The sequence below is a fragment of the Corvus kubaryi genome, unplaced genomic scaffold (genome assembly GCF_017639235.1).
Source record: "Corvus kubaryi isolate FWS band 111438036 unplaced genomic scaffold, C.kubaryi_AGA036_p1.0 split3-73, whole genome shotgun sequence".
NCBI classification, from domain to species: domain Eukaryota; kingdom Metazoa; phylum Chordata; class Aves; order Passeriformes; family Corvidae; genus Corvus; species Corvus kubaryi.
Window position 1 is genome coordinate 21030119 of NW_024582091.1, and position 144179 is coordinate 21174297.

The following is a 144179-nucleotide window of genomic DNA, read 5'->3' on the forward strand; positions in this document are numbered from 1 at the left end:
TCCTAGATTTTCTTTGTAAAAATCCATCAGTTTTCAATGATTTTTATGCTGTTAATCCACACTAGTCTTGCTTTTTCAGTTGTTTTCAGTGGAACAGACTCCTTGTGGGCTAGACTGAGATGACTGGAAATTCATACTCTCCTTTCAGCCTCTGGCTGGGGGCTGACTGTCATTCCAAGCATTCCCTGTCTTTCCTCCCTGCCTGGGGGAATCAGCCCTGGGGACAAGAGGGGAAAAAGCCTCAGCAAGGCTAGCCCTGGCTTTCCTCCTGAGTCTGCTAGCTAGCTTGTCACTAATGTAAATGGCGCTGATGTTTGCTGTGAAACAGACACCTGCCTGTGAGGAACTGGGCTGAGACCACCAAATTGTTTTAGGTAGGTCAGCAAACAGCTGCCTGCTTGTGCAATTTGGTTCTCCTAATTTGGAAAGGGTTCTCATTCAGAGATGGAGCTGTTTGCCTGCTGACAAGCTCACATGTATTATGCTGTTCATAATGTGCATGATTAATGCTTGTTTATGGGAGCAATTGTGCTGTGGCAGAGCAATGGCTGCTTTTTTTGTGTGGCAGGGGGCAAGTGGCAGCAAACATCTCCCTTTGGGAGAGGCACGATAGCATGCAGCAAAAAACTTTGTGCATCTTGAGCAGCAGAGGTCCTCTGGCCATGTGGCAAAGTAAACACTTTGTTGAAATCAACTCTTCTGGTTGCCTACAGGTGCCTGCTTTAGGTTTGCAGGCCAGTCTGCAGGTAGGGAACAATGGTGACATTTATTGCCTTGTTTTGCAGTCTTCTTCCTCACGGATGGTACAGACTAGCTGGGCACCTGTAAAACCTTTTGGGCTAAAAGTTCTGTACTACCTTCAAAATTTGCCTTTGAACCTCAGGGAGACTCTGCAATAGTGTTTTCACTACTTTTATGAGCATTCTTCTTTGCCTTACACTGATTTTTCCTGTGGGTGACTGCGGGTACTAATCATGTGAGACTCTCACAGTTCTGCCCTTATTTGACAAAACTTTTGATAAAAGGAAACTCTAATAGCAGTCCTGCAACTCACTATAAGTTTCAATCAAATATATCACATTTTCATGTGTTGTATTTGCTAAAAAGCTGGAGGGTTTTGTAGGTTGATTTATTTTCTGTTAATTCAGTGCTGGTTTTACTGTAGTGCAGAATGCAGTGCTCAGAATTTGCAATACACTTAAAAAAGAAAAACAAATATTCTGTTACAAAATTACATTAGAATTTATCCTTATTTGATAAGGATTTGATTATCTGATTGTATTTTTTTCCTGTGTGAGAAATATTCAGACTCAGTAATGTAAACATCCACTTTTATATGGGTGCATGCGTTTTCCTTTTTGTGCTTTTCCTAGTTTTATAGGACTTTTAAAAACACAGAGAGACTACTGGAAGAAGTTGTAAAAAAAGAACAGAACCCCCCCCCCCCCACATTTTACCTCCTATTTACACATATCAGGCATCTAGCTGCTCAAAATCAAAAAACATATGAAATAAAAATTCCCTCCTCTTTTTCTGCCAGAAAATAATGTACCATATGAACCATTACTCCGCAAAAACATTCACCCTCTATTCACTTGCTGTTGCATTGTTTTCTTTAACACTCCACTCTTCATTTAAATTGACCTACCCACTAATAGAATTTAACTTATTTCACTCAGCCTGTAAGATACACCTGCAATTCTCCCTTGCATTTCCTGGGCAGGGTTGGAGAGCTTTCCACCTTTATTCTGCCTCCCCCAGCTGTGAGTTCTCACCCTCCTCCACGGGAGGTTGCTGCCCCTCTTCAGCCCTGCTCCTCCCATTGTTTTTCCATCCCAGCTCTCAGCTGGATCTGCCAAATGAGCCATTTAAATCTCTCCAACACTTGTGAGGAGGAAGATTTTGTTTTGTTTTGCTTGGGGCTAGAACATTTACCAGACTCAGTTTAGAAGTATAGTTGAATAGTTTAGTCTGTGTGGCAGACAAGGTGACAGCTGGAAAGGTGGTGATGTGGGGAAGTGGAGAGGAGTGGGTTTGGATAGGAGGGACCTGGAGCACCTTGGTGTGCTGGTGAAGAAGCACAGCAGGAGGGGAGCCTGAGTCACAAGATTCCCTCCCCCTGGTGCAAGCAAACTGAGAGCAAGTTACAAAAGGTGTTTTTGGAGATCTGGGAAAGGTTACTACAGAGCTGTCCTGGCTGGGTGGAAGAATGAATAAGGGAAAAGGAAGTTTGGATCCAAGAGAAAAAATAAAAAATGAGGCCTGGTAACATGACCATTAGCAGCGACATGATGATGATAATGATGGGGGAGCAGTTTAGGAAAGCTATTTAGAAACTTGATTCAAAGCAAAAATACTTGCTTTGAATTTTTCTGCCTGCTGATTTTGACTACATGAAATTAAAAGCAAGTGGATTTTTTAGCAGAGTGGATTTTTTAGGTAGGAAGAGGGATTCCTGGTTGATATCAGGAAAACCTTCTTCCAAATCTCTCTTCAAGTCTGGAAAAATGAAACTTAAACTGTGCCTGAGAGCATCCCCAAATGTGGTTTTGACTACTCTCCCATGGGATCATCTGTGGGACAATCAAACCTTGTTTTAGACCTTGTCACAGCCTTTTTTTTTTTTGGCCATGGAGAAGGAGGTTCAGTAAACATGTACAGCTGCTGAAGAAAAATACCCTGACAGCTCTGCTATGGCACCCTCTGAACAGGGCAGCTCTCTCAGTCTTTCCCAGCAGAGATGTTTCCTTTTGTAACTGATTAGCTGTTGGATGAAAGCCAGTAAGGTAGGGTGGTCTGTTCTTAATACCAGCAGTTAGAAGGGTTCATCTGACTTCTGGGAAGTTGATATGCTTCCCCCACTGCTATTCAATTTGTTATGTGGGTTGGGAAAGGCTTGTTTAATCTAAGTCCTGATCCAGACTCAGGCAGGTGTTGTGATAGTGGTATTTTCTAGTCTCTTAAGGTGGTCCAGCAGGCAGGACATGCTTCTCTGACAACCCTTCTGCATCCTGCCTTTGTCTTCCTTTTTTTATAGGGGGTGTGTGATCCAGGTCGGGGTCCCACTGCAGGCCCCGATACTTGGTGATCCCCATTTTGTGGCTCATGGGTTTATGGGCCTTGGTTGGCTGCAGCTGTGGGCAGTGACACAAGAGAAGAGTTGCAGCAAGTGCTGGAAATCACACAGGAGTTGTTGCTCCTGGAGGACAGGGATGCCACCCAGTTTGCATGAATGCTGCATATTTTGTATATATTTTCTGAAAAAGGAACAAACTGATTAAAATCAATGAATGTGAGTTCAGGACGTACTGGTGGTTTGTCACGACACTCATATCACTTCATATTCTTCCAAGTGCAGCTGAATGGTCTGGCTTTTATGAAGAGTGAGAATGAAGCTCTGCCATTTCTCAGCTGCACATTTTCATTGACTACAGGGGTTGGGAAGGGCACACAAATCTTTCCATGGCACCACAACCCGTCCTTGCTTACAGTGAGTTCCCTGTGCCAGCCGCACTCAGCCATTGCTGCAAGGCCTTTCAGCAGCAGCCCAATCACACCTGCATCAACTGGGCCTGGTGGGAAAAGAAATGTTTTTAAAAAGATGGACGTACACATCTCGATCTCTAAAAGCACCTTAGCCTTTCCCCAAACCGTAAGAAGCGTTCCCTGCGTGAATTGAGGACAATTTTCTCATGCTTGTATTTCAAGGTGCAGCCTGCTGTATTGTCAGGCTTCCCAATCTTGCTGTGTGCACACAGCTGCTGCTGCACCGCTTGCTGAAGGTTTAAACCTGCAACTTTGCATCTGTGCTCATGAGTTTACAGCCCAACTGCTTTCATGTCATCTGCACCTTCTATGACCCCAGGTTTTTGTTTTTCTTTGCCAGCTGCCATGGGTTCTCTCTGTATTAGGCAATACTGCCTTAACTGTGTCTATTTATTATGTTATACAGAAAACTCACTGTTGCTGTTCTTTCATCCTCCCAATCATTTTTAATTCTAATGTCCAAGCTGTTAAAATTATGGTCAGTCCCTCAATAGTCCCCCTGTTGCTGAATTTTACTGAAAGTTTTTGAAAAGAAACTCCCCAATTTTCTTTTCCTGTATGATATTTTATTGATTCCTCAGAGGAATCTTTTTATGCTGATGAACAAGATCTTTATTTACACATCCTATCATACCTTGTACTTTTTGTAGCATTCTTTTCTTAAGATTCAGTAGTTATTTACTGTTTCATTTAATTTACCTGGTTCTCATAAAATACCCTGTTCTCATCCCAGCGTGTTCTTTTAGCCCTAAAACTTACTGTAGCTTCTTCCTAAACTCCTGTTCTAAGAAACAATCCCTAATGTAAGACAGGAGAAATGGAGACAAGGGAGAGTTCTTTTCAACATGTGTCACCAACCCGGTTCTATATTTTCATAACTCTGATCATTAAGCAGCATTTGGTAGAGACAAGAATATGAAAATTTAAGGGTCACCATCTGGGTCTAGTCATAGGCTGGGTGAATCCCATACCACCTTCTAGGCCAGTAGTGGATATTTAAGGAAAAGTGTACCTGAAACAGTAAAGTTTTTATAGCAGACTGATCCCACCTCTTGTACATCCTCCAAACTTCCAGAAGACACTAGGTTAAGGGTTACCTCCTTCAGAATCTGGATCATTCTATCTAATATCCCCGGTGGACTTCTGTCTTCAAATTTATATGAAGAACCTTGGGAGCAGTGTGGAAACATTTCTGTGTCCAATCCTTTGTTACAGCAAACAAGGTCTTCAAAACATAGCTTCAAATTGTGTAGTCTTTTTTCTTGAGCCTTTGTGACGTAAGGCTCCATTCCCTTCATTTAGAGAGAGAAGCCTGGACCTTTTCCCATTGAGTGCCAAAATTATCATTATGGTGGTAGGAGAGACAGCCTGAGGCCTCTAGCATCAACTGCTCTGATTTAAAGGTTTCCTCTGTCACTGATTACCCAATGTTTGGCTATCTTATAGTGGCTTCAAATTGCCAGTTTATTGTCAGATTAGGGGATGTGGGGTTCCATCATTAGATCTAGGAAGGATAGAAGGTGTTAGAAAGTAATACTGAAATTAGTGTTTGGTGACAGGGTGATTTAGATTGTGTAAAAAAATTACCGAAGAGCTGCATACTAACCTCTGTATGTGTGGGGAGAAAATAAGTTTGCAGCCAGATCAGCTATCTGGTTCAAGATGGATAGGTTGGAATAAGTAGCCAGAATTTGGACAGGGCTGAGATAGGGAAAGAAGGGCAATGCAACATCCTGCAGTTGGATTCATTGCATGACAGGGTGGAACTGGAATGCCATACACTGTTCCCGTCTTAATTTCATTCTCCAAATTTGCACATTTGTGTCCACATTTTGCTTAAAAATACATGTGCTTACAACAAGCAATGTCTGTTTTGTTTCACTTTTGTGCTCATGCTTCAAGGCTAGTTCAGATAAATAGGTTTGTTTTTTGAATTTCTGGCTGCAATAATATTTTTCCCCAGCATTTGGCAACTGCAGATGGCATTTTAGGTAGCTTTTCTAACACAAGGGTCTTGTGCCTTCGCTGGTTCTTTGTACAGGACACTAGACATATAATTGCATGAATTCCTTTGTGTATTATTCATTATTTTCAGTCACAGAAACATACAATTTCATCCATAAGCTACTATGTGACTCAAAATAAGAATCAATTAATTGTTATTTTTACCATGGCCAAAGTTCAGTCTTTATTACTGAATGATCCGTAAACAAAATAATTTTGCAGTCAAAATGATTACAGGATGTTTCAAATTGTTCTTTTATACAATATTGGTTATACAAGTTAAAAAATAGAGTAGAAAAGGAGCTTAATGTTCTTAGTTCAAATTTAATTTAAAATTAAATTTAAATTGAAAATAACCCATTAAAACCTAGCCGCTATTGTATTACTCTGTGCTTCCTGCAGTTTGGAATGTGAAGTTTCACCCAATTTTACGTCAATGCATTCTAATTAGGATAAAACTGCATTGGATAGATGCTGTCTGATACTAGGAGAGTCCAAGAGATCTGAAAACTGTCTTTCCCCTCCTATTTTTGCTTCTCAGACTCACCAAGAACATCTCAGATTTGCTCAACAGGCTGTGGATGAGATTTATGCATGTAAAATGCCAAGTAGCCTTTGTAAAGTCTTTGCAGACCATGATTAAGGCAGAAATAAGAAAGATATAGATGCTAAAATTACATCCTGAACACAAAAAAAATTTATGGTGTACCTGAGTGCTTTAATTTAAAAAAACAGTGAACACCTACATCAGCTTCTAAAAGCTCTTCAGTAGAGCTGGTGTCTTGTGCTCCTGAATATGCATGTCTAATATGTCATACATGAAATCCCCAATTAGCTTGGTCTTTGCATGTTAAGTGCTTTAATTAGTTAATTCTGAGTTAAATATTTTTTTAATTGAATGTTAAAGTTAACCCATCAGCCCAGGTACAAAAATCAAGTTCTATTATTAGTGCTTTCACTTGTTCAAAGTAGTTTATCTGCACCAGTCCCAGTTAAAATCCCCCAGTTAAAAGTTTCCCAGTTAAAAATCCCTTTTCAAACTTTAAACCACTTGTACACTATAAGAGTTGTTTCTCCCATGTTCATTGTCTACTTTTACAAATGTTTTAAGATGTATTAGATGTATTTTAATTTTTTTTAAGGGTTTCTACTTTGTACTTTAGTCCAAGGATCAACTCCAAAACCCAGTTTCTAACAGCCAACAGCTATTTTTAGCCCCATAGCCATTTTTCTGCAGGCAAGCTCCGTGGCAACCTGAATCTTAATGAGGGCATGTTAGCACCCTTGCTTCAGCTGTTACTACCCCCCTGACAACGACGAGCTATTGGTAGACAGAAATGTTCTGTCAAAGGGAAAGCACCAATCACGTTGGACCAAAGGGGTGTGCTGTGGGCGGGCTGTGGGCGGGCTGTGGGTGGACTGGGGGCGGAGCAAAGGCACTATAAAATAATGAGACACGCCTCAGAGCAGTGCAGGCCTTTGCAGATTAGCTGTGGTGGATGTCAGTGGTGGGTATTAAAGCCTTACTCCTATAAAGGAACCTTTAATAATAATTGTTCTTGACTTTTGGATTAGCTGAAATCAGCCCAGCGCTGCAAGTTCTTCCACCAGAGGTCCAGTGCTGTCTAAGCCTGAAGATCTCAAATCCCTGCACTCCTGGGGCATAGCAACTCACGAGCCATAGGATCCCCAATTTTTATATTTTTCTAATTTTTGTAATTTTTCAATTTTTCTGTTTAAATAAATTATTTTAATTTTTACCAAGAGTTGTCTCATTCTTCACATAATACTAGGAGTCCTTAAAGTCTTTTGGAACTTACTAAGTTGATTTTGTTTGTTGTGGTTATTCTTCCCTGTACTGAACATCGGTATGTAGAAGCTTATACTTTGGATCTCACTTTATTCCTAAGCCTTCTTGGGGTCTGCAAACCCATAGCCCAGTACACAGACCGAGTACTAGAGCTCATGGAGATTTCCCAGGGCAAGGGCACCACCACCCACATACTGAGTTCCACATTAAACCAGCAGCAGCTGGCTTTGAAGCACAGCAAAAGAAAAGTTGTGCTTCCTTCTTTAGGCAGAGGTGCTCAGTTTGCAGAATGCTCAGGCAGGCTGAAGAGCACCTAGGTTCAATGTCTTTTTTTATCTGTTGATAGAAGGACTTCTATTTCTAATCAGTCCTGTCTGCTTCTGCTCTGCCTAATCCTGCTTAGCTCACTGACTGGATAAAAAAGTTGAGGTGCTTCTCTACAAGTCTTCATTTCAATGAAGCCCCCATGCTCTGTGGAGGCTCCTGGCTGTGAAATGAATGAGAAACATCAACCTGTTTGTGAATATAACGCTTCATCTCCATAAATTAAGCAGAAGCTGATGTTTCCAGCTTGTCCTGGCAGTTCATTGCTCATAGAGCAATCTGTTTGAATGGCATGAATTGAGGCAGCAAAAACTATGTGCTGTTTATTTTCTTTTTGATCAGGAGTGTGTTCTTGAGTGGAATCTCCTCTTCATCCCATTGACAACAGGTGCTTTGCATTGCAGAATGTTCTCACAGTCCTCAGTCTGGTTTCTTTTGCAAGAAATGAAAAAAGGAACTTAGTCCAGGAGGACGCAGGGTATGCTCCTCAGACCGGGCTGGGCTGCTGTGATGTAAACCCACAAAATGCATGTTCTGCAGTGACTGGGTTCCCAGCATCAACTCTTCCAGACTACAGACAGGCTCCTGTTGGGCTGAAATACTTCCTAATACAGACATAGCCTAATGAGACCTTGTTATTATGTAGAATACTATAGACCTTGCACAGGGATGGGAGAAATTCAGGTGCCTTGAAACTGCACCTTGTAGGATTTAGAGTTAAAACACCTCAATCCTTTATAGCTGCAGACCTAAGTACATGTTCATTGGCACCTACACATATAATTCTGCTATCCAGTTTAACAAATTGAGACATTTATGATAAGCATGTGAAAGAGAGATTTATAGTCTACATTAAAATCTTTCATCAGGAAGAACCTACTCATTAGTGCAATATTCACTTTAATCTCATCTTTTTCTTCTGCTGCTGCACACTGCTCTTGTATCAACACTGATTAGCAGTTAGAAACCTGGCCTGCTTTTTTCTTACTTGAGCATCCTGTGTATGGGGGATGGACCTTAACGGTTGGTAGACAGGCAGTGAGGCTCTCTCTGTATTATGTTAATGTTGTCACTCACAATGTTTTCATTACGAGCTTCATTGTTCAGTGTTAATTTTCTGGCTGTTACAAATTCTATCAGGATGAATCGTAGCAGAAAGGCTTGTAGATTTGATTTGATTTCCTTTCCAGAGAGGATGCAAAATCGTTCCCAGTTCTTTTTTTTTAATGTAGGTTTTCAGATACTACTTTCCAGATCATTTGTATCTAAATAGAACTCTGATCAAAACAAAAGGAAAAGAAAATATATTTCTTTCATTGTCTGTTTCTTCTTAATCTTCCAAGTGCTTTGTTCCTAGAGTTCTCAGTGAAAATACATGGGAGATCTTGGCAAGCCACTTGCCAACCCTTTCTTAACGGACCTGCTGATTTTCTCTGTGTGTGTATGTCAAGAAGGAGATAATTTTTTTTAAGCGGAAAACACTCAGTTCTTACTGCTAAACTTGAAGAGGTCATCAGCTCTCAAGCATTCTGCAATCCTTAGTAGCAAAATAAATGATTTGGTGCTGTAAATCTTAAGATCCAAGTTTAAGTCTGCGGATAGTCAGTGCAGATTCTCATCTTTTAGAGCTGATCTTCAATGGGGACTTGTGAAAACTCTCAAACCACAAGTTAGTCACAGTTTCAGAGTGCTTACTCGTCCATGAACATGAACACAGTAACAGACAATGAAATGGGATCTGAGAATGACTGCCGCACGTTTTTAGAAAATGGTGGGGAATGTGAAGTCAAAAGCCCCAAGTTTCAAAGCTGTCATGGAGGGGTATGACTCTTTTATGACTAATTTCCAGTACAATCTAAGACTCACCCCCTAACTAAATTCTACTCCACTTATCTAGCCACTTAGAAACTATTTTAAAAAAGGCATTAGGTTTTTTCAATTATTTCAGTCATTAAGTTCTTTTGTCCTTCTTGGCCTCTTCATTTTTTAAGGAAATATTTCTATTCATAATTTGAACTCCTATAGAGCAAAATGTAGATATAAATAGTTGTGATTAATTTTCCTCATTAGCTGAATACTATCTTTTGCAGCTGTTGATTTGGGACACAATAATACATTAAATGAATTCCATCTGCACTGGGACAAGCTACAGCACTTACACAGAGATATCTCAGGTTTTAATGTTTCTTCTAAGTGAAAGCGCTTGGGTGCATGCCAAGCAAGATCTCCCAATGTACCACTCTGGCTGTGCCCCCCAAAGCTTTCTGTAAGTCACCAAGCTGCAGCATATTTCTTTGCATGCAAAACCTTTTTGTTACATGGCTTTCAAAAACTTAATGTAAAAATATATATAGAATCAAGTGGCAGTTGACTGGCTACTCCATATGCCACATTGGTGATTGTAGTCGAATGCAGCGCTCCAGGAAAGAAAACCCACTCATAATTTTGGCTACTGCCGGGCATGGCTCAGGCCATCACTCAGACTTAGCTGTGCAGCTCTGTCAGGCACATCAGTCCTGGTTTGCAGCACTTCTGGTCTCCCATCCCTGAGGCAGCGTGGAGCCAATGCTACGGTTTGCAAATGGATTGAGATAGGTACATAGAAAGGAGGGCAATATCACCAAGTTTCTGCTACCACTTTGCTGCCTGAAACCTTGATTTTTTTCCCCCTTCCTTTCTTTTTTTTTTCCTTTTCCCCTACAAGGCAGAGGAAAAACTCTTTATATTAACAATTATATTTTAATCAATTGCAATCTGACCTGTAGTAAATTTGCTTTGCAGAGTGTTCTGTCTTTAAGAAATTATTCCAGTCTACTAGGGCTGTTGGAATAAATGCTTCACATAAAAATGAACTCTATACAATTACAATGTTTCTACAACTAATAACACCAAATTCACCAACAGGAAATCTCATCTGAATAAATATCGAAGTGTTTGCCATATAATACTGAAATTAAGAGCAATAAATTTTCAGAGAGATTATTATTTAATGATTAGAGATCAAAAATCTCACAAAAGGAGAAACAGATGTTACACAGCCTTTCTGACTTCAAGTAATTAAGGGCAAGTGCAGAGCTGGGTTTTACTTAGTCATTAAAGTTTTCAGTTTGTTGCTCATCTGGCTGTTAACAAAACTCTTTTCTATCTCTGCATATGTGTGTGGTGACTAAGTAAAGCCAGTTGAGTTAAAATGTCAATGCAACACTTCTAAAAGCTATGCACCTATATTAAGGCACGTGTGCATGAGAGGATGATGGGGAGTAATGTGTTTTGGTGTAAGCACAGTAAATTGCCTTGGATCAGTGTCATATTGATACTTGAAAGTGAACTCCTTGGTTGGATAAGTATATAATGTAATTGTAGAAACGTAAGGTAATTATGATTGCTGCTTTTTCCCTCTAAACCTACAGAAAATCTTACTGAAGTTTAGTGTCATATATGGCAAGAGCTGTCATCAAAACAGAGAGAATGGTCATTCTGCTCTTAAATACCAACTATTTCTTGTCAGGGTTGTAATGATTGTAAGCTTATCTTTGATACAAAATTTCCTCCTTTTCCCATATATAAACATTTATTGATTCTTCTAGAAAACCTCTCTGTTTCAGTTCCATGGAGAACTTAGTGAGCAGATGAGAGTCTTTTTCTAGGATTCTTTATACACCCAATGTTTTTCATATGTGGTTTGTTATTTTCATAAGCCATCATCACCCAAGTTTGTAAGTGATCAGCCAAATCAGCATGGATAGCCTAATCTGAGTGCGTTCCCCTACTACAGCTCTAGCTGTGCTATTGGCACTTTTCCTTCGGTATTTTTCCTTGTGAATACTTTGCTCTATCTCCAGGTGCTTGGTGGGTTTAATTTCATTTATACATGGTGGAGGGAGATATGGGAAGGCAGCAGGCAAGTGACATAAACAATGATCCAGCGAGCTTACTGGAGGCTTTTTTCAGTTTGGATAAGCCTGTACCCAAGGTTTAAAGGTGTTGGTCATGTTATAAATGACATGTTTGAGAGTTTTGGTTGCAGAGACAAAGGACTTGGGATGAGCTGCTGCAGGAATATGATGTAAAGCTGGAGTGTAGAAAGTGTTAGTGAGTGATTGCAAAGTGGGGCTTTTTCTAAATCTTCTTTTTGTTTGTATATGTCTTTGTAACCCCATGTAGAGCTCAGGACACCAAAAGTCAGTGAAAAACTGCTAATACCTGTCATTGACAACATGTTCAGTCTTCATTCTTTAATACACAAGTAAGTGTTTAGACCTTACTTTGTGCCTTTCTGGTTTAAAAAGATGTGGCCTTGTGTGTTAGAAATGAATCTATCCTCAGTCTGTGTGAGCTGATAGCAGATTTATTGGGGTTATCAGATTTGGTGACTAATTTTTTTATTGGCTAGAAGTCTTGTATATAGCTTGCTGGTGCAAAACCTTGTTTTACAATTTATTATGCAAATTTCTCCTTATACATTCTAGAAAGTGAAGCTCAAATACACATGTTCAGGCAAGAACTTCGGATTTACTGGTTCCTTCTAACATACCACACTTTGTGGAAACACTGGAGCTACAAAGGAGAAAATAGAAGTGTTGCACATAAACTTCGCTTTCTAATGAAGAACAGGGAGAAGGATTGCATTTATGGATGCAAACTGAGAGGCATGGGAAAGTATTTCAGTTAATGTTTTCATAATGAGCCTTCCTCCCCTTCTTCAGTGACTTCTGTGAAAGTGGAAGTGCAGCATGAGATGACAGTCCAAAAGCAGTAGTGCCATACCATGCCAAAAAATTGCTTTTTTTTTTTAAGAAGGTAGGACGTTGCAATTCTGTGCGTGCTGTCCATCCAAGCACCGTCCTTGCTGGCACCTGTGTCCTAGTGAAACAGTCTGCCTGACTTGTGAGCAGGCACACAGCCAGTCTAGCAGATGGAGGTCAGTGAAGTCAGCCAAGAGACCATGTACTAACTGCACATAGAGAGTGCTAGCTAACGGCAGGATTCCCAGACACAAACATCCAAATGTCTCCTGGTGATCTTATAGTTATGTACTGGGACAAGACAAAGATCAAGGAAATGGCTTTAGCAAGACAAGTAGAAACAGGAAGATATGATAAGTGGTTTCTGTGTGGATTACACAACCAGTGTAGCTGTGGTGTATGAATTTACATTTTAAAAAGTGAGTTGTCTCTCCATCTTCTACACCACTGCCAGAACTAGGCAGGCAGGGGAAGGGCTAGTTCTCTTCAGAGGAGATTCATTCAAGGTCATAGGGTACATTTGTAATACAGTAATGAAAAGAGCCTGATTTCTTGACTGTCTTTTGCCTAGGATACAAGACTAGCAAAAGAAGAGCAATCTCTTAGCACTTCTACTCTTAATAAGCTGATATTTATTTAATGCTGTTGGTAATGAGGACAGACTCGTGTTTGCAACAATGATTTTAAACCCGTGATAACCAAACAGAGCTAGAAACCAGCTGAACTATCATGCAAGGAACTGAAAATGAGGATCGAGATAAACTGCCACCATAAAGGGAGAATAAAAATGCAATTTGTATAAAGGTCGGCTAGTTACTTGTCAGACTCACTTGGTGCATCGTGCAATAGTAGGGTCTTGTCATTTGCAGAGCAATGTAATAAAGGCATGAAGAGCAGTGTTATGTGGCATTTGGAATGCTATACAAATACAATAAAGTATAGTCAGCATTTCTTCTTTGACTGGCTTTTGAAGTGCTTAGAATTGAGCCAGTCTCCCTGATGCAAAAAGGCTTTCAGTGGAGCAGGGTCTGGCTGCTGTGTTTTTAGAAATTCTTGTATTGTTGTGAATTGCAAGAGTCAGAAGAAAAAAGCAGACTGAGTTGTGTTTGACAGACAGCACAGTCAGGACTATGAAGCTTCAGAGTCACCGTAGCTTCCGCTGCATCATGCACTGGAGAGTGGGCGGAAAACTGACTAAATAGTACCAGTGCTTCACCAGGCAGATGGTCAGGCAAAGGCCAAAGCCCTCTGTCCCTCACTCCCCTGCCTCTTCCAGTTCCCAGATACAAGTTGAACTGGCACAGGGGTTGCTATAATTTGCTGCTGGTATAGACCAGCAACAAATTACTCCCCTGAGGAGCAAGCAGGAATAGGGAAGAGCATCTCTGAGGCATAAGACCTCCAGCACGATTCCTTACGCACCACCCATCTCTCAGGGCTATGCCCAGAGGCCCAAGCTACCCTGTGGAGGATACTTCTAAAGCCACCAGAGAGAAGAGAACCTTTCTCCCACCTCCCGAATTTCCCTCTCCCCTTCTGAAGTGTAATCAGTGTAGATAGATGTCAACTTGATTACACTCATAAAAACAAACTATATTGGTATGTGTCTTGGACCTCAGTGTAGGAGGGACACACTCGCCTGCTGGCAGGCTCGGAACAATACCTTTCGCTAAGGAAACTTGCTTCTACTTGCTTGTCTCTTTTTGCATTTTTACATTTTCCAGAACTTTGGATGCAACGGGCCGCTTTCCAACAATGCTTTCTCTGCAATAACTGGTAATGCAAGACATTACTTGGTGTGACTACCAGGGTCGTGATTGAATCCCAGAGGGAATATATTCAAATAGGCAGCAAAATAAAACCCTGATGGTGAGGTCTTTACTGTGAACTTCTACTTGCATCACAAATTGTACAGCTTTAACTGTCTGGAAGAAACTTTCATTTGTATTTGAACATAGCCGTACTTAAGGATAGACCAGTGCTTTTTTCCTCACATTGAAAGAGGTTTATATGACACATCACCAAGGTTAGGGATTCCCATATCTCAGAATCATTGATGCATTTATGATCACTGTTTTGCTATTAGGATGGGATACGCAGTAATTTCCCACTGATAAAAGGACAACTGGAGGTGGGGCTCATCTGAGCAAATGTACATGCTTGCAATGTAGGTCTCCAAATCCCAGTTAAGCATCCTCTGATGTTAAGGGTCAGTGGAGAAAGATAAGCATTTCTAGGCATGACTTATTTTGTCTTATTTGTAAAAGATCAGACTTTTGTATAAGATAAGTCTCTTTCTTAAAGTGCTATTGATTGCACAAAGAGTTAAGGGTGAGCATCTTAGATGTCTGCATTTCAATTAAGAAGTAGCCATCCTACTCAGGGAGATTAAAGATTGCAGAAGGATTTAAGTGTTTACATCTGAAATGTGGATACTCAGAATGCTTTTTTAGTTGCACTTCATGGAGATAGCAAGAGTTCCCGAGGACCAAATCCATAGATTTGCTGAAGGCAAGCATGCCTGTCTGTGAGGCACCTTGACTCCCAGTGACATCCACTGCCCTAGGCTTCCCCTGTTCAAATGAGAAAAAAAAGCAAAAAACAACAGTCAGGACAGAGTGTAGCTCTGAAGTATTACACAGTGTAAGCAAAGAGACAGACAAAAAATTGAAAATCCAGAGATAGAGTTTTTGTTAAATTTTTAAATAATTTAAATTTTTGGATTGACTGGAAATTCCTCAAAAGTAGATTTTTTGGGGTGATATTTTGGTTATGTCTCATTCTGTTGAAGTACATGCTTTCCCCACATAAGGGAAAAAGAATAAATATTTATACAGGACGCTGAATATACTATATTGTAGCTACAACGGCATTTGATGCACACCCACACATATCTGTGTCTGTACATACATGTATAAAAACTGCAAATACTTCCAAATGCTAAGCACATTATAAATGATAAGAAGATAATTAAGTCCAAAAACTCCAATTAATCCCTGGCAAATACGGAAGCCTGGGAAGGTAGGTTTAACAGGTCTTACCACTGTTGTCAGTAACTTGTGGAATGTAGCAAGCATGGAAAACAAGTGACAATATGATGACCATGTGGCTCTCCCTGTTTCCAGACTCCATGTCCATTTTTAAAGATCTATAACTTCCTAATGTCTTATTGTTAAAAATGGTATCAAGTAGAAGGTAGGACTCAGACTCTAAGAAGGAATTTGATGCTTAATTCCTGATAGAATCTATTATCTCTCTTTGACACACAGCAGAGTTGTCTGAGCTGTAAGATTTCTTATTTATGCTGCAGCAGCAATACAGCTTCTCCCCTCCATCAGCCCGCTTGAGAGAAGTAGAGAGTTCTTACTGATGGCTGTATTTTTACGTTTTTGGTCCAGAGTGGTTTAGTGGGAAAGTGACTGTAAATCTCCTTCTTTTATCCAGTGGTCCACTTTTCCTTTGGGGTGTCCAAAGTATCCTGGATTTGCGTGCAATTAGCCAGAACTTTTTGTCTTTTCCAAGAAATCAAACTCTGATCAAGACACACTGCTGCTGTGGGTGATAGCTGGTCTCCTCTGATTAGGGTAAACAAAAGAGTGAAATAACCACTTGGTACGTGGAAATGTTTGCAGGGAAAAGACATTATCAAAATTTCTTTTTGTACAGTATAATATTTGAGACCCTGCTATTTTTCCATGATAAATATATGCAGAGTAGCTTAAAAGGCAAAAAAAAAGTAGTTTCCACTTCTGCAATAGTGGAACCAAAACTGTCACCAAGAACATTAGCACATATAAGGAATTCTTTGATTTCTTTTATTAGATAAAATTTTTTGGGCACTGTAAAGTATGAAAATATCCCAGAATTTGTTCTGAAAGTAAGATCTTTTTCTGGGATTTCTAGCAGTAGAAGGAGAAGTAGAAATAGCAAGGAAACAGAGGGTACTTGGAAGATAGCTAAATGCTGATCTTCTCTAAAGGAGCTTTGTGCTGGAAACAGATCTGTCATCTGCCCAGCAGAGACCTTCTAGAATAGCTCAGATGGATTATGAGTGCTCCAGCCATGTCCAGTAATCCAAAAAAATATTGTTCTGAGAAATTGGAGGTCTTTGAGAGGGAGGGGAACCCCTGCATGGTGCTGAAAATTCAAGTCAGACACTTTGACTGTTTTCCCATCTTTTTCCCTGGATACCAGTGTTGCAGGTTTTTTAAGAACATGGCCCAGTGGCTCCTTGGGACCAATTTTCTGCAGGAACTGGCAGGGGGAGGGTCAGTTCACCAGTCCGAAAAGAGTTTCTGCCCCACCTTGCCATTCCCAGCATATTCCAGCACACTCTGGTTGACATGGCTGATCAGCACAGAAGAACAAAGGTCACAATGAGTTAAGAACATGTGACAGAAGATAGCACTATTGATGTCCTAGAACCTGCAATATCACAATGTTTTTATAATCATATATTATCAATACAGACTAGGGGATGAAGGGATTGAGAGCAGCCCTGCTGAGAAGGTCTTGGATGTGCTGGGGGATGAGAGCCTGGACGTGAGCTGGCAATGTGCACTGGCAGCCCAGAAAGCCAAATGTATCCTGGGCTGCATCCAAAGCAGCGTGGCCAGCAAGGAGGAGGGACAGGATTCTGCCCCTCTGTGCTGCTCTGGTGGCACCCCACATGCATCTAGCTGCATCCAGCTCTGGGGTCCTCAGCACAAGAAGGACTTTGACCTGTTGGAGCAAGTCTAGAGGAGGGCCTCCAAGAGGGTTGGAGGGATGAAACGCCTCTCCTCTGAGAAAAAGGTGAGGGAACTGGGTTTGTTCAGCCGGGAAAAGAAAAGGCTTAATTGCAGCCTTCCAGTACCTGAAGGGAGCCTGCAAAAAAGGCAGAGAGGGACTTTTTATAAGGACATGAAGTGACAGAACAAGGGGGAATGGCTTCACACTGAAGGACAGTAGGTTAGATTAGGTATTAGGAGGAAGTTCTTTGCTGTGAGGGTGGCGAGGCACTGGAACAGGTTTTCCAGAGAAGTTGTGGATGCTCCACATATGGAGGTGTTCAAGGCCAGGCTGGATGGAGCTCTGAGCAAACTGGTTCAGTGAAATGTGTCCCTGTCCATGTCAGGGAGCTTGGAACTACATGATCTTAAAGGTTCCTTCCAACCAATTCTATGAGTCTATGATTCTATGATTATTTTCCAATTGCATTGTGGCTTTGATAGAATTTTTTTTCCTAAAGCAAGTAGAAAGATGTGCTTCTGGCTTTTGATAAGAGAGTACAAAACACAGGGTCTGAATTCTGCCACTCTCAGTCATCACAAACACCACCCACCTGCAAATAATTCTATGTATTTTTGTAAAAGTATTTTTGATTGGCGTTTAAAACTACTTTTTGATTAGAGTGAAATGCAAATGGAAGAAGATAAACATCACTTTCATTAGTACACTTAATTACAGGTTAAATAAATAAGATTCTCCTCCTGCCACCTTTCCTTCACTGCCAATTTTGTTTTTCATTTCACATAATTTCTGCTTTTGAAGTCATCCTCTTCTTGTGCATGAGCACTGTTCACTCGTGGGCTGTGGATAGAGGTTGTAGAAGTGGTTCCTCAGGCATATCAAGCTGGAATAGCAGTACTGGTTTCCTGAAATAGGGAACAGTCTGAAAAATAGCAAAGAGATGGCTGAGGGAGAGGTGAACAAGGAAGACATGTATGACAATGTATAGAGAGTCTTCAAGGCTGATGAGAGAGGACCGGGAGCTTTGCTGAAGAATGGAAAGAGAGGGATGTTATTGTGCTGTGTCTGAAAAGGATTTTCTCTTTGTCACAGGAAGCACTTGTCTACATGGGCTGGCACAACCACCTTTCTAAATCACATCCCTCAGGACTGCAATACAGCCCTGCGAGGCAGGCTTAGTCCTCAGATATCATCATCTTAAGGAGGTTGTGATAATTTCCTGACTGAAAGGGTCTTCTCTTACACAGAGAACATGATGAAGCTGAGCCTTTTTGCCTTTTCCTTCTCCAACTCACAGGAGAAAAGATGAATCAGAAACAGAATCAAACCCACTGAGTTCCAAAACTGGTCGTTTGCCTATGTGGTAGTCCTTTTCCTTTTTTTCTTTCTCCCTGTGAATCTGCTTTTCTGGACCAAGTGCATTTTTATTGAGACAGTTCATGGACAACACTTGTGAGGGCTGGTGCTTCCTATATGTCATGGAATGAGATCTTCTTGCCTGTTCTTGGATGGACTGTCTGGGGGAAATACTTCTGAAGCCAGAGGGGATGGTATTGTCAACCTCTTAACCACAGACAAGAAGCAGTCAGAGAAGTCAGACACATCTCCTGCCTGGCCACAGGAAAAGTGGGAATGGTGTCATGGGACAAGAAGGGTGAGTGGGAGGAGTTCAAGTGTTTTCTGCCAACTGAGTTTCATTTCACCTACTGGCACCTGGCAGACATCATCAGACAGCCAAGGAGCTCTCAAAAAGAAGTCCTTTTAGTTTTTCTTACGAAATATTTTCACTTTAAAGGCATGATGAAGTGCGAGAGATTGTGTGTGAAACCAGCTGCAAAGTTTTTATGTTTTGTTAATTTATATGATGGGTCTTGTTTTCTCTTTAAGAGTGACATTTGTTACAGTTCTTATTGAACACACAGCTGGGATAGAAGCAAGGAGTTACTTATTCATATATGTGTTTACAATTCCAAATTAAAAATGAAATCCTCATGAGAAGGCTGAAAATTTTTTCATGATTTCCATAAAAAAAATTGGTGGAAATCTCATTATCTAAAGTTTTGTATATGAAATCTGTAAAGCAGCTGCAGCAAAAGACTAAATAAAAGTCACTTTAATAGTTGCAGGTCTAGGCATTTAAATTACATAGTGTTATCCCTGTGTGAAACCTGTATTTGTACATGCTTATATTACTGAAACCTTCATTTGTTAGGATCCAAGTGCTGCTGCTGTGCATGAAGTACTCTGTGAGGTACACCAATATGTTGCCAAAGTAGCATGAACGTGTGCACTGATGTTGATCCAGAGGAAGCCTAGGGGTTCTTCCTTTCCCTCTTGTACGCTGATTATTTCTGCCAGGCCCAGAGAAATCTGTGCAAGCACGCAGGGGCCGTGGCTTGGTGACAGGATGTACATGCAAACAGATAGCTTCCATGATGCTCAGAAGTCTTTTTTTCCTGAAGGTGCTGTGCAGCAACATCTTTGAGTTGTAGGAGAAGACAAGCATGGGGCAGATGGGAAGGACCCAGCCCCATTGCTCTAGGGCTGGGGTTAGTTGGTGCACAGCACCCCACTAAAACGAGGCCCAGAAACACTCCTTCTCAAGCCCTGTATGTAGAGATGTCAAAAATAAACTGTGTAAATATGCCAGAAAGATGATACTTTCATGTTTTTATGCTAAAAATGGGTAAGGGAATTGTCAGGACTCTTGTGAGCAAAAATGATAATGTATGACATTAAATATTGACTTAAAATATCTGTTTTGCCACCCCTTTCTATTATTTCAGTATGCAGTTGCTTGGAGGTAAAGTATGATTTTTCTGTCCACTCTGTAATAATATATAATACATCAGAACAGAATTTTCTAAGTCTTGTAAAAATCAATCCACTTTCTCTATTCAAATGCAGATTAAATGTATCAGATCTCATAGCAATTATATTTCTGATCTTTTCCTTGTTCATTGCCTATGTCATGGATAACTCAAATATAAGTTTTTTGGGAATGTTTTTCAGGTTGAAAACCTGATTGGAAAATTTTGAGATGTGTGGTTTTTATTTTGGATGTTTAGTAGCATGCTAAGTAATGACACTTGCGTAGTCAAGTCTTTAAATTACTAAAAAGTGATGATGTAGTAGGGATAATATTTACTGGTAGGATCAGTAAGATGCTGTATGTGTTGATAATTGACAGGAAGAGACATCTTCTCTCTTGCACTGCAAATTGCACAGTTAAGTCAACAGTGAATGAGTTTTCATGGTAGATATCCTGTATAAGGTGTTCAGCTGGGAAATGTGTGTCACAGTCCAGCCAGATATGAGAAGAACTTAGTTAGTGTATGGTAGACACAGTTCTTTACCTGACATTTTGTTTACTGAAGTGGGTGGCCGTGTAAGTGACTAGGACTCATTCAAAATAAGATATTTGGCATGCACATGGTCATTATTCTGTTTAAAAACCAACACTGAATGCATTCCTGTGCTTCTCATTCAAATGTTTTCTGCTGTTCATTTGATTTTAAAGTAGTAATTATTGTTACACAGAGCTGCTTCTGTTGAGAAAAATGCTCTTTCTTGACTGTGATAATGTGTGCCAAGCAACCTTTAGATGCTACCTGAAATAAGATATAAGGACTTTGAGCTGTGTTTATGTTGTCTATGAGCACATGTGTACACATGCACACATGGGTACTGGCATTGTGACACAATGCAAACACCACAGGCTCAGGCACAGACATAGAAAGAAAATTATTTTTCTCCTGCTTATTTTCTTGGCACTTGCAGCTTGGTTAGATGTGAGATAGATGAAACATTTGCATCTTCTATCTGCATAATGAGTTCTACACAAAATGATCGCAGCTAATGCAAAAGACAGGGTGGCATGTTTTCAGTTTTAATGGGGACACTCAGAAAACTTCCAATCTTTCTTGACATTTCTTATAGCAAAATAAATGTGGTCTAGGTTGGAGTGTCTATTATGAAAATAAGAGAAGAGCAAGTCAATTATATTTCAATGACTGAATAGCCAGGGGTCCTCATTAAAATGATCAGAAAGGCTGCAGTGTTGCTTTCTTGTATGTAGCCACTGATTAAGTTGTGTAAGAATGACATGGCCTTTTTGGGAGAAAAGCAGAGTATGCCGTGGTCTCTGGCCAGCCAGCCAGAAACCGTTGACACTTACAAAAGTGAGATGCGCACTCCATCAAGAAAGGGAAGTTACTACTTATGGGGTCATGGACTCCTGATGTATTTAAAAATAGTTGTGGCTGTTTTATTGGACACAGTCAGAGAAAGCTTTGAATTTGCACTAGGCTGTATGAAAATGCCTGCGGTATGGTGGTGATATGGTATGTTTTCCTTTCCGCTGGCTTCGATGAAGTATACATAGCTTAACAGAATAGTACTATTATTGCAATCTCTGTATTTGAACCTTTAAGCAATATTTTAGTTATCAGTTCATTACTATTCATTTCTTAGAATTTAAATTCTTCTTATTTGCCAATTATTTTTTTGGTATAAAATATTAGGAGAAAAAGGCTCGGTAATTTTTTCCTGGGAGAGGCTGTATCCTGAAACGGTAAAAAGAATATTTGTTTAAACCTCCTGAGGGTTTGCAGTCTAAGGAAATACAGTATTGCCTAAGATCTGCTAATCCCAGATCAAGTGGCTGTAGAATTTAAAAAATGAATATTTTTCCTTTCATGTTACTTAACAGACCTTATGTATTTATTTTTAAATAATACTTCTGCAATTATATTTTATACAGTTTCACATCTTTTAAAAAGGTGATTGCTTTAAAGAGAAATCTAATTCTAATAAGGATTTCTATAAAGAAATATACCTTAGGTTTTTTTTATTTGGAGAGTGTTGTAGAATGTTAACATTTTACATTTAAGAGAGATACAAAGAAAAACAAATCCCATGTGTTAATTAAGCTGTTGTGGTTTAAGTTTCTTCCCCCTTTAAATTGCATCACTGACAGTTTCTAAAGATGAATTGATAAATAAAAGACAGTATTTAATAGTGGTCTTATATCTATTAGTACAGTGAAATTTGAACCAATATTCATCTTCTACTGAGGTGGAAATACACCTCAGCATTTTCCACTTTTACTATCTGATTCAAGTAAATACTATTGCAACAAATAAAACCAAATAAAATCTCTACTATTTCTAACTGCAAGTACTAGCTAATCTAAGCTTGTATTCTAAGTCAAATCACATCATAGAGTGCTCCATCATTAACAATGATGTTTCATTATAAATGAAGACAAATAGAGTTTTATATAAATCTGCTCACATTTTGATGAAATAATTTTTAGTCTCAAGAAATCCAGTAGCAGGAGACACTGTAAGCTAAATACATTAACATATCAGGTACTTAAAACTAATTTGATTTACTAAAATCAGCTAATAATGCAGCTAAATAATGATGCTCTTCATTTACAATTCAGGAGCACAGTAATGGACAAGGGAAACTGCAAGTGCTTGCAGTCAACAATAAAAGAATTAGTAATTTTGCCAATTATTGTGTACCACAAGATGGCTATTTAAAAAGTTTTCATTTTTTATTTACATACATGGCATCTAAACGGGAGAAAAAGTGTCCCTGCCTTACTTACTTACAAATGCATGAGCGGCTTTAATTATTTTCCATATAATTTCTGTGATATTTTGAGTCTTTAAATTGTTTGTGGAATTCACTCAGTCATTATTTCTTGTTTAGTGGATGAAGAATCTCACTGTAGTAAAAAGAATTCTGTTCATTTCTCTTTTTACCAGTTTGGCAATAGGTAAAAAGATTATATAATTTATACGTCCTAATTTTTTTGCGGCAGGAATAAAATTCATAAATAGCAACCAGTTGATAAGTCTATTTTTGTGTAAGGAGAGACACAATTATTGATGTAGTACCCTGAGTATGAACACAGTGTTATGGTGCTTAATACTTGAATTTGGTCCAAAACACGTAGATGTCTTTTCTCCCAACATTTTAGCACTTGGTTTAGTATCTTTTTTCAGCAATATGTGGTACTAAAATTCCTTAGTGACTGAAGAAGATAAGTAGACTTTTTTCTTGAATAAAACTATGAAAAGTTTTGAGCAGTGGAGAGTAAAGGTTGAGATTTCTTAAGGTGCTCTGGTTTTGTGCTTAGCATGCATGAACACAAGAACAAATTAAAAATATTCTTCAGAGTGATTGGGAGATATTTTTAAGAACTTTGCCATCCTTCTCTAATTTACTTCCCTAAATTTATGATTTGTGTGTCAAAATATTTTTTTAAATGAAAGCAAAGAAGGTACTACAGGTCTTTGAAAGTAATTAATGCTATAGTCGCTGTTCTCTGAAAGTGAATCAACAGCAGTAGACTATAGATGTCAGATATGCAGGCGGCTCATCTGACTGATAAGTCCTTCCAGACTGCTTAGAGTCATCTAAAAAATCACCTCGGAGTTGATGTTTCTGAAGGGAAACATATTCCAAGAGGTGGATATGATTGTACTCTTTATGTAGAATTTTCAAGAGCCATTTACCATGTTTTGGAAGCAGAATTTCTTACATGACCTACTCAGCTCTCTGTAGACGTGCTTGAAAGAAAAAGAGGTTTGCAGAAAACATTTTGTGTTGTTATCTATGTCTTTATTTAAACCTTAGGTTTTCTAGCAAGAAATGTAATTCAGGACTTGCATTATGTGAAGTGTGGTTTGTGCGTTTTACGGGTTTAAACAAGATTAAGAGATTAAAGTTGAGAACAAGTTACTGTATGCGAATTCAAATGCAAAATATCCTCATTATAGTAATTCACAGGAAATTCACCCCCACTGCTGTAGAATCAGAACTCACCGAACATGGCCTAATGTCAGCAATGAACTCTACTTTAACCAGCCTTTCAACCTGTGTATCGTCAGAGTAATTGGTCTTTTAGTTGATTTGACTAACTGACAGCCAAGCCACTAATAATTACCTGTGGCAGCATTTATATTTTTTTCTTTTACACTATAGCACAACATCAATGAATATATTTTAAATATTAACAGTAGTTGAATGTTTAGATTATAATTTAAATAATTATTTATGGAAATATAATTGCGCGTCTGTGCCTACAATGGAGAGGCTTTGTAATTTGATTAAAGAGAGAACAACACTGTATCTGCCCATCTAATTTTGTGGTTAAACTATTCATGACTTATAATAATATATTAATTTTGTCAATTTGTTAGGGTATCATTTCAACTTTTTGACAAGCTTTCATCTTTATTTAGCTGAATTCAGGCTCAAGACAGTGCTCACTTAATAACTTATGCTTTGTGAAGCTTTTCAAGAGCATGATATTCTCACAACCATCCACAATTTTCTTACATTGTGGTGCTGAGTCTCTTTAACATAGCATATTTCCACAGGAATGTTATACATAAATATAAAGCATATGTATGTAGGTATGGTCTCAGCAGAGTAGAAATGTGCTGCAGAGACTTCCAAGACTCATGTGTGCTGGAGAACTTATTTCTGAGGTAAGCTAGAGATAAGGACTCACTAAAACCTAAATTAATGCTGTTTGCTCCTTTGCAGAATATTGATTTGGGTACTGTGTTTTGTTCTTTACGAAGAAGATATATTTGCTTATAGACATTATTGTGGAGTATATTTGAGTGATGAATGAATAGAAAATAATAGACTGGGTAAAAAAAAGCAATGTTTTAAAATTTAAACTCTTTAAAATTACTTAAATTTCCAAATATCATGTTTCAGTTACGGAACTAGAGATATTTAATTTTTAGTATAATATTTTAGTTTCTAAAATATTTTTGATATGTCTATTTATCTCTCAGGCTACCTATAATTTGCATTCTACTGGATAAAGAGCATAGATTTTTCCTGTACACCACTGTTGTACTCTTCTATTCTTATAATTGCATCATTTTTAGAACTAGTGAAATGTAGCAATATTGGATCATTACTTGTTTTCCCGATCTGGATAAAATGTCAAAGTATTTATTTCCTAAGACTGGTTAACAAGTCGTAGAAATGCTTATAATTCCATGCTGTAGCTATATAAATTCTCAATATTTTAAATATTTTTAAAGTGTTTAAAAATATTCTCTGATGTTTATTTGCATAGTATTTCATTACTCCTGAGAGTATGTTGTTGTATTTTAATTACAAATATTGATTAGTTGATGATATTAAAAAGTGAAATTTAGTTGAAAAGCAGAATCAGATATTAGCATAAATGGGGAAAATTAGTTACCATATATTTTAGAGTTACATGGAAGTATTTTTTAAAATGTGTTGACTGAAAAACTGTAGGTATTTTATTTTGAAGGTATTTAAAAATCTAAGATGAAGACTATCAAAACTGTTCCAGTTACTGAAAACAGCAGCTGAAAATATCTTTCATGCACACAGAGTGCCTACGTTGCTTTAGTGTTTACTTTGATGTATGATCATTCTTTTTCATGTACTAATATTTATTTACTCAGAGAAATGTTGCTATTGAATAAGAATATTTCAGGCATTAAAGCTTTGTTTTCCTATCAATGCATTTAAAAAAAGTTTTATTACACTGCCCTTACAATAAATATTTCCAAAAACTTTCCTGAATTACAAAAATTTAAATAAAAATAATTAATTTCAACTATATGATAGCTTTAAAATAGGAGAGGTTGTGTGTTTTTTATTTGGTTAATCTATTTGGTTGGTGCAGCCTGTCATTACAAAGTTTCTGAGGGTAAGCTATAAAGTACCTTCTAGCATGTATGAGTGCAGGAGGTCTGTGATTTTTCCATTAATTTAAGAGTATTCTTTAAAAACATTAATAAATTAGGCATATTTTACAGATTTCAATAAAAGAGGAAGTTATTTAATCTTTTTCAATGAACAACTCATTATAAACTTGCATCTTATTGTCCCTAAAACATGCATTGCCACTTATAAAAGTATTAATTATACCTTAGATACTCAGAATAATGAAAATTAGAATTAGTCATGAAATTTGTAGGTGTTTTCAAATAATTACTGAAAATGTGATCTTTAATTAAGAAACAACAAAAAGTAGACAATGCTACTTGACTTTTTATAATCCACTCAATAAAAAAAAAAGATTGCTGTGGCCAAAGACAGACAATTACAGTAAAATAAAAGTCAAGTGTATGATGTAAAAATGAGAGTGAATATTTTAAATAACATCCAGATAGCTCACCTGAGTTTGTTAAAAGTAAGCGTATGTTTGCAGGTCTGTCATTGACATTGAATAATCCTAAGAGTTTTCAATTAAAAAGAAGAAATTTAGAACTTGCGCAAGTAGTATGTTCAAAGCCACTTATAGAGGGGGGTATTTGGGGGTATTTTGTACACTGAATGGTCTAAGAAATGCTTAGTGAAATACTGAATAGGTAAATTCATCTTACCTTTTCATGTTACTGTCTGACTTTTTATGTGTAAGTAGCTACTTCAATGCAGAGCATTGTTGTTTTCCTGGGAGACCTGCTAGCAAGAGCAGAATATGGATTATGATACTTCATATGTAGATGAATTACTTCAGTTTTCAAACCAAAAAGATTTATCAGTTTCTTGCTTCATTTCAGTTCCTGTAATTCTGCGTGGGTCAATCAGCCAGCCACATATACATTTCAATTTATCTGCCATCCTTCAGCTGCTTACCGAAACACCTGGTGCTCATGCAAAATCAAAACAACATTCCAGTTTCCACATTTGTCACATATCAAGATTCACAGAAAAGTACTTCACATGTAAACAATATTCTTCTCTTCTACTTTGTCAGTACAGGGGGCTTTAAAAGGTAAGGGTCTATTTATGGATACTAAAATCTCCACTGCTGCCATGGTTCTATTTTCTGTAATCCCTTGAAAAGCTTCCTCATATCACCTAAAAAACAAAATCCAGACTTTGAGTAATAGACCTTGAATATGAATAAAGTTTGAGCTGTTGGATGAATGGACAAAACAAGAGTGAAGTGTCTAAAGGGGTCCCTGACGAACAAGAACAACTGTGTAACTTATCTCAAGATGGTATGCAGCTCATAATTTTTGATGTCCTAATTTAAAAAAGTGCAGCAGCAAAATGTAATGCCCATATCGTACATCACCTACTTCAGTCTTACAAACCTCAGTAGGAAAGTGTGTGTCTAAAGAACCCTAAAGTGCTTGGCTATAATTTGGACTAAGAAGGAGATAGGGATCTCTGCTTTAAAAAACCAAAGCAACGCCCCAGCCAATCTTTTGGCACTTATTTCAATTTAAAAATGTTTTCTGATGGGAATATGAGGGTGGGAGCAAGAAAATGAACTCCAGAATGATATTTTTTGTTGGAGTTTTTCCTGTTATGTGAAATTCTGTGGCTTTAATTAGTTAACTATTGAGTTGTCTGATTTTTTTCTTTTTTCAAGAACATATGTTGTACACCTGAAAACCAGCATATATTTAAGAAAACTGTCTTGGCAGATCAGCTACTTTCATGTCATATGGCAGTTTCTAAGCAGCTTGGATTGTAAAGGCCTTTATAAGCAACTGAAGCTTTCAGAAATGAAGAATGGAAGAGGTGTAGGGTGATAGTTTCCAATTAATGTTATTTAAAAGTAAAGAAATCTATATGAAATGGCAATAAACCAGAGGAAAACATTTTTTTTGTTTCACAGAGAAGCTGTAATGTCTCAGGCCACTGAATGAAGACTTAGCATATTATGACAGTGAATTTGGATGTGGTAGGGATGTCATTTCTGGTCCTCTGAACAATGTCCCTGGTTGTTCCTATTCAAAGTTAGCTGCAAAACTCCTTGCCCATGTCGCAGCTTCCAGAGCTCTTGGTAGCTGTGGCTGACAGGCAATTTCTACCCTGCTAAGGACTTGGTGAGACCAGGTGGTCACAGACCAGTTGTAGGCCGCTATCTCCTCTCTCTGAACATCTCTACCCACAATTTTCTGTAGGGATCTGTATTGCCCTGTCTCCACCACCTCAGGAAAAAGCAGGAACCATGATCTAATTACCAACTGCAGCAGGTAACCCATAAAATTCTTTCCTCACCAGTGCAACTGCTGTCACTGGCATGAGGACACTGTGTGTGTAAGAAAGCAAAAGTCTTGAACAGAAAACACCTGGGTAAACTGGGGTCAAGAGCAATGAAGATATGCTTCTCTTTATGGTTGAAAAAGAGAAACATTCTGAAGAGTAAACTATGCAGCTATGCCTCAGTCATCACCTTTTTTCTTTTCCTTCCTTTTAAAATACACTGATTATCAGGCTTTTTAAAGGCTGTTTGATATTTTGCTAAATATAGCCAGATAAAAATGGGCATATTCTTACAAGAACATGGGAGCAGCTGCATTTCTCTAGTTAGTGTCCTGTTTATGACAGTAACAACAGAGGGCACTGTGGGAAGAGTGTAAGTACAGGGTAATGCTTCTCCCAAAATACTCTCTCTGCTTCAGGAAGCAATTGAAAACCCCCCTCTTTTTTTTTTTTTTTTTTTCCCTGACTGCAAGCTAGGAAACATCATGTCTTCTTCTCCAATTTAGGTACGACAATGCCTGTCATCACAAGACCAGATTATTTTGATTGACTGCATCTGCACTTGAATGTGAAGACAAGCCACGTGTTTCAGAGAGGTCAGAAGTGTCTGCCTGCCTTCCCCCTGGCTTAGACTAGGGGGAAACCTCTGCATGAGAGTATCCACTTGCTTCCATATCTGAGGTAGATGCTGGTTGAGTACTTTGATCCCAGATTTCCATGCAGCCAGTGAATTGAGCTCTGAACACCCAATAGTGTTAGATGGATCCAGGATGGCCAAGCAGGTGCTGTGAAAACTACTGAACTCTTGCAGCTTCAAAACTTCTGTGCAAAGGATTGTGGCCCCAAAACAACTCACTGTTTGAGCTGTCAATCTGCAGTGTATATCTTAACCTGTCAGCCTCTCAGAGCATAAAAATTCTCCACTGGGTCAGAGTAAAGATCCATTTACCATTGTTCTTTTCAGTTGTAATATGTCTGGTTAAGAGGGTGAGGAAGTAGGGTGTACAGCATTATTGTTCCATGGAATTCTTCATTCTTCAGTGGTTTGTAGTTCAGAGAATGCCAGAAACCCAGAAATAACATTTAAGAATAAACAATAAATAGCTCTAAATGGATTTGATCAATGGATTTATTTTTCTAAATTGCTAAATTGCATCTTGCAGCAGGGATTTCCATATCTTAAGAGTTCATCTTGTAAAGACCTTTTTGTTTTGAATTTGCTAGCTGTGATTTCATGTGATTTTTTTTTATTGGAAAAGGCAAACCCTCACTGTTCCAAATTCACTTAGATTGCTCATAATTTTTTATCCTTCAGTCATTTCTCTTTCTATTTTCTCTTTTTGAATCTGGGGAGCCTTAGTTCAGTTGTTCCTCATAGAGAAGCTGTTATATTTGCTTGCTTGCCCTTTTGTGATCCATCTGTTTGATTTTCTCTGTACCTTCAGCAGTCCTTCTACACTCTCTTTCTACCTCGGACACCGGCACAGAATCCATTAATGATGTGAAACATTAATTTATAGAGTGGTATAATAATCTCTCTATTTTCTAATCCTTTCTTATTATTCCAAATATTCAGATTAATTTTTGTATTTCTACTTAGAATTAAGCCCTTTTTTTGACAGAACTATTTGTTATAATCAATTTTTATGAGGTACTAGCCAGCTCAAAGCTGGAAAAAGCACAAAACATTTCCTAATGTAATTGTTCAAGTTTATGGAAGCAGAGCACACAGGACATTTCACTGTATTATTGTTTAAAACAATAATACGGGATAATTCCTTGGTAAGAATTACACTGTGGTGAGTTATGACTTGATGAGCTGGTAATGATAAACACTGGTAAAGATAAAACACTTGTGAATGCTAGTTCACAGGATGAAACAACTCATGCATGGCAAGGCCAGCAGAATCTGATGTGCAGATTTGGTAATAAGTTTTGCAGCTCTTTGTCACTGTGTTTAAGAACCCTTAATACACCTGGAGAAGTTGACCATAAACTGGAAGATTAAAACAGTTTCTTCAAAAGTTTAAAAGTTTTTTTTTAACATAGAAAGTTCTTATAAGAGCAATGGAAAAAGTAATTTTCTAGGATGGGTACTTTAACTGAACTCAGTACTTATAAAAATACACTATTGTTTGAGTAATCTCAGCTCTAAATTTCTAAAACCAGCTGATTTTCTTGCTCCTATCTGGACAGTAATTTTTATTAGTTTTGATTAATTTTGATTAATTTGATTTAATTAAAAATATTTTGGAAGCTATTTATTTTCAGAAATATTTCCACTTTCTCTTATTATTTTAAACTGCTTGCATACTGTCTGATTACTCCTTATGATCAGAAAGACCAAAGAGGAAAAAAAAGCCTCTCTGGACCAGTAAACTTATTTCAGGGAAATTCAGGCTACAAAACCAAGTTATTTTCAATGCTTCCCTCTTCTCTTCTTAGACATCCAGGTAATACTGACTTTGTATCAACTATTTAATTGATTTCTCTTATAGACCAATATTATTTCCTTAATCCTTAGCTTAAGTACTTGCTCTTGCTTTAAGACGACAGTGTGAAAGACATTGTTCCAGACCTTGCCTTCTCTTAAGAGATTAGGAAGCACAGTGTTTGAATGAGGAGGATATTAAGAAAAGAGAAAAGTGTACAAAATTTGAGGGCTGTTGGTAAGCTTTAGGAAAAACTGAATTTCTATGTCTACAGCAATATTTTTCTTGTCTTGGAAAATTTAATCTCTCGAGGAATAAACAAGATGTTTCTGATGACTATACAGTAATTACAGAGAAATTATCTTCTGTGTATCTTTAGTGATTAACAAATTCGTGACTTTTTTTTAACTGCAAAGTGCTCAGTCTTTTATACCAGGCTGCAGACATGTCACTTTAATGATATCTGTAGACTTTGAAAACAAATTTACACAGCAGAAGGATGACACATACGGAGATGATCACAGAACAGTGGTTCAGTAAAGTCAGGACCACATGATCTGCCAGAAGCTGACCTCATTTCTGAATGCTTTTAAATTATATGAATGGTTTTGCAATGAGTTTGGAAAAATAATTATATGCATATTCAATTTCCGTTGCCTTTTTTGTTCTCCATGCTTTATATTTTTACTGATTCTATTTTTTTTCTTAAATGAACTGCCATGCATTGCACTTTAGAGCAATCAGTTACAATTTTTTGTCTTTAGAGGATGTGAGCTACAGTTAAATCACACATTTGCTGTACCCATAATCCAAATAACTCTTAGATCTATTAATATAGTGAGCAAGACATCTCCATTTAAAAATAAAAGTAATTTACTCTGTGTATATTTCTGTTTTCTGAGGAAAGGGGAGCAATTATCTTCCCACTAGTTTATGACTTTCCTCTTTTCTACTGTGAAAACCAAACAGCCATAACACACAGCCATAATTAAAGAATATTCAGGACCCAAGTGGAAACTGTGTCCTGGAGCCCCTTCTAAATTTAGATTTCAAAAACACAGCTGTAGAAAGGGGCTTTTCTGCCTTTGGGCTATTCAACAAACCTCTGTTATTTCAGTAACACTCTAGATGCAAGTTAAAGGGAATGCAACACACGATAAAGAAAAGATTCAAAATCCTAAGTGAAGGAAATACTTGGCTAGAACAGTGCTCAGCTGTCTTTGGTATGTCAGATTGTTCGGTCCTGTTTTAGTGTTGTTTTAAAGAACATTTCTGGATGAAGTGGAGCCACAAGTCACTGACATTGAATCAAAGCACAAGGGAAAGGAACTACACCCCTTCCCACTGCCCTGCCTTTCTCACTGGGCCTGCAGTCCCAGCCCAGCACCCACTGTGCTTCCAGCAAAATCCAAAATGGATTCATTTACACCAGTCTCTCCTTCACTCTTTTAGACATTTGCTTGCCACTAGAAAAGGAAAGAAATAGAGCAGGGCACACTGCCATGTGGATGCTGCCTCTACCTGCTGACCTCAGGGAGAGTTTCCTAATGCTGCCATAAGCCACTTTCCTATTGATCCAGCTGCAGTGCCAGTTGATCATAAAAAGATGGTTAAATCTCTGTGTCATACCTAGATTAGAAAAATGGTCAAATTCCAATTCACGTATCCATGTAAGGCTGAGACCTTTGGTAGGACTCCATCCCATTCAATATTTTGGAGGGGGAAGATAGGAAATAAAATTCATGGGAGAACTTCAGGATTGTTTGAATGCATCAGAAACAGAGGTAAAATTAAAAGTTGGTGTAATTTGTGCTTCTCATTTCACTCACCTACCTTTGAAAGTCCAGACGGTCATGTCCATGCATCCTGCTCGAGGCAGAGGCTAGTGTTCACTTGAAACACAAACAGCCCAACTTTTTTCATGTTTTTTTAACAAATAAGGAGAAAAAAACATGGGAAAAATTAAAAGCAGTCATGAAAATTCACATTTCTCTAGTCAACATAAACAGGCTTTTTTCTTTTATGATTGTGTCTTTGCAAGTATTTACACAGTTTTTTTGGTAGTATATGGTGGGGACAGCTGGGATTAGCAAAAGCCTAGGTTGAATGATTAAATAATTAAATCCTTTAAAAGGATAAGGAATGGACTGGGGTTGATGACATGTCTGGAAGAGGAGTCTTTCCATGTTGTGCACTGCCATTCCCAGCTGCTGGTTTTCACTTCTTGCAGCTTCAGTTCAGACAAACTTAGTTCTCTGCCACCAGAACTCTTTAGTGAGTTATTCCTGATCTTCCCTTGTACTGGTTTTGGCTGGGATAAAGTTAATTTCCTTTATCGAGCTTCCTACAGTGCTGTGCTTGCACAGAGTTGAGGTCTTTGTTTCTCAGGCTGTCCTGAAAATGAGTAGGCTGGGGCTGGGGAAGAGGTTGGGAGGGAACATAATCAGGACAGCTGACCCCAACTGACCAAAGGGACATTCCATACTGTATGGTGTCATGCTCAGCATATAGAGCTGGGGGAAGAGGGAGGAAGAGAGGGACCTTCATTGTGGTGGTGTTTGTCTTTCCAAGTCTAGAAGGAAGCTAGGTGATCATCTTGAAGATCCTTTCCAACTCGAACCATTCTATGATTCTATGATTACATGTGATGGACCCCTGACTTCCTAGGGATGGCTGAACACCTACCTGCCCCTGGGAACTGGTGAATGAATTCCTCATTTTTCTTTGCTTGCATGTGTGGCTTTTGCTTTACCTGTTATACTGTCTTTATCTCTAACCATGGGTTTTCTCACCTTTAGCCTTCTGATACTCTCTCACATCCCACTGCAGGGAGTGAGCAAGCAACTGTCTGAGGCAGATTTCCCAGGTGGGATTAGACCACAATACCTCTTTAATACATCATAAAAACCTAATGGAGGACAGGCAAAGCAAACAACAAAAAATATGCAAATATCCTGCCCAAACTGGGCCAGAAATGGTGTGCTTAAATGTGCTGAGCCAAAGGATGCTCAGGGAAAGCAGCTCTTTGCAGGCATATCTGATTGATATTGTTCTTCCAAACACATAACCATGCAAGAGACTCATTAGCTGTCACAGAGGAAACTTTTCTTCCTGCTCATACAGGGCAAATGCCTGGGGTAGAAAATACATCTTGCAAAGATGACAGCTGGAATCACCCTTGGGCTGTGTGGTTGGGGCTGTGTGTTCTTCTCTCACGGACCCCTATGAATCTGTTTATCATTGCTTAATTCTAATCTGTCAGGAGCATTAGAAAGCCATAAAAAGGAAAGTCCAACTGGTGGGGGCAGTTGAAAGTGTGTGGGTCTGCTGTGGGAATCCCTGTTCATCCCAACCAAGTGGGAATGGTAACGAATTGCCTCCTGCCCGCCATGGCTCTCAACAGCAAAAGAAAATGACTCTTCTGAGAAGAGATGGTTGCTGTGCATCAACCATGCTGTAAAAATATTGGATGTAGACCTTTCCCTGGAGGTCTCACTTATCTGTAATCTTCTTCTGTATGTTTGTGTGATTCAAGAGGCTGTATTTATATCTTATTGACACCATCTAAAAGGTACTTATTTCTATCAGAAGAAATAATATCTGTATGGAAGCCTATTCAGCCTCGTGCTTTGTGCAACTTTGCAGAGGTACTGAAGAGTGTTTTGTGTATTGTGGTAACTTCAGAGCTTCCTTCTCATCCCTGAGGGGATACATTGCACTTTTAATGCTAAGATGAGTGAGTTTCTTCATCTGCAGTTCCTGATTAAAAAAAACAAATAAATAAATAGCATTCAAATGATTCCTTGTAAATTTAGACATCTTTAAACTTTGATTGCAGCTTCCACTTAAGGGTTTTAAATAATCTTAAAAAACTTCAGTAAAATATATTGCACAACAGTTTTTTCACTTAAGTGTTACTAGTGTTGATTTTCCCTGGATGGAGGAGCTGGAATGCTCTCCTGGAAATCTCAAAAGACCTCTATCTCTAAAATTGGTTGCAAAACTGGTTGCAAAAATGACTCATGCATGTCAGTGTTAGAGGCTGAGCGTATCTGGAACAGAACAAACTTCTCCGATTCCATCCCCAAATGCAGCAGCAGTGGCAGAAAGAGCAATTTTGCTTCTCTAAAATCCAGTTTCAGAGTTTCCATCTTAACACACAGAAAACTCTCTAAAGTTGCCACGGAAGACAGATCTGGTCATGCTTACATCATTTTACTGTATCCAGGTGATCATCTAGGAGTTAATAAATGTGCTCCAAAGGAATCCCATGCTTCTTCCCTTAAACCATTCTGATACCCTCTCATCTTTATTAATAAGCCAGTCTTATTAAAGGTGGCATTATATATATGGTTCAAAGGTGGATATTCAAAAATTACATTTGTCAATTGTTTCTGTGGCAAAAATTTGATACAGAAAGAAAAAATATTTTGCTGACCTTCCATAGTACATTTGAACGAATGACAGCTCACAAGCTGTGAACAGTTTGGGTATTTTAAAGCAGTCACATTCTCTTTATTATTTTCCAAACAGCAAACTAGCAGCTAGGTTTTGAGTCATTAGACTTTGTACGGTTTTGCATAGACAGGTTTTCATAGTATGGGGGCTACAGGGGTGGCTTCTGTGAGAAGCTGCCAGAAAGATTGTGTATGGACATAAGTCAGTGAGGTGTTTTTGGCAACTCAGACAAGCCTCCTTCCTCCTGAGGGAGTCTGTACTCCATTGGTCCATTTTTGGGTTCCTCGCTTAATTAAAAAGTGAGATTTACACCCCACATAGATATGAGAATTTTTGTCTCACTTTTGACATGTAGTCCATTGTGGAGGGTACATTTATTGCCAGTGGTCAAATAACCCTTTGTATTAGTTATCTTCTTGCTTTATAATTATTGAGCTCACCATGCAGTTTCTTTAGTGAATAAATGGATATCATACTGTTGTCACCATTGCTTTGTCAGAAATGGTGACACAGATCACAGGCAGAAGGATTCCCTGCTCTGGTTACTCTGACATAATCAGAATGGACAAGAGGAAATACCTGACCGAAGGAAACAGATTGTCAGAAGTGTTCAAGAGCCAAGATTATTCATTGCTTTGTGTTGCAAACTAAATGTGGGATTCTGCAGGTGGACCTCTTCTGAAAATTGGGCATTTTCATGCATATTTCTCTTGCTTACAATGGCATTTGAGCTGTGTTCTTTTGCTTTTTCTCCCATCTTTCTTTCCACCTGTTTATTTTCAAAGTGACTTTAAATTTGCTTTTAAATAATCATGCTTCCACTCTGGTGTAAGACTACGTCAGCTAGAACACTGTTTCTTTTTGAACTTCTTAAGCACTCTAGTAATGCGAACATTACTGATAAAAACTTAAAGACCTAAATTTTTAGGCACAACAGCATTCTCTACCCAATCCGATGGTTTAGATAAAGAAAGGTGAAAATAATTCCCACAGAGCACTGAAAATGTTAACTTTTGCTCAGACATCACATTATCACATTCTGTCTTACACTCTGAAAAATGCAAGGGGAGTTATACAGGACACACAGCTCTTTTTACTCTAATTTCCAATTAAATTTGATTTGGCCTCCCTGGCAGTTGTGAAAATAGTGACTGAGGCCCCATAGTTCAATCAGGAAATAGTGCTGTAACGAATTGCTAATTCTTTTAATGAATTTAACTACTTTAGGTCGAAATGAATATGGCAATATGATGTCCACATGCAAGCACATGCGTGGAAAGCTAATGAAGTCTATTCTCTGATTTGCCAGCTTTATCCTCAATTTGCATTTGGCTACAGGAATACAGTTCCAACTATATCAATGTCTGTCAAGCCATCTTGCTTTACAGTTGATATAGCACTAGCACCATGTTAAGCACAAAGTTAATATATCCTGGATAATAAGGAATTTTTGTGTCTGATTTACTATCCTGTCCCATCAATGTTTTTCATGGCTGTTTAGCTTGACTAATGACTTCCAAATGACCACAGAAGACTGAAGTCTCCCTGGGTGTTACAAAGTGTGTGGGGGGTTAATTTCAAAAAGCCTGTCTGAATTGCATTAATGCAACTCTTTGACCTGTGTGTATCCTCAGGACAAAATGTATTCAAGCAAAAGGTAGTAACAATAAAGAGGATTTAAAATTGAATTTTTATTGTTTTTCAGAAGTGAAGTTCAGTAAATGGACTTTTCATTTTCTTCCAGGTCCAAAATTGGAAAACTGCTGCCAGTCTCATCCAGCTTTGGTTTGGTACAACCTGCTCTCCAGGGCTTCTTGAGAAGGAATCCTTTATAATATTTTTAGTTCTTTCATACATATATCACAAACCGAAATGACTACTCTGTGTTTTAATTTATTTTTCTATGGTCATATTTATTCTGATATTTTAATTATGATTTAATTAATTTTGCAGTGAATTTGCTCTGCATTTAATTTTGATGTTTTTTTACTATGACTATAAGGTATATGCAGCCTGAGGGGAGGATTACTATCAGTAATAGTAATTGTTTGCCCTGAAGAATCAACAAAATCTATAGTTCTGGTGCATGGACCCAGTGGTATTAGATTAATGTCGATTATTGTCAGTAAATTCCCAAGGTGTCCTGCAGTTTGCCTATAAAAATTTATAGCCAGTCTAGGAATGAGAAAAGACATGTGGTTGAGATTTTTTTTTCTTTTTTTAGATAAAGTTTTAGATGAAATAGGCATGCAGTTTAAACACTGAATCCCCAATACTGGAATTTTTTATACTTTTGTTAAAACCTAGAAAATGGTGTGGTCATTAATTAGAAGATCATTTTTTTTCCCACTGCTGCATGTGAGCTTCAGGGTCTTTTTTTATTTAGTTGTTTATTGGTAGGACATTAGATCTAAAAGATGTCAATATTTTAGCCCATATCTTTTGAGAATGAATAATTTTGATGCAGTATTGCTCATTTGTCACCTAAATCTGATTACTTGCCAAGACTGCATTCTTAATGTCAAGGTTTCAATATTAAATATAGATTAATTTTGTCAATTCTGATGTTGACAAATTTAATTGACCGTAATTGTCAAAATTGCTGGTCATTAATTTATTCTCAGATTTTCTGTGTGAAAATATAAACCTGCAAAAGTGTCATTGTCAATTATGGTCCAATTGAAGTGACCTAATTAGCATCGTGTGATGAACCAACACATGGAAAAGCAAATGGGGGGACATGGTAAGGAGATAATTGAATGTGACATGAATACTAATACTGACTTTATACTATTTGAATCATTAAAACACTGTCCAATGAATAGTGCTTAATTTAATTTCATGTTTTTATTTGCTAGAACAGCACAGAAAGATAATGAGGAACACCTGAATTCTTTCCACTGGAACAAACATTTGGCAGGACAAATGGAATAACTGAAATAAAAGTGGTACCCCAATTTTATTTAGTAATGAGCAAACTGGCCAATATTCTCTAGGATTCTGACTTACTTCCTTATTTTGCAGCATTTTCCAGACACAAGCTATTCCTGGAAAGGAAATAGTTGCAAACTCATTTTGCACAGGTGAGTGGGCATCAAGAGAGAAGGAAATCTAGAAGTCACGCCATGCCACCATGTAATCTTACCACTAATGCTGTGAATTATTATACCAACAGACAACTGTAAGAGCTCAACATTTCTTTAAGCCTTATTAAGTACCAAATCAGTGCCACTGAACCCACTGAATTCACTGGGCACTCTTCTGTTTCTTCTCTTTGTGTGAGCTGCATTCAAGACTGGGTCTGTCTGGGATCAGTGTTTAAGAGCCAGTACTCCAAGCTCTCTTTCTGTCTGATGCATTGTCTTGGGGTGACTTTATGATGTGTATCCCATATTGCTGCCCCATGCCCAGAAATTAATTTTGTGCCTTTCTATGCCTTTAAACTGAGCCTGAGAGGGGAGAGAGACAAAACAGAGGGAACTTTCTAAGCAGTTTGCAGTTTGTTTTCATGTTTTCAAGCACACAGAGATAGAGACAGCACTCTGTGTTCAGCTGCAGCAGCAGAGCGAGAGTGGGGAAAGGACCCTGTTTGCTTTTGGCCAGTTTTTCAGCTCCTTTTTTTCTCCGGAGAGAGACAGAGAGTTGAACTTTTGTTTTCCTGGGACTTCGTTTTTTTTCTTTTTTTTCTCTGCTGGACTGTTTCAACATCAGAATACATCAGGAGGAATTTCCACTGAGGCCTTGGCCCTGGAGGTGGGCCCACCGCCCCATCCCAGCTCCAAGGAGGGGGAGAGAGAGATCTACGGAAGGACTCAGAATTTTCCCAGGTTTCTCTCAGCAGAGCGAGAGGTTTTATCATTTAGCATTATATCCTTTTCCTGTGTGTTTGTTAAATAAATAGTTTTTATCTCTTTCACTTTCCTTTGAGGAAAATTTATTTTTTCCCGAACCTGGTGTGGGGAGGCATGGTTGTAACCTGCCTTCTCTCAGAGGATATATTTCTAAATTTGCCCAAACCAGCACATGCATATAATCCTCCCTGCAACTGAATTTGTAAAGAGAGGAGGGACAACAATTTTTGGAGGCTTTTATCTCTTGTTGGACTCGTGGAACTCCAGTAAATGTAATAATTGCTGCATAGGCAATGTCTCCTACTGGGTGAACACTGTCTGGGTGCTGCCCTTGGTGTGTGGAGGCTTGTAAGAAACCTTTCAGACTCTGACTTAAAACTGCAATTTCACTCTGTGCTGCAGGAAGGGGAAGCACCCTCTGGGATGAGTAGTATGCAAAGTCAGGAGCACAGGGAATGCAGAAGTTAAAAGACTGAAGAAGACTTGGAGGAGAAGCCAGAGAAGATAAAACAAGACATGAAGGGTCTTTACTGTGTGGAACTTTTAAGCCCTTCTGCCAAAAATTCTTAAAAATGCTTATAGAGGAACAGAGGGAAATTCCTTAAACTTCTTTTGAATAGACATATTCAGACCAAACATCACCGTTTTCCTTCTACTTCAGATGGTGAACTTGCCCCAATATGTTTTATGCTGGTTTCACACATTTGGTGGAAAAAAAATGTAAGAATTTCCATTTGCATGTCTTTGAAAAATTCAGTGTAATGAGCCACACGCTAACATACTAGAAATTCTATGCATCCACTTAAGGCCTCTGCTTATAAGGAGGAAAATATAAAATACACTCTTTATATGCATGGCTTTCTTACTAGTATTCAAATTAAACTTGGGTTTAACTGCAAGTTTTGATGACTAAATCGTTTCTTCTGCCTAACACACATAGTTGCCATATCTCTGATATTCCAAAGCCAGAACCATTTATTCTGCAAAAGGTTTTTCAGAGAACTAATTATAACATCAAGTGGGGTGGTGCTCAAAACAGAATGAATGAGAAATAATGAGAAAAATGAATCTAATAATTATTTAAAGTAGTGGGTGTTAGCTTCTCCTCTGATCCTATGGTGGTGGTAGCTGGGAGTAGCTTCAAAGTAACAATACACATGCAGACATTGAGCACATTTTCATTCTCCTATTCACAATTTACTGCATTACAAAAATCTGGTAGATTTAGCCCGTTTTTCAATTAAACTAGCCACTTACACATGTAGTGCAAAGCTCTCTGTACTGTTGTACTGGTCAACAAAAGACAATGATTAAATTCTGAAAAAGCACTAGATGAAACTGCTACTACAATAGGCATCAGTAATCAGAGGCATAATCACTTTCTGCTAGAAATCTGTAGCTGTAAAATGAACAGAAATACACATTCAGCTTTGAAGTCCATTTTCATGCAAAGATCAAATAGCTCTGTCATATTTATTCCTCAGTTTTGAAGTGTAAATGTAAACCAATTCAGAGACAAGGAATTATTTACTGTACCTCTGTGGAACAGGCATTGTTCAGAAAAAGTGACAAAACTATTTCTCTGGAATTGTTAAAATTTTGGGGACAGCCACATTTGATGTGAGACAAAGACACAAAGGCAATCAATTTACAGCTGTTTTATGGGATGGCATATTCCTGGAGCACTGAGGTGATGGTTTCAGGGTTTCCAGTGCTTGAGTAACTCAGTGCTGCAGCAGCACATATTTGATTGAACAGATTTATGACTGTGACTCCTTGACCTGAAGATCAAGTATATAATTGTGAGCATGCATTTAGTAAGTCCAGGTCCAAACAGCCTGCAAACTGCTGCACCAAGCACCCCTACCCCTCTCTTAGCTCCCAGCCTTCACCGGAAAGAGGGCATTTTCAGCAGCATTTCCAGCACAGTTGCGTACATCTTGCTCAGCTTCTGCAGTACACAGAAGCATTTCTCAGCTACAAATATGGCATAAGGGCAGATGGGTGGCTACACCTCATGAGTGGCAAGTGGGGCTAAGTGAGAGGGAAGGAAGTGCTAGCACATCTATGTGCAAAGAAAAGATGCATTTTGATTTATTTTTTTTAATTTAAGGTGCTCCTACTGAAGCCTGGCCTTTCAACTCTCACAGAAAAACATACATGATAGTAACAGACCAGACTGTGTTTAACACTTTGAAAGCAACTTCTGACAAAGTGTCTACACAAAAACCTATTTATGAATGAGGTGTCTCTACATACCCAAATGATCTATTACAGTAGTGGAACACTTTTAGGAAAGAGCATTGACTGAGAGGTTTCTCTGACTGCTTTGAGTGAGACTTACCTGAACATAGCAGGTTTTTAATCCATAAAGATAAGATTTTTTCCAAGCAAAATAGGGCATCCCTACTCAGAATTGCTATCAGAATTGTTCCCAAACCTGCACTTGATCATTAGATACCTGTGTTTTTAAGCTGTGTATCTGTTCATGCTATAGCACCAGCAGGGAGAGTGCTGGTTGGCATGGACCAAAACCATACTGGGGAAGATGCTAATGATTTAAGCAGCATGCATGACTGCAAGGCAGTGCTCAGGACCGTGTCCTGTTCAGTTTCCTAGCCTAGAAAAGGCCTTGGAGGTGTTGGATCAAACCATCAGAGGAAAGCCAGCAGGACAGATGAAACAAGGGTAAGAAATTGAATCAGCCATTCTGCTAACAGGCACCTTAATTACAGAGGTGTTAGTAGATTTTACATGGGAAACATGGGACACAAAGCTGTGGAGCAGGAGAACAGTTGGAAGTTTTCCTTAGAAACGTAGTCCTTTGAAATCAACATAAAAAAAGTTCTGTTTTGACAATTTATACAGTTTTTCTGAAATTATAAATGTTCATATTTGGCATTTCCAAAGTATGTTTTCCTGTAATAATTTCTCCTTTTAAGAAGAAAAATGTATTAAAAAAAAGTTAAACCATAAAATGGTTGATAAGAAATGTGGAAATAAATCTGCTTCAATTGACCTTAGCCAATATTTCACTGATAATCTCTCTATGGAAAAAAAAATGGAGTTTTCAAAGAGAGATTGAGAGAGATTTTCAAAGAATACTCTCTTTGGTATCATAAAATCCTGCCAGAATGAGAAAAGAATTTCCTACTCAGCCCTGCTAAAGAAAAATCCCAGCATCCCCCATGTGCTGATACATACATCAGACTTTCTTGCAGATGTCTTCCTCAGTAATCTGGTTGCTGTTGCGTTATGTGTCCTGGACTGTTCGGACCTGGAAATGTCTCTAATTTCTTAGCAAACAAAAAACACAGTAAACAATTCGAAAGCAGGCACAGGTTCACAGATTTTTTTTTTCCAGTTGTCATTTTGTACATCCTTGTCCTGAATGGCAAGATACAGAATGGTCAAACTGTAAGTATCACCTACTAAAATGATGACTAAAATTCCACAAAGCTTGTGCAACAGACTTTTAGATAGAACTGCGTTTTCAATAAATGATATCTCTACCAGTGGTAAAGCAAACTAAGGACTTGTGCCTCCTTGAATTTATGACTAAGCTGCAGTGTTGTGAGATCAAGGCAGTTTTAGGCAATTGAAGACTAGCTTCAACCAGGCAAAGATGTAGTCCTGAATTTACTCAAACCATTCTTGCCTAACAAAAATCAAAATGAAAACTTTAAAAATAATGAGACTCAAAAGAATTCCGATTACTTACATTCCACAATTTCAGATGATAAAAACAAACTGCGATAGGAATTCTAGAACTTAATATAATATAAATAGAAAGATGGACTAGATAAAACCAGCTGAACACTAGTCTGTCCTCAAGACCTAACAGGGGAGTAATAACATGCTTTTGAATATGTAGCAATGACTTTTGGCAGATATGCCGTATACAATTCCGTACCATGGGAAACCATTGAACTTGATTGACTATTTAATCCATTTCTGAAAGAGCATCACTAAGGGGATGCTTATATTGTTAGTATATATAGTGTATTATATAGTTAGCCAGAATGACACAGGACTGTCAAAATGCTGGTTGCTGCAGCGCTGATATCTAGTTAGCTTCCTATGTCCAGCTGCAGTAAGTATTTTAAAAGTTATGTAAAAATTTTGCTGGTACTTGCTGCAGATTTTCTTTTGCCAAGTAGATATTTTGATTATATTAATATAATAATATAATCATTATCCTAATTTGTCCTAAGCAAGAATACCTTAAAATACAATGGAACATCATACTTGCAAAAAGAGATTGGTTTTGCAACTATAACAAAAATAAAAATGTACTTAACAAAAATAAAACACATATGGAAACATATTTTTTATTGTATATATAATCTCATTTTATATATATATATAACTTCTTTCAACAGCTAACAGTATTTAGTGATTTTATGTAAGTTTGTTCCAGAAACACAATATCAAAGGTGTAGCACTGGATGGTTCGATATAATTCTGACCTACAAGTTGTTTGGTAGAATCACACATACTTTATGTGACATCCAAAATAAGGTAAAACTCAGTTATGTCAATGCATTGAGCAGAAAATGGCAGATTTATGGAAGTTCTGTAGACATGGTAGAGAGTAGATAATACAAAAGCAACTGTATGAATCATTATAAAGAATGGTGCTTATATAAAGAGTAGTGGGCTTTGTGCGCCATGCATTGGAAACAAAACTTCAACTGCTTCGCTATGCCTTGTTCTATGCACTTTTTCATGAAAAGAAAGACTATAAGGTCTTATAAAAAGTATTCTCACTTTTTTTCCCCCTTCAGAGTACCCCAAAGCATATGGTACTATCAGCCTGCGGTTTCCCCTCTAGCACTTCTGAATTCCCTGCTGCCTTAGTTAGACCACATAAACTAAATAATGTAAAGATGGTTTAATACCTTCTGGGTCCTCTTCCTGACATTAATTTTACTACTTAAAAGGCAGTCTTTCATAAACACAAAGTTAAAAATGTAAGTAATACCATGCACACATGCAAATGTTTTCACATGGTCTGTGTGTCACCAAGGTCTCTGTTTGCCTGAGAAACTGTCCTTTTGGAAATCCTGTGTAGCACAGAAGGACTTAAGAAGAGGTACAGGTAAGATATAATGGCCACTGCCATTTTAGGTGCTTAAATTTAGTGCTCATATCCCCATCCCACCAACTGAGTTTATACCTTGTCCTGGAAATGCCTAAATGCATATACAATTCTTTTCATCATTTTGTGACTTATGTATCTTCATTTTGTCACTAGACATATACAGTCATATAATGATGTCCTCTTTCTAAGACTATTTTCTGTCCCCTTTTTCTTCCAGGCCTGTGGAGAATCATAAAATATGGCTGTGTGATGCTGATCTCATTTTGGAGGCTCAATCCAATAGACTTCTCAGAGAAGGATTTTTTTAAAGTAAGTAGCAGTTAAAAACACTCAGGCAGAAATCTATAGAGACTAGGGTTGAAGATCCTTCTGTAAAGTGACCTGAATTAATGTCTCACAAAGTTGCGTGAAATGTGAAAAAAGTGCTCTCATGGCTTTGAATTCCTCCACTTTGCATCTTTCCCCAGCAAATCCTCAGTCATGGTCCTGGGGGTGAAGGGCTTTCAGGCACTTTATCCAAATGCTTTTCTATAATAAACAGCATAGTTCCCTGCTTAGGCACTGGAGTGTGGGAGATGCCTTTGAAGGACTCCAAATGGAAGTCCCACCCATCTTTCCATCTTACCAAACTGAGTGCAGACAGTTTGAGGATCTTCTAACTTCTAAGAGCTCTCTCTCTCTTAAAGTTCATTTAGGACCTTATACACATTCTTGACATTTTTTACTGGATACCCTTATGCTGATTTTGTGGCTCCCACTTGCTGATGCCTAGCTCTAACAAAAAGTAATTTGAAGAGTACTTGGATCCAAACTAGAGGTTGTAAGTCCTACTGATTAGGTACCAAGAAGAGATCATGCAATGCTAAATTCTGGTGGAAATTGACCACTCATATAGTAAAGAGCAAGCGCTAGAGAAAATCCCAGTTGGAAACTAATAATGCCAAACCGAACAGGCTGTGAACACCATATTCAAGCTGTGTCTGGGACCTCTGCCTGAAGAACCAAGCTAAAGAATCCAATAAACTGCTTTTCTTTCAGTCACCAGCCAAGTTGTGTGGAAAAGATAACTTTAAAAATTTACCTAACGATTATTGTGTCATTCATAAACAGACAAAATTAAGGGTATATGGAAAACTTTAATTCTGGGTTGCATAATTGTGGAAGTGCTGGTTTTGTGAGCTTTTCAAGCCTTTTCAAGGTACTCTTCTATGTGTGTGTACTTCCATATATACAATATTAACAATCCTTTGTGGTCTGTCATGTAAATTTTTTTCAGAACAGGGGCTTTAGTATTATAGAAAAAATTTGTTATTAATTTTGTATGATTTAGAAGTCATCTCTGATTTATTTATTCCATTACTCTGCCTTGTTGTTAGGCCTTTTATAGGCTTCAGTGTTACGTCCAGTGACATTGTCAATTTTGTCATGACCTAAGACAAATTGTTCTTATTTCATCTGCTAGTACCCCTTCTTATGAGTTAAGCAGTGTTATGTACCAGAAGGAACAAGCACTGACCAGAAAAGTTGCAAGACATATTTACATGGTGTCTGGGATAAGTGAAGTTCCTTCCTCCTCATACAACATCCATGTGTTCATTCAAATATGTCCTTAATTCATCATCTGAAAGGTGACAGGGCTGAGAGGAGTAACAGAGATGTGAGTCCTTCCACGAACCTGTCTGATGGGTAGCAATGGGATTCCTCCTATCAAGTGAGGCACTGAGTTGCCTCTCACCTGAAGCTTACTCTTCAGTTTCCAACAGACTTCCTTGCTGATGCTAAGCACTCTTGTAGCCTCAACAAAGCTTTGTATTAACTCAAATTATCTACCAGAGTCTATCTCTCTGGTTGGGCAATGAGAGGGCCATTTGAAAAGTAACAGTGCAATACAATTCTTCTTTCCTAGGCCTGATGCTCTGGCTGGCACAGAGCCCTGAAGCATCATTCTGGATGGCTACTACAAGGATACCATACCTCTGTGAGGTTGCACTACATCTTTGTAGAATATCAAACCTACTTCCAAGGCTGGTCTTACATTCTAACTGGCTTTCAGTGGCCTGAAATACAGAGAGGTTTGGGATGAGGATCCAACCAAAGAGTTGTAGTGCTCTCTTAGTGGATCATCTACACCGAGACAAAACCCGTCTGCACAGAGGACAGGGCTCTCAGGGCCCAGATTTAAGTGAGTCATGACATTCATCACAAACATCACCATCTTCTGCTCCTGATGAAGAAGCAATAAAGGGCTTTGGATTTGTCTTCTCGAGTATATGAATTTGTCTGTCTGTGTATACATGTATGATTGAAAATGCTAGAGAAAGCAACTGTTGCACTGCACATACTTCTGATCTCAAAAGAGGACAAGAAAGGGTTGGGAGGAGCAGTACAGTGTACAAAAATGACAGATGGAGAAAAAAAGGAACAGGAGAAAGAAAACTGGGAATATAGAACAGAGACCGTGAGAAAAAAAATGGTACAAATCTGCAACAGTGAATCAACATACAAAAGTGGGAAAATAATCCAAGCCTGGAACAGTTATGTTAGTAGATCTGGCAGTGATATCTTTCCCTTCTAGTCCTCTGTTTGTCTTGAAAGCAATCTAATGCTTACTTTCCTTTTTACATCCCCCAGGACCAAGGGAAGATACCTCCTGATGTGCAATAGTCCTGGAAGAGACCAGAAGCCTGAGACTTTGGGAGGGAAAAAACTGACCACCGATGGATCCCAGTTTCAATTTCCTTGTTCAAAAACCTTCCAAACCTTCCAAGCAGGTTTTTGTGCTTTTGCTGGGATCCAGGTCTCTGGGCAATAGGCAAGTTTTTTAGTGCATTCAGTAGAAAGACTGCCAGCCAAAATGTGTGATAAACAGAAACTCTCTGTTTAATGTTCAGAGTGTTTATTTATGTGTATAGGCTCTCACTGCAGTTGATATCAACTGTAAGCAGGAGCACCAAGCATTTTTACTTTTTTTTGGTATTCTTTTCCTCATGATTCATTGCTTTGAGGGTCTCTGCTTCTCTTAGGCTCCATGATTTAGCAGACAATACAGGAATCCCATGTTTTGCCCTTCCCATGTTTATACAGTATCAGTATAGCTATCTAATCTTTCTCCAAAGTCTTCAAAATATCCTGCTTTGACTTCCCTTTAACTGCTGTACTTGGCCTTTGACTCAGAAATGCAAAGAAATGTCTCTTTGACATGCAACAGATAAGATAGGTGAAGGTCAGGAGGACCAAATTAATCAGTGGAATATGGAGTAGGTATCCCTGATGGGTGGCTGTGGTAACAGCGGTCTGTTGGACAACCTTCATCCCAGAAAATGTCCCCCAGTGTCCAGAGGCTACCCACTGATCCACTACTCTCCACTGGAAGATATGCATCTTTCCATGCTCCTTCCCTTTCTCCTTTTATGATATGTACACTGAAGCTCCACTCCAGAGTTGGTTTGCCTGGTTTAGAACTGGATAATGAGACAGAAAGATGTTAAATGAGACTGCATCCCTGGTTTTTGGGAATTTAAATGGAAATTATAAGGTAAGAAGAAATACAGAAATGAGAACCACTGCTTCTGCATTATCCTCAAATGCACACACCCATCCTGGTGGATGAGAGGCTGGGCATGAGCCAGCAGTGTGCTCTTCCAGCCCAGAGAGCCAATTGTGTCCTGAGCTGTACCAAAAGCAGTGTGGCCAGCAGGGTGGGGGAGGGCATTCTGTACCTCTGTGCTTTGCTGGTGAGACCCCAGCTGGAGTGCTCCATCCAGATCTGGGGAACACACTACAGGAAGGACGTGAACTTGTCCAGAGCAGGGCCACCGAGGTGATTAGAGGGATGGAGGACCTCTAATATGAGGAAAGACTGAGAGAATTGGATCTGTTTAGCCTAGAAAAGGCTTCAGGGTGATTTAACTGTGACCTTCCAGTACCTGAAGGGGGCCTGCAAGAAAGGCAGAGAGGGACTTTCCACAAGAGTGTGTAGTGACAGGACAAGGGAGAATGGCTTCACACTGAAAGACAGTAGGTTAGATTAGGTATTAGGAGGAAGTTCTTTGCTGTGAGGGTGGCGAGGCACTGGAACAGGTTTTCCAGAGAAGTTGTGGATGCTCCACATATGGAGGTGTTCAAGGCCAGGCTGGATGGAGCTCTGAGCAACCTGGTTCAGTGAAATGTGTCCCTGCGTGTGGCAGGGAGCTTGGAACTACATGATCTTAAAGGTTCCTTCCAGTCCAAATCATTCTATGATTCTATGATAACAAATAGATATATTTTGAAGAGGAAATGTGGCTATAATTTCTAGACCCTTAGCTGGCTGAGTAAAGCAGGGCAAAATAAGATGATGAGGATTTTGAAGGAAGATACATCTTATACAGTTACACTTGAGTGAGACTCTGAGCAAAATTCCAAGAAACTGCTTTTATATTAACAAAGTGGCTGTTGTTGACAAGTGGAGCATGTGGTGGAAGGAGATTGTTGTCAGTGTAAATGGTGGTTACTGGAGATGGGCTGTCAGTGAGATAAAAATGAGGTGAAAAGGCTTCAGTTAGTGAAAAATGACATTGGCAAAATTGGTTTGTTCCAAGTTGAGGGAGTGCAGTGGTAGTCCCTAGCTGTCAGGACATGCTGTCCAGTAGAGTGGGTTATCAGACACATTTTTCATTTGATGAATATTCTGTTAAGGACACAGATAATACCACTAAGCCTATCCATGAAAAGCCAATAGAAACATTTATAAGTCATCATTGGGAGCAGCGTTATGTACTGTCCTTGTTCCACACACACAGCTCTCAGTGATATCAGCTCTTCACAAACCTAGTGTGGCTTGTGACCCTGAAGTTTCATCCTTTCCACATTACTAGTGCATTACTTATTGGACAGTGAAAACAGGCAAAACTGTAGCTTTTTTGGAATTAGAAATCAGAGCATTATTGGGAGACAAGTAAGTATGAGAAAGTAGGGGCAAGGCACCTTAGAAAATGCTCAGATTTAGCCTGAATCAAAAGATGGTTGTCTTTGCCATTCTGTTCCACATAAATTTGTATCTAACTATGACACTGGGCATAAGCAGAAATGCACACCTGCACCCCAGCTTCTTGGCATTCAGAGCCAACTGCAGAGGAAGAAGTTGCTTGGAGCTGAGCTGCTCCTCATTCATCCCTTTGGGGGTTGCATTACTGTTACATCATCTGCAGAAAACTTAGACTTCTGTGCTGACAAAAATTTTTCAAGCATTTTTTTTCAAAAGTTTAAGTTCATTTTGAGAAGGAATGCAAAAATTAAGAGGGAAGTGGCTAGGTGCGTGTTGTTCAGTACAGCACAGTTCTCTGCACAGCCAGAGTGGGTGCAGTGATGGAGCTTGCCAGAGGACTAGATCACCCTGCCAGGAGCCAGAAGCTGTCTGTGATGTGGATAACTAATATTGCATGAGGAAAGTCTTCAAAATCTGTATGGACATGGGTGCCAGCCATTAGCCCATCTAACACTAAACAGAGGTAGAGAACAAACCCACTTCTCTCTGAGGCCCTGTGAGATTAACCACATTTAATACCTCATCTCTTATTGATGTTTCAGTCTAGACTACTTGACAGCTTATGTTAACTTAAAGCATTGGGAGGAGAACCCTCCCCTAACTTTCTGGCAGCAGAAGAGTCTTTTTGTTGCTTGCCGTATCTGTGTCTGATGTCTCCAGTAGCATCACACTGTAAAAGAGGTGAAGAAATCCAGGGGGTGGGAGGTGATGCCCACCCCAATTTACCATCTACCCTGCCCAGCTGATATAGGACTGCCATGCTCAGAGTTTGCTCTTGCAGTGGATCATCCCTATTCAGCCTCTCTACGCCTTTGTCCAGACTCCAGGCAGGGGCAGGTGCCTGAAAATTTATGGATATGTGAATATGATGGAGATTGAACACAGGCTAAAACTCCTATTCCTTAAAGGCTGTATTTATTTCCTGATTTATGCTCATGGTAGCCCCTAAATAGACTAAAAACTATAATCATCAAACTAGTGAGACACTGACAGACATGGCTTCATGTATTTTCATTCAAGAATCCAAAATGTGAGGCCGTTCCTATGCTGAGATAGTCCCTGAATATTTTTCATTGTTCAGGTGCCTTTAGAGCCTTATGTCAAGGTGCTCACTTTCAGCCTTGGGAAATGAGCTGAAGCAGGCATTTGTCGCAGCATTCCCTGGATGCATTATGTTCTGCTGCCCTTCCACACAAATGTGACGTTTGCAGGGATAAAGGGCAAGTAGAAAATTGATAGGAGATAATTACTATCTTGCTGGGCTCCAGTTTCAGACCTAAGGAATTTCAAGGTCTTCAATTTTCAGAAGCAGTGATTTTTATGAAGAATAGAAGGTGGGGGACAAAAATTTTCTCATAGTAGCTTGTAAATAATTTCTGATGGTGAGCTTTTTATTGCTGATTTTGATTAGAAATACAATTGTAGGTGGTTTTCAGCAAGCTGTTAGGGTTGATGTGACCAATATATGTAAAAAATGATGATGAATGTTACACTGTTTTCATATCCAGTTGTCATTCACAAAAATTATTAGTGGGCACCAACAGGCTGCAGAAGCTCTTACAACTGCAGTGATGATAGGAAGCTGTGGAGGGATACAGCTTCTCCTCCACTCTGTTACAAGATAATGAGATGGGCTCTGAACGGGGATCTTCATCTCACAGACGAACGCCATTGACATCAATAGAGCTCATCAAAGAGCAGGAGGAAGATTCTCAGGGTGCACTGTTTTTTACTGGCAGGGATTCCATGCAAGCTTATTTCCTTTGGCATAAAACAGAAGAAAAGCCAGAACAGTAGAGTTTGAAAGGAGCAGTATTCCTCAGGGTCAAGGAGAAAAGAATAGACTTAGAATCTGGTCTGTATAGTATCAACTGGTCTCTTAAAGAGAGGGGGAAAAGTTACAGTCGTGTCCAAGTCATTCCCCTACTTGCACTATTTCAGTAAAGGCAACTAGTCACTTGGAGAAGGCATTTGTGCTCAGGTAGGAATCACACTTGATGTTTCAGGTATATTCACAGCTTGCAGGAATCCCCAGGACTTGAAAGAGGCCATACATTAGAACACGAGGTTTCTTTGTGATGTATGTTTTTGTGACTTTAGTTAATCACTTTCTAAGCCTGTGTCTTCTCACTCTGAAAAAGGCCATATTCTTCCTCCCTTCACGAGTGTTTTCTAGGCCAGTCCAAGGTTCTTATAATTATGGACTGCATGTGTTAAATGGCTTAAAGGTGAATGTCATCTCTTGGATGAAAGCATTTTAGCTCTAGACCTAAAGACTAGTGCTCATAACAGCCACTATCCTTGAGATGTAAGGAGGGGACATAGGTATAGGATGACAGAACCCTGCTCCGCGGTTGAGCACTGGGGAAACTGTCCTTGGCGATGGCGGAACGTGGGGAAACCTTGGGGATGTATTCAGAAACCATCCTTCCAAGCACAGGGATCAGTTTCTCATTGTCTCACTGCTTGGGTGAGCCCTTAGTACAGGCAGACTCACCAGAGCTTTTCCTGTAATTGAAACAAGTTGAATGAACGCAGAGGTAAATGTTGACAGTGTCTTTGTACTTCCATGGGTTTCCTCTTTCCCCCTCTTCTGTTTTGTCAAAAAGAACAGTAATGCTGACTGATTATGTAATAGAGTTCCTATTACTTCTTACAAGAAGAGCTACCTACAAGCTTACTGGCCAGTTTTCTAAAGTGCTGGTAAATCATTTTGCTCATGGAAGCTACCACTCTCATGCAGGTAAGGCAATAAAAATTCAGGCAACATTTTTCTGCCACAAGCAAGGCAGAGAAAAAAGCCACCATGCATCAAGCAGGAAGATGAAAGCCATGCCAGCTATGACTGGGGACTAAAGTGTACTACAGCATACATTTCCACAAGAAGATAAAAAGGTCCAGTGTGAAGAAGCATGGAAATATTTTTTAAAAATTGTACTTCCCTGTGAATGTCTCTCTCAGTTTTCAAACACTCATACTCATGAGATGTAGTATTATTTATGGATGTTAATTTAAATGGTTTTTTTTGTTTTTGCTGATGCTTTGATATTTCTGAAGACCGGAGGATGTGCTGCACATTAAAGTCACAAACTCAGGACAGCACAGAATTAATTGAGAAGGCTGTCTCAAAAGCAATTATACTGTTTAACTGTATTACTCACCCTCATGTTAACATAAGGATTTTGATGATGTCAAAAGACTTCAGCTATGGTTGTGGGAAGTCAGAGGCAGCTGTACAAACTGCTGAATGTCCTAGGTTTAGCTGAGAACCTCCTCGGCCCCTGGAATAAGTCAAGTCAGCCCAAATGCTCCGAAGGTGGCAATGCATAGGAGCAAGACTCCTGAGGTTAGACGTGCTGCTGCTCTGTTTTGAACAGCATCCTTTTGCTGCCCCTCACTTAAGGACTCAAGTTCTTTCTTGATGTATCTAATCTGTGTCTATATCAGAGGTTTTAAAAATAGATGCATCATCCTACTGCAGGTACATAAAAAAATTGGTTGGATCACCAGGTAACAAATGTAATCTTGGTAACGCATAATCTATATATATTTACAGAAATGTTTTAGGTTTGCTTTTAAAGGATCTTCTGTGTAAATGGAGACGTGTTCATGAAACTCTATGGAATATTGCGTGAAAACTGCTGGTAGTTTTTAACCATAGGAAAAAAAATTGCAGAATATGTGAGTTCAAATAATTTTTCAGTGATTCTTACATTGAGTCATCCCTGTCTACACCGACTTTTCCTCTGAAAACAGTTCTAATGTTGTTATACCTGTTCACTGTTGGAATGTATTTCATATATCCTGAACAATTTAGGATTGTAGGATTTAATATTGTATGTTTCTGCTCAAAGGTTTCAGATGTGAATCTTAAATCACAAATACAGCTATAACTCAAAGCTTCTCAATGCTTCTGAAACCGGAAAAAATGTAAAACTTTATGTTGAATTGTTTAATGTGATGTTCAGCTATTGGTTGTTGTGTATGCTTCTTTTCATGCAGGCAAACTGTTGTGCAGAAATAAATATTCTACAAACAGACTGAGCTGGAGAGCACAAACATGGTGGTGGTGAAGAGAAAACACAGAATCCTGTTTCATGCCCATTTGCTGCTTGAATTTCCCTGTGCTGGCTCAAAACCCCACACAGCAGGTACTTCCAAAATCGACTCTCCTTTCAGGGGTTCCAGCGTAATAGTACTTAAGTAGGCTTTTCTGAGCTGAATTATCTGTTTCAATTTTATGTTTGGCTTCAGCATTCATATAACTGTCTCTCTAGGCTGAAAAGCTCAATTTCTCTACCAGTCATGCTCTCTTTGTACCCTTTATCCACTACAGAGCTTGGCAACCTTTGGCAGCCTGCTCCTGGCAGCTGGATTTTCCTTCTCTGCCAGGTTCTACTCTTTGGAAATTCTTTAAGCCAGAAAATTGCCCGAGAGGTCAAAAGACAGAGTCTGGAGTTTCTTTACAAATTTAAATCAAAATGGTTAAGCTAAGGAACCTCTCTAGTATATTTTGTGAAATATATATGACCAGGCTGGTTATATGACTTCTGTCTGCTAGCTGATCCCAGAAGCAGTGGATACTGCTCCCAGCAGTTTTGCTCCTGAGAGATTAAAACAGATTGACCAGTTTGTTTGCTGCTGAAGGAAAAAGAAGATTCCAGAAACACTAATTTTGCTCTCCTGGCACGGAGTGACTACATTTTACACTCTGCTACCAGATCCAAGATGTAAAAATGTAAATGTTGCAAGAATGCTACATGGTATATCTATGACTTTCACTATTGTGCTTTGGAATTATTAATTTAATGAAAAGGAAGCAGTTTTGTTTTCCTCAGAGATAACAATCTGTCTTTAGGCAATAGAACATATTTAGATGATAGAGCTAGTGTGCTTTGCAAGGGTGTTTTAACATGAGGTCTGCTAAAATACTTCCAAAAATTTGGTAAAGCCACACGACTCTCAGAGAAAGAGGAATCAATACACTCTTTTTATTGCAAAAACCAGTCTGGTGATATGAGACTGTAGCTTGCAAAAAGCTCCCTGCACATTAGGAGCAAACCCCTTACTTCCTCTCGTAAATATGGAACTCTTGGGCTCTAATCCTTGTCATGCATATGGGTTATGTATTTCCAATTAAAATTAAACAGGGAAACTAAATACCATTGTAAGCAGAAACCTGATGCCATTCCTCTCAGTCACTTCTGGAAAGCACCCTTGGTAAGGGCATCACAGTCAAGCTGCTTTGTACTTACTCCTTACCTTATCCCATAACTCTTGGGTTTCTTTTCTGCACCCCTCCTACCTGCAAACACCACCTTCCTCATTCCAAACGCCCTGTGCCAGACTATGTCCCTGGAGCTGGGAAACATGGCATTTTACTAGGAATTAAATCAGTTGATGCAAACAATCAAGTGATAAGACTTTGGTGGACCTGAAGTTCAGGATGCCTGCCTGCTAAGACGGCATATAAAAGGATGCTGCCACCTGTTCTATCAGCTGTCTTGAACCAAACATGTTGTTCTGGTTTGGCCAAATTTAGAAATATATCCTCTGAGGGAAGGCGCAACCACGCTTCCCCACCAGGTTCAGGAAAAAAAAAAATTTCCTCAAAGGAAAGTGAAGGAGATAAAACTATTTATTTAACAAACACAGGGGAAAAGGAAAATAATGCTAAATAATAAAATCTCTCACTGTGGAGAAAAACCTGGGAAAGTGTTCGAGTCCTCCCTTTGGTCTCCTCGGAGCTGGGGCTTGGCCAAGGGCCAGGCCCTCTGTGCCCAGTGGAAAGTCCTCCTGATGTGTTCTAATATTGTAGCAGTCCAGTAGGAAAGGGAGAAAACCCAAAATTCCAGGCAAGGGAAAAAAAAATTCAACTCTCAGTCTCTCTCCAGAGAAGAAGAAGCTGAACCACTGGCCAAAAGCTGACTGGAAAAACCAGCAAGCTGGGTGCCTCCTCCCTCCCCTGCCGCAGCTGGAAAAAAAGCGCTATCTCTGTGTGACCTTGAACAAACTGCAAACTGCTTTGAAAAAGTTTTACTCAGTTTTTTTCCTTCCCCCTGTCAGAGTCAGTTTAGAGGCATAGAAAGGCACAAAAATTAATTTCTGGGCATAGGCAGCGATATGGGATACACATCATAAGGTCACCCTAAGACACGTGTCTGATTTCTTCAACTTTAAAGTAACATGGAAACTATTTTGTCCAAATAAGAATGGCAATTCAAATTCTCTGCACTAAAAAAAGCATCTAAATCAGTATTTTTAGATACATATCAACCCAGGTTAAACCTTAGATGAAATCTGCTATGAAACCAATTACATAATATAGTTGATATAATATCATACCAATAATATAGTTCCTTTTTACTAATTAATGACTAATTAGCTTCTAATAAAAAAGTGAGTTTTATTAGAAGTGAATTTACTAAAGTTTTTACAGGTGTGATCTCATTTGGGGCCTGATTCAGCTACAGAAAAAACGATTTTTACAGTTGTTGGACAAGAGCAGCAGTGGCTTTGTAAAAGACATATATGGTGTGAAAGCGCAAAAAGAAATATAGTTTTTTAGTGTTAAAAAAAATATCAAATTTATTTTTCCTGTTTCATCTTGTTTCTAAATTTCAACTGCAATATATGTATTTAATTGGCAAACGGAAATGTACAAAAAAAAGTACAAGGAGATGAAACCAAGCCTGGAAAAGGCAGCTCAAACGCAAGCCGAGAGCTCCATCTGCTGCTGGGCTTCGGCGCGGCAGAGGCTCAGCCTCTGCAGACCCACAACGAGCTGGGATTGTACAAATGTCGTTGTTAATTAGGAAATGGAATACTTTTAAGGAATACTTATAGATAGAATAAATATTTTCTCACCTTCCAGTCCATTTATTTTAATTTTACTCTTTTATTTTTTTGTTTTGTTTTTGGCCCTGCACCTTGAGATCACTACCAGCACTTGCATGATAGTCTTCTATCTTGAAATGTATGAGAAAAAATTTCCTACATAATCCTGTGACATAACCCCAAACCTCTCTTGGGCTTCACCCTCTCTTCAGTTTATTTCTGCATTTTCATGAGTGAAGGTCTTTTGTAAAAGCTGCAGTAGACAGATATTCAGCCTACCATTCTCATGCTCTGTGTTCACCAGCATTTCTCTCTCCTCTGCCTTCTGGTTTCCCAGTACTTTGCTTAATAAGGACGTTGACGACAATGATGTTTTGCTGTCTGCCAGGCTCAGTGCAAAACTGAGAATCCTCTCTACCAGTGACAAGCTCCTTGCATTCTAAAAAGTGAGCAGAAGGATGACATGCTCTGACAGTCATCTTAGAAATTAATAAAATTCACATCAAAATAAATTGTAGTTTCATGCTCTACTATAACCCCAGCTGAGTAAACAGAGAGGGATAATCTGAAGTTTAGAAATATGCATTAATCAGAAAGTGTTGATTTTGTCAAAAGGAGCAGAAAGGACAAGTGGAATATTTTCATGAAGTGTTCGCTCTTACAGCTCACTTGAGGTGGACCTTGTGGGTAGGTACAGATTTATTTACTAACCATGTTACTTGTCATTCTTACTGCAGAGCATCTTAATGTATAGGTCTACATTGTGTCTCAGTGAGGCCCAACTCAGCAGAGAAAAAACATCTATAGCTCTACAAGTAAGGTGATGGCAATAGGAATTGGGGGTTCAGTTTATCTCACTACTGGACATCACACAAGAAAGAAAAATTATGTAGAACACAGAAAAGAGGAGAAAAAAATCATTCAAGACTTGAAGATTATTTCTTACAGCCAAGAAGGTAATCTATTTGCTTCCTCAATAAGAAGACCAAGTTTTTCCTCAGAAAGAAGGACTAATGAAGATTTTAGTAAAGATCTTTTCAATCCAGAAGAGAAAAAGGGTCATAAGAATTAATGACTGGAAGCTGAAACCAGGCAAATGTAATTGGGGAACATAGCAGAATGCAAGCAGTGAGAGTGAATAACACTGAAACAAACTACTAAGAAAGAAGTGGATTTTCCATCACTTTAGTTTTTATGAAGTGATGCCTTATGTATTGTTCTTCAGAAATGTAATTGTTTCTATATATAGTAATTTTGCCTCAGATGGAATGCTTTGATTTAGTTTTCCGTTGGATCATATCCTTTATTATTTCTTTCTTTTTTTTTTTTTTTTTGTTACTCATTTGTAATGAAAGTTGAGAAGAATTGTACTTTATAAAGGTAGAAAATGAGAACATCAGGCTAAAGTAGTTATTTTGGTTATGGAAGGAAGAAAATTTGTAAGAGATGCCGTATAAAAGGAGTTACATATGCCTTAAAGTTTTCCTCCGGGGAATGGGATGGCTGGAAGTTAAATTGGAACCAGCAGCCATTGAAATCTGCTTTGAGTCCATGTGTTGAAGTGAAATCACATCACAATTTTTCTCCCTGCTAACAATTTCCCTTAACCTCTGTGAGAGAACAGTCACCTAAATTGAGAAATCGAGAGTGAATGGAATAGAGAAAATGTTCTTGAAATTTATTCAAGAGGATTCTTCAAATGTAGGAATTGATATGACAAAGTAGTGGGCTTAGCCTATGATAGAAAACCCCACCTGAGTTTGAAAGGGTTTTTGTTAAAGAATTTTTGCTTTAAAGGTGATCATCAAGTAGCAGCAAACTACAAGAGCAGAAAATTGATCAAATTGGTTCTACCTATATTTCTCTCTTTTTGAATGACACATTGTATGCATATATTGTGATACCTGAGATCTATATTTTGTGATATTTTCAGTCTTTATCACAGCAACAAGTCTATGCCAGAATATCATAGACCATCCCTAGCTGTTCTCAGCTCTGCCTTCAAACAGAAAAAGTGAGACCTTGTTAGCTGACGCCAGAAACACTCACAGATCTTCACCAAACTGTCTCTGTACCTCCTCAGAGCGGATCAGTGTGTTTTCATCAAGATATGTGCTAGTCCAAGACGCTACTTACACACAGTCTTCAGTTTAAGAGAATGGAGATAATTCCCCATGTAGAAACAAGCTACAGCGTATGTATTTTTCATTCTTTTCTGCAGATATTTCTCCTGCAGGGTGTGCAGAACAGCAAAGCAGGAACAAACAGAGCCATTATGCCTATTCACTGAAATCTTTGCTCTTTGGTGTACTATGTGTTTTTGGATTTTAATGCGCTGTGGCTGTGAAAACTGATACAGCTTTCTCAGATGTGAGAGAGCTCTTCACTCCATTTAGGGAACATTGGCCCCTGTAGCATCCTAGGTCATGTCTGCCATAGTAAGGAAACTCCTCTTAAAGTGCAGCTCTCAAGAGCTGAATTTTTGGAAATCCTGTACCACCCACTATAAAGTCTGAGGGCCCTCTCCAGTTGTTTAGCAGGACTAGGTGCCTCCTCAGAATGAGCTGGGTCTTTCACATGACCCAGGAATACAAGCCACCTGCCACTTTTGCTGAGTCCATCAGCACTTCCATAGAATTCCTTTGGAGACAGAGAAGTTGACTTGTGTGGAATAAGCTGAGTATTTCACTCACACCATTGATCTGAATTCACTGGGCAACTGATGGGGCAGGTCTGCAGTTCTGGCTGGCCTAGGGACATCATGGTTGCTCAGTCTCAATCTGCTGGTATAACATCCCTCTGGTTTAAGTTGTATAAAGTATAAGAAAGGTATCCTGCTCAGGCATTTCTTGTCTGGATTTGGGAAACTCTTTGCTGATTTGACACTGACCTTGTTCAACAGTCATGCATAGTGTTCTCTCCTATATTTTTGAAATGTGTTTAAAATACTGTGTTTTTAGAAAGCAACAGATTTCAAATGCTTAGTGACAAAACAAGACCTGTACTGATAAAATCCTGATGCAAGAACAGCTGTACTGAACTCAGAGTGATGGCCAGAAGTGGGAAGGACACATTGCATCTAGCAAGTACTGAGGCCTAGTATCCTGTCTCTAGCCAAGAGCAGGACCTTAGGGAAAAACCTGCAAGAACATTGTAAACAGAAAGAAACACTTCCCTTTATGCTCACTCCAAGATGCCAGGTTTTTGGATGAAATGCTGCAACCCAGGTAGGCTCTACTTCCATGGTTTAGTCTCTTTGCTCTTAACATCCATTTATACTTTTAGCATAAAAATAACATTTATTTGGTAATGAGCATCTGCCAAACTGCAGATTAAAATTGCTTATTTTAAAAAATGTGTTATTTGCTAATTCAATTTCGTAGTTCCTAGTTCCAAAAAGAATCAATGAATAAGTACTCAGCAAATTTTTGATATTATAAACACTGAATAAACATTCATTAGCCATTTTCTTTGCTGCCTTTCTACCTTTCTACACTGTATAGTGTCTTTTATACCTATATTTATATCTCTATAATCTATTTCTAGATCTATATCTGTATTTATATCTATCCCTTTGTCCAGTCCAAAAGGTTTATCTGGCTTTCCCTTGTCTCCTGTCTTGGAATTGGGACAAAGTTATTGAACGCTGGCATTCTCATATTACCCCTAGAGCCGTTCTTTTTCTAACCCCTTGTTTAAAATCATCACGGAGGTAAGATGGCTGCACCATCATGAAAAAAAATAAACATGCAGTAAGCTCAGTAGAATGCTTGGTTTGCACAATGATGCAATTTAAATTATTTGACATTTTAAGACAGTGAAACATGCACATGAAATTCCTAGCCTCTCTTTACAAATATTTCATTCTATTTAATTTTATTTTTTGGTTTAAAAAAAAAAAAAGATCCAAGGGAGGCATGTTCCATTGGAATTACAGCAAAATATGTGGGGTTTTTTCGGCATATTTTAGGAATTTTCGAGTTGCATGTTAAAGCACAATTGTGCATCAGCAGAATTAACGCTGGAAATGTTACAGGTCTTTGTGACAGCCACTATGTTATCATGTCATGATAAAAATAAGTTGGAAAGATGGGTTTGGTAATTGGTCACAAGGACCAACATCCAAAGATAAAAAGGTCTCTTTATGTACAGGGTACATTGCCCCAAGCTGGTATTACTGTGTAAATTTTTCAGATTTAAATTCTTGCGTTGACAGGTTTTTCTGAAGAACTGCATTTTTGATGCTAAGTGCTACAGAAGCTCCTGTAGAAGGCAGCTAAGGAAAGATAGGGGCAGGCATGATAGAGAAAACTGAGGACAGCAAAGCCTAATGGAGCACAAAATGAATTTTGTCTGCCAGGGGCAGCATTTGTTGACAAGGAAAATTTGCAAGTATTTTGAGGCTACAGAATTTGGGACCTTTAGGGCTCTGTCTTATTATCAATCTGGTTGCTTAGTCCAATTACACAAAACATTTCAGCTAACTAATTAATGCCAAATGACAATAGAAATGAAGACAAAGGGCAGAAAATTAATGAAGAAAAATAAAAATGAACCTGGTTGGAACAGCCATATTTTCAAGCACACTCACATATGAGGACTTAAAAAATTTCTGGTAACTGTAGATGTTTCCATCTTTTTTATGCTCTTCTTTCAGACCTGACTGAATAGGCACTCAGTCTGTGTGCAAGAACCTTTCCTTCTTCAGCTGCTGGGAAAGAAGTAAAGACAAAAATGTTATACTAAGGGCATTTAAAAAACTACTAATTAAAGTTTAGAAACTCTCAGGCTATAATGGACATTCAAAATAACTGAATAGCTAGTAGCCTGATAGGATTTAGAAAAAAAAATGAAAGAAGGATGAAGCACTAATTAGTGCTGGGAAGAGAGGTGTAACAAGATATACAAGGGGGAAGGACTGAAGAGAGGATAGAAGAAGGAGAGACAGAAACTGAGTTAAGACAGATTTACAGTATAGAGACTAAAGGGACAAACAGATTTGGAATCTGGTAGCAAAAAAAAAGGGGAGAAAAAAAGAAGGAAAGGATACTGAAGAGTAGCAAAGAACAGCAAAAAGGGTAAACCAAGAATGAATAAGACATATTTATTCTAGTTTTCTCTGAAAGCAGTGCATTTCCATGCAGAAGTGTTACTATCATAAAATCAAGACCATAGTGGTTTTGCACAGCCAAACTAATATACATCAGCATTCCTTTTCTTCTGGTTGCAGATATAACGAGCCTCTTATTGACTTGGTGTTTTACTTTGGAGGGAAATTTGGACCTCAGAGCACCAGTTCAATCAGCTCCTGCATTTTATTTGAAAGTCATTTTAGAAGCTACCTCGTTTGCCCTGGTGATGTCATGCAGCAAATTATTTCCTCAGGAACTAAGTTGAAGTGTGGACTGACAGTCAGTTTTGGGTATCTGGATTTGTAATTGCTTTAACATGATTTTAATGTATGCAGGTCAGAAAGACTTAAAGAAAATATTTTCGAACAGTACTAATGTCAAATGGCTTTCCTCCTTTCCTAAAGTTTAAAGAAAACACTCTTAATATTGATTTTGCCTTGCATGAAAGTTGTCTAAATCAGTAAAATCCATTCAGACACTATAAGCAAGCATATCTTTGTTACAGTAACGTGGCATTGTCTGGCTGTAGATACAGAAATGCTGCTAGCAAGGATTTTCTTGCTATTTTCTAAGCCCGTGAGAGACTTTTCTCTCTCACAGAAGAAGTAGCAGAGCTATGTAAACAACCAAACACCTGCAGCCTTGAAAAGTCTTGTTTATAGTACAGTAGAAAAATATTTTGACAATGGATGTTTTAGGATTTTAGCCAATCACCCCAAGGGGTGACTGATCCTTTGTCCTATTAGACTATGAAGAAAAAAGTCTATAAAAGAGTTTGTAAAATAATTAAATAAATCAATCTTGCTGCAATTCCTGCCTGGTGGATCTTCTCTCATCCTCCCTACGGCTGTGGGACACGGTAATATACCCTAGTGCATTTTTTTAAATACCTGGCATCATTATGAACGATTTATGGCTAGCTGAGTGTCTTACGATGCATTTATCATAATAGCATATTTGAGTTTCTTTTGAATATAACAGTATGTATCAGAATCCTGACTACAAGGAAAATCAGAAATTTCCTGTTAGATACACACACACACACACACACACACACACACACACATATATTTCAGCTAGCCTCTCATCTTTAATTCGATTTCACAGCTTTGATTGAGATAATCAGAAAAGAATCAATAAGAGAAAATGGTAGATCTTTCACAATAGCAAAGAAGTTTTATAACCAGACTTGGTCTTGCCATTCATTTAGGGATGTAAAAGAAGGAAAGGGCAGAGTTTATAGTGTAAAGCAGAGTTAACAGAATGTTAGCTCTCCTCATTGATGAAACCAGAAAACAGGATCTTCCCAATGTTATTTTTTTGCACATGGAATAAAAAGAGGGCTTTGTAGAAGAATGAATGAATCAGGGAAGAGTCTATTTTTCAGTGAACAATCCACTGGCTGTGTGAGCAGACCTCATGCAAAACCTCACCAGTCCTGCTCCCACCTCTCACTAGTCCCCTTTGGCTGTACTTGAAAGGCACTTTTGTCATCAACGACCCAACTCCTAATCTGGAGCACCCTTCATAAAGGAGTGATGGATGTATTGGATGAAAGAATCTTACCTACTCCAAGCTGCTTAGAAAAAATTCCCTCGCAAAGGTCATGGAAGGTCTCTGTCTCATTCTCAGTTTTTTTTCTAGACAAGATGGTAAACTGGACCCTAAGTTGAATTTGTAGAACTGATGTTTGCTAGTGCCATGTGTCAGGGCACTGATGGGCAGAGAAGAGCCCTGGGGAGCTGGAGGCTGGCACTGCTGAGGTATTGCTGCGGCTGCTGCAAGACATTTGGTCCGATAATTCATGTGTGAAACACGCCTTCCACCTCGGTAATAAGATCAGAAACTTAATTAAAAGTCTGGAACTTCTTATTATAATTTCATAGGTTAAGTCTTATACTTTTATAGGAAGATATCAATTTTACATGTGGTGTGAAAAAGCAGGGCTTGGGAATTTCAGGGCATGAAAAGCAGCTTGCTGTTCCAGATGGTTTATAAAGTCTGACAACACAGTTTCACCCTGTAGTGCAGTTTTTGGAAACTGTCCCCAGCTTACCAGCTGTACAAGAATGCAGTGACAGAAGGGAATACTTGACATATTTATAAGCAAAATTTAAAATATTTCTTATCCTTAGGGGAACAGATAAGCCTCTCTAGCCTAATATGACGCTATTAAACACCAGAAGAAAAAAGATGGAAGATAGATTTTTCAGTTTATTCACGCTTTATATATCCGACCATGTGCTTGTTTCATTTGCTACTCAGTCCCCGTCATTGCTAATTAGGCGTCTGGCTGCCGGAAACCCTCCTGCTTTCTGCCCCGTCTCTCAAGGGCAGAAGCAGGCACTGGGGCTGGGGCTGTAAGGCGCAATGCCTTGGTCTGACTGACCACCGGGTGTCACTGTTTGACAGAAATAAACTTAGGCTCAAAACCTCCGGGCGCCTTCTCGGCTCGTATGCTGGAAGATGCAGGTTTCATTTTAAAATTCTCCATCTGGCCTCTCAGTAGATGGAGTTTTAAAGGATATGTTGGAGTGGGATGCTTTTGTTTTAAATGGACTTAAATGCTTTCATTTTTAATATAAATACCAAAGGCAGTTGGAAAATGAGAAAAATAATGTAACTTCTCAGCATTTGAGGCATGCTGTGCTGCTAAAATTCTTCATTTACATTTATTTACTGGCATCATAATCCAAGCTGCAGATAAAAATAGTGCTGAATTAATATAGAAAACCTTTTCCTCCAGATTTTCCACCTAAAATATTAGATTTCTAGTGTTTCTCAGGCCAACACTAAGCCTAGTGATGCTTGTAGCTAGATGTAAGAGAAAATGTCCGATGTAAAATTGGCCAAAAGTGTAAAAAAGCTCTTCAAGAGAAAAATTCTTTCAAAAAGCTGAAGGGCACCTGCTTATCTAAAAGAGAAAATACTTTGTTACTCTTAAGAGAGGGAATACACAGGTACAACTTCAGAGTCTCTTGCCCAGATGATGAAAGGAAAGTAAAAAAAAAGTATTTTCTCTCTTAACAGATAATGTAACTGAATGCCATGCCCTTAGAGTGAACAGTTGAGAAGTACAACCAATTAATTAAAAATAGGGGTAGTAACCTAGAAGAAGAGGATAAATTAATACCAGGAAAATGGGAAAATGAAGACAGTACCTCAATGAAATGTACATTCTGAGTGGAGTAAAATCATTGAGTGTGGTAGAGATCAAAGGATTTATTGCCTCCTGTCTAATAGCAATGGAAGGATTTATTGCCCCCCAAACCTGCGACTTCCAGAAGAATGTACTTACCCCAGTGTCTGCTAAATGTGGATAAATTCCTTCCCTCACAAGCCTTCTAAAATGTGGAAAGATTTACTTCCTTCTGAACAGTCTGCCTCAAATAAGCAGCTACAAATTATGCCACAGATGGTGCATTTTCCTTCCCTTTAAGGAGAAAATTTCACGGAGGAGACCTAAAAGCAAGTAAACATTTTTTATGGGTTTAAAAAAAGAAATACAACTTAGAAAATAACATCAATTATTATGTATCTACAAAGGCTGGTTAGAAAGACTTTTGAGGTAAGGTACTACTCAAAAACAACACAACATAATATGACAATTCAAGGGCAAGATCATCAAGTATATGACTCTTTCCATCTACAATGAATCTGATAATATTCTAAAATAGTTGTGTAATGTATCCATGATGATCTAAGGGTATAACCAAATTAAGGTTTGCAGGGACTTAATGCTTTGTCTACTTGCACTGCTGGGAAACCAGTCAAGACTTCAGACACCCATGATCTGCTTCAGAACAAAAAGAAATGGCAACCATCAAGCCACAATTTTGTAGCTTCTGTTTCAAATTCAGAAAAAGGTTTGGGTGCCCAAAAGTAAGTCTGCATTTTTCCAGCTACATCATCGGGCCAATAAAAGATATTTACTCTGCCCATAAATCTTTCCTTGCTATCATTAAAATGTTAGAATATGTTTAAAGCTTTCAGATGTTACTGGTTGTCATATAATAAAGAAGTTGATTATACATAAAACACTACTTATGTGGAATAGCAGTCAGGTTGAAAGAATCAGTAACTTCAGAGACTATGAGGATAAATGAGAACTTGATCAAAAAATGGAAGCCGAAATTGACCATTCATCCAACTAAGCAATTTTGTCTGCTGTTGGGTTTTCCAAATCAATTTCCAGCTACCAAGAGTTATTAAAGGCCAGAAAGGTGGAAGTGCACAGGAGAAACACTTGATCAGGATTTTATTCTTTTAAAAACTCAAATTGTACAGGAATCCTGCAGTTGTGGTGATATGCACTGTGAAGTGCTAGGATAGACATCTAATAGAACAGCACCAGGATGCCTGGGCTGTCTGACTCCCACATGACTCAGACTTGAGCCTGGTACACCTAAATGGAAGCCCTGAAGTTGTACCTACCTAGTTCCTCCTCTGGGAGTTGTAACAAAAATAGCTTGTACCAAAATGTTAAATTTTCACTGGGCAGGTGAGAAACCAAGAAAAATCAATTGTTTGAATATCATGAGCAGGGACTGCTTGCAGGCAGTAAAATGTTTCAGTGAAGACAGGAAAGGACCGAGCATGTTTGAACCTCAGTGTAAACCAAGGGAAAGTGCTGACACAGCTGAGGAGCTGAAGATGGCAACAGAGGACAACTGTGTAATTGGGCTTTCCATGTCTCAGATGAGTATTCCTGAGGTGGCTGTCATTTCTTTCTATGCCTACTTCTTTCTCATTTAGGAAGGTGTTGTGGCTTGAGAATGGTGCTTCCCAATTCATGGCCCCCACTGAAACTCTCCAAACCACACGCTGCTCTCTTGCTCCTCCTGCCTTCCTCTCCCCCTCCCCTGCAGCGGGATGGAAAGCAGAATTGGAGACAAATAAGGCACCGATCGTGAGTTGAGATAAGAACAGTTTACTGGAAACAGCAATGAGATAAGAAAAGGAATAGTAACAGCAACAATACTGATGATAGAGTGCACAAGGAAAGGAACATTATTATTCACTGTGCAAACCCCTGGTAATAGGCAATACCCCACCTCTCCCTCTGCCATGCTACACCCACCCCTCTGGCTTGGAACCGGGGCCGTGCTACCCTGACTGGAAGGATCCCCTTTTTGGAAAAACTCCCTGCCCCTGTCCCTGGCAATGACATGATTCCTCGGATAAAGGGAGATTATGATCTATGGACTACTGTGCGTACCAGCATATGACAGCAGCAAAGATGTCAAAGCTGTCAAAGTATGAAAAATGCTGTGGAATGGTTAGTAGAGTCAATGGGGACTAGAAGAGACAAACAGGTCTCTTCTGCCATGGAGTTTTGAAATGGAAATATGTTTCCTCAGAAAAGTATTTCTGATATCACTTACTAGAAAGTGTCCTGGGGCCTAGATCTTCTTGTCTTTTCCTTCTCACTTGTGCTTTTGTGGGGCCTGACTTTCCTGTGAAAAGCACTGATAGCATGAAGCCTTTAAAAAATTATGCAATAAGGGCAGGGGCAAAGATGTTGTAATTTGCAAGTAAGCCTAGGCACACCAAAGAGCTCCATGGGGCTAATCTATCCTGCTAGCCTTGTAGTCACAGCTCAAGAACTCTGAACTAGTACCTGAACTAGTTTGTGAAGAGATAGCACAGACATGACAGAGCTACCTGGCAGTGTAAACATACCCCTGGAGCAATGGGAGGATGCTGTCCTATTCCACTGCTCTCACTGGTAGGGGCATCTATTATCTGAAGAAAAACGAATAGGCAAATTCCTGCCCCCTTTTCATTTGCTGCCAGTCTGAGCTCATACTCCTTATTCTGCACAGGTATTGTGGTAAGCAGCTGAAGAGCAGGGCTTGGGCAGATGTTGGTTCTCAGCCCTTCTCCACATCATGCTGTGTTTGCCTTGACACTTCATTATGGGTCTCCGCAGATGAATAGGAGAGAAGTGACACTGTGCTGAAGAGGCACTTAGAAAAGCAAAAGCTAATATTTGCTGGCTGACTTGCTTGTTTATACTTGGAGCAGGAGTGGTGACACCTGAAATCCTATTGTTGTCTAGGGAGCAGTCAATCAAACTTCTGGACCCTCCACTCTGGTGTGTGGTGGATTGGCCCTGCATGGCAGCCAAACTCCCACACAGCGTCTCACACCCTGCCTTTCCCCAGGGGGGTCAGACATAGGGGATAGGAAGAAGGAGACTGAGAAAGCTCATGGGCTTTTTGGATCACTTGTAGCACAAATACTCAGGAAGAACTCATGTTGAGGTGAGAGGAATCATAAGAAAGCTGGACAGCAGTGTACTTGCCCAGCTATACAGAGGCAAAACAATGGCCTCATTCCCACATTCCACATGGACCACAGCTCCCAAGTTTGTTTCAGTATGATCACAGCCAATGGGGACAGCACAATGGGTGGCTTTGGCCTGTGGTCTGTTAGACAATAATGTCACAACCATCCCTGTTTGGCTTTAATTCTCTCCTTTGATCTAATGACAACCTTGGTTATTAATTTTCCACAAGGACAGCCCTCCTGAAATCCATTAGATACTCAGTAGTGATGAACCACCTCCATTTCATACAGCTTCCCTGTCCCTCCTGCAACTCCTCATCTGAAGCAGACCTCAGCTGCAGCTCCTGGAAGTGGAGCTCTTCCTGACGTGCCGGCCTTGGTGGGCCACCATTCTCAACAGTCTGGGCAGATTGATATAAACATGCCCTGGTGTAGGGCTGGGAAAGGCACAGGGGTGTTCAGAGGGGAGGTGGGACCTTTCAGTGTTGAAATGCAAGTCTTTCTCCAGAACCTTGCACCCGAATTGCCACCTTTTGTTGCACTGAGCATACAGCTTGATAAAAGCAAGCCTTGATTTCAAAATATAAATAAGAATCAGATTTGAGAAAATAATGTGTCAAAACAAACACTTGGGGTTGTCTTCAAGCTGCTATGCAATATTAAAATTGAGGAGAAATTGCGTTTTGGAAAACTACATTACACGGGTTTATTTACTATCTGTACATATCCCTGCTATTGTGTGGCTATGCTTATGTTTATATATATATACTCAGACACATAGACATTTCCAATCAGAGCAAGGCAGAAACTGAATTTCAATACAGACTATTTTTCAACTCAGTAAGCAATACTGATTTTTTAAACTAATTTTTGAGTGATAGAATATTTTTAAAAATATATTTCTCTCAGCCTGTGTGAGCACGCTAGAATATTTTGATGACAACTGTAGTCCAAATGGCAAGGTCCTGTTACAAGGAATTCATAACAGATGTAGTCCTTAGGCCAAATTGTGACCAAAAGAAGACTGAAAATAAAATTTTAAGAAACAGCTGATACATTTTGATTTATGAAATGCAAACTGGGCACGATCAGTAGGTTCTGATATTTACAAACATATATTTACTTGCTAGTAGCACTGTGGGGCAATGCCAGAGTCATTGGTGAAAACTTTCAGCTCCAATCCCCCTCCCCTCTGGCAGCTGTTGAACATCATTTCTCAATCAGGTCCACTTCTCCAGCATGTCAGTGAGCTTCAAAACTTTTCTCCAGATGGCTATTGAAGCTGGGAGAAATGACTGCAAGCTGCATATTAAATATCTAAGTTCCTCGCACAAAACTTGAGCCTGCAAATTCATGCAACCTTGTTTTTCCTGGGAGGCATCAGTGGGTGGATGCAGCTGAGGCAGGGAGAAGGCAGGATGAAGTGTGTAGGAACAGGGCAGTGACAGCAATGGCATATCAAACCCATGAAATTGAAAGGATTATCATTGATTTCTGTGGGATGTGTAGCAGGCTCAATGCCTTATGTTACTTCAGATAGGGGCTGGCCTTCAAGGCTGTGCAGAGCCTCTTGCCTCAAGAGCATCCCTTGGGACCCTCTGCTCCGTGGCACAAATGGTCATGCAATGCTGTCTCTGCCCAGAGTACCCCTGTTTTCTGGGAATATTGCCAACTTTTCAGATGCCTGTAGCAAAGATTGTGTATCTTTTCTGTTCCTGTCACGGCACTTTTGTGAGGAAGGAAGACACAAAGAGCACATTTTGTATTTTCTCGGGAGTATTGATAGCTATTGGATTTGTACTGCTGTGAGGTCCTGGTTCCTGGAGATATTACGTAAGCAGGGAGCAGCTTTTTATCACTATCAGCAAACCCCATATTTTCCTGAACTCATTGTGTAGGATCTCATCTCAAGATAAGATTCTTACTAGCTGGTCAACTAAATTTCTCCCCAATAACTGTTAAATACTGTTGATCTTTTTTATCTGCAGATCATTATATGAATTTAGGCACTTGAATAGCACATGGATCTCTAAATGTGGAAACATAACCTTAGGTGTTTTAACCTTAAATTGAATTAGGGTCACTGTTCTTCAGAAGCTTTCTTCTGACAGTTAAGCAGTTTTTTCATATCATACTTGTACTCTCTCTACATTTCACCCCTTCCAAAGTAGACAAATAGCACCAACAATACAAACTTCCATCGAGTTGTGTGCTGTCTCAGTTACAGTATACACATTCCCAGTCACTCTGATTATGCAAGACTTCTGAATTTCTTCAGCATAAAGTGAATCAATATTAAAAATGCAGTTTGTCAGATGTGTGGTGGAACACCTTCCCTCCAGTGTGGATCCATGGCTTTCAGTGTCCAGACTTCCCTCTCTCTGAAGCATGTGGCGTTGTGTGAGCCTTAGCCAGCTGAAAATTTTATCTGAAGCTTAAAGATCCAGAAAGGACTGAAATCTCTACTGTAAAGTGAAGGATACAGCTGTACCACCATCTTACAAGGTGAGAATGAGTTCCATTCATGCATTATGTGGTGGTTTGACTTTAATAGTGCTATGATCAAACCCAATTAACTTCAGGCAATGCAGTGTGGGGATTGTGGGTCTAGATTTTTGCCCCAGGCTCTCCCTAGGGATGCTTACTGGATATGACAAAATTCTACTGAAACAGAGAAAAGATGTTCGAATCTGAAAGAAAGCTTGCATATCCAAGCACTTCTTTGCCTTATTTTGTTCCACACCCCTGCCCCTCCTTCCCCCCAGCTGAATTAGTGGACAATTATTTTTCCTACAAATCTTTGTTTCATGAAAAATTTATGTCTTCATAACAATCAGCTCACAACTGTTCTCCCTGCAAGACAGGCATAACAGTATACAGTATACAGACACTTTGGTGCCTGATGGCTTGCATTTTATTTATTTAATTCCTCTTAATTACCACTATCTTATTTGTAGTGTTTGTTTTTTAAAAAATATTTTCCTCCAAGTAGGAATTTGATTCAAGCCAAAAATTTATGGGGAGACAAGAAGAATGCCTGCTGGGTCATGCTAACTTAGGAGAAGTACCTTCAAGAAAACCATGTAGTTTATAAAAATATGAGATTAATAACACCTGTGGTCTGAGATCTAGACTTCAATTCTTGCTCTCTAAATAATTTAGGAGTTCAAAAAACAGCAAACTCATCATGTCTGGTAGTCCTGAGCTGTTACAGATTTACTGAGTAGATCACAGTGATCCAGGAGTTTTTTAGTCAAATTATTAAAATCTGTGTTTCTGGGCTAAGATGTAGCCCTTGTTTCCTTCAGGTTTGAACTACTGCTTTCCAAGAAAAGCTCTGAGTAATTTCCAACAAGTTGTTTCACTGTGACATCACACTATATTGTGATATCTACTGGGTCTTATTTAGCCCCAGAACAATTTATTTGCCAGTATCAAGAATCAATAGAGCCATTTTGATCTTGCTACCGAATCAAAAAGGACGTATCACTTTTAGAATGGACAAATAATGTACAAATATTTCCTGTGTTGCTAAGCATTTCTGAAATTCCCACCCTTTTCTGAAGCCTAACTAGGAAGACAGACCAGCTGGCTACCCACACGAACTCTCTGGTGGTGATGAAGAAGCCTGCTGGTTATCCTGCTAAACCATTTGGAAGTGACAGCTTGCAGGCTCTTGGGATGTACAGATGTACAAGAGAGGAGTTCAAGCCTGTTGGAAGCTGGTAACGTCTGGATGAGGGGGAGAAGGGATGAAGTGCAATCTGTGGTGTGGGAGAAGAGTGAGAGTCCTAGATTTCCAGCCAGGCCATTCTGTATTTCCTTCTCCCGATATCTGATTTACTGTGTATCAAACTTGAGTAGAACACTTGATACCACGGACACCTAAGGGGTCTCTAAGGGGAGTACCCATCATTGCTCTTTGCAACCATGTTCCTTGTCAAAGACACGTCCAAAACTTGGCTAGCTCCTCTATCCTCAGCCCTCAGATTGCATTGTTTATGTTACACAGGTAGCCTTGAACCTCTCATGTCAATACTGTGACAGCCCAGCAAGAACCCTTGGGGCACTAGGTCAGTTCTACTTAATCCACTTTTTTCAAGTCACTGGAGAGCTGTACCAAACTCTGACTTGTAAGCAGGCCTTCTTTCTTGGATATTATCTGACATCCAGTGCATTTCTGATCCCTCTAAGTTCCCAAAAGACAGATGACTTATTAGAGATTTTTTTTGTGTGGAAAGGAAAATCAAAGGGAAAACAAAAAACCCAAAGGGAAATCCCAGAACCGTGGAATCCTGGAATGGCTTGAGTTAGAAGGGACCTTAAAGTTCATCTACTCCAACCATTCCTCCCTGTTACAACCCCGTGCCCCTCACCCTACTTCGACCCCCTGCCCTTTCCCCCCACCCATCGAGGACAAGGATGCCACCCCCACTAGACTGAGTTACGCACAGTTCCATCCAACCTGTCCTTGAACATTTCCAAGGATGGGGCATCCACAGCCTCTTTGGGCAACTTATTCCAGTTCCAGCTTCACCACCCTCTGAGTAAATAATTTCTTGCTAACATCTAATCTAAGTCTCTCCCTCTTTAGTTTAAAACTAGGCAAGAAACGTAGGCATAACCACAGCAAGGACCTTCCAAACATAAACTCTATTTTATCTAGGCTCATGAAAAAAATACAGTTATTTTCAAAGACACAATTCTTTCTCATAAGCGAGAAAAGTGAGCTTTCAGGAGTGTCAACTACTTGCTCAGCACGTTTTAGGAACCACCTAGTATTTAACAAAAAACCCCCTTAGAAATCTGGAATAACCAGCTGGTGTTTGCCTGTTCTAGCCTTATTAAGTAGGTCATATTTCCCAAGCCTCAATATGACCACAAAACACAAAATGCATCTTTTATTTCCAGGATGAAATACTGTCATTTTAACAGTTTTAACTTCAATGGAAGCAACAATTTGCTTAAGTGTTTGGTACTGCAGTTATATATTTATTTGGAAGGATAGTAGTTTGGGGTTTCTTCAAATGGGAAAAACAGTTTCTACTGCAAAGATGAAAGCATCTCTTTCTATCTAGACCAAATTAGTGTGTTTGCATGTTTACCAAGGCTAGCCCAAAGGGGAATATATAGCAGAACCTGCTGTGACAAAGGAAGTTTTAGTTCAGAAATTGCTAATGTAGAAAAGATTCTCAGGATAAACCAAGACAAGTAATTTACCTTGAAATATATGTTAGATCTAAATGAAAATAGCTATAAAAGTAAATAAATAAAGAAATTTTGGGGATACAGCCTCCTGATTTTCTGTGGCGCTCAAGTACTAATTGAAGGTTGGGTTGTTGCACACCTAGTGTACTGGATGATGCAATGGAATCTAGTGGGAAAATAATTAAGCACATTCAAATCACAGCACATTGACATCATGTTTCAATTGTTAATGCTCAAATATCTCTGTCACACAGGTAGGTGATGCTCTCAAGTGTCTGTTTGCTAACTGCAAAGCATTGTAGGAACTGCCTACACAAGACAAGTAACCTATCATCTGTGCCTCCTTTTTTTGTTGTTGTTTTTGTTTTGTTTTGGTTTTTGGTTTTTGTTTTGGCTGAACACCAGGTGACTCTGAGCTCTCACAGGTTTTGTGCTTGCAAATGCAGCTAATAAAGAGTGCTGGAGCCCTGAGTGGCATGTGGACACATGTCCCAAAGTGCCTGCCTTGCCTACCTGGGCACACAGCAGATGGAGCACTTCACTCACATAACACATGCCAATGGGCCAGTATGAATGCTGGGTCACAGGCTAACATTGATGATGTAATTTATACTCAGTGCTAGACTTTTGGTGCAGTAAGACTCCTGATGGGCTTTGTTTTCATTTTTGTCACTGGACGCTGTATGCTCACAGTCTAATTGGAAGATACTATTTTAATAATGTTGGCAAGACCAAATGTGCTTGTAAAAGCTTGTGGTGCTTTTGCACTTTACAGCAATATATTACTGTAATTCGTTCAAGGAACAGTCTAAATCTGTTCATTTTCTGCCTAAAAGAATGAAATGTTGAACACAGAGCTTTAAAAGTCTGCAAATTTTGTGGACCTAAACCATAACCCAGTCTTTGGAAGTGGATCTCTTGTCAGTGTTCCAGAGCTGCTAAGACATTTTGCTGGTGAGTCATAGTTAGTGCTGTTAGAAATATTGCAGGCTTTAAAAATGGAAATTTAGAGGCCTGTTATACAGCTTTCTAAGAAAGAAAAAACCCCATATGCCACTAGTTATTATATTGCTAGACAAATTAATGCAAACTAGAAAAAAGAAAAAAGGAGCATGAAAGATTGAATATGACACTGATAAAATCTGAAATAAAAACATACAAGAAAAAATGAGTCAGCAAAACCATAAGAGAAACATTCATACTAATTTAGTGAAGGGAAAGAACAAAATTCAAAGTGACAGGACTGTGATTCCAAAATGCCTTTCCTCTCACATCTTTCAGCCTGTCTTGTGGCCCACTGCTGTGAGTCACACTTGCTGCCTTCTTGCAATTCTCTGAAGTGCTATCAGCTATGATTACTGCATGCAGTCAAGTATTCTCTAATCTTGAGCCTTGTCCTATTAACATTCACTGGTATATGAGACATGAAACTTGCTGAGCTGTTCTCCTGGATTTAGGCACGTAAATTCAACCTATTCCCCCAAAAAAGCAGTTCAAATCCTGTGCCCTATTTCTTGAAGTGAGAATTTGGTCAACCAGAATCCAAAAATGAGGAAATGAAAAAAAAATGCCCATAGCCTTTTCAGCTGCTGATTATCCTTAGAGCACTGAAACACTCAAATCCTTCACTTTGTTGCTGAAATTGCAGTTGCACCTCTGTTTGCCCCAGTCCAAATATCCCAGTGACTTGTTCAAATCCATGGCTAATCATAATTCAGAAATTATTAATCAAGTTATGAATTAAATCCAGACTCCCCTTCACTTTGATCCTCTGTTGGTCTTGTTTGCAGAACAAACTGCACACTTGCCAGCCACTAGGACAAGATGCCCCTGCACAGTGTGATTGCAGCCCATTTCTTCTAAAAAGCATTTGGAAAAAGAAATAGTGCCTCATATTCATACAGGAGCCAGACCACTCTGGACCCATGAATCATGATTTTTTTTGTGTAGTGACACTGCTTCAATAAGGATGGAGAACCTTCAATGCAAAGAGCACAGCCTGGCTGTTAGGGCACCGTCTTAGCAGATGTCTTCTGTCTCCACAGGTTATAGGAAGAATTGATTTCAGGTCTAGGTTCCTTGACAAGTGTTTGAGTTCCAGACTGGGAAACTGAAACAATTGTGGAAAAACTTTTAGAATGGAGAAGTACTGCTGATCCTTCCTTTACCTTTCATACCCGTGATGGCTGTAAAAGGCATCTCTAGCAAAGCTGATATACTTAGACCATAAATGTTGGTTCACCCAGAAACTGAAGGGAAAAGAGGTGAAATAATAGCAATCAGCCAACCAACCTATATGTGCATCCAAACCAGCCTGCTGTTTTTACTTAATAGTGTTTAAATATCCCACGTGAAACCCAAAATAAAATGGGACAGACATAGAAATGGGAACATCCAAAATACCTATCTCGTTCTGACTGAGACTTGTCTTGTTTAAGTTGCAAATTCAGGCCCTTCATAAAGCATCACAAGGCTGACCACTGTCAGGTCTGCTTTTAACAATGGAATTTGCAGAAAAAGGTTCTGCAGGTGTGTTGAAAATGGTATGTTTGCAAGCTCTTGTGTCAGAAGTAAATAAGTCTATTGAGAGTCATTGTGAGAGCTCTTAAAATGTTTTGCTGAGGAGAAATTAGAACACAAAACAATTCCCTTTCAAGAGGGTGGATCTTAGATGAGGAAAGGATTATGTGTTTGGTACAAATGTAACACTCCAGGAAGGCATGAACTTCCCCACCCCTAAGTGAAGTGTAGGATGTCTAAAAAGCTCTGAGAAGATTCAGATTTACATAGTCCCTCCCATTCACAGTTCATTTAACTGATTAATGTTTGCATAGGAAAATTTGCAGATTGATACCACTGAAAACTTTGAACCACGTGAAATGGGAAACATTTGTAGAAAGCAACAAACTTACTGCATTGTCTTGTAGCTCCTGTAGGAAAGAGGACACCTATGACAATAATACTGTTAATAAAATGAGTTGGACAGAAATTTGAGTATAAATCCACATACCACAACCAGAAGTAGGGGAAATCAAAAGAAGACATTGTAATTTAGTAGGTTTGTTATGCACAAAATTGTTAAGAATTCAACAGGCAATAAAAATGGTTGTTTTGATTCAGATGAGGACTCACATAATCCAGTGCTCTTCCACTGATTAACAGAGGTGGTTAAAGACATATTGTAAAAATAGAACAACTATACAAATTTTTTTCACAGCATACAGTTATGGCTTTGACTACAGGAATCAGGATTTCAGAAAAAAAAAAAAAACAAAACCAAAATACCTACCAATGGCTTATAGGACCAAAAAGAAGGAAGAGAAGAATCTGAAGGATGAAAAAAACCCCTAAAATAATAAAGGGAATTATAGGGAATGGTAAGACTCAAAGGGCAGAAGTGGCAATTGTCATTCTTTTTTAGAGAGAAGAGTTTAATAAACTCATAAAAAAGAAGATGATAAAGATCTTTCTAGCACTGTCCTCCTTAAGAACTCTCAAGAACATCATAGTAAAGTTGATGACTGAACAATCTACCAAGAGAAGCAATGTGGAGACCTTAGAATTATAGGGTTACTTAGGTTGGAAAAGACATCTAAGATCATCAATGTTCATAAGTTCAATGTTACCTTGCAATGCCAAGTCCACCACTAAAAGTGTCCATTTCTAAATGTTCAAATAATTTTTTTTGTGTACATGTAATTTTTGGGCTCATACTTTTGAGCAGAACGCTCTGTTGTTTTCCTTCCAGTATTTATTAGAATAAGCACAGTCTGATATCCCTGGTATTAGAATAAGCACAGTCTGGTATAATGACTGTCATTTCCAGCTGCTCTGTCCCAAAGCCATTGCTTCCTGGAAGTAGATATTGCACTTTATCACACAGTATTTAGATCCTTATCTTTCTGTGTCCTGGGTTGCAGTGTATTCTATTACCATCCTCATGAGCTGTTGAAACCAGGTGGGGCAATGTTTCCTTGCCTCCTCCCCCCAGACTATCTTTCTGTTAATTGCCCATCATTATCCTGCCGCCTGACTCAGAGATAACTCCCTCCGGACTATCTTCTGTTAATGAGCCTAATCAACACTTGGCCTCATGACTCATTACCCCATTGTGAGATGCTCTATCCAGAGTGAGGAACCAAGCAGCCCATCGTGGATATAATCTGAGACTCTGAACACCAGAGACAACCCTTTCCACTGGATTTCCAGAGGACAGGAGCTACACAGTGACCACTGGACCTGAGGAAGAGCAGACCCTTTTTCTACAGGATCACCGCTTCAGGAGGACTGCAGCCACCATTCTACCAGACTGCTACCACCACCCTGACTAACAGGGTGCCAGGTTGTATCCTGACTCTGTCAGTTTAACCCAGTGCTATCTGCCTTTACTTTTTTTTTTTTCCCCCTCCTTTTATTTCCCTATTTAATTTTTATTCTGACTTGGTGTCTCCTACTAGTTTGTTTTCAAACTAGTACATTCTGCCAAGCTGAGATGTTCCCACTGTGTTGAAGTAGGGAACAGGAAGTGTGTAAAGGCTTTTGGTGATCCAGTCAAAAGGTTGGCAATAGTAGCAGAAATAAGTTACTGCCATGATAAGCCATCCATAGGCAACTTTCCTGGCAGATAGTTCTGGGGGTGTGCTAAACAGTTTACAGAGTCTGGCTGTAACACAGAGGATGCTGGTGATGAGCATGCCCTGCTAGCCAGAGGTCTCTAAGTTGGTTACCAGCAAGGTACTGAGCATTGAGATTGCATTAAAAAAAAAGGGTTTTCTAATGGGAGCTTTTTACAGAGGGTTTCAGGGAGTATTGTGTGTCAAAATATGACTGCAATGACTGTGCCTCCAGCCACGGTGAACTCATAACAAAATTCCATCAGATATTTGTAACACTTCAAGGGATATTTTCCCCTGAACTCACCTGACACATCGATCTATTAAATGACATATAAGTAAAAAATGGGTCGTACTCTTATAGTTAGCTGATATCATGTATCTAAAACCTATAAAAAATCAGCTTACAAATAATACAGGAGTTTGAAAAACTCATATCTGTAAAAGAAAAGTATATCTGAGGTAATGTGCAATCCATATGCATGTCAAATCAGTAAGATATTTGAGCCTCTGTGAATGTAAACACATATGCCATTCCTTTTCCTCTTGACCCTGGGACCCTGTACTGAAGAGGGAAGTAGTCTCTAGTTGAGCATGTTGGGTAAAGAAACCTGAACGTCCAGGTTCATTTCAGATGACAATGCCTCAGAAATGCATAGAGAGAAAGTCCCTTGGTTTGGAGACATTGTGTTAGAAGGAGGAGGACAGTGGTTTTTTGTTTGAATATAGTGATGTGGTGAGAGGTCTCTCTTGCCTTCAGCTTTTCCAGGCTGATTTTCTATTGTCACATCACGTATGTGAATTTTGTGGACTGTCCCATGTTATTTATGTTTGGTTTCAGAAACCATGGCAAAAAAGAGGAGTTCCCCAAAATAAAGATGATCGCATCTTCCCATCCCTACCAACGTAACTCTAAGGAAAGAGGGTTTTGGTATGTTTAAGAGTAGAAATTACAATGTCATAAATCTGCCCTGCTCTTTACTGACTGTACCAAGCTGCTTGTTCTTGGCCACTTTAAGCAATAACTAAAGGCTGCCTACAAAAAACAGACCACATGAAGACTATAAGCACACTTTATTCAGCCAGAAAAATTCACTTCTTGGATATAATTTTGGGGACTTGGTAACAAGTTAGGTTGTTTGTTCCTGTAGTGTCACTTACTCAATTATATTTAGCTTCCTTGCTACCCATTATACCTCTCCCACCATATTACTGATGTACATATGTAGAAGACATTTTACAAAGGCAGAGTACATTTTCAAGCACCAGATTGACCATATGCACACAGACTGCCTGTGATGCACAAGCATTAATACTGCTTTTCTGTGAGAGTATAATTAATCCATTATGAGCGGGAAATGCAACATGTGCTGTATATGTACAGAATTGTTGTGTCATACTTCTGCACTGATCTATTGTTTTTGGAAACCACTGGGTCCACTGAGCAGTCATAATGCATTTTTTCCTCAGAATGCATAATAAATATGGTAGCCCCAGGAAAATGTGGCCCTACCACTAACAATCTCCTTTCTGAAAGACAGTCACTGTTTGAGGTATATTTTTTGTTCTCAAAACCTGTAAGGAAACAATTTTCATAATGGCACCAACAGCCTGCATCTTGCCAGCTGACTGGTCAGTTCTATGCAATTGTTAGAGACAGAAACACACAGTTCACCAGGTAGGTCTTGCCAGAGAACAAGAGCAAACATCTCTATTTTCGGTCTTGGACTTTAGTTCTGTTGTGGGACCATGGACTTAGGATAGACACTCTATATAGCTCTGTAAATCTCCAGTCCTTCATATGGTAGTTCTGACATCACTGGAAGCCATCCCTTCTCCTCAAGATGGTATGGTTACATCATTCTGCAGAAGGCCTCCTAGAGCCTCCAAAAATCTTGTGTACCCACAAGAGTAGGGAAGCATTTGATGTCTGCCACATGTCCTTGGTGTCCCTGTTGAGTGTTCTCAGTAACATTTGTAAGACATTTAGATCACTTTCTGACCAAGCCACTGCATGTGTTTGACTTGCATAAGGGGACAAGAAAAGGAGAGGGGAGAAAGAAAACCTGTGTGCAGTATAGAATATTAATTTAGGATGAGTTGCCACATAGCACACTGCAGCAGAAGTCCTCTGATGCAAGATATTCAGACAATATATTCTCTGCATAGGTTAGAAAGGTTGAGCAGTTCACTACAAATCTTTGCATCTCATAGCAATACCAACAAAGCCAGTGTTTGACATATTTTGGCAAATTACCACTGACAGAGGATGCTGGTTTACTTGGTGAATTACATGTCTGAAAGTTTGAACAGCTCATGTGGACAGAGAGAATCAGTCAATCCAAGCTGTGGGTTTCTATTCCATGGCATCTGGCTAAATTTTTATAGTTTGCGATATAAAAGAATTTAAACTAGAGCACCCAATTGCTAGTTCTGGACTTGAATTTAGCTGTATGCCAATAACCTGTGGGAATGGCCTGAAGCTGTGTCAGGGGAGGTTTAGGTTGAATATTAAAAGAAGGTTCTTCACCCAGAGGTTTGGGGACTGGAACAGGCTCCCCAGGGAAGTGGTAACAGCACCAAGCCTGGCAGAGTCCAAGAAGCATCTGGACGATGCTCTCGGGCACATGGTGTGATTCTTGGGGATGGTGCTGTGCAGGGCCAGGAATTGGACTGGATGATCCTTGTGGGTCCCTTCCAACTCAGCATATTCTGTGATTGTGTAAATTGATGTACATAAAGCACAATCCTGAGGGATTTCTCTGGTGGCTATGTATTTGGACTTTTTCTCTAGTTGAGCATTGGCCTCATTGCTGGTAGGATCAGCTAAGGAATTGCTCTGGGACAAATGATAAAATTACTGTGAGCACCTGAGCAATAAGAGAAGTCGGACAAAAATTGTTGAATATTTTAAACTTTTCAATAGACTTCAATTTAGCTTTTCTCTGTTGTCGTCTAGTCTCTTCTTTCACAGCAAAACCACACAATTTCTTTTCTTCTATGACAAACATTTTAAACCCCCTGAAGTTCTCAGCAACACAGAGATTAACTTGACTCCTGGATTCAGTTTTATCTAGGAACTACAATATTTTGGTCTCACATGCTGTGCAATCTTTTCTCCATTCCTGGAAGAATCCACTGCATAAAGATTCAACACAATATCTTTTTCTTACAAAATAATAAGTACATGTCCTTTGTAATGGCAGAGCATATATGCATGACTACCAGTCCAATGGTAGTTACGATTGTTTTGATTCCCCATGTAGCTGCCTGCAGAAGAAAATAGATATCTTCACTGCTGTTCACATAATGATAAAATGATTATATGAAGCTGTGGTCAAGATGATTCCCATGGAGCTGCTGGGCAAAATTGCCACCTTCAGCTGAACTCTAACACCTCTGCATGGACATCTGCTTGTAAAACTGCCTCTGATTTATTTGGTTTGTCATTTCAGGCAGTAAACTCCAGAAGTTCAGAATTTGCTTCAAAAGAGGATCAGTATTTTAGGCAGTGGAGAGAGATGCACAACAGAACGGGTTAAGCTTTCCAGTCACCCCTCACTTAGAATTGCATGGAAGACAAAAATAATTTGTTCCCTTCCACAGTGTCTGAATTTTACAGAAGTTTCAGATACTTCCTTTGTGCAATTAGGCTTTAAATGGTGATAATTTAGTTAAAATGAAAAATTTATGTTGAAGCATAGTAACCTGTCTTTCACGGAGTAAGACATTTGGTAAGGTTTCAGCAATCAACAGCCACATGATGAGACTGAGACTCTTCTTAAACAATAGAGTTAAGGGCATAGTGAGAGTGGTCTAGCCGAAATTAGTGGAATTAATTGTGTTTTTTAAGTGAAGAACTGGTGAGGAGTCTGACAGACAGCTTGTTAAAATTCAGGGAAAGCATTTAATTTGTCTTTGAGTAAGTCTGTAAATGCTTTGCTAAACAGGAGGACTCAGTACCTTAAACCTGGTTCACAACTCAGGAATAACTACTTGCTACTATTAAATTCTTATCTTTCATAAAGCTCCATCATTCATAACACATTGGGAGAGCATTATTGACATTCCATAGCAATTTTTGCTGCATCTTGTTCATGCTATGCAAAATGTTCAGCTAACTTCGGGTTTTCATGTCGCATCTGCAGTCCAACTCACTTTATTGAGAAGCAAGCCTTGCCAAAAGCTTGTCTGTACATGAAAAATTGCTTCCATAAAGTCTGAAATAATTACCAGCTGTGTCTTCTGAAATTCATACTGGCATCATTATTGAAGGTGGACTTTGGATTTTTGTGCCTAGAGGGGTTTTTTTTACTAAACTTATCTATTTTTCCAAGTCTTTAAAACTTTTGCAAGTCATTGGATTCTGTGAATATGATGAAAATCAAATGGCCTTTTTGAATTGAATTTAATTTATTTGAGTTTCCTGATCAAAAACTACTGGTCTGGATACATACTTGTGGCATACAAATTAGTTTACACTTTTCATATCCTCAAGTTACAGAACACAGTAGGGAACATTCTCTGATTTTCAACAGAAAACTTCTAATATAACATTTTTATTTTTGCATAGGTATTTAAAGCTATGCAGATTGTCTGTGACACAAAGCAACTAGCTTGCCTCATTTATGCATCTCAATGTGCATTCGATGTTAATACATACAATTTTTGTAAACCATACTAGATTACGAGGTAATCTTAAATGAATTGGACAAAAATTTCTCAGCCATTCATGTTACAGTAGATCCTTGCAGTGTTTGAATCATCAGGTACTCCCTTCCCGGATAACAAGCACTTCCAGTCTTTTAAGAGCACATTTGCTCTGAGTCATTGCACAGTGATTTATAGCCTTAAATACATACATACATATGTATATATATATAGATATATTTATTTATTTTTAAAACCTCCCCCAGATAATAAGAAGAAAAGAAATGTGGAAGTAATCAAGAGCTTTAAGTTAGGAAATATGGAAAATTGATAAGGGAAGCCATAGAGCTCAGGTTGGCAGGGTTTCCAGGAGTGAGAGGCTGGGGATGAGAGTTGAAAGGCTCATAAAAGTTGGAACAATGTGAAGCAGTTTATTAGATAAGGGACATTGACTACAGGAAGAAAAAGCACTCTGCTGCTGATACCACTTAAGAGCAGAGGTTTCACTTGCTGCAGATTCATCCTTAATTTTTTAGAAAACAGAAGGCTGTCTAGATTTACCATTGTCATTACAATACAGTTTCTCATATTTGATACAAATTTTAAGCATAAGTCGTTAATTTGATCTAGCCCTCTGTCCATTGCTCCATAGGGGAGTCACGGGACTCTGACACAACTCAGATGTGCAGGTATGAAAGGCAGCATTGATCCAAAAGTTTTATACAGGCTTGAAAGATGTTCCCAGGGGAACAGATAATATTTGAGAGCATACTACATGAAGAAAACATCTCGTGTCAAAAAGCTTAAACTATTAATTCTGGGAAGTGTAATTTTATGCCTTCCATGAATTTACAGGCACAATAATAGATGGATCAAAATCATTGTAATGTAATAAAAATGACAAGTATAGTAAAAGAGACTCATAGGTAACTCATCGTTTTAAGGGGATGACACAAATTACATTGAATTTACTTTACTCATCTTCAGATATTTTTGTAGAGACAATAGGAAAGGAACTGCATGTATTGGCCTCCAATTTTTTTTGGAGCCAAGCAATTATGAGTAAAGAGCATGTCAGCTACTAACAGTAACAGTTTAAAAACCAGAGAGATTATCTTACCTCATAACTAACTTTGGAGAATTGTAAGACAAGAGTATTTTCATTTTTGCATCCTTTCACTTATGCCATACTCCTTTACCTTATTTATCTTAACATCTGCCTTTTTCTTCAAAATCTTGACTAGAAACCAGTTGCTGAATGACATGGGCAAATTTTCCTACCCCAAAGCATCATTGTAACTGTAGGTACATTAAAAGTGGGGAAGACATTGAAGTGTGCTTGAAGTATGAATATGAGCAAAGATCTAAGATGAAAAGTTTTTAGCATGGATCTGAATGTCTGAGATAAGTTTGTCTAGTTAAAAATAACTAAAGACATAATTAAAGAGGGATGTTTTGCAACAGATGTTTGCATTTTGAATACCATTGGGGATGATAAGAAAATAGATGGTCCAAACTTTTTTTGGTTTCAAGTGAAACACTTCTACCTTTTCAGTCAACCTTTTCCATTTTTCCCCTGGCCCTTTTTTTGGTGTTTTTCTGTATATGAAATCAGCAGAATATTTCCCCTATTCTTTTGAAAATTCTTCATCCGAAAGTGATAGTAATAGAGGTTTGCTTTGCCTAAAAATTTACAAAGATCTCCCACAGACATTTAGAATAAAATAATTTTACAATGGAAGCTGCCATAACAGAAATGTTTCAACCACTTCTGTGTTATAAGAATAAAAATAGAAATAATTTTCAGGTATAAGACTAAACCAAGGCAAAACCTAAAAGCATAGGTGTGTAGGGGACACAGATGGCTCTAAAATCTTATACTTGTTTCCTGCTGGAAGAGAAATTCCTTACGTCTTTGATTTTAGTCAGCAGCAGAACTGTAGGAAGGAACCACTACCATAAAATTGGCAAGCTTTTTCTCAGCTGTATAACAAAGAGTACAAGGGATGTTCCACACCTGTAATTTTCAGTCATAGAGATTTTACTCATATAGTATTTAATTGTTTTGTCTTCCAGAAAAAAAGAGTTTTCAAATGTACTTAGTTAAGGCTGCTATCCAGGCTTGTATAATAAATCCTTCAAATTTTCTGTACTGACCCAGGTCAGTGGTTTGCTCTTTGAAGCTGAAGTTGTCTTCAGTGCAAGCGTTCAAAAGAATTGTTCATATAGAAATGTCTGTTTTAGAGAAGGCAGGATGCACTGTTACTAGATTTATGCTTTATTGCAATACAGATCTATCCAAAGGTATGCCACTAATTTTTAAGCACAATGGAGGAGAAGGTCTAGCAGATCCTGGAATTTCGTCAAGGGAACTTTTTTCCCTTAACACTAACTTCGATTTGGCATTGATTTAATCTAGACCACAGTTTAAATGCATTTGAATAATAAAAGAATGCTGCTGTATCTCTGTATGATGCACTTTTTTAACTGGGTGAATAAGAAACCATTCAGAAAAAAAGTCACAATTTGTGGCAGGATACTTTAAGGAATTATGATCCTCAGTTTACCTCCCTTTTCTCTGGCAAGTAGAAGCAGGCATGTGCACGTCTGATGCTCCATGGGTCTCAGCCTGACAATGAGGTGAAGTTAATGAACACTGGGAAGTATGGCAACAGACAAGTGAACACAGGTCAGTTTTTGCTGATTCTGAGGGGGCTGAGTGAAAAAAGCCTCTGGCAGAGGAGTAGTAGATACCACCCTGGAGTATCTTATTTAATTACCCTGTCTCATCACGTGGCACTTGACAGGTTTGAGCAACTTTAACTGCAAAAGAAAATATCTAAAAATCACAATAAATAAACTGTCAGTTATGAGGAGCAGCTGAGGTCACTTGGTCTGTTCAGCTGAAAGAAGAGGAGACTGATGGGAGACATCACAGCAGCCTCAGCTTGCTCAGGAGGGGAAGCGGAGGGGCAGGCTCTCATCTCTCCTCAGATGACAGTGATAGAACCTGTGGGAATGGTCTGAAGCTGTGTCAGGGGAGGTTTAGGTTGGACGTTAGGAAAAGGCTCTCCATCCAGAGGGTGGTCGAGCACTGGAACAGGCTCCCCAGCGCAGTGATCACAGCACCAAGCCTGGCAGAGTTCAAGAAGCATTTGGACAATGCTCTCAGGCGCATGCTGTGACCCTTGGGGATGGTTCTCTGCAGGGTCAGGAACTGAGTCTGTTGGCCCTGGGGGCAGGACTCAGGCTCTGAAAATACTCCTCTGTAACTTTGCAAATATGAGCTGGAAGAAAACAATTTAAACATATGCCACATCATAAGTAAAGATTTGCTTCCTTTTTTAAAAATTTTTTTTGTTTGTTTTTTATTAAAGTTACAATTACAAGGATTTGAAAAAAAATTGGCAGATGCTATTCAGTCAGGTCCTCAGTGCAAAACTCAACACTAGTTGAGGTCTTGACATCAAACCTCTTCCTTTTAATATATTTACAATACTTCAAACTTTATTTTCTTTCATTTTTCCTTTAGAAATGCTGGTGTGTTCTGCAGAATAATTTTTCAAAAAATTAGTTATTCCAGGAGAACTGATCATGATTAAGTAGTGTTGAGATCTGCCACTTGTCACTAATTACTTGCAGCGCTACTTCGTTGAAGCTAAGGGGCATTATGAATGTCATAAAACTGAGCCAGGCAACACAGTGTCAAGATTTCTGCATCTTAATTAAAATTTATTTGATCACCATGGAAACTCCCCATCACACAGCAATACCAGACAAGGTGAGATTTCATTATGAGCATTCTTAAAAAAAGTGAAAGTGCCAACTAATGCCATTTCTACTCTAGAAGACATTCTTAGAGAAACTATTTCTTTGCCAAAAATATTTACTCCTGTGCCTCCCTACTCACACTGAACAGGGAAGACAGGAATTGGAATTTATTTATTTGAGATTAATCAAAACTCCCTCAAAGGGAATGTTCTATCATCAAGTTACAGACTTTGGGTGCGACTGGGCGTGAGGAGCTAAAATGAAGCTTCAGAAATATGTAAAGTCAAAGGCAAAGAGAAAAAGACCACAAACACCAAATCTGATGGATTCAGAACAGCTTAGGCCTGATGTATTTCTGAATCCGTTTAATACAAAATACACCAACAGTCCCAGAAACAGATGCTAGGATCTAAAGATAAAGACCAATTGCCAAAATCTGGAATCGGATACATCCAAATGATTGACTTGGTATACATTTTTTGTACTGAAGGTGACTATTGATTGGATAGTCTAGAGAGGCAGTATATTTTCTGTCTCTTGATATCTGCATATTAATGCCTTTTACCTTTCGGAAAAATGCTTTAGCTGAGTATAGCTTACATTTTGTCAAGCAGAAGCTACAGGTGTAAAGAGAAGTAATTTAACCTCACTTCCCCCAGTCTAGCAGCCCATTCTTGTTCTAAAGTTTAGGAATCCAACATCTTCTCTGTGTTCTCCTCACAGGAATATAGTTCCAGTACAGTTTCTGTACTGAAAAACCACTAAACTCATGTAATGCAGATGATTAATAATAGTATAAACTCATTGCAAAAGTCATACATAGTAGCTTTGCACACTCATAAAATTGTTCTGAAGCAAGTCTCTCCTCTCTGACAACATAATATTTAGTGATGTGGTATGCTGTGCCCGGTATAACACTGACATCTCATTGAGCGTGACTCCAGAGACTGGGAGTTTAGATTTACCCTTGACATGGCTCAGAGCACTGGGAAAATAAAAACATTTTCCTCAGATTCACAGTAGTATTTTGTATACCACTTTATATATACAGATTGTACACTTGTGAAGATGACACTGCAGTGCAGATGTCAAATTCAGGTTTTGAGTGCTGAACAATGATAAATTTAAATTGAGCCAGTTCAGTAGACCAAACTTAGCTAAAGAAGTGGCAGTAGCAATAAACCTTTGGAAGCAGGATATCTTTTCTCAATAGTCAGTCTGGTCTTGGATATCTAAATCCTGCAACCCTTACTCAGGTCATTGATGAAGGTGGTGTGGGCTATTAATAGAGCAGTTGATTACCAAGATATTGGCTGAGAAGACAACCTCTGGAAAACTGCTCCACATGTTCTATGGTCTTGGCAGTCCACACATGGCAGGTGCCTCCTTTCCCTTCTCCTCATCTATTGGAAGTCCAGCTCTAAACTCTGAGAGCCAATGTTTGGCCAGCCTCCATCCCTGGTCACACTTCTGCATCCCCTGCTCTCAGAGCCTATTTTGCTTGCTTGAACAACCCAAGTCTTCCAAAAAGAAGACTGTCATATCTTGAAAACTCTTTTATAAATCCACCCTCTCTTTCTCACCTTAACGGTCACATCCTGACATTTTTGGCTGTTTTGGACTACAGTAGAATTGCTTGAACAAATTAAGACCTGTCTTTCCTACATGAGCTTTGGGGTCAGTCTGCACACCATTGGTGTGTCTGTCAAGAGTGTGGTCTTGATAGCAAAGCTCCTTAATAGACCTGTGGCTTATACAGAAAAACTGACTCATTTTCCAGTACAGCTAAAAGTCACTCCAAACAGCATAACCCAGGAAGGTTAGGGTTAGGGTTAGTGCTGCAAATCATGTCCAGTTGGGGTTTTGTCCTCTTAGTGGTATCAGTAGGCCAGCTAGTCAAGCTGTGCAGTGGTGTCCTGGGCAGTCGTGCAATCCCTGGTTGAGGGTGTCATAATTCTTTACTCTTAAAAGGATGAGGTTAATCTGCCCTTGCAAACCTGGCCATGCTTTGAATGTTTTTACCTCATTCTTTATAGCCCCTCATGGAATTTTTCTGAAATAAACCAAAAAATTTGTCGGGGTTGAATAGCCAGGATGCAGGACCAATTTTCCTGGGTTCAAATTGGACAAATTTTCTTTGTTTCAGATCTGCAGTTTTACAGAGAGAGGATGCCCTGGCCATTTATCATCAAATGTCAAGTTGAAATACTCATGTCTAACTGACTTATGACAATCCTGTGTTTGGCTATAAATTTCAGGAAACTCACAAAGCTTGACAGCAAATGGACAACACAAAAAATGGATATGGCAGAAAATGGACATGGCAGAATGGGACAGTTAAAAAGAACAAGTGCTTAACAACCTACACTTCCAGCTGGTGGCCTTTGCCAGGGCATGCAGACAGCCGAAGGGAGCCCCAAACCTGACCAGTTGTTTAGGGACTGGTCATTAAATGGGATGAAATGTAGCAATGTAAGATCCAGGTTCAGCTGCAAGACAGGTGTCCCTTGAATCTTAAGATGCACAGTCTGATTGAGATTATTGTATATACTGCATATCCCACTGTCAAAAAATACTTTTTTACTTTTAAATATCTTACAGGTTTGCCCCAACAATCAGCTCAAATCTTAATGTTCATTTCAAACAGTCATTGAAGTAATTTTACAAGTCTTTTCCAATATTTATTTTCCCATATTTTTTTTTGGAACACTGAGGTAAGTCTTATGATCATCCACAGGGCATATTAGCTCGTATTTGTTCCATCTGTCACTGAACACCGTTTGCTTTTCATAAGGTCTGAATTAGCAGTAGGATTTCTTTTCACTTCACCATCTCACACTTTTCAACTGGTTGCATATATTAGCACAAATTATATTTCTGGAGCGTCTTTCTCTGGGTAACTTGCCTTATCTCATAAATCTGTAATGCTGCACCTCATTTGCCCTGTGGTACAAACAGCTCAGCTCCCTTCGCAGAAGTTTGGGTGTGGTTCCTGACCAGCACCTCCTGCCGAGGGAGAGAACCCTGCAGTACCTGTGGGCCCTGAAGCAAGTAGGGCAGTGCCACTGAAACCATAGGTGTAGCAATAAGCATATGCATTGCTGTGATCATGCAATGGGGAGGAGGCAAAAACAAGAAGTGTCTTTCACAGGCTCAGTGTGCTTAATATCAGACCCCGAGAAAATGTGGACTGATTTTCAGGTGAGCTGTGGCATTGAAACTACTGCTTAGCATGTGATTTAGTATTTTCTCATTAATCATGTATCCTTAGTCTATGCACAACTAGCTCTTATTCTGGGGGTAGGTCCTGAACCACAGCAGAGTGTCTTAGAGATCATAATAAATAACAATACATACTAGTGTAAAATATCAGCTCTTAAAACCAAGTTATTTCTAAATTAAAGAACCAATTAAAATGTACCTGTGTATTTCTAGGTGTCCAGGTGAAAAAGACTGACATATGCCCTCTCTTCTGTCACCCTTACATGCACCTAACTTCATCCAAACTTGTAATAACATACAAAAGATTTTAAATGTTCTTCCTTAATTTACATTAAAATTATATTAAAAAGAATTATTTTATGCTATTCAGTACAGAAGCCTTGTATCGTGTAAATTCTTCAAAACTTTTTGGTCTTTTTTATATGCATGGAAAAATAAATTTCACTAAGTGACATGAGATGCTATGAGATCTGCTTTCTCAGGCTATATTCCAACCCCAGCCTTAAAGGATCAAATAATTCAAAAGATAGGAAGTCAAATTTTTTTGTTAACTGTATTTTTTCAGGAGCCACAATTTGCTTCAGTTGGATCACCATAATGACTGTGATCACAACTGTGTAACTGGTATAAACCATCAACTGTATTCTATTCTGTTTTGATTTTAATGTCATCAAGAGAGCATCTGAATGCTAATAGTGCAATAAATGGCATAGTATTTAGTACACATGGGTAGTCTATATATGTTCTACTCATAGATTGACTTATTAGGTGTGATTCAACTAATGAAATGCTGCGTTTGTGATGGACGTGTCTAATCTGAATGGACCCCTTAGACTAAACTCAATGAAAGAACAGTAAATGGGTAGGATCCATCTCATTCTAATACAGATTTCTACAGTAAGTCTTGGCACGAATTGTGCCAGACATTGATTTACCCCTCCTTAGCCTTCAAAAGTTAGCAGAAGGATGACAAAACCTTCTTGTCCATTTCACCACAAATCTAATATAGGATGTTAAATGACATGTTGGTGAGGTGTGAAATAACAAATGATGGTATGATTCAAAATACAGTGCAGCTTCCCTAGGATCAAACAATTATTTCCTAGGGTTACTGACTTTGAGTAGTAGTTTGAATAGGCCTTTTAATGTAAATAGGATCATTTGCACCATATAGCATGAATTGACTTATGGCCAGGTATATCAGCTTACTCACAAAATATTGTTGTGCTGCAGTTGAGAATAAGCTACATAATTGCATTCATTTGTTTACTCACCCTTTTTATTGGGGATGGCATCCTGGTTTAAGTCTTCTGTGTAGTGGTGGTCACAAGCTAAGGATGGCTCTCCCATAAATCCAGGCAAATCTTAGCTATTGAAACACAAATTCAGATCCCCTTGGAGGAAATTAAGTGTTTAAATAGTATTTAAACATGAAATAGAAAAGTCAGACTCCCTTTCTCAATCACTTGAGCCCATTCCAAGAGATCTTGAAGACTGTAATTGTACAGGGGTTTTTCAGTGACTTACCGGGTGCTCATCACCGGACTGCTCATTATTGTTGCTTGCAGCTTGCATTCACAGTGAATTTCATTAAAATTTGTTTCTTTTCCAAGAAACAGATGGTATTTTTCAACACAAAATAATTACTAAAATTTTGGAACCTGTTCTGGTAAAATGGAGCAGTTCTATGAGCTACAGGAACTTTTCCCTTTATTGTAGTTTTGAGCTGACTCATTGAAAATGCTCAACTTTTTGAAATGTTTTCATTCATGTTAATCTTTTGGGAGAAAAGGGGTGATAACTTGGAGGAGGGGTATGTGCATGTGCACTGTGAATTTTGCCCACAGGAAGGATCCTCCACTGAAAAGGTGAATGCTCAGAAACTTGTAACAGCAATCTCCCTTATGATGCACTAACTGGGGGCTAAACTCATGACATCTGAACCTGTAAAGGATTTCCAAAAATATATTTTGCTGCTTTTCTCTTTATGTCAATGAGGCTCTGAAAAGTGGCTAGTTGTCTTACTAAAGGTGAATTAAATGTGCTTCCACAGTAATTTATTTTAAAAACTTGTATTTCAGAATTCTCTAATGAAATAGTGGAATTTAGAGAAAGGATTACTAGGACATTTTTGTTTGTGCTTTGTGCTGAAGGTCGTTGGGCAAATACACAAAGCTATTCTGTGCTGTAAAAATACAGTGAAAAGGAGGAGCTCCTGCTAGAATAGAAAAGTCATATGAATTTCCCCCAATATGTTCCATCAGAGACCTTTTTAAAGTGATCCAGAGGGCCAAAAGCCATAGTAAATATGTCTGAAGAGTCAGTGCTGCTACAGCTTGGCACCCACATTAGTCCAGTTGTCTCTGTTTGTAGTAAAAGTCAAAGTAAAGGCAAACTCTGGTGAATATGGTGGTTGCAAGGAAATGCAGCAAATGTCAAGCAGTGTGTATGTAAAAAAAATCTGATTACAACTCAGTAATTTTTTTTCTGCCCAAAAATGAATGGAAAAACTGCAAGATTAAATGTTTCACTGATGTAGCTGTCAAATTATTAATGTTAGGCCTTGAAGTTGAAAACCTTTCAGGTTTCTTGTACAAGATATTATTGGAAAAAAGTAAATTAATTTCTCTTTCTGCTTGCACAGCTCTACTGTATCTCTTTTTCTATAGTTAAATTGCTATTTTACATCCACACAAATTAGGTGTAGAGCACAGTGCTGACAAAAGCCAGACCTTGCTCTCCTCTCAATTTTCTTTATGCCACTAATACTTACTAAATTTTTAGACTCTATATATAAGCTTTAGAGAAAATGGCTTATATCCCAAGAATGCAACTGTTAGTTCTCTCTCCAGCTGAAAGCAAGGATTTAATGAGATTTAATTTATTTTTTCTTTTTAAATTTTTTTTTGGTGAGATTTTACCCCAATTAATTTGAATAGAGCAGATTATGAGACTATCCAAGCTACTTTTGTTCTCTTTTGCTTCTGGCTTAATGATGTCAGCAGTTAAAAACACCACTAATGAAAAAAAAAATGGAAAAAAAACCTATCCTCAAGTTTAAATGAACACATTTGTTATTAATTATTTTATTTCTGTATTTTCTCTTTTCCTTAGTGAAAATGCTTTCAAGAACACCATGCTCTGATTCTTCTAATACTGAAGAAATGCATTTTCCCACTTTGTCTTACCTGCTCCCTCCTGTCCTTTGCTGTGATTTCTGAATCACAGACATGGAGAGGAAAATAAATGTTGGGAGCTGAAGCTAGAAAGGAGATGGATAAACAGAATGGGAAGGTATTTCTTGCTTCTCTCTTCCCAGAGCCCAGGGAAAGATGCCAGTCCCCAGGTCCTTCCTTGCCAAGAGCTGGCACTGCTGCCCACTGCCATATTCCCAGCCCAAAACCACTTCACCACCCCTCCGTGTCTGGAGGAAGCCCTGGGAAGGATTGCCTGCCTGGAACATCTAATATTGCTGATCATGTTCTCCTTTCTCTACACCACATGTGCATTGCTTTTAATTTCTTGCCAATGGGCTCTATTTCAAAATTATCTTTTTCTGAGGTGTTTGTACATGAAGGAATTGGGAAATCCAGGCTCACAGGCATGGCTTCTATTTTGAGCCTACATCTTAAGTCACACAAATGACTTAAAATCTTGTGAGGATGCATCTTTGATCAAATTTCATCTGTATCCAACTCATTTGTTGAACTGATGGGTGCGGGTTTGTGTCCTGGCTGTTCTCTCTTAGCACGAGGCTGCAAAGCTGGCCAAAGCCCACATCTCAAACCATGCAAGAGACAAAGAAGGGCATCATATCACAAAGCCAAGACAAAGTTTCATTGTCTTCAAGGAGTGATTTCCCAAATAGTGAGAGAGAGAACTCTGGTATTCTCTTTTCTCTACAAGAGACCAGAAGATAGTCCTGCCAAAATATTCAAACATATTCCTAAATCCAGACCAACTGGATAGGCAGAAGCAGGTGCATAAGTATCTAACAGAATAAGAGCTGCAAGTACAGTGTATTTAGAGTAGATAAAACAGAAGAAATTTTAACTTTTGTCTTAAAGAACATATTAAAAATTCTTTTACTAAGGCTTTTACTATATTTTACTTTTCAGTCCAAATGACCTAAACAAGCATGTTAGCTTTTATATCCTCCCGTTATATAGAAAATTGTACAAAAAAGGCATATTGATGAAGTTTGAAGTCTAAGCTGGGACAGAACCTATTGGCCCTAAGAGTTTGTGTGGTTCTCTTGTCACCTTCAGAGGTGTTTCTTTTCAATTTTTATGGTAAGACGCCCAATTAAGAAATATGTTTTATTATCTCACATAGAACCAGTCAGAGAGCAAAAGTTATTATTTTTTATTGAGCACCAGGAACAGGCCTAGGTCATTGTTAGCAGCATGGTAGAGGTTTAGCAGTAAGAAGTCACTCTGCATAAGGACAAAACTGGAGGTTCTTTCAGTATCAGGGATCTTCTCTAGTGATACCTACAGGTCTTGGTGATTAATTGCAATAACTTAATGGTGAAATGATTTCTCATTACTATTGGATCAACACTACATTGCACATAGTTTAGCTGAATTACTGGACAGTAAACACACTTCTCGCTCTACATAATACACTTAGCTGTGTGGAAAGTTCCCCCACAAATATCCACGTGCAAATGTGTTGTATGCACAAACAGGAAACCACCACATTAGTGAGATTCAAGTTGATTTGGATGGTGCTATTCTCCTTTAAAGAGCCACTCAGGCGACAAATTTCTTTCAAGGCAAGAGGAAGCTGACAGAGAGCACAAGGAACAGGAGGCACCACAGCTCTACAGAATCATGGCCATGACAGGGTATCCTGGTCAAATACAAATGTGGGTATAAACTCAACCCTTTGCAATCCAGCCCCAGGAAATATTTCTGAAGGCAAGAATAGCCTTCCTATTGTATTTCTCAGCAAGATCACCTCTGAAGTGCTAATTATGTCTGCAACTATTTCCAAACACTTACCTGCTACAAACTGTGCAGAGATATCTCCTCTCTCTTTTCTACCTTTGTACATACATTTAAATTGACTATACCCTGTGAATTCACCTCCAGATGGTACTGGCATTTGGACAGAAGGTTTAGGCCCCAGTATGGCAAGTCACATAGTTGCATGCTACACTGATTTCTGTGAGACTGTCTACATGCTTAAAATTCAAGAAGTCTGTTAAATGCTTTTTCTGGATAGGGAATGCTGCATATATCATACCATTACCAACTCTTAAGCTATCCAGTTTCACTCTGGCATCCAGTTTGCTCATGCATGCAGTGTTTTAGACTGGATGGTGGGATTAAATAGTTATCACAATGTATGTAGCAGGTGATACAATATTAAACCCCAAAGTTTTGACATTAAATTTTCTGGAAGACGTTTCTGGTCCACAGTGCCCTGTAATACAGTCAGGGCTGGCTTTTTGATGGTTTGGAAACTTTCAGCTAGAATATTCTGATTTAATGGCTGAATATTTGCACCCTCAACATATTGTCGCAGGTTCAAATACAATAAAAGCTTGAAATGCTTAACTGGGTGGTAGTTACAGCACAATGTTACAATCCTGATCAGAAACACAGCATTTTAAACAAGGGAAAAAAAGAAAAGAAAGAGAAATCTGTAAAGTCACAGTTCTAATTCAGAAACAAATGTGACACATTCCACAAACTGGAACAGTGAGCTGACAAACGTACTTAGCACAGCCATATCTTGGTAATACTTGATAAGCCACCTTGTGTGCAAACTGTTAATTAAATAATTTATTTTAAATGACAAGGCCTGTAGGTCAAGATCAGACTTCTAATTGACAAATTTGTACAGCTGGGAAAAGCAGAAAAACTTTTCAGATCTGAACAAACCCTTACAGATTGAAATCTTACCATTTTGCAGCTATCCTACAGAGTTTAATTAAGATTTTTCTTTCACTCATAAAGTTTATCTTGAGTATTCCCCATGGCTCCTATGGTTACAATAACACCAACACAAATGCTTTGTGATGTATTTTCTGTGTAAAACTTTGGCTTTGCACTATGAATAGTGATTTCAGACTCCGTGATCGCCTTTTTCTGTGTTTGCCAGACCCTCTAGGACTAGCACATTTTATGTGATGGCAGGATAAGACAGCCATGCCTCAGTTCTCAGTTTGGGAATGTGTGGCACAGACTTCTTCCACTGAAAGACATTTTCCTCTTCCCTGTGTCATGAATCCTGCAGTAGGCTGGCAGATCAGGGAGTGTTATCACTAAGTGTGACCTCCACAGTGCTGCAAATAAGTAAATAAAAGGTCCATTTGGGTGGATGAACAAGAGGGAAGCTCACTGCAAGTGTGAGGAGGTGTAATCTAAACTTTTCAGATTAATCAGGTCTCTGAATAACAAGAAAACTGTAGTCATAAAATCTCTGGTCCTAGTGAAATAGTATCTTCACCCCAAAAAAATGAAAAGTGAAGTCCTGAGATAAGAGAAAGTGGTCTGAGAACATGATGTCGATAAACGCACAGTGTGATGAAGACCAAAAATGCAAACAACTCTCAAGAACATTAGTTTTTTCAACAGAATTTTCTTTCACCAATTTTCTGTATTAGCTGACAAGATCCTAATAGTGTTGTTGGATTACATCCTACTATTAGAAACCTTGCAGATTAAGTGTTGACAAGTAGACATTCTTCTACCCCTCTAGAAATGAGGGAGAGTACATCGTGGGCAAGCACCAAGTTCCTCTCGGCGTTTGTAGTGAGACCAGTGCTGAGCTCTTTCAGGATGGAGCGCCCTTCTTGGGGCTGTCCCAGAAACAGGGATTTTGAGAAAAGAGGAGCAAAGACATATCCCTGACACATACAGGTCTTTTCAAAACTTAGATTTAATAATTTCCAATGACACACACTGTGAATTCTCTTCTTTGTTTACAAGATTATGTTCAAATGTTTATTCAAAAGTAATTTTCTTCCACAAGGGCTTTTCATGTCTCTCCCTTGACTTTAATTGCTCAGAAGTGAGTGCCAGATGAGACAGCTGTAGTTAGGATGAAAATCAATAGTACCCTTTTCTGAGTCATCAGTAACTATTTGCTGTCATTAACGTACAGTTTCCATGACTTCACACACAGTGTCAGATCCCAAATGCCCTCCACAGTCATTTTATCTTCTTACTATCAGAGGACTACAGTCTTTCAAAACTGACTTTTGTCTCCATCCTTTTGGAGACAACCTATGTACAAATCATCACAAAAAAGACAATGCCACAGTAGCAAGGAATTCTTTTGCAGATTCCCTATACTAGGAGCTCTAACCTTGGAAACAGTGGTGCAGATCCTTCTCTTTCATCAGCTTGACACTGCCGTGATTCCAGCAAAAAAGCCAGCAATAAACTTCTGAGTTTCACGAAGGAAGTGAAATCAATTGTAATAATTGGTTGCAATTATTGCAACCAATAAAATCTACACATAGACAGTGCATTTTTTTTGTTGGAAGAAGAATCTCCTTTCAAAAACTTGACTTGAGGGTGTATTTAGTGATGTTGAAATTCTGTCCTACCATCTCGTCTTCCACATTTGTGCTCTGCCAGAGATCCTTCTGGAAGCAGGATGTACAGAAAGGGATTAACGCTGCTGCTGGTGTAGCTGAGGCAGATGTAATAGCTCATGTAAAAGGTCAGGGTTGTCTGAGAAGCTAGAAGATTCATGAGCTGGATCACATGGAAGGGGGCAGTGCTTATCACAAACAGATAGAGCAAGCACCATCCTAGTAAGCCTCCTAATTCTTTGCCTGGGGATACTGGTGGTGTAACTGCAAAACAAGGAAGAATCCTTAGTGTGGAAAATCAAGGTGAGAAGATGATGGCATGGACTGAATACAGTCATGAACAGCAGTTATTTGAGACCAAGCAGTGCAAGCAAAGGACAGCCCTCATGAGCTTCACTTTTCTGTTGTTTGCACATTATTGTTTTTTCTGCTATGATCCTATGCCACACACTAAGGAGCTGCTGGGTATTGTTTACATGTATTTGATGAAATACTGACAATTATTTTCATAAAAAATGCTTGCTCTTTTTCAACATGAGAGCTATATTGCTTTGCATCCCTTTTCACCTATGACTTTTTTTTTTGCTATCAACTGGTACAGAGATATCCAATTAAGACATGATTCTTATGAGCTTAAAGGAGGCTTAGAGCAAAGAAGTATATGATCCTTCTGCCTGAGGAACTGAAAACCACACTCAAGTGGAAATCAACTTCCATTCCATAGAAAATTACTATGAGACAAAATCCAAAGCATGTTGTCCTGGAAATAAAACAGACTGGCCAGGAGCTGTTCTCACTGAAACTGGGAAATTGTGTTTTGCCTGTTTCAAGTGCCAATTTTCTTTTATTTCCTAGACTTTCTGAGACTGTGAACAGTGGCTAGGGATTCATGTGAGGCTTGGAGTCTCCTTCTCACAAGAGGGGAAATCCAAACTGGAGGCACCTGATCTGCAGCTCTCTGGAGCACCACAGCTGATACTAGTCTTGGCAGCCACATTCTCCCAGGGCTTTCTAAATCCTGAACTGAGAACTTGGAGTCATAAGATGAGCAGCTGTCCTCCTGCAGCCAGAAGGGCAGGGTTGAGTTGTACCTTTTTGTTGTCCTGAATGGTGTACTCCAGGCATAACTGTCTTCAGAGTGTTTCCTTCTGAATGGTTTCTCTTGGCTCCCTCCCTTGAATCCTATCAGTAGCCTGTTTCCTTGGAGCCTAATGCAGTGTCTGGAGGACTGAAAGCTACATGATGCAGTGCCTAAATATTGTTTTAGGACTGTCACTTTTGCCCTATTACATATAAAACCTTTACAGTCCGTGCAGAGTATGAGAGAAGCACGAATAATACTTTACCTTCCTGCTTTCTTGTTTTGCTGATACATCTCCCACATGGAACATAAAATTAAAATATAGCAAACAAGTGTCAGTGGTAAAGGAAAAAAGAAAGTTGTTATGATAAGATAAAGTGTATACCTGTAAAACAAAAGAACAAACAAGTTCATTATACAAAGACCATCTCATAAAGGTAAAAATATATGAATGACATTTTTCCTAAAGTGGTCTCTGATTGGTGATCCTTGTTTAGAGATACATGGTAATAGCAGGTACCTAGAACTGCAAGTACTTCTAAGAATTGCAGTCTACATTCAGCACTTCTAGGAATACGGTTGACTACAAGATAGCTACAAATTATACCTCTCAGTTCTCCAAATTCTCTATGTATGTGCTTTTTCCAGCACTTGTACAATTAGTGAAGATTCTTGCAAGCATTTATGCAGGACATAGTCTGCTTTGTCCCCTGATATTTCTCTAGTCTGATAGTAGATCAGTGATAATCACCTTCTCAGAACAGGTTTTCAACCATTATTTCATTGTGAGTGTAGTCTAATTGACACCATCTTTCCTAGTTGGTTTGCTGGCATTTTGTATAATTCAAGTTATTTTGTTTCTATTTATTCTTTGTCAAGTGACTTCCATCAAAGAAGGAAATTAAATTGATTTGTTATAGTTTGTTCCTGAAAAATAGACACAGGGTTTCTCTTACCACCCTCAGATCTTTGAGCTGAAAGCAGAACATTAAATGCAACAATTCACAAGTAAGAGATGTTAAAAGAGGATATTCTTTCTTTCTATTTTTTCAGGAGTGATAGGGTACATAGAAAGTCCCCTGCATTTGGTGAACCTTCATTTCCAGATGAGATCAGACTACCTATTAACATGATCACTAATTCACACTTTAATTTTTTGGGAAGAATAGTGTTGAATCATCTTAGAATAAATTAACAAAACAAAGAGATAAGTTCCTTCCTTTTTCTGTCCATCCTTTGCACATACAGAATCTGGCATGCTGGGACCAGCCATGGCCCTGGTGTAGTGCTTGCTAACCCATGATGCCTGGCCAAAAGGTACTGGCTGTGGCAGAAGCTGAAAATGTTTATTGTCCTGGGCCTTGGTACTGCTCTGTGGCTGTCATACTCACTGAGCTCTGTAATGTGGTTGAAAGGAGCTGCAGCACTGCCCTGTGATGGCTTTGAGGTGATATAACCACATGAGGCAAACAGAAACCATCAGCAGCTGACCTCACGCTGGTGCTGCACAGGCAGCTGCTGCAGATACTGCTCTTGTCAGCAGAAAACCCTTGGCAGAAGGGTGATTCTCATCACTCTGCTGCCAGCTTATGGATGTGATCAGTTACTGTTTCTCTCCCAAAATGTGATGTGAGGTCTATTGCTAAAGTTCTAGCCCTGCTAATGGCATCTGTATCAATTGCCACCAGCTTATGGTTCTGCCTTGGCTCCACTCCCACCAACTCGCTCCCTATGAAAAGGAGAGGTGGAAGAACCCAGCCTGTGGCAGTAGGAGCTGGTAGGTGTGTGAGGAATGGTATCACTGAAGAGAAATGGGGCAGATGAAACTCAAGGAGATAACTCAGTTTTGAATGCCAACACTTCACACAAAAGAAGGAGGGAGGAGGATCTGGGGCATTTTTAAGGGTAGACAACTAAGGCTGGTTTCTAAAAAACATATCAAAAATTTCATTCTGTTCTCTTCAATTGTATTACACAGGTCTTTTTATGTGCAAAATTCTGGAAGATGTTTACGCAGTGAAACAGCTCTCTTGTGGGAGTTAGATTGACTCAGTTCCTTTCAAAGGACTGAAAACATTGAGTCTTAGGCACAGAAATATTTTGAAACTGTAATTTTCTGAAATTAACTGAAAATGAGTGACTTACTAGCTGCTATGAGAAATACAAATTACTAGGAATTTAAACAATATTTAGAAATAATGTTCTTGATGATTGACTATTAGCAACTTCTCTACCGAATTCTATTATGTAGGCTTCATTGTGTTTAAATATTAAGAGTACTTAAGACCCAAAAAAGTTGAAAGGATAAAACTAAGAAATATTAAATACTGGTGAAATTATCACTGAACTTTCAAAATCTGTCACTCCTTTCCTGTGTTGCTGTATCTGTACAAACACATAACCATACTTGCACATTTTCTACAATGTTAATATCTGATACCAATGAGATGATCCTTGTCTGTAGGTGCCAGCAACGTGTTGCTTGCAAGACCTTGGGATGTTGCTCAATGTCCTGTCCTTGCTTTTCACAGATCAGGCTCAGCAGCCTGTCAGAACAGGATGCCTGCAGAATCTCAGCTGCTTATTGTCGTTGCCCTTGGGCCAATGATGATCAGGAGTCATTGCATAAGATGAAGAAAGATTGATATTTCATGTGATAATAAATTTTTTTCAGTCTTGCCTGAATATGAGTATGAAACAGAATTTTTTTCATTATTCAAGCTTTGCAACAATCAAATTCTTTCACTAAATGAGGTCAAAGTAATGACCATCAATTCTAGAATCAGCAAAAGGCTCCTCTGGCATATGATATCTTAAAAAGCTGTCTGATTTCACGCAGTTATTCTCACTCCTCATGATGGTGACAGAAGGAATAGAAATCCTCTACATTTGTCATGGTAGAGCTACTTCGTACCACTCTTGGTACAGCGAGCTCTCTTGTTTCACTGGCTGCTTCTTGGAAATAGCTTCTGACACCGATACTGCTTACAGGATCTGTGTAATTGAGAGTAATTTACAAGCTTCTCAGGTTCTTAAATTGTGATTGTTCCTCCTTTACACAAAATTTCACCTCTTAGTCTCCATGTAAGCACAGTGTAAGCAAGCTTTGAGCTAATTTTCATATGTTTAAGTGGTGCAAGCAACAACATCTCTCTGCAAAGAAAGGGGATGATACTACAACTATTTTTAGAATTGTTAACAGAACTGCTTCCAAAGAATGAATGCAGGAAAAAGTAACAATGGAGGTTACAAAAAAACCAAAACCAACAAACCAGTAAATAAACTGTGAATTAAAGTGTGTGAGATGGAAGAAGAGCAATGAGGGTGTTCCTGGTATTCCAGGCAAGCATCATTCTCTGTGACTCTGCTCAAGTGCCTGGTTCATGGTTCTGCCTGTAATGGTTTTTCTACAGTATCAACCTAGTTTTCATCAGGACTCTCTTCTTACCAGTTGCTCCTGCCTATGAGGCTGTTGGTGTTGCTGAATGCATATTTTGCTGAGGCTGCAGACTGACTGGCTATTAAGTTTGGGTCATGCGTGTTTTTTGGGTCAACTAATGTCGACCAGAAGCTTTGACCACAGGGTAGGAAGAGGGAGGGGAAGCAGGGGTGATTCTCACGCTGGTGGCAGTCACTTCCCATGAGAACCCCCTGTAACAGTGCTGTCGTGTCTGCAGGTGCAGGACAGGGAGGATAACAGTGCGAGGTCTGTAGCGTGGGAATATTGAGAAAGTGCTGCCCCAGAAGCTCTGGGAAAGGCTGCCACGGCTTGGGTGACCGGGCACAGAGCTAAAAGCCAGCTATGCAGCTTCAGAGAGAAGCCTGTTAGCAGTGCAAAAGGCTGAGGCTCTTAAGGCACCATGTGACGTGTGGCTTAGTGGATGGTGTTGCCTTTGCTCCAAGGACCAGAGACCAGCACAGCTCGAAACCTAACATCAGCAAATGTGACTCATTTCAGTAGCAGCTGCAGAGGTTATCGGAATAATGCAATTTGTAATGAAATGAAGTGTGTAAATGGGCACTGGAGATCATAAAGGGAAGGCATGGCATGTGCATAGGAACCCTCTAGCCTGGGATGCTACTGAATCCATATCTTCCAGCTCCAGAGATGCCCATCTCTACCTGTCTGTAGGGTGATCCCAGCTTTTGCTGTGTGGACTCTATTTTCTTGGATACATAGTTGAATTTTCAAAGGGTTCCTACAAAAGTGAAGGGTGGGTCACCATGACACCTGCAAATCTGGTCTCCATATACGTGTATTTCTCTAGGTATTGTAAGATGACTTTTCATGCCTCCTGGATGAATTAGTTTGCAGGACGTTCATATGTGTCTATAAAGGATAATTTATCTGGGTTTCTAATTCTCACTTTTAATATTCATCTAACCAAAGGAAAAAAAGTGATTTAATGTATTTAGAGATGAAAAGGAAATCATTAGGCTGGGTGGAATGAGAACACCACTACAAATTCAATTCAATGTGAAAGTAAATTATTCTTTTTCTTGATAGAACTCAAACTTATTCCAGCTTGTTGTTCCAATTTAGCCTTCTTTAGACAATAAGAAATTAATCTCACCCTAAACGCTTAACAAGCAGCTTTTGTCTCCATTCCTTTGTAGCAGTGGGTTTCTATTGGTTCCTTCAGTTTGGATGTAATTTTCCATCTTGTCTGTTGTCTGATGATAAATCTGTGAAATGAAGCATGAGTGGTGCTTTTGGGAAAACATGCTGTTTTGCAGGTAAGGGCTAATTTCCTCTTCAAACAGAGAGTAGAACTTAAGGCAGATCTGTGTCCTTATCTCAGAAAGTAATTATCAGTAATAAAAGTCTTTTGGTGGGAAAAATCTGAATAATACTTACCTGAGACAAACAACAAGGAGAGTGTCTGAGATGGGTCTCTGACACAGAGAATGGGAGAAGGAGGCAGTGATGGAACTTGCTTAGCTCTCAAAAAGTACAAGGCACAAGGTGTGTGGTGCTTGTTAGCCATGCCTATTGCTTCATTCCTTCTGGCCTTCCTGCCAAACCCGCTGTTAAGATGCTGCCTGGAGGAACACCTCTGAGACCACCAAAGTACATGATATGATCGTGAAAGCCAAGGTGACACTTGGATAGAGAAAATATTTCATGAAAAGCATGTGCTCCTAGTTAATGTAGCTAACTAGAAATCATCTTGTCTTATTTCTACTGAAGGCATAAACATGTGGCCGTGTTTCTGTTATGAATATAGGAAGAGGAGAGGAAAGTGTGTCTTAGAGCTTGATTGTTCCTCATTTTTTTCTTCCTGCTGCTGGACATATCTTAACCTATCCTATGGTCTATCCTATCCTAACATTATTCCTATGTATTGTATATTGTCACAATATAGTATACTGACACTATTATTGTCATCATCAAAAATTGCTATAAATATTCTTTTTAATGTTAATTATTAATATATTTTCTGGATTGGCTTAAAATGTACTGCTGTTAGGCTTGCCCAAGAGGCATTTGTGTGTATTACACCCAAAGGCAAATGGGCTGCTCGAGAGATTGAATTTTTAAAAGGCTTTTACCTTTTCCTGTGACAGGGGAATTTGTAACTGCCTGTGAAGTGAAGTAAGGAGCAAGTGAAAAAGGAGTGTGAGGAATGAGTAAATGGATTAGTCCATGCCAAATCAAGAGGTTCTGGTTCTAAATGACTAAAAGCCCATGATTTTTATAGAGTTTTGGCTCCACCCTACCAGTGATACTGCCTTGGTGAATATTTCTTAGAGCAACATTACAACAATGGGCAAACCAGGAACGCATTTCTCATGCTTGTCAGTCTTGGCTGCTCCAAATGCTTGGAACACCTGTCTGTTTCTTCTCAGCTGTCAGAACTGTTTTCTCCAGATTTATCTTCTCAACCTTACTTCTCTGTTCATGTGCTTGCAGCTGTAAGGGTATAGGCTAAATAAATGTTTATGAAGCCCTCAAAATTGACTGGTACCTATATAACTCCTAGACTTCAAGAACTTGCTCAGAAAACTTTTCCACTGCACAGAGACATTTTGCAAACAGGATATTCACAAAAACCCAATTATTTATCATCTAATAGATGATAGAGGCATCTCTAATAGAGGCAACACACAGCTAGGACTAGAAAGCTCCTAGACCAAGTGTTAGTGCTCTTACCACCCTTGTACGACACCCCTGGGTTTTTGCTGGACAGGTATCAATTGGAATGAAGGGGCACCTTCAGATCCCTTGATTTTCATTAGTATTTTAAATTTCCTCATGCCAATGTTTCTCTTCTTGAACCCCTGAAGGCCTGTCTCCACCTCAGCAATCTTGTCTTGGGTTTCAATCCATCATACTTTTCTCAGCACACATGGTTCTGCTCTAGGTACTTTCACACAGCTTAGAGCTTAGCAACTTTCTCAGGATCCTGAGACAAGGTTATATAGCTGTGCCATACCAAAAGTACACCTGAAATCACAGGCAAATGAACACCTATCAAGGGGATAACACGTTTTCTTATAACCCAAGTTCATAGAAAAATTAGTCAGAAGCAGGTGAACTCTGCAAGAAGGACCCAAATGGTGGTATTTTCCCTTAACATGCTCCAGTGGATTCATGCTACAGGGAATGAGATGTGCCTCATAGCCTTCTGTCACAGAAAGTCTGGTATAAGCTTTATCTGCTGCATCTTCTGTGCCATGAAAGAACAAGCATCAGTTACTTTGAATGTGTAAGTCTTGGCTCTTTTTTAAAATGTCATTGGCCAAATCAGTCCTTTGCCATTTTAGTTACTAACAATTCTAATTGCAATGTTCATCTGCAATTAAAGTCAAGTGGCACATTGGAATGTTCCAAGTGAGGAGTAGGACATCGTAATGGACCCCGTTTTCACTCAGCTCATCATTTCTCCTGTTTCACCAGAGACAAAAGCATAAAAGCCTGTCAATATATGAGCTCAAGGAGATGCTGTCTGCAGCACACAGTTCTGATTTCACTCAGGCCAGATTTGCATAGTGATCCTTTTGTTGGACAGTCAGATTTACTCTTCATGTACATGGGGGTTAACTTACATTAGGATTGTTGTCTATGTGTAACTAGGTTCATCCTTGTCCAGAGAACAGATGTTGTGAGTTGCTTCTTACAAAATTTTCTTTTAACCCATAGGCAAAAGTTGTGCCGCCAAAGTTGCATCCAGGTTTAATTTATGTTATATCTGCCTGTGGCATAAATATAAATCTGTATTAAAAAAATGTGTCTGATATCAATTTAGAAAACTGTCTCATAAATTTTAACATGCATACTTGACTTGCATAGTTTTACAGATTTTCTTAATGCTTTTTATTTCATATTAAAGTGAGTCATGAAAACCAAAATTTTTTACATTGTACCCCTCATAAAATGACCCCTAAGGCTCCATACAAGAACAACTGTTTTTGCCACTTCTTAAGACCTTATAAAGACATTTTTTTTGCAAAAAGAAATGCTGAAATACTAACATTTCTAACTAACAATGGTTAGACCATTGCTTGACATAGTTCACTCCTATTATGAAGCAGAGGATTTATGGGAATAAAAGCATTATCCAGCTATATGACAGACATTAATTTGCCTGTAGTGCTCATTTTATTCAGCTCAGGCTTCTTCTGGAAGTGCCTTCTTGAGTCTGACCTACTCCTGTCTTCAATTCTAAGGGCTTTTATTTTTGAGAAATGTGAAAGAGAACATGGAGATGTCCAATGCTGCATCAGTCATAAAATTTACTAAGATAAATCATGTAAATTGTGTTTCTTACTTTTATTGTGAATGTGGGGTGATTTTAAAGTCAGCCTGACAAACTGTTGGTTTTTTAGCAAAACTGCTGGCTAATAAAAGCTCCTAGGTGGATTCAGAGGTGCTTTACTGCAACTATCAAGCATTAAACAGTTCGGAAGATTGTTATCAGAAAAACCTTTATTTCTTGGCTATAGTGTCATAATTGCTGTCAGCAGTGATAAAACTGGGAGAGAAGTAGCTTGAACAGCTTTCCCTAGGCAAGTGTACTTGAGGTGGAAAAACTTACCTCAAAATAAAAAAGAAAGCACAAGCTTTCTTTCTGGAAAAAAAACAATATCTATTTTAAGACATGGCTTTACTTGGGACATGAATTATTTCTCATATAAAGTTTTTGATATTCTGTCTTTCCTCATTTAGGATGTCATGTCTTATTCCTGCCTTAGCACTTACTGTCTTTTGCATATGTTTTTTCTCTAAAGAACGAGAATAAAGATACTGCTCTACGTAAATTCTTTAGACATATGGGAGAAGACTGTAATTCATCACATTACTCAAATATAAGAACGAGCTTTCAAAACTGAATTTCAAGGGAACTGATCATTTCTTGACTCTTTTTAAACTGCATGTCAATCAAATTAGATTTCTCTTATCATGCATTAGTGTAGCCTCTTTATAATAGCCATACTTTACCCATTTGAAAATTATTTATAACTTTCAATTTTCTAACTAAATTATTTATAACTTTCTTCTTTCTGTTTTCTGATTATTTTTCTCTTCCTCTCTTTAGCAACCATGTTCCACTACCATGGAAGCATGCTGTCCTTTTTGTTGCAAGTTCAATATCAGCTGTCCTTCCCACTGAGTCTTTTTGTTTAATTCCACATCTTCTTAAAGACTGACCAGTGCCTTGTGCTATGCAGGAATGTCTGTATTTTTGTTTTCCTTCATGCTCACTCTGACATATAATAGGAGATGACTTTGGTCCAAAGAAGTCTTTTCAAAAAAAATCAGTAACCATGACTGATGGCATTCTCTTTAAATATTTGATTTTATGTAATTTTTTTTTTCCTCCAGGAGATCATTCTTCTTTTAGCAGTTCCGATTTTCACATTGAGAGTCAAGAATGTCCTGTCTGCATTTTTAAGCAGAATTCAGCCCTGGGTCTACTGAATTGAAGGAAAGCTCCAATGTCTTCTATTTATGCTAGGCTGATATTTCTAGATGTCCACCAGACTTATGTTCATTTTGAACAACATAGTTTTCAAGAAGAATATGAATAATTTTGCTGAAGTTAATAAATTAATAGCCCATGCAACCTCACTAGAAAGCAAAACTGTGAACAACGTATTTTTGTTGAGAATAAAAGGTTTAGTTTGAAATATCTTTTGGCTGACAAACTTTCCTGACTCTAAAATAGGGTTTCTGACAGTACTTATTTATGTGAAATATCTTTTAAAACACATCGATATTTATAACATATCTTGTAGTTACAGAACTTTATTTAAAAGGTCCTTATCCACAGTCACCATATAGAAACCACCATACTTAAATTCACTTACAAATTAGGTGTCTGGTCTAAGCTTTTTTCTCCACTGCCTCTCAGTATCTCTAATCAATTTATTTTCCCCCAGTTTACTGCAAAGTACCAGTTTATTTTTCAATCTCATTGGAAGATGCAGAAGAACCTGCAGCTAGGAGAACTCCACCTGGCCACCCACAAAGCACATTCAGAACTCCAACTCTGTGACCATAATTTCCCAAAAGAACCAGTGTGAGAAGAGTTCCTAATTTTACACTTTTCATGTTGCCTTCACTGCATGCTACAAGTTATGAAATAGCTATGTTTTCACAGAAAAAAATTAAGCTAGAGGGAATGAGCCAGACAAAATGGTTATTTTTCAAACATTTTAACCAAATTACAAAGTATGATTCACTGTCATCTGGTTATGATACTAAAACCAAAGCCAGACTGCTATAAAGTGTATCTGCTGGCACTAATGACTCGAGCTCATGGGGAGAATGACGCATATGTGATATTTTTCCTCCAGTGCCTTTAGCTTTGTGAATGTTGAAGGATTCAAAATCTATAGGAAAAGAAAAGCCTCAAACTGTGCTTCCTGCAAGATGTCAAATGACCATTATGGTCAAACACACAGGTTTCAAGCATCTGAAGACTGCTTGTCCATGTCTTTTTAGGAGAAAGTTAGAACCTTTTTTCTGCTTTATTTCTTTCATACTGGCAGGATAAATCATGCTAAATTGGAAATTACTTTTGGACTCAGAATGAGAATCTCAAATTGAAAACTTGAACACCTTATGCTTGTCATGGTTTAACCCAGCCAGCAACTAAGCAGCACACAGCCACTCACTCACTCCTCACCACAGTAAGGAGAGGAAGAGGACTGGAAGGATAAAAGTGAGAAAACTCACGGGTCAAGATAAACACAAATAGTCATTGAAATAAAATAAGATAATAATGTTTTAATGAAAATAACAGATAAATAAGTCCAAGAAAGACAAATGATGAATATGAAAATATTTGGTGACTACAAATGTAGCCAACAAATGTCCTGCCAATTCCCAAGCAGTGGCTTCCCAGATAACATTCCTTCAGCCATGAGGTATGGACTATCCATTTGGTCAGCTGGGGTCATCTGTCCTGGCTGTGTCCCCTCTCACCTGCATGTGCACCCTCAGCCTTCTCACTGGTGGGGTGGGGTGAGAGGCGGAAAAGGCCTTTACCTGTGCAAGTGCTTCATAGCAGTAATGACAATATCCCTGTGTTATTGCAAGGAATTAAAGAGCACAGTTGCCTGTCTCAAACACTATTAAGGCCACAGAAGGACTTTGCCATGAGATAAGCACAGAAGGGAGCAATGGGATGGCACTGACTCTAGGCCTGGTGGAGACAAGATCTGACCACTACATCCTGGGTAATGCATCCAGACAAAAATTCCCTATGTGGAAAACTGTGTAAAGAAGCAACTTCTCGTACACATACCTCCAGTCAAACAAAGATCACCCCAAGTTATGGGGCACATGGCATCTGTGACCACCACCAAAGCCCCCCAAACATGCATCCATGGATATGGATACCTGGAACTTGGACTCTAAGTTAAGCTGCCGCAGCAGGAACTTGAGATAAGATGAAGGTGTTACTTTTGTCCTGGCATTAACTCAGACCTAGAGGGAGGTTAACACAGCTGGGGGAGAAGAATATATTACTAAAAATCAACACAAAGTATGCAGAATTTACAGGCCATAAGGAAAGCCAACTCAACAACTGTGCTGAAATCAGCTCCAACTAGGAAAAAGGTAATTCCAGGAGGGGGAGATCACAACTCTCATTGCCCACTGACCCAAGAAAACCAAAAGAAAAGGGAGACTGAGCATGCAGACTAATTAGCATTAGAGAACTGTGTAGCCAATTAGCATTAATTCCTTTGTTTTCTAAGATGTATGAATAGTGAAAAGTTTTGAATTACCTTGGGACCCCCACCACTGAGAAGCCTAGGGTGAAGAAGGACCAATGGGACACCACCAGATCCACAGGTGGTGACCATCTTCTACTTGATCTCTCTCTCTACCTTATTGTTAAAAAAATCTATATTATTGATTTCAGCATATGGTCTTATTTACATCTTAATTCTGGCAGAGGCATCTCTCATTAACTGGATCAGAACCGTTATCCTCAGTGTTTACAGCACAAATCCAAAATGGCCCCAAAATGTAGCATTAGAAGAACACTCTTGTTGGCTCTGAACCTCATCAGACTCTTCCATGGTTTATTTAATGCATTAAAAGGCCCAGTTATTTGTAAAGTTTTTTGGTTTTTGTTTTTGTCATGGTTTAGCATGAACCACTACAGGTTTTTTGGTGTTTTTTATTTTTGTGGGTTTTGTTTGTTTGTTTGTTTTTGTTTTGTCATGTTGGTGAATTAATGCAGCTCGGAGACAAACACTGGGGCTTGCAAGTTAAATCATTGAGGAAGATGGAGAGGAGAAGTTCAGCTCACCCTTATTTCAAGAAACTGCAGTGTGAGTGACTGGCCAACCTCACAGCTCATTTTTGTTTGTGCCTCTGTCTTCAAACTCACCTGGGTTCCCCATACTCTTTTTTTCTTCAGACTAGCTACTATGAAGAAAAGTAACTCTACCCCAGCCAAAACCAGCACAATGTTAAATTCAATCAGCAAAAATTACGCATTGAATAATTGTGCTCCCACAACTGATGTAAAGGGGAATGTTGTAATGTCCTCTGTCTCATGCTCTATGCTGAGGTTCAGAAAGCAATGCCATTTTAGATCAATGTCCAGAGGCTGGGGCATGTATTTTGTCACAGGTTCTTGTATTGTTGCCTGTGATGTCAGAGCCACAATATTTAAATGGTAACTTATGCAGTAAATTTTATAATCTCAAAAAAGATTTGCCACATTTTATAATTTATAACTTTTTAATCTTTTAAGACAGAGGTGCTTGTCTTCTGCTAAAACTAACACTTTAGAAAAACAAAAAACTAAACAAAAATAACCCCCAGACACCCACTCCTCCACACCTTTCCTCCCCAACCCCTAAAAAGAATAGTGATAGCCCTAATTTTAAATTTTTTCTTTTTGTCCTTTCAGTGCTTTCTACCGTCTTGCTGCAAATTTCAAAGCTTCTCAGTAGTTTCTCATCCTTCTACCCATGCCAGGTTAATTTCATCTCTGAACCACCCTATGAAACATGTACAGAAACACAATTGCTGTTCTGTAAAATATGGGAATATGTCAAATCTGTCCTACCTTCTCTTCAACTCTTATTTCAACGGATTAAACTCATTAAGAATGGATCTGAATGTTCCCAATCCTTTATAAAGATAAGTGTTTAGCAGACATGATAATATAATAATCCATATACTGTCTCCCCAGTGACAACTTCAAGGAACATGACAAGTGGATAATGTGTTGTCATCAGTTTTTATTTAGCCTCCCTGACTGCATTACATGCTGCCATCAGAATTTATATAGGCCCTCCTGGACAGAAAGACTTTCTGTCCTTTCCTGGACAGAAAGTCTTCATTAACTTGAAGTATTAATTTGGAAGTGATTTTTCAGGTCAAAGACAAGATGATTTATAGGTATCACACATATAAAAGCCCAGGCATATACCCTTCCTTCACATAAGAAAGGTGAAAATGGCATCTCTTATGGGCTATGTCTGCAATAGCAAGGAAAACCAGCCTTAAAGCCATCCTCCCACCTAGGCCCATCCTCCCCTACAAACTCTTACTGTTCTCAGCAAACCAGCTTGAGTTGGAGGAAACAATTTTAAATTTCCAGCTCTGATAGTAATCACAGTCCTTTTCCTTTCTGCACTCACTTGGAATCTACCTAGATCCTCAGTCCTTGAGAAGAGCAGTTCCAAAAGCAGAAGTCCTATACTCACATTATCTTTCAGCCCTTTAGTGTTGGTCCAGATGCATTGTGTGTCCTCTTGGATCATGTCTGTATGTGTTACTTTCTGCTAGTGGATGAAAAAACACATCAATATTTATCAGGAAAGACTTTTCTCCTTTCAGTTGAGGCTGCAATTCTTCTAAGCTAATTTTCTCTGTTGGAAATTTAGACATCTAATTCCTTTGAATCATCTTGGCTCCTATAAGCACTGCAGGGAAACAGAAGTCCAGGGGCAATTCATGTTCTCTTAGATAGGTATATGACAAAGATGAATCATATTACTTCCACTAGTGTCTCTGCAAGGAGAGATGATTTGCCTTGGGCTGAAAAACTTTGCTTGAATTCTTTTCAAATTGGGTAATTGTCCCAGTTTGAGACAAATTTGGAGGAACTTCCAAAATGAATGTCCTCTGATAGAAGGCAGGTTACAGCCACCCTCCCCCACCAGGTTCGGAAAGAATTTCCCAAGGAGGAAAGTGAAAGGAAAAAAACCTATTTATTTAACAGTCACAATGCACAATGGGAAAAGAATAATGGTAAATAATAAAACCTCTTGCTGTGGAGAGAACCAGGTAAATTTTCACAGTCCTTTCTGCGGGTGTGGTCTCTCCCTTCCCCTCTTCAGGGCTGGGTCAGTGTGGGCGCCCCTCCGGATCAATGGTATACGGTCTCCCGGTGTGTTCTGAACAGTTCCAGAAGAGAAGAAGAGGAAGCCAAAGTCCCAGGGAAAAAAAAAGTTTAACTCCCCATCTCTCTCCAGAGAAACAGGGCTGAAAGCTGGCAGAAAAGCAGCAAAAAGGGTGTTTCCTCCATGCTTGCTGCCGCAGAAGCAGACAGAGTAGAGTGACCTTGGAGCACAAACTGCTGGGAAAAGTTCGCCTGGCTTTTTTTTCTTTCTCTCGCACCCAGTTTTAAAGGCACAGAAAGGCGCAGGATTTGTGTCTGGGCATAGAGCGGCGACAGGGGATACACATCGAAAAGTCACCCCAAGACAGTAAGCCCTATAAAATCTTGTGAGATTGAATTTTGCTTAGTATGTGTTATGAGAAACTGCACAAAGAAATGGCTATATCTTTGCCTCTGTGCTTTCCTTCATTTAACAGTATCTAGCAATAAATACTTACAAATAGCTCAATTATCTCGCTGGTTATTAGATAACAATATCATTTGATGTTTACCATTAGATTAGCAATAGCTAGAGAAATCTGTCCAAGATATTTGGGTCCAAAAATATATTACTCTTTACCTAAGTCTCAGAGTCAAGCCAGATAGCATCACTTAGAGGCATGTATCAGCTGCTGTGCCAAATATCATCATGGGAAGTCCCACATTTCTAACACAAAATTTTGGATTTCTGAAACAGATCTAAAACAGAATCTTAGAAATTAGAGAAAAGTGACAGCACACTGTCTCGCTGTAAAGACACTTAGCTTTCCATCTCTGCAAGGAATGAAGAACAGAATAGCTATGTTGTAGGGCACGGGGTGCATTGTTTAACGTGTTGTGGTTTCATAGATATATGTGTTTGTTAAATACAGGAAAGCCAGGAACTTCAGATTGAAAGAGATAACCCTTGTCACAGTGTCGACTTACCAGCTGTCACAGGCAACAAGATCAGCAAAGACATCCTCATAACAAAGTAATTTCATCTCAGAAATAATGTTTTTACTTCCATCACTCTTACCAAAGGCTATCACTGAACATCACTGTTCTGGAAGGTAAAAGTCGCCTTCCAGTTATCAACATTTAGTACCTCCTGTGTTCTACCCAATTGCTCTTGTACCAGTTTTGGCTTTTAGTTCAAAAAATCCGTTAGCTGGTCTGCTGTTTCTGATCCCGAAGTATAGAAACCAAGCATACACCTTTGAGCCTCTTTTGAAAAAAAACCCCAGATTTAGGTGAATTTGAATAGTTCTCCCTTCTTCTGATTCTAGAAACTTATTTTCTGTTCGTTTTTTTTTTTTTTTTTCCTGTTCTGATTTCAGTCTGAGTATCTTATCTTTCCTGGAAACAGCTGGTGAGAGTTGTATTGCAGGCCTTGTTATGGTCCTGGAGAAATACACTAGCATGTCCCTCTTTCCCCTGGAAAGGCAAAGCCTTACATGTATTACAGCTGTGTGTGCTTCTCACGCAGCTTTAGCCTAATAACAGCCCGCAGTAATCCCAGGAGCTTTTCCTCTGTTTTCTCAGAGCAGTGCTTCCTATTTATAAAAGAATACTGGTAAGAAAAAAATTCTATGGGTTTGTGCAATTCAGAGTTAACACATTTCTATGGCTCTCGTCCCTCCTCTATTCTTCATCTGGTTCTTTCTCTTTGACAGCCTTGTGCTGCTTCACATCGGCCACATCTCCCCAGTGGGTGTCACTGGGAATACTACTGACACAATCCTACACTTTGCCCCAGGTCTCTGAGGGAAAATATGATATCTGCTTATCCCCACAATCAGTCCCTGAAAATTCCACATTAACTGATTTTCACCTGAAAATCTTTTCAGGAAACTTGTTTTTTATCACCATTTCCTAGTACCCTCCACACTTTAGCTATTTTTTCATCATGTTGTAATTCTTCTACTCATTAAATTGTTCTTTAGCAGATCTAATAACTTCCATCATGATAACTTATATTCTAAGATAAAATCTAGCCCTCTTTAGAGGTTTCAAAAATTTTCTTCCAGTTTCTACATTTAGTTGCAAGTATACCTTCTCTAGCTGAAGAGTGCTGTGACACTTACCATCTACTCTAAGAAATGTTTTTTTACCACTGGCTACTATATTAAGGTACGAAGTTACCTTACTAAAATCAAGTTAATTTGAAAAGAAGTACCTAAATATAATTGAAATTTTATGTGATTCTCTTTATTTTTCAGTAACCTGACTGTTTTCAAAATTATGAAGTCGGACTAATGGGGTTGCCTGGATCATATTTTCCTCCTTCATACAAAGCCATAGGCATTATCCCAACAGGTACTCCGCCCAAATCAGTGGGTTTGCATAAAATACTTGTCTCCAGAGCTGTGGGTCTAAGGACCAGTTTTCTAGGTTGTTGGGATGAAGATTATTTGGTACTTCAGGTTAACACTGAACCCTCGCCGGGTTTTCTTCACCATTTTTCTTTCCAATTCAATAGTAACATATCTGAATTCCCTCTACTATTCCCTAGGGATGAAAGTCATTTGCACAAGGAGGGCCAGGAAAAGTCGTCGATTTAGAAATTTTTAAATGAAATCTCACTGCACAGGCATATATTATATGCAAGGTTCACTAGAACTTTCTCATATTTTCTCCCAATAAATTGCAGATAATATAATAATTTTAATTTACACTTAAAAATGTCTGTCCCTAGCTGGCAGACATGCAAATGAAATTGGGGAGCTAAAATTCCAAGGTACTTTCTTTATAATTTTTTACTACCAGTAAAGCATTTACTACTGCAAATAACTTTCTACTTTATTAGAGAACTAATCTAGCTTCTTTCTCCCTTAAATGAATTATCTCTGTAAAGTTAAATAAGTAAAAAAAGCATGAGAAAATGTGTTCAATAAAGAGAGAAGAGACTGCTCAGAAGCAGAGCCATTGAGTACAGTCAGATCTGTTAGTAGAAGGTGAGAATTTAACGATTGTTTTTCAAGATGTTGCTAAAATTTAAATCTGAGGTTTGTGTCTGTCTTTTGTAGTGTTGGTAAATACCACATTAACTTTTTAACACACTATTTCCGAATTCTTTTCCTGAGTATAAATGTTCATGCCCATAAATTTGAATGCTTGTAATTTTCTCAAGCAAATATGGTTTAAATTATATTCTTTTTATTTCAAGTCATTGTCTGTGTCCTTTCCCTCTGCCTCTCATACTTTTATTTAAGTTAGACAAAGACTATTCACCAGGGGAAAATAATAATCTTTGTTTCTTTGTTCCTTGTTAGTTTCCTTCTATTATTTTAGAGACACTATAACCAATTTTTTCTCCCTCTCTATTCATACATTAAAAAAGTCATATTGCTGTAATGTTCACTTTAGATGTACTGTTTACATATTTGTCCCCTTCTACATTCCAATTATGAGCTACAGAGTTCTTGAGTGTAGCTGGCACCAAATTTCTGTTAGTTTCAAGGGAAGTTTACTAAAACTCAGGGACTGACAGACACTTAGTCCTCAGCTGGCCTTTGGAAATCTTTCCTCTGAAAGCACAGCACATAGGGGTGGAGTCTCTCTGTTAGTCCATGCAGAGTGTGATGATTATTCGCTTTATGCATCATATTTTTTATGTAAAATTTGCACCACAGTTAAAAGCCACTTCTCAAGATACATGCTTATGGATTTAGAGTTTGTTGGACTTAGGCATCAGCAGCTTGGGTGTTTTTCCCAACATAGGAAAAAACCCATATGCTATAATTAAGATATTAGAAGGTATTTTCTTGCGTAAAGGATGGTTGAGTCAGATTTTATGACCCCCGCAGAAATTAGCAACTTCAGCAATTTCACTTTCTCAGCATACAACAAAAATATCTTGAGGTATTAATCCTGCCACGTGAGAATCCTCAGCTGGCACTAAGGCCCTGTTTCCAAAAGTAAGATGATGCTGGAAAACAGCAATGCGTTCTAGGAAGCTGCTGTAAATTGGCAAAAGTTAGATAAAATTCTGTTATTAAAATGGTCAGGGGAAGAAATGCAGTTTTCAAAGCAGGAAAAACTGTGTTTCAACTAATCTTAAAAGAATTCTGTAAAACATTGTAATCCCTTGCTATTACCACAACTAAAGTTTAAAGATTAGTCTAGCTTTTCTGTGTGCTAGAGGGAATATTGCTCCCAATTCTAATGGAAACACAGGAAGAAGGCATGAATTTTGATTTCCTTGAATATGTTTGAAGTCAGTCATGCACTTCAATGCTTTCTTATAGCAGAAAAGTGTAAGCAGACATAAATTACTGCTATGTATAGTCATGATTTAGCTATTTTTTTAAATGAGAATTAAGCATCAGTGACTAAAGGGAACATGAAAAACTTTCTATCCTTGTCTTTGCTAGGCAATTCACTTCCTTAATGCAGTCATCCTTTAGTTTTTCAGCAATAAATCTTATAAAAAAATATATTTCACTTCATAACTTATTATTGTGAACACAATGAGGATATTTCCAGCTAAGCCTGTTGAACAGATAATCCCAGAGAAGGAAATCAGACCTAGTAATGGTGCCATCCCCTTCAAGATCTGTTAATCAAGCCTGGCGTACAATTCTGACAGAAAGGATGAAATTCACTCATTCTTCAGTGATTTTAGGACTTGGTTCTGTAGTAGAAAGAGAAATTAATTATTTGTGGCTAATAATTTGGATATCAATATCTAAATCTCATATCTAAGTGTATACTATTGTTTAATAATTATCTAAACTTTGTAAAAAAAAATTTCACCTAAAGACTTTTTACATCCAGGATTGTACTTGAAAGAACAGGATGATGTTATTTTCAAAATTAAATCTCTGACATAATAACTCCATTACAGTTTAAATAAATTTGTAATCAGACAAGATACACCTTTCAGTAACACAGTGTTTATTCTAATAAAGTGCACTGTTGACTTCTTCTCTTGGCTGGGGTGATCCAAATCAATCCTCCAATCAAACTCTCTAATCAAACCCTCCTTCAGCTTAAGATCACTCCTCCTTGTCCTGTCACTACACGTTCTTGTGAAAAGTCCCTTTCCAGCCTCCTTGTAAGTCCCTCTGAGGTAGTAGAAGGGTGCTATAAGGTCTCCCCAGAGTCTTCTCTTCTCCAGATTGAACAGCCCCAGCTCTCTCAGCCTGTCTCCATAGGAGAGATGCTCCAGCTGTTTTCAACTTAAGTGGCTCTCCTCTGGTCTGTTTCCAACAGGTGAATGTCTTTCGTGTGTTTGAAGCCCCAGAGCTGGACACAATACTTCAGGTGGGGTCTCACAAGAGCAGAGTAGAGCAGCAGAATTACCTAACTCAACCTGCTGGCCATGCTCCTTTGGATGGAGCCCAAGGTGCAGTTGGCTTTCTGGGCTGTAAGTGTACAAATTTCTGGGTCATGTTGAGCTTTTTGTCCACAAACACCCCAAAGTCCTTCCCAGGGCATCTCTCTATCACCTCTGCCCAGCCTGTATTCATGCTTGGGATTGCCTAGACCCAGGTGCAGGACCTTGCACTTGGCCTTGTTGAACTTCATGAGGTTCATCACTAAACTAACTTTACAAAGGCTAAGAATATATTTCCCTTTTGGTTGGTGGGCAATAAAGGTGAAAAAACATTAACCGGCTATTTGTCTAAGGTTATTGAAACAATGCAAAGATTTCACTGTTAAAGTTCTTTAAAAAACCTGCCTACAAATTTATTAAAATAAGTGTGCTCTGAAGACTGTCTAACCTAGTCATCCTCCACACAAACAAAACTCTTCTCCTGTATCATAAATCGGTTTGAATGGGTATGCTAGGACTCTGGGGATGCTGAGGTGCTTCTAGCAAGAGAGTCCTGACTGTGTTTCTATGCTTCCCTTGGAGAATTTGCAATGTTTGTTTGCTGTGAGCAGCCTGCCCTGCATAACCCCTTGGGTTATTGTTTAAGCAGTCAAAAAAATAGCAGCTGTGGAACAGGTCAATTTAATTTGCTGACACAAGTGTGAGAGAAATAGCAATTTACCTGTGTATTAACTGTACCCTTCTTGCAAGGGATAATGCTTTGTTTCTTATTTCTAGGAAGAAATTAAATGAAATTAATAAAACAAAATAAAAAAATGTATAAGATTGTTCATAAACAGGGCTAGAGTGTATTAACAGTTGGGTGAGGGTAGCTGTGTCAAGAGGAGAAGGAAAGTAATTAAGCAGAGGTCTACCTACTTGGCCGAAGAACTGAAGAACAAGTTTTGACTGCGGAATACCTGGCTCAGCTCTGTAAATCATCACTAATGCAAACCCTTCCACCATCAAGGAACAAGGCCATCCACACTATGATGAAAAGATCAGTGCTGGAAATTTAAGGTAATGGCTTAGGTCATCCTCTTACACCCACAGAGGCTGAAGACCCTGAAGCGGCAAATAAATGTAAACAGCTGACGTGAATTTTATAAGGATGGATACAGGACACTTCCCATTACTTGGACATAGAACTAAATTTTGGAATGACCATTGAACTGGACACCAAGATAAATGAGAACACAGAAACACTAATATTTGGCTTGCTTAGGGTCTGTCCTGGTATTTGAACCCACTGGGATTTTATCACAGAACCTGGAGAATTGCTATTTATGCTTCTTGTAATGAGTTTACTGGGGCAAGGCTTTGGTAGCTGGGTGACTACAGGGGTGAGAAGCTGCCAGAAGCTTTCCCCATTTCCAACAGAGCCAATACCATCTTGCTTCAAGATGGAACCACCGATGGTCAAGTCCAAGCCAGTCAGCAACAGTGGTAGCACTTCTGGGCTAGCAGTTTTAAGATAAGGCGGAAAAGTTACTGTGGAACCGTGTTTGCAGCCAGAAGGAAGTGGGAATATGTGTGAGAAACAGCTCTGCAGACACCAAGGTCAGTGGAGAAAGAGGAGGAGGTGCAGAGGAAAGATTCCCCTGCAGAACATGGTGCAGACCAAGGTGACGCAGGTCCCTCTGCAGCCCAGTTTGGCCTGTGGGAGGAGCAGATTTCCACCACAGAAGAGTGTGAGGAGTCTTCCCTTGAGGAGGAAGGAGCAGCAAAGACAACGTGATGAACTGACTGCAATCCCTACTCCCTCTCCCCCTGAGATGCTGCAGGGAGGGTGTTGAGGCTCCGGAATAAAGTCAAGTCTGGGAATGAGGAGGGGTGGGGAGAAGGTGTTTTAAAGATTTGTTTTACTTCTCATTATCTCACTGATTTGATTAGCAATGAATTCAATTAATGTTCCCCAAGCTGAGTCTGGTTTGCCCATTATGGTAATTGATGGGTGTCCCTTCTGTCCTATCTCTACCCACAAGCCTTTTCTTGCTATATTCCCTCCCTTCTGTCCAGCTGTGGAGGGAAGTGGTAGAGTGGCTTTGGTGGCTATTTGGAGTTCAGCCACCATCAACCCTCCACACTTCTACATTTTCCTTTTTCACTGCAGTTGCTGTACCACTGTGTCTGTGCCCCCACACAACCAACCTCATGGACAAAACATCAAGACCAGGCAATAGCCAAGTGATACCACATTTCCTTGTAAAGCATAATCTTTGTTGCTCTTTCTGTGATGCACTGCCTGCCACCAGGAGAGGTATGAAAGCTTCTGGCTGTTCCTGCTTTACTCAAAACAGATTCTTTTTTCTTTCCCTGACTTCCCATATAGTCTACTGCCTACTGGGTTGTATTAGAGACAACTGCAGGTAAACCGGGTTTACACTTTTCACTAGTACTCATCCAAGAGAACAACTGTAACTTTCCAAACTATTTAAATTTTTCTGTTCTTAATAAGACTTCCTATCCAAAATAATAACCTTGAATTAACAAACTATGGTGGTATAGACAAACATCTATCCTTTTGATAGATACCTTTCTTTGGGAAGGTGGCCTGGGGGGTGGGGTGGGGCTGGGGTAGGGATGGACTATAATGACAGAAACCTAGAAAACACTGACAATTTTGCTCAATATATGACATTTTCATTAGGTCACTGAATTTTAATGATATTGTAGCAGAAGATTTGCTTGGAAATTTCTATGTAAGACAAATGCAAATTCAATAAAAGAAACACTTTCACAGACTTTTTTTCTGTAAAAACTCTGGCTACTCCCTAGCTGGTACTATAAAGCAGATATTTATTGAATCTGAGTTAAACTATTAATTGAAGATGTTTTTCTTCATGTGGTATGACTTGACTTCACATGAATCTAATATTAAAGTGCACAAAAATAAGGTAAAGTGTCAGAAGAAACAGCATTCAAATACAATAGCCCTGCCTCATTTTTACCCCTTATGTTAATACTTGATGGTTATGCTGCACAACAGCCTTAAAAAAAAATCCCTCTACTTTTAATTTTTTTGCTCAGTTTCTGACACAAATTAAAGACATTTTTGTCTTCAATAAATGTGAGGCAATGAATTACCAGCAAAAAAAGCATCCTGTCTCTTTCCAATGAGCAAAGAACATAGGAAAACTATAATTTTAAAAAAAATTTGAATTACTGAATTGAAACATAGCTTTCCTATCACACAAATATTTCCTTACTCTTTTTATTTGCTTCTTTCTATAGTCACTATCCGAAGCACTTTGCCTTAAATAGTGCCACAGCATCTTGTTCTCCAAGACAGGATTGGAGGGAGAGATTCTCACCATTCCCCCAGTCAACTGAGCTTCTTCAGCATTCACTGAAGTCACGGGCATACCTTTTCACTAAAGGCAAGCATCAATCCAAAGGTAGTCCGTTTTCTTTTAAAGCAAAACAAACCAAACAAAACAACAGTCAAAACCAAACGAACAAAAACCAAAGGGAAAAAAACCCCTCATGGCTGATGGCACACAGAGCGCAAAAATTCAGAAAACCGCAGCATCCTCAGCCAGGGCTCTGCCTTGGGATCCACCTGCCGATGCTGCTCTCCGCTTGTCCCCGGCTGCTCCCTGCGTCCCGCCGCCCCGCCCGGGGCTCCCGGCTGCCATCGCCCCCGAGAGCTGCCCCGGCTGACGGGAGGTGCTGCCCCGGGGCCCGCCCTGAGAGCTCACCTGCAGCCCCGAGAGCTCACCTGCAGCCCCGAGAGCTTACCTGCAGCCGTGCTCCGCTCCCAGCCTCTTCTCATCCCGGTCCTGCCGCCTCGGCCGGCGACCTCCGGCGGAACAGGAGGCACCAGCGGGGCACACCCAGCGCGCAACCTGCTGCTGTGCCCATCCCCAAACACACGAATGTCGGTGTAAGCCCCCAGTACCGTACTTACGCTGGAGAAAAACAAACAGACAAACAAACAAAATCCCACTCCATGTAAAAGGATTAAAAATCACAGAAAATTGTGATACCTGTTTTACTGCCTACTCCGAGTTCCACAACATTTACATCTTCACCATTTGACACCCCCTCCCCCTCCCCCCCCCGACATTTCAGGGAACCCTTCTTACAAAATAGGAAAGAACAGCAGGAAATGGAAATTCTCTGCATAACATCACAGTAATTGTCAAAGAACCCTGGCAGTTGCTGAACTGTATTGAAGCAGACATGACTGGACACCTCCAATTCAGGCTTCTCAAATTATGACATCTGTTTCTGGTTCTGATATGCAAAGGTTGTTGCTTAAACAGTATTTTCAATTCCTCCTGTCATGTAACTACAGGAATGCATGCTTTGTTTTAATTGAAGGGTTAGTCCACTTTTTTGGCTGCAAATGTTCATAAATAAATACCTGAATGGAAGTCTTTTAAAGCCAAGAAAAAACAGAACTGTAGCTCTAACAGAGCATTATTGTTAGAACTACCTTTCACACTGAATTTTTTTTAATAGAAATTTATTTTTGATTTGAAACATTTTTGATTTCTCTCATTTCAAAGATGCTTCTCAGTTGAATAAATTTGGAGTCAACATTACCGTTTCAGCTCCTGTAGGAAAAAGATATTATCCCAAAATTCTGAAATATCTCTAAAAACCAGACACTCCCCCTATACCCTGTCACAGAATTGCAGCACACATAGGAATATGAGAAACCTGAACAGTTTCAGTAGAGTGGACACATGAGAAAGGCTGCTAGGAAAAACATAATCAATTTGTGAAAGGCATTCTGCATCCAAAGGAAAGAGAAGGCCTCAGTGGAATATTTCTCAGTGATATACCCCTTCCCAGCCATGTGCTCTGGAATAGAATGTTTCTCAGCCTGCTGCCAGCAGCCTTCCCTTGCCTGTGGTTGAACCAGCCATGTTACCTTTACTGTCCCTGATATTCCTGCTAGAGATTCCTGCCCCCTCAGATGGGCCAACATATAACTGCAGGTTTCATTCCTCCCTTACATGTTTCTTGCAAAAGATCTGGGTTAGAAAAATTTGGCAATAGAAGAATTTAAATGAATGCCTGTCACTCCAACAGAACAAGCTGACAGAAGTAATTAAAAACATAACAGTTGCAGATCTGACAGAAAAGTAACCTCTGGTAGGAGGGAGGTGATGGGCAGCCAGAAGGGTAACTGCTCCAGAGGAAAGGATCAGGGTATTTTCTCCTCCATGGGCACTGGATGGAAAAAAGTTAAAGTCCTCTGTGAAGAGAGGTCCAAATAAACGGAGGAAATGCAATCAGTCAGCCAAAGTCAAGGACTTTAGTTCATATTTAGGGAGTGGAGGTATCTTTCTTTCCCATTTTATTATTATTATTATTATTTTAGTTTTTCTCCCCAATTATTAAACTCAATCTACAAATTTTAGAATTTGTAAAATTTTTTTTGATTCTCCTCCCCATTTCAGTGGAGTGGGGTGGGAAAGGATGACATGACAATATAATTAAAGTGAAAATCTGAACAATGGATTTGGGAAAAACCACAGTGGAAATAACACATCAATTTGTAGCTAAGAGCATGGTGGTTAGTAGTCACTGAAACAACTTACCAGAACTTAGGTTCTGCAACATTGAAATGATTCTTAGAGCAGGTCAGGTATTTTTTCTGTAATATATATTCTTGCTCAAATGGGTATTAATTACAAATTGCATATTTTGCAATATTTTTCAGGATGGCAGACAACTGCTCACAGTTTCTGCACTAGATTTCTAATCCATGAGAAAGCTAATGCAGTAGTTAGGAAGTGTGGTACTCATCCCTTTGGATGAAGCTTTGGATATGGATTCACAGGTTTTGACTTTGCTGATAGTATCAGAATGGAAATCCTTTCCATTATTTGATAATTTGTGATGCCAAGTACCTTAAAGCAAGTGAGGCAGCAAAATATTAAAGTACCTACTGAGAGGTGAATTGAGGCCAGGCTACCAGAAAATTTCTATGTGAAAGCTGTCACTGCTTTACTCTTCTCCAGGCATGGTATAAGTAGAGCAATTCTAAACGAGTTTTTTCTTTGGAAAGGAAAAACTTAAATCTCTACCAAATTGCTCCAAGGTAAAATTAATATCTGCCACTCTGTAAAGGTAGTAATCACACTGTTCATCATTTGCCATGATAAATCTCAAAATCTGGCAGTTATTTTTGGCTGTGAAAGGTTTTATTTTCTTTTCTTAATCGCGATGTGCTTGTACGTTACTTAATTTCTTTCTATTTTTAATATTTAATAGAGAAAATTGCCAGATGTTTTTGATCTGTAACAGTTTTGACTCATAGTTGTTGGCATTGTGTAAGTTACCAAACCCTTCACTGATCGGAGCTGCACACAAAATGTTGTATCTGATGGTTGGTTTGGGACAGGCAGTGAAAGACAAAGAATGGCTTTCAGATGACTTGAGGGATGCTTACCTGGAGCACCACAGCAACAGGAGGTGCAAGTGTTGTGAATTAAGATTTAATTGGAACAGAGACTGGTGCTCTGGACTCTCTGTGTACTCATTCTTTCTTTTTCTCTCCTTTTGGCACAGTGAATTTTAATTATTTCATGAGAAATGGAAGAGCACAAGGAGGAGATGGTAGAGTTCCTACCTCAGAGTGCCCACATGGTTAGAGCACATTTATCACAAACACCTTTGGGCAGCACAAATTAATTTATTCCAAATCTACTAAATCCAGAAGGGTTATCCAGCATCTCTATGATCACAGGAGTAATTTTGTGATCATCATCTTTGCCTTCTAAGAAAGGCAATTAAGACAGAAATTATTGCAGAGCTGGGGTGGGGGGAGAGGAACAAGTGGCACTAGAGATGTGTTTCTTGGTTGAAGAGTGTTGCTTCCCTCTCATGGGTACTGGGATCCCTTGGAGAAGTAGATGATAAACCCTTCTCTTTAGCATTTCTGGCTTTTGCATTTTCTGGAGTTTGGCACAGAGATTTCCTCATGTGCTGCATGTAAATCTTATACAATAGGGTTTGAGGGAGGTTGTGACTTTTTGTGAATAATTCATTTTTCTGAATATATTAACCGGAGAAATGACTAAGAAGAAATGCAATTAAAAAAAAAAAAAAAAAAAGAGAGAAAACCTCCCAGTTTCAGTGAGAATTCTCCCAATGGCTGAAGTTCAGCTTCATGTTTCTTCTTTTTCTAAGGTTATTTATCAATATAGTGATTTAACATCCCCAGAGTAACTTGTGCCTCTTGTTATAATAATTTTTTTCCCTCGTGGTAGTTTCTCTTAAAACAAAATTTCTTTAAAGAAGAGTGGATAAATTAGGGTTTTTGTCCTAGCCTCCAATTCTTACTCACTGGCATTTTAGAAACCAATAGCAAACATCAAGTGTAACTCAAAGCTGATAAGCTTGGGTTTTTTTCTCCTAAGGTGCTGAAAGAACCAAATTTTACGTCTCTGAAAATAATGTCCCCTTCTTGACCAGGATTTCTTTACCAGGTTGGAAAAGAGGGCTGAAACATCTGCTTTTTCCTATGGAACGACGTGTTTGACACCCTGTTCCCTTGCAGCCACATTTCTACGCAGAAGGAAGCTCTGTTATTTCATGGGACATTCAGTACAACGATTTAAGTGCCTACTTTCCCATTTCCCCAGGAAAATGGACTGCTAAGAGTAGTAATACGTCACTACACTGTTTCTATCTGCTGTCCTGACACAATTTTCTTCCCTCTGCCCCGCAGGCAAGATGCCTCCCCAAAATAGCTGCAAGGCTACAAATAACTACAAGAAGTCATTACCACCAGGTGGTGCTGCTAAACACCATTTTCCACGTCCTTTTAACCCCTGTGTGAGTGAAGCAGTCTAAAGGAGATCTACACAACCACTGTTCTAATCTTGCTCAGCTTTATAAAGAAGCCATTCTCTTTGGGGGGGAGGCATTACCTGCTCTTGGTCAGAGAGCAAGAGGTAACAACGAGTTTGAATCCTGAGTTTGGGAAAAAAGGTAATAAAATAAAACACTTGTTGGTAGTTTGTCCTACCCAGATAGCAGTGTTCCAGGTAGATATGATTTAAAGGGAATAAAGAAATGAATTGCCAACTCTACAGAAAGGACAGATTGCACTTTTTTGAATCTGAATTCTTATGTGATTCCTTTAGCTACTTCTGCTGCTCCAATGTGCCTGAGAGTTAAAAAGCAATATAATCTCACTGTTAGATAATAAATCTCAGGTTTACTCTCCATGCTCTTTATATCTTCCAGATATCTAATCTAAGATGCTATCAGGTTTCCTCCCCAAGCTCTTTGTATCTTTCAAATATCTAATTGGAAGGAGCTATCATTTGTTCTGAAGTGTGTGCCAGAATCACATGCAATGAGAAATATTTTCTGAAAAGAGTACCAAAAGTTAATAAATGCCTCTGTGTCCTTACTTGGGTCATCTTTTGTTATTATTAATTAATTGGTACTTTAAAATGTATTGGCTCATTTGTACATTTCTTGAGCTAATGTTTTCACACCAACGCAACTCTTTATTGCTTGAATCTGCATTTCCCATATTACCATTGGCTAGGAGCAATGGCACATTGTGTAAAAAATCCCTGTTTCTAGTGATCTTTTCTCACAGAAAAGGCTTCAGAGACATTAAGAGGAATGCTTTTATGCCATGCTTAATATTTTGAGAGAAATATAAAAGGTCATTCAGATATTCATTATCCGGTTTGTTTGGTTTTTCCCCTTCAAATTGACTTTTCTTATACGATTTATGATATTATAGCTAAAAAACTTGCAAGAATGTGCATGGAAAGTCATGATTTGAGACTTGATGAGGTATTTTCCTTGCTGACTTGAAGTCAAAGAAATACCATCGGCATTTATTTGCATATTTTCCTGCACAGCAGTGGTCATATATAATCTAACTTCAGAGCCAAGCACTCTAGGGTTCTGCCCAAGAAACATCTCTCCTTTGCCACTTTTCAGAGTTTTTTTGAGCTGTAAGTTTTTTTCATTATGTCTCTGTCTGGCAGCTTCACGAAAGCTCCTTCTCAAAAGTTCTTTATTTATTTATAACTTTTTTCCACTTTAATGTTGATTTTTATTTAAATTTGCAGCAAGCTACTGCTTCATGTTAGGCAAATCAGAACATACGTGGAAAATAAAAAAAGTTTCGTGTAAAATAGGCCTATAGAGTTTTAGAGAATGCCCTAGAGTCAGAACCCACTTGATTTAACCATCTGTCTGCATGTTCACCCTGTCTGGGCTTCAGGGCACAACCTCTGTCTGGCCAGCTGGCTATAGGCTGTGGCAGCAAGGTACCATCTTCAGGTGAGCACACCCAAAATAATATTGTACAAGCATATTCTACCTGCTCACAAGCCTAATGAGGCCCCTTCTGCAGCCATGACAGTGTTGTCCTACTGGTGAGAAGGTTCAAGGAAGACTGTCAGTGTCTGAGTACATTCTTTATGACTAAATTTACAATCTGTCCTTGTAATTTTAACATTTTGCAGCATCAGGATACCTGTGAAGCAGGTTTCAGACCCTCAGCTCAATCAACACTTGCCAGTGGCAACCATTTGACAGCTGTTCTGTGCCTGTGAGCAAAGTAAAACACAGAGTTTTATAGTGACAGTTCTTTTTAAATAAAACAACAAGAAAAAGTATTTTCCTTCAAAGCCCTTGGTTTGAAGGAAAGGTTGTTTGAATCTTTGGCCACATTATAATGGAAGTATATTTTGTTCTTTGCAGTCACACCAAGGTCCTGACTATGCTGCAGGTAAGTTCTTTCTCCTGTGACTGATACAACAAACACTGACAGAGCAGAACTAGGAACAGGCTACAAATTAAAAAAAAAGGGAAGCTTTCGATTTGAACCAGTAGAGACGCTAGAGAGCTATGCCAATTCAATCTTTTTTGGCTGCATTTGTGCGGCTGAAACAATAAATTCCAGTTTACATCTAGGTCCTCCTACTGTGTTCACTTGGTATCATCAGAGCTATGTTATTAAGCTTTAGTTCCTATTGTGCAAATGTATCCTTCTAATTGTCCTGTACTCTAGTTTTAGAAATCTCTTTCTTCTTCATATTTTTCTGCCTTAATTATTTTTTTGATGTTGCGAGATGTAAGGTGTGTGAAATTTTCCACCTTGAAGAGGGGTCTACACATTTCTACTTCTGTTGGCAGAGGTGCCTGCATGACTGAGACCTATTACCACTCTCCAACTTTGGTTTGTGACAAGCAGCTCTGCTCGAGAAAAGGAATAGAAATGGAATTGTCCAGGAATGCCAGTAGAAAAAGGATAAAAGGCTAACTCAAAATTAGGTGATAATGTGTCACTCAGAAGGTTTGAGTCCTCAAGAAAGTGTGCTTTACTGCCTTCTACTGCAGCTGCAAAAGTAAAAGTTGTATACATAAAATTATATATACACAGATATGTATAGAGTTTAAACTAGCTAGGCACTTTGTGATATAATTTTTTCTGCACTGAAAATGTAGGGATATTGCTTCTTCCAAAGTTTTTTTTACTTCTAGAACATTGTTCTTCTTTGAAACACCAAGCTAACAGTCCTACATAAAATCAGTCTCTAACAAAAGAGAATTGTGTTTGTCTATAATGAATGGTAGCATGAAAGCACTCATATGACCATACTTGTTAGATTTAGAAAAAAATAATCAAAAACATTAGGCACCAGCAGTTATTATTAAGCACTTAACAATGGGCTCTTCAATCCTAAGGAAAAATATTGAAAGCATCTCCTGAATAATGAGAACAAGAAAAGTACTTCTTTATTAGAAAAGTTCAGTATTTGTAGTTGCTGGGAACTGCCATCAAAGATAAAATGCAATCACAATGATAATTGCATTTTAAACTTCATCTAAATGTGTGATTTGTAAGTCTTAGCAGTTAATAAGTTTTTAGATTTTTGTCTGCAGCAAACCAGAAGGCATTTCTTTTGAGTACAGTGGATTTCTTCAAACCCAGGGTAAAAAATTATTTTAAGAACAGTAAAACAATTTCTAACAAGCAGTACATGCTTGGGTAGCTCTGCAGCCCTTTAACTTTGCTGATGGATATTAACTTCCTTGATAAGAAATTCAGATTATATATAAATCTGGTAATGATAATTCATAGCACTTTTAGGAGAAAGCAATTTATTTCAGTTCAGGAGCAATTTTTTTTTTTTAGACTACTTAAAATAGAAATCTTTGGAAATCAGAAGTATTTTGAGGAAATTGCACTTTAACTCAAAAATTCAGAATAAATAGTTCTCACAGCTTTTCAGACTCTTTTTAGAAAGTTTAAAGAAATTTTAGCATTCATGATTCTTTATAACACCTCAGATAAAGTATAACATTTAAAATTATCTATTGTTAAAATATAAAGTAAAAATTACAGTAACTCAGGTTTTTTTTCAATTATATTTGTAGCTTAGATTTAAATGGCTACTTAGGTAAAATGTGGGTATTATTAATGATTAATTTTAGTTCTTCAGAAACCCTGAATATATTCTTGTAATTTCTACATTATACTGGAATAGAATAAAATAGGAGGAGCAAATATGGACGTAAAATAAGGTAATTCTACCATGGAACTGCTTTAGAAAAGTACAGCAAATACTGAAGGATATAAGTCTGATAAAGCTTAAAGGTACATAGAACATTTGTACATAGATTTGAAAACTTACTGAAAAGCAAACAAATTGTTTGTGTAACCTCTACCTTTTGCAGCTGTGTGTTTTACTTTACACAGTAATACCTGCCTCCCAGGGAAACGAAATCTGTTGAGAAACCTTTCATGTGCCTGAAGACCTGTGTCAAGAACACTCTCTTTTGCTGGTCGAACAAACAGACTTCTCTCACTGAACCTTGCTGGCCAAACTTCTGTCTCTTGCTATTCAGTGAATTGCCCGATATGTGCTGTGCCCTTACTGGCACAGAGTGCAGCAGGGCCACCACCTGGTTCTCACTGAGAACTAGGAGAAAGAACCTGCTGTGCAAAATCCACTATTTACAACAAGCTTAGGGAGACTGTATTTCTCCTCTAAAACAACCCATCATTCTACCAATTATACACATTTTATTTGCAAAATAATTAGAACTAAACTAGAGGGCTTTATTCTAAAATTAAATACTCCAGTTACGGCGATTAACTGAGGTGTAACTGTTCTGCTTTAACACAAAGACATTTTTTAATTTCCAAAGTGAATTATTATTGTAATTGTTCTCATTAGGACAAATTAAAGTACTTTTTTGATTGTGAAGCATGAAGTCTAATAATGGACTGACCTCTTATTGTCAAGAATGAATATAACAAACTAAGGACTTCTAGGTTACAAACAACCCCTGCTCATTTTCCTTTAGAGATAGACACAAGCTCCTTTGGGAATTGGTGTGTCACTGAACAGGACCCAACACTACAGTGAAGGTTGCTTCCTATTGGAGGAATTGTCCTATGACTAGTCTAGGTTTGTCCAGTGGAAAAAGAGCTACTGACCTAATTACTCCATCAGCCCAAAGACATCCTACCCTCAGGAGAATCTAGTATGTGTTCTAGAGATTTTTTTGGTTTTTTTTCTATTGGGAAGTACAAACTCTAATATAAGTAGCCCTTCAAACATAGGCAATTTACAGAATTGAACTTTGCTCTTGTGCTCTCCTTCAAGTCCAGGGGAGTTCTTCTTCTCATCCCACAATTTAGCCAATGGTGAAACTTTCCTCTGTTTCTCTCTCTCCTATCCCTCTTATGCCAAAGCAGTCAGTAGCAAAATGGTTTGAATGCTCTCACACACACAGCAGCAATGAACTCCAGTCCCTGCAGAAATATCTTCTGCATTGTGTGATTTCCAAAGTATGTGTTTTCAGTTCTGCTTCTGATTTAGAAGAAAATAAAAATGTTATTGACACATTTTCTGGGGATCTTGAGTCTGTCAGCGCAATAAAAATCCATCTTCAATAAATAATTTCAATATAAGATGTCTCTAGAATCTTAGTCAGAGGATTATCTATATTTTTGGAACTTGAGCCATGGTTGAGCTTAACCATGAGTTTTTTGACATGTCTAAACTGTGTAGTTCCTAAGTATATTCAGAGTCACAAAGCAAGAGTTTTCGAAGTTCAAGTGGCCAATTTCAAAAGCATTGATGAAGAAGTGTTTTCAAGACTGGTTTTATCTTCAGTAGTCTACATTTTAGTAGTATTCTGAATTTTGTTCATTGAACATGACCCTTACATGTATGTTTCAGTTTAAGTATTAGCTAATTTAATCTAGTGTCCTAATTTCATCAATGTCTCAGAACGTGATGATATTTTGAAAGCTGTAGTACTTATCCTCTGTAAAAATGTAATCATTTCTTCAGTGCTATGAATAAACAAGGTGGTCATTGAATGAGCTGAAGTATGACCCGATGTCTTTTATTATCTAGCGATAATGGAGCACACCTTTTTTGTCCCTTAATTTTATATCATCAAAGCTCCAACTTTTACTACCTTTTTTAGTTCAAACTGCATGTAGTGGCCACTGCTGTGTTTTGTTTGAATGAAGTTTCATAGTCAAGATTTTTATAAAGCAATATATTCTCTGTCAGGGAAGACCAAATCGATAAAGAAAAATGATGACACGAATTGTTACACAACAGACACCAGCCTTAGAAAGCATTTCTCAGACCAGCCAAGTTTTCTTAGTGAATTCTAAAATGTGTTTATATGGAGAGTAATGCAGCCTGGCTGTAATTTACTGCAGTAAATTAATATATCCAGTGACACTACCTAATTAAACTGAACCTTGTGATCTTCTCATGATTAAGAGTTGCAATAGTCCAGTGACTTTGGAACCACCAAACATAGTTACAAAAATAAGTAAGGAGATTCTATTACAGACCTACCATCTGAAAAATTACAGCTTGATGAAGATTTTAATTGACATATTCCAATTTCTGTTGCAAATCTTAGCATAATTCTGGTAGTAGAAACTGCAATCAATTACTTGTAGCCAGGGCATTGTACATGCTTCTGAAGATGCACTTAATATTTTAGAGCAAATAAAGCTAGACATGCAGAATAATAAAATAATTATTGAAAAAATAATTTCTGATTTTAAAAAAAATCTTTAAAAAGTTTCTAAATACAAAGGCCTGATTTTTGAACAACACCACATGTATGATACTATTTATTCAGAAAATGTGTGACAGTGTGATGTTTTGCCCCACATTAATTTGATTTGTAGTGTAACTTAAAGCTTTGTGTCTTTATATGGTCCAAGAAATATTTGAATATAAGAACAGATGTCTTTGACAGAAATGACAAAAGTAAAACATATTCACATAAGCATTTCTCATGTGGATGATGCAAAGGATCAATGTGATCCTTTTGTTTAGTCTTCTGCAAAATGGAGACGGAGGGGAACAGGTTTAGGGGAAGAGATTGTGCAGACTGCTTTACAGGTGGGCAGGCTCTCTAGTCAGTGCAGAGCTGAATCTCTCTTTAACAGGCTGGATGCAGACAGGATACTTTTCATATATTTTCCTGTGATGCTATAGTATGTAAGAACCTCAGGTCACAGCAATGGGATGTTTCACCCTTTGTATAATGGCATTAATAAACATTTGTCCATTTGTCCATTTTCCCTGGGTTCTGGGCACATCTCAAGCTTAGTAGGTACGTACCCACACTACCAGGAAATTGTGGAGGTGATCATTGTGCAGATATGCGGAATGCCTACTGTTGCTGTTCAAGTTCAGTCACTGTCACCATGTAGAGAAGGATCATGGTGCAGGAATGTGGGAAAGGGGCCACCTAATCCCTACCTTTTCTTCAGGGTTCTTAGACAAGGTAGGAGAGACCTACAATTTGCCATAGTCCTAGTCCTAATGAATTTTTCAGATTTTATCTTATGAGTATTTAGGTGAATGGACTTTCCAATAAAAGTTCTAAATGTCAAATAAATAAGACTCTATAATCCTTTTACACCAAATGCAGTGATCAGCTTCAAGAGATGGTGGCCGAAACAGTTAAGGATCAAAATCAGAACCATCTAGAACACAGGGGTTGCTCCCAGCAGAATGCCACAGACACCAGGATTTAGGGGACATTGGTTTTACCTCATTACCCACAGGTGGAGATCCTGCAACTGAGGTCTGATTTCTGAGGTAAGTCTTCTAAGTGCAAAGCTGTTGAGAAAGTCATAAGGTGCGTCACCACCTTCTATTACTAAAAGAATTAATCATGTTATGAGTTAAACCACAGATACTATTTAGAATGTATCTGTACCGCTAGATAGCCTGAGTCTCATGCAACTACAGCTACTTTAGTCCTTCCTGTAGAATTCATATACTGCCAATAATGTATCCGGATTCCTACATTAAGTGGCCTGGATCATATTTCACAGATTTTTGACTTTCCTAAATGCTTTGTCTAAGGAAATCCACCTTAGATTACATCTCCTCTGATGAATGAAAGGTATAATCAAAACCTCCCTCATCTCTCTGATGAATACATAAAAGCTAGTGAACTGTATCCCTTCCTTTTACCCAAGGGTTTTGCATCTGAAATGGAGATTCATTCCCACTGCAGAATAAGTGCTGTGTGTGGTAAGCATTTTGAATAGCCTGATTTTCTACTCTTGGGTCAAAAGGAAAGAGACTGTAAAAAAGAATAGGATTTATAATGTGGTTATTTGACAGCTCAGTCCAAAGACTACTAAAGCTCTTGAGAGTTTTTCCATCAACATATTTGGAACTGGGCCACTAGTGACTAGGAGGAAGAGAATTTTGAACTTGAGCTTGTTTAGTCAAATTTTATTTGAATCTAAGTAATGGTAGATGCAGATTAGTGCTCACTAATATGTCTGGCTGCTGCAATAAGGCTGTGTGCCAGGGGAATTTTTTCTATCAAGCAGCCAGTGTACTATAAGAATGGAGTACAAAGAATATAGCTACCAGTACCTGGTGGCTTACAGAGAGAGAGATGTAATAGGTGTGTTTGGGGAGAATATACATTCAGAAAACGTTATGGAATGTCTTTTTAGCTCTTCCATAATTTTGACCAAATTAAAAAAAAAAAAGAAATCCCACCTCCACATCTTATCTTCATTGAGAAAATGCTCTATGCCCTTTAAAAGAAGCTAAACAGAGCTGTTTGGACGAGGGAATGTGTGTTAAGGGACTCTCTGTATGCACTCCCATTTTACTAACCATGCAGTTCTTAAAAAACTTTAATGGTGACTGTGTTTAAGAAATCAATTTTGACTGAACCTTTTCAAAAATTACTAATTAACATGATTAAATCTTTGTTTTTCCCCAGAAGAGGGTGACGATTTTTTAATGACTTAGAACATATCACATATCAAATATAATTATTATAAAAGACTAAGACAATATATGAACATTTTTTAAGGCTTGAATTTTCTACCCAACCAAAAGGCTCTGTACACCAGATATTCCAATGGCATAAGAAAGAGAATTCTGAAAAAAAAACCCCAAACCATGATGCTGTGATGCTCTTATATTTTTTTTTATGCTTACTTTTTTTCCTATCAAATTAAGATGTTGATTTGTTTGTTTGATTGTTAGCTTGCTTTTCTGGTAGTCATGTCTGACTAAATGAACAGTTTGCTATATTAGGTTTTACCAGAATGGGGAATAGTGCCTTGACAGAATCTGCACTAAATTCATTCTGTTCAGATGTAATGAAAAGCAATGAACAGAACAAATGAAGGCTTTTCTGTGGGAGAAGCATTAAATTGTGCAGACAAACTTTCTGAGGGCTAAAGGTAAGAAAAAAAAAATCCCATATCAAAAGTGGGCTCTAAGGCATATGGAAATTTCTCTGTCTTCACTGGGTTTTCAATTATCCTCCACAGAAAAAGAGAGTAGCTGCCTAGCTCAGGGACAAGCACATACTGTTGTTCCATCAGCTTTGTGCTCAAGATGAAGTATGTTTGGGCCTGAGGAAGAAGAAAGGTATTCAAACAGTCTGTGACAATCTGGTCACTGGAGTGCAGGGTATGACAGTACACCCAGATTTACTGCAACTAGCCCATAACTCATCATTATACCCATCAGCTGATGAGCATGCTGCCTACCTTGCTGTAAATTTGGATGGCTTATGGGAAACTCCAGATGATTTTAAAAGGTAATGTTCTCTCTAGTCACCTGAAAAAAATAGATTCCAGATTTTCTACTTAATAATTTTACTGCTTGGCAGTAAATGCTATTTTTGCGTGCAGGCTATTGCAGAAACACATAATTGATTCACCACCATCGATGTGTTACATCATACTCAGCAATAAACAGCTTGATCCCAATCCAAACCAGCTTTTGTAGCCAATATACCAGAAAAACTTCTGTGAAACCATCTGTGACTGTCAAATCTAATGGGTTAGAGGCATGCACTGCTAAAGTGAACAAGAGTCATCAGGAGCGAAGGCTGGGAAACTGCAGTTAAATGACAGAGTGGATAAATTCTTGCAATTCTGTTAGCCCAGCAGGTGACTTTATTCAACTGGTTTCTCATCCTCTGTACCTTTGCAGTGAACTTTGCCTACAGGGACCACTATTAATATAGATCAATATTGATTCGTTAATATTGAATGAAAACGATACTCGAGTTTTTCCTTTGCCTCCATTATTGATCCCTGTGATGAGAGTTTTAAAGAAATGCACAACTAAACCAGAATTTAGAGCCCTAAAATTTGTGAATTATTGCTGATATTATCTGTGCTTAAATATATAGTCAAATTTTATGGCGTCCTTCTGGTCACACCAGTATGGCTCCAGTTCAGAATAAGAATACTCCAATATCAAGAAATTGTGTCACTAAGTCAACTAATATTGCACATTTATTTTAGGGTTGTTTTCATGACCAAGTCTGAAACTGCCTTTGAAAATATTCCTTTAAAATGATGTGTGCTATTGCACAGTACCACATTAAACAGCAACATTATTTTTGCGTAGTCACATTTTCAAAGGTGGGAAGTGCCAGAACAGATTGTGCATATACACCATGATGAATGCTGCATGTGCAATGAGTAGTCCAATTATTGAATATACATTGTGAGCACTTATTTAATGAAACATGCATTATAAACATGCATGCTGTATTTTTTTCAGATGTGTACTGTCATAACATTTTCAGGAGTCACTGAAGTTTTCTACCTGACTCTAGGAGCAGAGGTGAGAATAGAGATGTTCTTGTAGGTGAGAAAATGAATGGAGTGAGATGATGTCACCAATAAATTTTTTGTTTCCTGTACATGTAGTGATATTGTGTTGACCTAGAATATATTCTGCCTCATAGGAAAGGGGAAAGCAACTTTGTGCCTGTCTACTGATCTAGTGACTAATGCTTTAAACTAGGAGAAGAAAGCAGCAGATTGAACATCTACAATGAGAGGAGATTGATCCATTGTCCTATATTTTCTGATTTCTCCCACCGTTCTATCATTATTAAATTCATCCATCAAATTTAAATGGCTCAATAGTAAGGCAAGAAGTGTGACATATAAGCAAGAGTCACTGGAATGCTTCATGCATAATCAAAACTATGACTGAAGTGGCATCACCAAAAGGTGGTGGGGTAACACTCGTGACTGACAGACTTTTCCACAGAAAAAGTATAACTGGTTCAGAATGATGGGGGAGAGAGAAGGAAACATTAAGGGTTCAAAAACTTCATCTGAGGTACACAATATTGACAGCTGTTGAAGAGCAGAGTTGGAAAGAAGTGCCTCAGAATCCAAAAGAAAGAGCACTTTGGACAGCAGTGACAATGAATACGGTAAGAATTTGTGATTGACAGAATCCAGCAAAAGTAAGAACTGCATTTCAAGAATAAAGGATTAAGCAAACTCATAATATGAATAAAACAAGATCTGCTGAAATTACAGTCACTTTCAGCTTGATGTCTCCCAAGACTGTTCCCAGAAAAGCAGCAGTGCACCAATTGGAGCTTCTGTTCTGAGAGCAGGCATATGGACTAACACTTTTCTTTAAGGTTGCTCCTCAATAAACGAAGTTTTTTTGAGGTGCACTGTCTTTATGAGCCTTACTACTAATGCATTTTGCAAGCTACCCTCCTTTTTATACATCCCAGTGTGATCTTTGGATTCAATTTCTTTTTTTGCAGCATCAGCGGCATAACATTGCAAACATATGTCAGCTTGTGAGCCACTAAAATCTGCATATTCTTTCCTAAGTAATGTCTTGGCAGCTTCCTCCCTCTCCCCCATATATATTTAGATGATTATTGTGGCCCATATGTGATACTTGATGGAGCACAGGACAAAAAATATATACTGAAAAGGGAGGAAAAACACTTTCTTAGTAGGAAGTCCATATAGAGATAGAACTCTTCTGCAAGCCTTTCTTCACGCTATTACTGAAAAATAGAGGTGAGCTCATCCAAGAACGTGTACTGGTAGGCTAAGATGGGTCGGCCAGCGAGGATGGCAACCATCCTTGTGGACCTATGTATGTACAACCAGCCCATATCTGTGAGGAACATGCATTTTCTGAATTTCTGAGGAAAAAATCTAGCTTTTTTATGTGTGAGAATAGGATATCCTTTAAGAAAATACATGGCAGCAGTTGTATGGAGCAGATTAGAATACCTTACAGTAAGAAGCTGACAAATGCTTTTGTCAAGGACAGTGGCCCACTGGATCACCATGCAGCCATGGCCCTACCAAACCTGCTTAGACACAAGATAATGTGCCTGTCATTTAAAATACTTTGTGTCGGCCAGTGATGAAGAACAGAATTCCAGTGCATAACCTCTGACACTTCTTTTGGCTGCTTTCAGACAAACGATTATCCAAGGGTGTCCTCAGCTCTCCTTCCTACCTTAGGGATCCCATTTTAATGAATGGAAATGGTGGTGATTAGTAGTAGTAAAACTGCATCAAGAAAAAATCTAGGCAAGATAAAGTGGACTGAGAAAATGTAGATGCATGGCCTCAAAAACTTCTGGCCTGTCTTTGGCTTACTGATCCTCTGAAGATCCCCTGTGATCCATTCAGTACCTGTAGAATCCCATTATAAATGGCTGCAATGGTTGTAGATTAAAGCAGATGAGATGGATTGAGACGTGTATCTGAGACAAATGGTCACCTGAGGCAATGTGCTCTTTCATATCAGACTGTGCCTCCTTTGTGCAAAACCCAACAGATTATGGCCAGTCAGAACTATGGTCAGTCAGCACTAAGGTAGTACCTACTTTCTTCCTGCATGGTTTTGCCCCAGATAAATGATGGTGTTGTGGAGGGATAAATTTCACCATATGATTTGTCTGTCTCTCTTGGGTGTTCTACCAGTAGAGGAAAATTGATCACGAATCTTTCCATATTTTAAATGGAATTAGTTTTCATGTGCAATTCAAAAGAGTGCTTGATGGAAAATGTGTCTATTTGCAATGTGTCATTTTTTGGCTAAATGAGAAGTTTCAGTTGGGGTCACTGGACAATCCTCAAATACTAAATCATGATTCTGGATTACAAGTAAGTAGGAATGGAGAATAAGTCTCCTTAGCTTACAGTAGAACAGGCCTGGAAATGATTTTCCAGCAGTCAGCAAAATGGTCAAGTTATCTTTGTTGTGAGGACAATTGTCCATGTTCTAATTGAAGTATATAATGTTTTCCTTTTGTGTAGTATCTATTTTAATTAAGATACACAATCATTTATCTACTAGAGAAGGGATTGAAACTCAAATCTTCCTTCTCTCTCTAAACACTGCCATGGTTTAACCCTAGCTGGCAACTCAGCCACACAGAGCTATGAAGAACCAAAATTATCCTGGGCCACATCTCATTGAAGGTGATCCTACAGGTGCAGTATATATAAAATAATAGAAAAAGATAAAGTTACAGTAATTTGACTACTTCTTATATTTACCAAAAAGATTTATATGAAGGATTTGTAGCTAATTATATTTTGCTCACATTTATGATTATCAGATAAATTGATATAAATTAACTAATTCCTCTATTTCACAGTCATAGGGGGAAAAAAAGATATTTTATCATGATGGACATCTTGGCAATTATTTAAATCTCTAAAGAATATTCACAGAGTGCACTCTTAAAAATGTGAGCATTATTAAATGAATTCCCAGCTCCACCATTACAGAGATTAGCTCAGTGTTGTACCTTTACTGACAATTCTATTGTATACTTTCGCTCTGAGGATTTTATGAGCGGAGCTCCACTCTTGCCATGGTCTCACGCAGAGAGATCCTTCTGTAGGACCACAGCTGCAACTCTTAACTTCCACTTCTCTTGCTTAAGTCAGTTTAGCTGTTTAAAGAAATTTTGTTTATGTGGGAACTGCAGGAAATCAGATATATATCAGCTGCCTCAAAAAGGGTTTTATTTTCTATCATTCTACAGGACTTGACTGATGATCAAAAATCTTGGAATTCCAGCTACCTGGGGAAAACCAGGACTCAGTAGAGGATATATAATAAAGAACAGCTAAAAAGTAAAGTGACAGCAATCACTGTAAAGCCTGATAACTGCATCTCTAGTGTCCAACATAAATACTGGGTTTAGGTGCTTTTTATGCATTTTACAGCAAGAGCCAGATGCTCGATATCTCGTACGTGAGTTTATATAAATTAGTTCCTTACTTGGCCAACTTTATGACATCAGTTCATCTAGAATTTATACTTTGCTTTAAAAGGGCACAATTACAAAAAAACCCCTGCAAACAAAATATTGAGACCTAGCCTTCCTGTTCCTGGCAGTTTTAAATGTACGTTCTGTAAATATTTTGAACTACATACTTGCACATTCTATGAAATGCTGCACTCTTACTACCGGGTATTAATGCAAACCTAGAGAATACCCCGATGTGGCACTGAGTAGCTAAATATGTCCATCTGTGTATATAGGCGCATCTGAGTATGTTCTTTTTGTCTCTCCAAATAATTCCTCATAAATGTGCACAAATATAGGTACCTGTTTATATCATTCTCATGATAATGCATTCTTCAAGCACTTACAATTTGTGACAAAACAAAACTCAAACCATGAACAACAGACAGGAGCTGAAAGAGCACTACAAGGATTTAGACTTGTGTTTTGCTGAAGGGGGAAGGATAGTGCCCTTTGGCCAAGGTCACCACAATGTGCATTTGATTAGGGTATGATAGGTGGTAGGAATGCATAGATCAACCAGGTGTGCCATGGATTAGCTGTGCTCCACTGTCCTGCTGACAGCCTCTGTCTTTTCCTGCCTTTTATTTATACCTTCTGAGTATGGATATATGGGGGCTACCAATAAAAAAAAAAGAAAAGTAAAAGAAACTAATGGGCAAGGTTTTTAAAGCCAGCAAAGGCAGTCTTTAATCCTAAAAATGGTGTGTGGTTTGGGACTGCATGAAGGATGATGCCTTACAGCATACAGAGTAATGAGAACTACTGCATTGACAAGGAAATGCATCAGTAAAATCCCTGTTGAAGTCAGTGGGAATTCTGTCACTGACTTTAGCGGGGCCGAGATGTCACCCCATAAACTGGATTCTTTCTGTCACTGAGTTCTAGGACACCTCTACAAGGAGAGCAGCATTTCAGTCATGTGAGAATTTACTGTTCTGCCCCTGCACTTGGGTCATAATGCCAAAAGAGTGGAGAGATCAGGATTTATTTCTCGTGGTAAAATATCAGTTTAGAATTGCTGCAACCAATAAGTACACTGGCTGAATAGACACCACACTTAAAATTAATGGCCTTCTGCAATATATTATAAATGCCTTATTATTGAAGATTGCTTGAAAAAGAAAGTGTTACTGAAATCTGGCATTGCTATGAAACTTTGGGAGTTGGTAATTGCCAGAGGCTATAAATTAGCTTGATGTGCTGTACTGACCCTGTCATGCACTTAATGTAATGGTATCAGTTTAAATTACAAAAAGAGGCTGAACATTAAAATACTCAAATTGCATTTAGGAAAGGGGAGAGAAACAACAGAACTGTCATAGCTCATTAGTGTTCCATAAAGTTGAAGAAAAATACGGCCATCAATAACAACAAAAAGTTTTCTTGCAGTTTATTCATCTATCCAACTTTGCCCAATACCACAATAAGTAGTGACTTATTTAAAAATAAGTCACAATTGGAACTATTTTATAGTTGCAAGTGTTTTTCATACAGAATATTTAATTACTATTAACATGACTTATTAACATTTATTAACAATTTCTTGCTGTTAACATGAACATGCACACCGTAGAATCCTATCACAGCACTTCACTGACCAGTGTTCAGAGAGGGCTACTGTATCTCTGTATCAATGGCATCAACGTTCATTTCCAGCTAGAAACTTTAATAAGACAGAATTTGAGGACTTCTGGACAACTACCGAGGATTCTGGCTTTGTGGTGGTTGTAGTGGTCTCTGCAAGTCTGTAATCACCAAGCCCAGGTGTGTTCCCTGTGTTGGTGAAGTTCATTAGCCAGCAACACAGGTACAGCATGGTAGATGTAGCACTTTCCAGCTGCACAACAGAAGAACTTCACTTATTGAACCATGGATTCTTACAGACATTTGGATGCTGTGCGAAAGTCACTAACCTTTTTTATTTTTTCCCAAACTGTTTTGCCCTAACTTAGGTATGCCCCTTGCAAATCTAAAACTGATTATTAATATCAATTATAAATACCTCACAGGAAGAGCAAGGACTTATTTACCACCTTCCAAATTTCTGGTGTAAATGACATTTTAATGATTAATTATATCATTCTAACAGCTTAGAAGTCTGTTTTCAGTACTTCCAAGAATCTTGGGTTAGTGTTATTTGGGTTTGTAGGAACAGCTGAAATCTCAGCCTACTCAAATCACTTCAGACTCTGTTTATATAGGATAACCATTTCTGGAAATGTCTCACAAACACCAGGTGATGTTCTCATTTCTAAAGTATTATTTTCCCTTTAAATAGAGCATCAGACCCAATCAGGTTATTGGAAAGCTGTTGAAATTTATTTCACCTGAGTCTGTATCAGAAGGAATGATGATGCAATTACATGTCTGACTTTAGCAAATAAAATTGATGTGATAGATTACAGACTTCAGCACACCATAGCTAAAGTAAATTACACTGAAAGCTTGTACAGGTGGACTGGCTGTCACCTTGTCTTATTCTCAACAGGTGAAAATTTGGGATCTAGTTGAAGCTTGTTATCCACATGAAATTATTCTGCAAGAGTGTATCTTAGATACTGTTGCTATTATTAGATGACTCACCTTACAGGGATGCTCTTCTCATCTCTCTGTATTTCTCTGACAATAGGAAAAGCTGGACCTACTGAGAAAAGATAACTGACTTAGCAATTGTTTGGGTCCTAATATTACCTTCTCTGCCATCTCCTTTTCACTGGCATAGTGGCACAATCTAGATAATGGCCAATTTAATAATGTCTGGCATGCTAAGGTCACAGCTCCTAACTGCAGACTGGAGTCAGCAATCTCATACCTACCTTCCTTTGACAAGAGGACATGTTTGTTGCTTTTTCTTTATGGACTTGCCATAAAATAAGCAGCAGTTTCATTAGTATTGACAAAGACATGTACTATGTGATTCCTCCAACATCCAAGATTTCCAGAGGTATAATTCAGAATCTAGAAATCATGAACTTATGTTAAAAAACCTTTTTTTTTTTGCTTGGTTTTGATCTGCTACTGTTTCAGTTGGTATAAAACAATAACAACAACAGCAACAAGAAGCAAATTGGGAATTCTTTTGTATAACTGTAAGCTCATATTTCATAATATGACATATATCCCACATATCTTTCAGAAGAATTGGCAGAAATGTATATGTTACTACAACACTGCTCAGGGAAAATAATACTGTGCATATGGATTAAATTCCACAGACTTATTGCTTTGTTTTGTAACCATTTCTTCTTTAAACACACCAAAATAATTTCTTTCACTCTCTCTCCTCAGTTTGGATAAGCAATTCTCTCATACTTTCAGCCGCCTTCTTGTGTTGTGTGAACTCCTCCTCATATTTCTACTTCATCTATCACAATGCATTTGGCATTTTTTTGACAGATGACAGCACTTCATTTCACTGGGGGGAGGAATACAAAAGACTGAAGAATAAAAAACAGCTGAAAAACACTTTATCTTAGGGTAAATGAATAGACTTTTACCAACTATTCTCACAAGCACAAGCTCCAAATCTTTGGACTGACAATAGGCATTGGAAACTTTATCCAAATGGTATTTTTCATCTGATAGTACTAAGCTTCTGAAAATGGGGTTTTACAACACTGCCTCTCAGCCATACCTCTTTCTTCTGAAAGGTTTTGAATCTAAGTTGAAATTTTTTGATGGCTTTGCATTATGTGTTGTCTGAATAAAACATACTTGATTCCTTGTGCACACTGAATGACCAGGTAAGCTTCACATTATCGATTTGGCCCCTTCAGAATTACTTTGCTTTTACAGATCAAAGTGAGTGACAGCAACACGTGAGCTAAGTGTTCCAGAAGAGTAGAGGCTGCATTTATAAATTGCCGACTACTGCATCACTAGGAAAAGCCTCCCAGTGAAGCAATAATTACTCTGAAAGAACAGTATTTCCAAGTCTTTGATATTGAAGACAAAAAATAGGCAATGTGGAAAATGTGTCAGTGGACTGAATGCCTCCACACACATTTTCAGAACGACCCCTATGTGTTTACAGATGCATCATATAAGCAGTCCCTTTCCTAAGTTTGTTTTACTGTAATTTTAAAAAATAATTTCTTTCATGTTGTTCTGCATCAGGAAATCCACTCAGAAAACAACGAGTAGACAAAATTAGCACACCTAATTCTCGAGAAAGTGGTTAAATGACACCACTTGCAAAAACTGGGGTTTTTTGTCTTGCTATTTTCTTGAAGGATGCTAATCACTATTTCTACGCTTAAATTAAGAAACTACCTTTTTATATCATATCTTTAGAAATAGAGTAATATATTTACTCAGAAAGATAAATTTGCTTTAAATTATTGACTCGGGTCTGACATTCCATTATCTAGAATTCTTCCTTAGCAGTTCAAACTAGTGCCTTTAAGGTATTCTGTAACTGATCACGGTTTTGTGTATTTTACTACAGGTAAGGGTTCTCTGAAAATTCACGGTTTTAATACAAAAACACTGTTAAAGTAGAAAACTAAATTAGATTCCATTCAAACAAAAATATTTCCATCAGAATCAAAGATGGAAAACATTTCATCTGAATCGTTATTCATCTCAAGCGAAATTAGCAGATAGTAAACTGAAAGGAGTAACATTCACATTTCCAGAGAGAGATGAATTTTTCTACATATCATCAAAGCAAATGGAAGAAAACTTTTAACTGTCTTTTTCTCCTAAAAAGCAGTTAAAGCTAAGACCATCCAAGTAGAAATAATGTGAGTTACACTTACAGCCAATGGTCTCCTGGAAAAAGAGATCTGTCCTGCCAAGATGAAATATTGCAACTCTAAAAACAGATAGAGTTTAGCTGGATTTAGGACTAGGCCCTAGAGTTTTCAAGATCAAATTAGGGCTAAGGAACTACTGTTTTCTTAGATCTTACTTTATTTTCCTAGAGGATTTTTTTGGAAATGGTCTTAACATTCGAATACCTTTACACATATGTGAGAAATAAGCACCTGGAATCAATATATGCAACTTGAATTCTAAAGAAAATACATTTTCATCTGTGGAATTGCCATTATTGCTCTGCCTGACTGAATGGGAAATTGTAGAGTAATCTTGAATTAATATATCTCAATCTCTTCAGAAGAAACAGACAAATCATAATCAATATTCATGTGCTTTTTTTCTCTTGTAAGCTCATGTTATGACAAGAGATTTGTTGTCTTTTGTCATGACTTAAAAGAAAAATCTCACATGCTTATGGTTCCTTTTTATTCATTAGCATACTTAAGTATTAGTTTTCTTAGGTATTTTATTTTTCCTTTTACATTACAGTAGTATCTGGCACGCCAGAGTCACATCACAGTTCTGACATAAGAAACACAATATGCAGATCTAGTGAGATGGTTAAACCACCCTAGACCTATATCTTAAGTAGAAAATCCAAGAAGCAGAGGAAGAGAGCACAGGAACAGAGATGTGAATTAAATTGCTCAAATTCAGACTGAAATGCTACTAAAGATTAGAATAGGTCCACTGTCTCCTAGTTCACAGTTCAGTGTCACTGGGATATCTCTTCTCATAACTGACCATGTTTTTTCATGTATTTCTGTCAATTCAATTCAAGGTGTCTATGTATAACATGAGAACACTGCTTTTAACCCCTGGAGTTACCTCTGAAATAATGAAGTAATGAAAAGAAGTACATTAAATTTTCTTTTACACCAGAGTACTGTGCAGGTAAAATAGAGTGGATTCAGGGAATTCTATGTCATTTAATTATTTGCCAATTACTGAAATGGTTAATTACTGATTTGCGTACTGAGAAACAAAGAGAGTAAATTAAATGCACACCTAGGTTAAAGTTGTTTCATCCTCTTGGCTTCAATTCATGTGCCTCTCCTCCCTGCCTTGCTCATCTCCACTCCCGTTGTTTGAACCACAGGTTGCAGTCAGGCCCCTTGCGATGCATCAGGCAGTGCAGAGACTGCGGTCAGCCCCTCCTGCTGCTCCTTACTTCTTACTCCCCTGCACCTCCTTTC

At 38.7% G+C, this 144179-nt stretch overlaps 1 long non-coding RNA gene across 3 annotated transcripts; it reads right to left on the bottom strand.

Annotated features, from left to right (window-relative positions):
- Positions 1 to 17450: 17450 nt before the first annotated feature.
- LOC121659152 lies at positions 17451 to 120570 on the bottom strand. 3 transcript variants are annotated; one of them, XR_006014182.1, is made up of 6 exons: positions 120307 to 120570; positions 64321 to 64484; positions 32448 to 32527; positions 26565 to 26640; positions 26357 to 26413; positions 17451 to 19767 (listed from the first exon to the last, which is right to left on the bottom strand). It is a non-coding gene; the product is annotated as an uncharacterized LOC121659152 (long non-coding RNA). The 3 variants fall into 3 exon arrangements; XR_006014181.1 differs by lacking the exon at positions 26357 to 26413 and having other exon boundaries at positions 26565 to 26643; XR_006014183.1 differs by lacking the exons at positions 26357 to 26413; positions 64321 to 64484 and having other exon boundaries at positions 26565 to 26643.
- Positions 120571 to 144179: the final 23609 nt, after the last annotated feature.